At 40.7% G+C, this 144,179-nt stretch overlaps 6 protein-coding genes across 8 annotated transcripts; 3 read left to right on the top strand and 3 right to left on the bottom strand.

Annotated features, from left to right (window-relative positions):
* Positions 1 to 9,262: 9,262 nt before the first annotated feature.
* LOC139452523 (protein SFI1 homolog) lies at positions 9,263 to 46,441 on the bottom strand. Its single transcript, XM_071234032.1, has 30 exons — positions 46,106 to 46,441; positions 43,175 to 43,384; positions 41,621 to 41,692; positions 40,611 to 40,721; positions 39,307 to 39,401; positions 38,880 to 38,997; positions 38,594 to 38,696; positions 37,180 to 37,336; positions 34,589 to 34,750; positions 33,605 to 33,675; positions 31,129 to 31,221; positions 30,919 to 31,016; positions 30,023 to 30,089; positions 28,784 to 28,914; positions 27,678 to 27,759; positions 27,105 to 27,197; positions 26,070 to 26,155; positions 25,044 to 25,119; positions 23,605 to 23,777; positions 22,746 to 22,848; positions 21,962 to 22,058; positions 20,383 to 20,543; positions 17,507 to 17,656; positions 16,781 to 16,957; positions 15,601 to 15,953; positions 15,360 to 15,461; positions 14,009 to 14,439; positions 11,953 to 12,388; positions 10,947 to 11,058; positions 9,263 to 9,457 (listed from the first exon to the last, which is right to left on the bottom strand). Exons 1-30 carry the CDS (start codon positions 46,360 to 46,362, stop codon positions 9,344 to 9,346), a joined length of 4,491 nt encoding a protein of 1,496 aa, XP_071090133.1. The 5' UTR covers positions 46,363 to 46,441; the 3' UTR covers positions 9,263 to 9,343.
* Positions 46,442 to 49,097: 2,656 nt separating this feature from the next.
* LOC139452370 (short/branched chain specific acyl-CoA dehydrogenase, mitochondrial-like) lies at positions 49,098 to 64,699 on the top strand. The gene is made up of 11 exons (XM_071233829.1): positions 49,098 to 49,142; positions 50,523 to 50,697; positions 51,396 to 51,496; positions 52,155 to 52,361; positions 53,800 to 53,970; positions 55,030 to 55,155; positions 56,322 to 56,414; positions 57,213 to 57,302; positions 58,079 to 58,216; positions 58,882 to 58,981; positions 60,740 to 64,699. The coding sequence occupies exons 1-11, from the start codon at positions 49,110 to 49,112 to the stop codon at positions 60,814 to 60,816; spliced, it is 1,311 nt and encodes a 436-aa protein (XP_071089930.1). The 5' UTR covers positions 49,098 to 49,109; the 3' UTR covers positions 60,817 to 64,699.
* A 7,938-nt stretch (positions 64,700 to 72,637) lies between these two features.
* Positions 72,638 to 74,191, top strand: LOC139453080 (uncharacterized). Its single transcript, XM_071234703.1, has one exon. It carries the CDS (start codon positions 72,677 to 72,679, stop codon positions 74,150 to 74,152), a length of 1,476 nt encoding a protein of 491 aa, XP_071090804.1. The 5' UTR covers positions 72,638 to 72,676; the 3' UTR covers positions 74,153 to 74,191.
* A 14,075-nt stretch (positions 74,192 to 88,266) lies between these two features.
* LOC139453342 (mitoferrin-2-like) lies at positions 88,267 to 112,430 on the top strand. Of its 2 annotated transcripts, XM_071235014.1 has the most exons (5): positions 88,267 to 88,512; positions 98,334 to 98,553; positions 101,933 to 101,989; positions 103,464 to 104,046; positions 108,569 to 112,430. In XM_071235014.1, the coding sequence occupies exons 1-4, from the start codon at positions 88,390 to 88,392 to the stop codon at positions 104,027 to 104,029; spliced, it is 966 nt and encodes a 321-aa protein (XP_071091115.1). In that variant the 5' UTR covers positions 88,267 to 88,389; the 3' UTR covers positions 104,030 to 104,046; positions 108,569 to 112,430. The 2 variants fall into 2 exon arrangements, with proteins under 2 accessions (XP_071091115.1, XP_071091114.1); XM_071235013.1 differs by having other exon boundaries at positions 103,464 to 112,430.
* A 5,389-nt stretch (positions 112,431 to 117,819) lies between these two features.
* LOC139452966 (glycerophosphocholine cholinephosphodiesterase ENPP6-like) lies at positions 117,820 to 131,610 on the bottom strand. Its single transcript, XM_071234591.1, has 5 exons — positions 131,292 to 131,610; positions 127,317 to 127,453; positions 124,516 to 124,869; positions 121,996 to 122,235; positions 117,820 to 118,254 (listed from the first exon to the last, which is right to left on the bottom strand). The coding sequence occupies exons 1-5, from the start codon at positions 131,524 to 131,526 to the stop codon at positions 117,928 to 117,930; spliced, it is 1,293 nt and encodes a 430-aa protein (XP_071090692.1). The 5' UTR covers positions 131,527 to 131,610; the 3' UTR covers positions 117,820 to 117,927.
* Positions 131,611 to 133,187: 1,577 nt separating this feature from the next.
* LOC139452593 (glycerophosphocholine choline phosphodiesterase ENPP6-like) lies at positions 133,188 to 143,818 on the bottom strand. 2 transcript variants are annotated; one of them, XM_071234119.1, is made up of 6 exons: positions 143,730 to 143,818; positions 143,252 to 143,485; positions 139,675 to 139,811; positions 137,416 to 137,769; positions 136,728 to 136,967; positions 133,188 to 134,061 (listed from the first exon to the last, which is right to left on the bottom strand). In XM_071234119.1, exons 2-6 carry the CDS (start codon positions 143,478 to 143,480, stop codon positions 133,747 to 133,749), a joined length of 1,275 nt encoding a protein of 424 aa, XP_071090220.1. In that variant the 5' UTR covers positions 143,481 to 143,485; positions 143,730 to 143,818; the 3' UTR covers positions 133,188 to 133,746. The 2 variants fall into 2 exon arrangements, with proteins under 2 accessions (XP_071090220.1, XP_071090219.1); XM_071234118.1 differs by lacking the exon at positions 143,730 to 143,818 and having other exon boundaries at positions 143,252 to 143,577.
* Positions 143,819 to 144,179: the final 361 nt, after the last annotated feature.

The following is a 144,179-nucleotide window of genomic DNA, read 5'->3' as shown; positions in this document are numbered from 1 at the left end:
TCAGCAAAATATGATACAGTAATATATAGCCCAGCAAATCTGTAAATCTGGTCTGAACATGGAATACCATAGCTTGCAACTTTCATTGTCATGTTTACAAAATGAAATGTACAGTGGTAGAGAGGCGCCGTGTATCACTCCACGATCTATACCAGCCTGTAATACTCCGGGTGTAAAACTTCACATCGTATACTCTTCTGGGTGTATAAACCAGCTCAGGTCATGTGTATATATATATTTTAGTCGTTTAACCAGCTGTGTTGTTCATGTTGTTGTTGTTGTTGTTTGTATATATGCTGTTAAAGATTGTTGTGTATTGCGGCCTGTTTCAGACTGGTCAGTAGCAGGGATGTGGTTGTAGAACGGCAATTAATTAATGGCAAACATTTTTATTAATTTTTAGAGGTTTGACAATACTAGAGGCATTTAACCTGAGGTAATATATTGAAAGATCAGTATTTCTGTTGTTTTCATTGGTTATGAAAAACAGTTTTTGTTAAGCATTCAAATATGTATTTTTAATACATACACCATTAATATACTGATGGAAAGTAATTAGGGAACAGTAAGGGAATATTAGTTTCTCCTTCTTTTTTCTTTCTTTTCTTTTTTTTTTCTGGGGGGGGGGGGGCATTTTTGCTTGTCTGTATTTACCAAAAGGATAACCAGAGATTGTTTCACTAATATATACTATAGGCCAATATTTCAGTGATACTTTTTAATATGAAGAATCTTTATCAAGTGGCAGTAGACAACCTCCTGTGATATTGTTGTGTTCCCTTATTTCAGATTCAGATGTTTTCTATTAGGGCTGGGGCAGGTCCAGGTATACTACCCGGTCCTCCCCCCCCCTTCCCTTCCCTTGTGACCCGACCCTACCTTGGTACCTGCTGTAGGTCTCAAGAGATAGGTACAAAATAGCCAATTGGGAAATATTTGACCGTACTCCTGTCCAAATATATATAGATACAGATATAAACCGATCTGGTCATGCATACACTGAAGTTGACTGAAGTTATATCATTATGAAGGAATTTGTGTATAGTCTGAAAGAAATGTGAACATTTGTCACTTATAGTGTAACCATAGAGATCTCGATAATTTTTGCTTTTAAACAATATATCACGTGACTAACCATGGGTCTGGCTAGTCCACTGGGTACCTGTGTCCTACTCAGTACCCACCCGACCCGAGTACCCGAGTACCCGAGTTACCCATCCCAGCCCTAGTTTCTATGTATATTTGGTATATTGCCAGTTCTGTTTATTCCTGCATGTGTAAAGTACTGCAGTGGGTTCTTCCTCTATAAACTGATGCCTTGTTCAGTCAGTTTATTGGGAATAAACAAATCAATTTTTCTCTCAATCAATTTTCTGATAGATCAATCAACATGTGCAATGCATTTTGCCTTCGATATTCAATCTATAATTGCATTCTTATGTGGATTTATTTTGATGAATGTATTACTACAATCAGGGCTAGTATTATGGCATGTTCAATAGATATATTGTTTACTTACAAACATGCACATACATATTTCTAAAATCAAAACCTTGTCATTTATTGTCCATGTGTTTCATATGCTTTCGGCATACCAAACCAATATTCTCATGTTTGTTACGCTGCCTGTATATACCTGTTTTATTGTGTTATCTACGGTTATATATTGTTGTTTCTTGTATACATCATCTCTCCACATCAGTGCATCACAAATGTGATGCTAAATTGTTCTTTTCAGGAATATAACTAAAATAAGTGTGATCGAGATATTATGGCCATTATTTTGTTCAGTAATTACTCCCTTGATCACACTGCAGGAAAACGAACCGATTTTAATGTAAATTTAATAAAAGCTATATAAATATATAAAGTTGAGTTAGACTAGTGATTAAAATCTTCCCTTGTCACGAAGACCCCAGTTTGATTCTCCCGTGGGTGAAGTGGGTGAAGCTCATTCTTCATCCCCCAATATGGTTGGAATATTGAGCAGCTTGATACCAAACTGAGTCTCCTAAAATTTGGAGAACACCGGAGATGGCTGTTGGAGCTGTTCAAACTGGTCCCTTCAGGTACAGGGGACGAGGTAGCCTTGTGGTTAAAGTGGTCGCTCGTCACACCCACAACCTATGTTCGATTCCCCACCTGGGTACACGGTGTGATGCCTCTTTTGGGTGTCCTGCCATATTGCTGAAATATTGCTTTGCTGAATAAAAACATACTCACTCAAATACAGGGAAGGACAGATTACGAAAGACTTGTTGTGTTTCGGCCTGGAGCTACATAGATTAATCAAAGGTTAACAGTGTGTTTCATCTGTATGATGGGTCGCTGTAACTTGGCAACCCCTGAGGTTGTTACACTGATATTACAACACGGCCATGTTAGTCTCCGTTGTCTGGAACAGTGGTCCATAAATCCTCATTGTCTGATTAAAGTAATGATAGCAATCTCATGTCAAAGTGTTTTCGAACATGCAAATATTTTTACTTTATTTTTTAATTCAGTTGTCATTATTTATTTTTGAATTTTGATCAGCAAACATTTGTAATTGTATCCTGTACCCTAGCTTCAAGACTAATGAGACTCAAACTACAAAACTATAACCCAATTATTAATCAAGTTTGTGTTAACCATTATTTAGACACCACTCACAGCTGTTAAGTAGTTGTACAGAAAAATGTATCATTAATATTTTGGGAAATCCATTGGCAAAGAATACAATCTCCATCAAAGATCCAGGCTGTGGATCCTGATAGGGATGCTTAGTAAATCTAAGTACCAATAAACACTACATTTCTTCATTGAGTTTCTTATTAAGTTCCATCCTTGGATTCCATCAATGGATAATTCATCTGCTGGCCAGCTGGCCAGTGTGGGAGATGTTACTGCAGGAGGCAGGTGCTGCCCCCTGGAGGCATGTGCTGCAACAAGCTGTAGAGTTGCCTCCCCTTACCTGCGAGTTGGTTCCAGGTTTGCAGTATGGTCCTTTGTCTATGAAGACTGTACCAGTTCCCCGGGATTGTACCATATCTGCAACTCCCTCCAACACTACGATGACATGATGACCACCAGACACACTGTTCAAAGCAGCATTATTATCTCAGAAACCTTCGCTTCATTGTTTTGTTAAACTTCAGTTCAAGGCAGCATATAGTCTGTGTCTTCAGTTTGTGTCAACATTTTAAAATCATCACCTCAATAAAAATCACTCTATCTGTTCAACTGACCAAGTTTATGTCATTCTTTAAGATGATGTATGTATGTTTCCGGACTTGTATACAGTCGTTGTTGCCTGAAAGGGTTGGTCATTCAGAAAAGGAGTAGAGTATGAGTGTACTCAGTTATGCTACACATAAATATCCTTACCTTTTGAATATATCTGTATCTGTTTTGCCACTAAACATGAAGTTCTATTGGTCTGGCAAGATCTTGGAATACCATAGCTTGCACTATCAAGATCATGTTTCTATAAATTTCAATGGATTGTACAGTGTCTGTTTTTTTTGTTTTATTCATGGCTCCCACGTGGAAAAATTGACAAATTTGGGGCAGACAAACCATCCTCTAAACTGTTTGTCCCATCCCTTTAATCCCCCCCTTCCACTCTTGGCCAAACTCTTAGTTTTGTTCCAGTGGTCAGTCACCTCCCTTAGCTGCCAGGATCTATTGGTCAATGGTTCAAATCCCAGATTCATCCTAACCATGGATCAGAGTAAATAATTTCATCAAGTTTGTAACTATTGTTTGAACTAAGTTTAATCATTATTGCTCTGAAATTTATTACTGAAAACAATTTTAACTTGTGTATGGTTTTAATAATTGCCCCTTTTTTCAATTTTCTAAACGCTCAGGACATCTATTTCAGCGAATATGGGAAGTGAAATACTTTTCAGTGATGCTAGACCACAGTTACTTACCCAAGCTATATATAAACGTTCAGCTCCTAACACCTCTTACAAGTCACAGGGGCGCCCGGGTAGCCTAGTGGTTAAAGCGTTTGCTCGACACGCCGAAGACCCAATTTTGATTCCTGACATGGGTACAATGTGTGAAGCCCATTTCTGGTGTCCCCCTGCCGTGATTTTGCTGGAATATTGCTAAAAGCGGCGTAAAACCATACTCTTACAAGTCATGTATCTCACTACCTCGACATGATTATCTCCCCTGATAAACGGTGGAGATTTCCTTGTGTGATGAAACAAAACCTGAATCAATAGATTTTAGGAAACCTAAGATAATCCATTCGCTTAGATTTTCCTTGGTTTATTTTGGGGGGCAGTTTACCTGTTTTTCTGGGGCCTATTGGTTAAAGCGTTTGCTCGTCACGTCAAAGACCCCAGTTCGATTCCTCACATGGGTACAATGTGTGAAGCCCATTTCTGGTATCCCGCAACAGAATTTTGCTGGAATACGCTAAAAGTCTTGTAAGACCATACTCACTCACTCACTACCCTGTTTTTGTAGCGCCAGATTGATATTCCTGAAGATGTCTGCATTGACTGTCCACTTAAAAACCTGGAAGCAAATTCAGATTAATCCCTAAACTGGGCTAGGTTATTAGTTAATCAGTTGGTACTGAAAACATTTTGTATATTTTGTTCATATGTACTTATTTTCATCCATCTACATATACTACTCAAAAGAAGTTAAGGACCACCCAATTCTTTCATATTACAATAATTTATCATGACATTAACGGAGTAATATGAAAAAATCACGTGGTCCTTAACTTCTTTTGAGTAGTACATGTAGATCACTTTAAGTATGTATAATTTGATTCAAGTTGATGGCGTCCTGTTCATGGAGTGTTAAAGTGTATGTTTCCCAGTCTGTGAAAGGGTAAAGTGTGCTGTTGTGTACATGTCATCAATTGCTTGTCCTTTTGTATGCTCATCCTTGTTTTGCTTGTATGAAAGTTCCATTTGGACATAATATGAAAATATATTGCATAATTAGATTCTCATTGTCATATAGAAACGAATGTCACAATATTGGACTGTGTGGTGATAAGTCAGAGCTGACCCTGTTCCATGATTGTCAGAGGAGCTTCTTCAAATGAGTTGTGTACGTCTTGGTTAAGCGCAATCTCATTAAAATCAGATCTTAGTTCTCGCCACTGCTAAACAAAGATCTGAAGACACCCTATTACCGGTCACGTCAGACCGACCTTTCGCGAACTTTGACCGACCAATGGAATGACTGACAAGAATTTGACATTAGCCAATCAGAAAGCAGCTTTCTTGTGCTTTACGGCACTAATGTGTAATTGGCGACTTCGCTTAGAAACATATTTTGACAAAGTCTCAATTAAAAAATTGAAACCTGAATAAAAGAACATTCTGGAATGGCAAATAGAAGGTCTAGCTTGTATGGATTCAGTCGTATTAAAGCCCGTAACTATCATTCGGAATACCCCGTGTTAAAGTTTTTGAGGCTACATGATTAGGAATCACATTCCGACTGTCACTTTATGATCTGGTAAGCAACGCTCTGACATGACCCCTCATGGGATGTCCTCAGATCTTTGTTTAGCGGTAGCGAGAACTAAGATCTGATTTAAATGAGTTTGGGTTAAGCGTTGCGTGGATTGTTGCTCATGCAAACCATGTTTGCCAACAAGGACTCATTTACTTACAGGCCGCTATGAATATTGCTGGACACTAGTGGTAAACAATAATCACTGTACACTTGCACTTCTGATCAAACCCCAATGAAACCACTTGAAGATCCGGGGTAAAATAGGTCTTCAGTAACCAATGCTTGCCATAAAAGGCAACTATGCTTGTCGTAAGAGGCGACTAACGAGATCGGGTGGTCAGGCTCGCTGACTTGGTTGAGGCATGTCATCATATTTCAATTGTGAAGATCGATGCTCATGATATCAATCACTGGATTGTCTGGTCTGGCCCGGCCCGGCACGGCCCGATTATTTAAGGATCGCTGTCATATAGATGGAATATTGCTGAGTGTGACGTTAAACAACAAACAAACAAACAAACACTTGTTTTACTTTAAGAGACAGCTTCAATAATAGGGTTCTCAGTCTCCTAGAACTGTGACAGACCATCAGTGTGATAAGTGACTTTGTAACCTACAGCAGCATTAGTCACTGTGAAGAGTTGCTGAGTCAGCATCATAGCTTCGAAAAATCTCAGGTTCCCTGGGAATACAAACTTCAGTACATATGTACTCGAGTTTAACCCTGTAGTAATAGGCATTTCTTCCACATTTAGCTGGCCTGTCATGATATTACGGAAATATTCTTTTTACAGGAGTGTTTAATTCCCCTCAATTCAACAGATTATCTCTGCAGAACTCTCTGTCTGTATTAGTGTCGATACGCTACGATATCATCTAAATACAACTTGTATTGGGTGGAAGTGCCTGTAGGCTAATGCACTGGCTTGTCACGTCCTCGAACCAGGTTGGTTGCCCCACATAGGTACAGTGTTGGTGTCCACCCCTTCACGTATTATTCATCTTGATGTCATGTTGGATATTTCCTCATGTTCTAGACCCTGTTGATCAGGTTGTCCACTGCACAAACTGGACGACTGTGAAGTTTTGTCAGTTTCAGTGTTAATCTTTGACCATTACTGTAAATGTTTTTTGGCATGTGTGTAGCATGAGTTATGTCCCTTGAAGTTGAGATCGTCTTGGAGAGTCTCTGTCCCAAGATGTTATGTCCCATAATTTAGTGTATGACATCACACTATGGGACAGATTCCGTGTGTCAGCAGGTTTAAATTTCCTCTTTTCTCTTGATGTTTATTCAAATTATCACTCCAATCTTGAAGTCCTGTTTTTTAATGTCAGTCTGTAAATTGCAGTTTGAGACTGAGGTAGAAATTTACACTTATGACACATTGAACATTTTGTATGCATTCATGACTTTATGTATAACATAAACATAACGTCTTTTTCAAGCCATCATGATCAAACCTGCAGTTACTTCAGTGTGTTACCATGGTTACTTGTGGCAGCACACATCTCCCTAACCTAAGTGCAAGCCACCATACTTTGTCTACATCAAATGGAAAGTAAAGCTTCTGTTAATACATAAACTTGTGTTGTGTCTTTTGTCAAACGTTGTAATAACGATATTGCGTTACTGTTTTCACAAATTTTCCTTGTCAATACATAAGAAACATTTTAGCACTCTCCAGCAACTGGAACCAGCCTGACCTTGGGATGAACAGAAAGACTCCAAGATTGAGTCTCATATTCATGTTTGATTATAAATTTTCAGTTATTATCTCATTTTTTTCCGACTATATTACCAAGGGCCACGGGAGACATGGAGCATAAGTGATTGAGGTCCTTGATTATCAATTGTATTACACCTCCATAATGATGAATACATGCCTGGACCCTGTCCCTACCATCACCAGTAGCCTGAACTATCATTGTGAGGTAGCCTGATACAAAACCTACCATAGCGACATAACCTCTTAAAAAACCTACCATAGCGACATAGCCTGAAACAAAACCTACCATAGCGACATAGCCTGAAACAAAACCTACCATAGCAACGTAGCATGATACAAATACTACCATAGCAATGTTGCCTGAAACAAAACCTACCATAGTGATGTAGCCCTCTTACAAAACCTATCAGAGCGACATAGCCTCATAAAAAACCTACCATAGCGACGTAGCATGATACAAATACTTCCATAGCGATGTAGCCCATTACAAACTTACCATAGCGACGTAGTCTGATACAAAACCTACCATAGCAACATAACCTCTTACAAAACCTACCATAGCGACATAGCCTGAAACAAAACCTACCATAGCGACGTAGCATGATACAAATACTACCATAGCAATGTAGCCTGAAACAAAACCTACCATAGTGATGTAGCCCTCTTACAAAACCTAACATAGCGACATAGACTGATACAAAACCTATCAGAGCGACATAGCCTCATACAAAACCTACCATAGCGATGTAGCCTGATACAAATACTACCATAGCGACGTAGCCCATTACTAACTTACCATAGCGTCGTAGCCTCATACAAAACCTACCATAGCGACGCAGCCTGATACAAAACCTACCATAGCGACGTAGCATGATACAAATACTACCATAGCAACGTAGCCTGATACAAAACCTACCATAGCGACGTAGCCCATTACAAACTTACCATAGCGACGTAGCCTGATACAAAAACCTACCATAGCGACGCAGCCTAATACAAAACCAACCATAGCCGCCAAAGTTACACTGATGTGAGAGAGAGATCCTGTGCTAAGATACCAGGAGCACAGATGGAGACCACATTTCCTGAAACATAGCTTGTGAATGGGTCAAGTGCATTCATCATTATACAATGGAGACATTATGAACTGATCAATCAAGGATGGCAGATGGAAGGAGAAAGTGTAGCTGACTCTGCTTTGAGCAGTATTTCAAGGATGTCATCGTGTATTGCCTTAGTCACGACAAGAAAGCAGTTTGATCTGGGATTCAGACTCACAATCTGTAGGTTCCTGCCAAGGGACATAACTCTACATATGAAGATCAGACAACTGTCCAAGCCAAGCCCAATGTTAGTGGATTGTTCATGTAACCATGAGCAGGTGGAGTGACTTGGTGAAAGCCACAGGTGGTAACATATTCCAGCTATACTATGGCACTCTGTAAATATTCACAAGAAAAACCAGTGACTTAGAGACCAAGTAATAAATCACCTACATCAGCACATGACAGGAAATCAGCAAAGTCACTGAGCCGGAGACCTGTGACGATCCAGTGGAGAATAGGTCTACAGCAACCCATTCTTGCCGTAAAAGGCGACTGTGCTTCTCATAAGAGGTGACTAACGGGATGGGGTGGTCAGGCTCGTGACTTGGTTGATGCATCTCTTCATATTCCAATTTTGTGGATCGATGCTCATGATGTCGATCACAGCATTGTCTGATTCAGACTGAATTGTTTACAGACCACTGTCATATCCTTTTTAGTTGTTCGGTACTACAAAAAGGACAATGAAAACCTTGCTTCGAGAATCAACACATGGCAGCCACAAGTCTGGTTACACAGGACTAACACCAAGTTTCTGAAATGTATGTCCCACAAGATGTGACAGATGCTTGAAGTCGTATTTGACATGTTTATTAATGTACAAGTATCTACAGAGATATACAAGTACCTGCCTATGCAGTGTTTACTCTACATGGAAGACCAAGTAACATACATTCTGGTTACTACTCTTATCAGTATATTGTCAGTTCTACAAAATATAGGTATTGTTGTACTTTTAGACATGACGATTCTTAAAGCTGTTCATCTAGAACTTTGCTGTCTTCAGCTGTGTTAGCTATTCGGTGACAGCTATGAACTGTTGTCCAGCTGTTGCACCAGCTGCTTGGCCCTTACCACCAGCTGTTGACACACTCTCTTCTGTCCCTCAACTGCCACCCTCAGCTCCTCCATCTCACATGACACCTGTAACATATGACACCACATGACACCTGCAACATCTGTAACATATGACATCACATGACACCTGCAACATCTGTAACACATGACATCACATGACACCTGCAACACATGACTCCTGCAATATGACATTCACATGACACCTGTAACATATGACACCACATGACACCTGTAACACATGACATTACATGACTCCTGCAACACAACATTCACATGACACCTGTAACACATGACATCACATGACACGACATTTACATGACACCTGTAACATATGACATCACATGACACCTGCAACACCTCTAACACATGACACCTGCAACACGACATTCACATGACACCTGTAACATATGACAACACATGACACTTGCAACACCTGTTACATATGACACCTGCAACACATGACGATACATTCACATGACACCTGTAACACATGACATCACATGACACGACATTCACATGACACCTGTAACATATGACATCACATGACACCTGCAACACCTCTAACACATGACACCTGAAACACGACATTCACATGACACCTGTAACATATGACAACACATGACACCTGCAACACGACATTCACATGACACCTGTAACATATGACAACACATGACATCTGCAACACCTCTAACACATGACACCTGCAACACGACATTCACATGACACCTGTAACATATGACAACACATGACACCTGCAACACCTCTAACACATGACACCTGCAACACGACATTCACATGACACCTGTAACATATGACAACACATGACACCTGCAACACATGACACGACATTCACATGCCACCTGCAACACATGACATCTCACCTAAGACCACCCAGAAGGCGTGTCTACTCAGTCCTAGCATAGTCATCTACTATACATCTAAGACTACCCAGTAGAGCCAACTATTCAGTCCTAATTAACACATGAGACCATCCAGTAGAGCCAACTATTCAGTCTTACTATACATCTAAGACCACCCAGTAGAGCCAACTATTCAGTCTTACTATACATCTAAGAACACCCAGTAGAGCCAACTATTCAGTCATACTATACATCTAAGACCACCCAGTAGAGCCAACTATTCAATCTTACTATACATCTAAGACCACCCAGTAGAGCCAACTATTCAGTCTTACTATACATCTAAGACCACCCAGTATAGCCAACTATTCAGTCTTACTATACATCTAAGACCACCCAGTAGAGCCAACTATTCAGTCTTACTATACATCTGAGAGCACCCAGTAGAGCCAACTATTCAGTCCTACTATAACACCTAAAACCACCCACCAGAGCCAACTATTCAGTCCATGCATTCAGCCTTAGAAATTGGCACTAGTCCTTTAGTCCTTGTCAAACTGCACAATAGTCAAGGTACCATAAGGACTAGTTGAAATTTGCCATTTTCAAGGGTTTTGCTACAAATTTTATTAAAAGCGAAAGTGGACTTAAAACTTTAGATTCTATAACTAGCATTACAGGGAAAGGTGTCTTACATCCTGTAGTTCATGTTTGGCGTTGACCACATCCTCATCAGCTTCGCCTCCAGCCTCTTGCAGCTGGTCCTTCAACCAGCCAGCCAGCTGCCGGTGTTGCTTTGTCAGCCTCCTATAAAACAACAAGGTGGAGATATAAAACAACACAGCGTACATAGAAACAGTTTGTCTGTCTGTTGTTTAACGCTGCGCTCAACAATATTCCAACTATGATGGCTGTCAGTAGATAATTGAGTCTGGACGAGACAATCCTGTCATTGACATTATAAACATCGATCTAGCTATTGGGATACGATGACATGCAGCAACCAAGTCAGCGAGCCTGACCACCCGATCCCGTTCCTGGCCACTATCGACAAGCATGGGTTGCTGAAGACCTAGCCTAACCTGGGTCTTCACAGGTGTAAACGGTAACAATGCAAGGAGAAGCTCAGGAAGTATGACTAAGTGAATTTTGCTTTATGCAGCAATCAGCAACATTTGGTATGATGACACACAATCAGTCATACACACATTGTGACCATACACTCTTCATTTCAGTATGCATTTTATGTATATTAGATCAAAATTGTCTTCCGGTCACTTCACATACGATTTTGCGGAAATGAATGTAAGCAATATTGAATGAAATTTTGAACTAAATTAATAAAATAGATTACAAACTTAAGTCAAGATATACAATGAACATTTTTTATAACCAGACAGTATAATTACATGATTAGTTTGCGTACTTCAGTACAGATTTGTTGACATGGTATTTCTGGTATTACATGCTCACAGTAATGACTTTGTGTTGGGGAAAAAACATCAAATCACTTCAACCCTGTGTACAAGATGACCGCCCTTGAAATACCTAATTCTAGGTACGAAAAACCTTATACACAGCAATATACAATACTCTTTGCAGTTACTTCATATTATCATGTAGTAACTATACTGGAAAAGGGTCTCTAGCTCTACATTTGGAATAGAAAATTACATGGCATGTGTTATCTTAATAACCAACCTTAGCCTCTTCTTCATCTCATCAAAAGATTTCAACCGATCACGGATCTGAACAATTTCCTCTGCTGGAGACAGGTTGACCTTGACCTCTGACTGCCTTGTGTCCGTGACAGTGGAGAGGTCAAGATACATGTTGGTCCCCTTGTGTCTGTCTACGTTCCTGGCACTGGGCGGGTGTGTGTCCGACGATGTGTCCAGGTGATACCTGTTCTGGGAGGAGTCAAACGACACTCTGTCCCCATTCCTGGCTGGGAACTCCTCCGGTCTGTCCGACTTCTTGATGAAATCATCAGGGGTGAGGAGTATGGGTTTCCCAGGAGGCAGGTCGTCAAGGTTACCGCTGATGATGTTTCTCTCCGGCCTCCAGGGCTGATCTGTGTGGTTCTCATGACGCCTGCTGGCCTCGCCTTTTGGGGAGGAGTATAGGAGAGGATTACCTGTCAGGCAAAAATTGCTACCATCAAATCATAGTGAGTGTTGATTTTAGCCTGCTTTGAACACTTTTTTAGTCATGCAACAGCTTGTCAGCTTCATGTGGGAGTGAGTGAGTGAGTGGTGTTTAACACCGCCTTTAACAGTGTTCCAGTGCTATCACGGCGTGTCAGCTTAATGTGGGAGGAAAGCCCGAAGTGATGCAGGTCTCAGACGTTTACCACTTCGGTGAAACCCACGAGCACGGGTGTGGTGCTGAGAAACCAAGAAACATAATTGGGGTGAACCGGGATTCGAGCCCACAATCATACGTTTCTGGCGTGTCCAAAGGACACAACTCTGCACAGCGAACTGCAGCACCTTAGACGACTGGGCCACCTGTCCTCCTGCTTCATGTGGGAGTCATGATTAAAACTGGATTAGAATTCTGTGAACACTTTCCAGAGATATCACTGTTGGGATCATACATACAAAATTCCATCCCCATCAGCATTGCGGTTTCAGAGATTTTAAATGAGCTAAACATGACAGATTAATAAACAGTACATAAACAGTGTTCTTGTTTACCAGTAATTACCAGTTTTTTACCAGTTAATTAGGCATGGACCAGTAATTCATGTGACTGTCAGTCTCTGTGGACCGGGAAATAAAGTACCTTATAAATCTTTGTTGTTGAACAAAATATCAGTGATAATCAACATAGTATATTTTCCGAAAGATGTCAGCTTGTCTTTTATCATCAGGGCTTCGTGTTCTCTATTTTTAGTACAAGAAATTGACATTTCCCTTTGCTTTGAGGTTAAATATCGATATGCAATGACTTAGTCTCGAACCACAGTGAAACATTGTAAACGAAAAGGGAGATAACTGTGACATGAATGACATGAAGATCTAACTCAGCTCCTTTAGAGATGACGCCATTGGATTTGTCAGCCAAGAACGTACCCTGCATTGAACATGATGTTGAAAGAAATAAAACCAGAAATTTTCATATGTTTTTTTATTTGTTCAAAGTTGGGACTGACAAAAAATTGAGCGGGACTGGTAATTTTTAGAGTTGCCAGTCCACTGGGGCTGGCAGTTTCAAAAGTCATTGGGAACGCTGAATACCTGCTGCTACTGGTATGGGACCAATGTGGTGTGGGACCAGTGTGGTATGGGACCAGTGTGGTATGGGACCAGTGTGGGATGGGACCAGTGTGGGATGAGACCAGTGTTGTGTGGGGCCAGTGTGGTGTGGGACCAGTGTGGGATGGGACCAGTGTGGGATGGGACCAGTGTGGTGTGGGACCAGTGTGGTGTGGGACCAGTGTGGTATGGGACCAGTGTGGTGTGGGACCAGTGTGGGATGGGACCAGTGTGGGATGGGACCGGTGTGGTGTGGGACCAGTGTGGTATGGGACCAGTATGGTGTGGGACCAGTGTGGGATGGGACCGGTGTGGTGTGGGACCAGTGTGGTATGGGACCAGTATGGTGTGGGACCAGTGTGGGATGGGACCAGTGTGGTATGGGACCAGTGTGGGATGGGACCAGTGTGGAATGGGACCAGTGTGGTGTGGGACCAGTGTGGGATGGGACCAGTGTGGTGTGGGACCAGTGTGGTATGAGACAGTGGTTGACCTACCTGACGGCTGTGATCTCTGTGTGCTGCAAGTGGGAGACACAAAGTTGGCAGGGGGAGCAAAGTCTGTGTCCGAGGTGCTGGAGAGATGAAGGTCGTGGACTGGGCCCTGATCATGCGGCCCCACCCTCGGGCTGTGTCCTGGGCCCTGACCCTGGTGCCCCACCCTGGGGCTGTGTCCTGGGCCCTGATCATGCGGCCCCACCCTCGGGCTGTGTCCTGGGCCCTGACCCTGGTGCCCCACCCTGGGGCTGTGTAAGTGTCGACTGGTGACGGACACCTCGTCCTGGGCCAGTATCAGGGTGGCGTGTGGCTGGGATGTGGGTACTGTAGGACCAGGCACAGTTGAGGCATGAGGGGTCAGTTGCTGGGCTGCGTGGAGGTGAGGAGGTGGTGATGCAGCAGATGGTTCTCTCAGCTCAACCACATCAGACCTGGACAAGGATGTACATGTTATCATCATACAAAGCAGGATGACACATCTATAAACAGATTGATCAATCTTTTATAAACATTTTTTTTTTAAATAAATCATGTCATTTTTCTCAACATACTTTAATTATCAGGGCCCACTTGCACAAAGCGATCTTATCGCTAAGATGATCCTAACTCCCATGTTTCAACATAGGCTTACGACAGTCATAGCGCTAACATCGCTTTGTGCAAATGGGCCCATGTCCTTTTGCATAAGAAATCTTAACGCTATGACTGTCGTAAGCCCATGTTAAAGTATGGGAGTTAGATAATCTGAATGCTAAGATCGCTTTGTAGAACTTGGCCAAGCATATTTAGCTAACCACGCTGTCACGCCTCAGACAAACTTTGGCTTCACGGTCTCTTTTATCACATCAAATTCATCATAGCACATTAAGGACTGCATGAGTGCTGTTTACAACACTGTCCACTAGACGTCAGCCATATCATGACCTGTAATCAAATCAAGGGTCGATTTAACTGCTGGCCCATGGCCAATGGCCAGCAAAAATTACAAAGGGTTTGCTGAAATGTAAAGTAGATGACCTGCCTGGATAGTCAAAATTTCACCCCATCTCCGTGTATTATTTAATTTTTTGAATTGGATCATCATAGAAGAATGACAACTGACCACCATTTTGTAAAGTTGTGTAAAACAACATCTTTATTTGCTCATAAATCTCAATGAAATGAGGCAAATGGGAACCAAAATTTAGTGGGAAAAAACGTTTTAGGGGTGAGGAGTTCTAAAATCTTTAGAGCCTTTTAGTTGTAGGCCAGATAGTTTGGGGAAGGGCCAGTAACTTTCAAAAGGAGCAAGCCCTGCTAGCAACATACAAATTTCTTGTTAAATACAGCCCTGTGTCTGAACAATACTCACGTTTCATACACTGAAGCATACAGTCCTGCTCGCTTCAGGGACTCAATGAGGAATGCAGGTTGCCTTGGCCGAGCTCTCTCCCTCCGAGACAAAGGTGCAGGCCTGCACAGCAAAACAGACATAAAAGATGAAGACTTGACAGATACATTATCCAGTCTGATTTTGAACTTTTTCAATTATGTGTTATATCATTTATCTTTTTAATGTAATGTCTCATTTAAAATGTTGTAGTTTTACATACCCGTCACCTTGTCCTATCTCCGGTCTGTGGTGAGGTCTACATGGCGACATGGTCTGTGTCAGGTTTGGTAAGGGGGCACCTGCTCTCTGTACAGGAAGGGGAGGGTGGGACACTGAGGCCTCTGGGGCGTGGGGATTAGGCTGGAAGGGTAAGGAATGGAAGTTGGAAAGGTGTTGTGGGAAGCTGGTCTGTAGAGAGGAATGCTGGACGTGGGGCTGAGAAGAGGGGTGGGGTTGAGAGGAGGGGCGAGGTCGAGGGGGCAGGGGACCACCCCTCACTTCCCGCCTACGAGCTGTCATGTATTTCCAGTGTAATGCACACTTCTGCACAACTTGGAATGTGTCAAATACACTCTGAAAGAAGGAATATTCCAATTACAATAAGGAGGCAATCTTTTGATAATTTTATCAAAAAAATAACAAATGACGGATGTGGAAGAATGTGCTACTTTTTAGTCATTTTCTAATTTATTGATTTATTGTCATGTATTCAACTATGGCAAGGAATATGATGTATAACAATTCTTTATTTTACATACACAACGTTTCAGGGCTACCTCTTGTTGCTTCATCACCTTCTGAATAATACATACACAACGTCTCACAGCTACCTCTTGCAACTTCATCAGGAGATGAAGGGAGAAGAGCCCTAAAATTTGTATGTATAAACAGTTTTATCCATAATATTACTGTCATGATCATACAACTTCTAAATGTCTATAAGGTGATAAAAAATAATAGTCTTGGTTCTCAGGCACTGCCCACATCATCATAAAGTTCATTGCACGTTTTGGTTTTGTTTCCATTTTCAATTTTTTTTGTGCATTGTGTTTAAGTATTAGGATTTTTATATTTAAAATTAAAAATTGAAATGAGAACAAAACGTGTGTCAGACTTTATAATTATGCAGGTGGTGCCTGAGAACCTAAACTATTATTTTTTTTAGCCTAAAGACTCTCATATATATTTTACTGTGAGTCTGTGACACAAAAAGAACAGATACCGTATTCAACGTAATCAGCTTTCATAAGCATCCACGGCAATATTTGCTAATATATTGAATAGCTAGTGAACAAACACAATTAGCACCCCTTCCGATTGATCAATGTACACAAGACTTATTGTCTTGTACGTAAGTACTGACAAGGAAACTATGCTGCATGTATGTGAGCTGAACCTACCTTGGCTTGTTGTTGCGCTGCAAACTTGGCTCTCATGTCCGCCAGGTCATTCGAGACCCGCAGCCACTGGGCAGCACCGTCGCGTAGTAGACGGAGTCGTCTCCCCTCCAGAGCTACCACAACTCTCTGCTTCTTTCTTTGTCTCTCCTGACTGTACACGTACCACGCCACCACAGACTGCAGATAGCAAGTCATGGCTATAGAAGTGTAAAACTGTTTGTTTGTTGTTTAATGACGAACTCGGCAATTTTTCAGCTACATGACAGTGTAAATAAATAATCAACTCTGGACCCAACAATCGATTCTGAGAGTAACAATCCACACTGTTGGGACATGATAACACACCAACAATGTCACAGAGCATGTATGACCACTAATCAAATTTGCAACCTCTAACAACCAGCGTCGGATGCTTGGGAGCAATTCAAACTCAGAAATTCCCGGGGTTGTAATAGTAGGTGAGGTGAAATGGGGTTTAATGTCACATCCAAGATTATTGCACTTATATAGCTATGTGCATGCACATGTGCATATTTGGCTGCTTGTACTAGCCTGGACTGATGCCAGTTAAGAGTGATACCATGTCGCAGTTTAGCCCCTTAATGCTGAGCGACAGACAGGGCAACAGCAAGTACCATCTTTTAACATCTTTTGGTATGACAGCTATTATTACATGAGAGAACGAACTGTTGACGTATGCATGCACTTGTACAGCCATTCACTCACCTTCTTGAGAAGCACAAGGCTCCAGTGCCACAGAGCAAGGCCTGTTTTCTGTTTCATCTCCCCTGACTCGGCCATCCTCTCCTTCCACACCAGAAACGACTTGGCCGTCAGACGGACATTCAGGAACCAGGTACTCTGTCTCCGGAGAAGCTGAGGAGAGGAGCAGGGAGACTGACCACATGCCTGGATATCAACTCACTCACTCACTCACTCACTCACTCACTCACTCACACTGGCCACATGCCTGGACATCAACTCACTCACTCACACTGACCACATGCCTGGACATCAACTCACTCACTCACTCACACTGACCACATGCCTGGACATCAACTCACTCACTCACTCACTCACACTGGCCACATGTCTGGACATCAACTCACTCACTCACACTGACTACATGCCTGGAAACTCACTCACGCTGACCAGATGCCTGGACATCAACTTACTCACTCACTCACTCACTCACACTGACTACATGCCTGGACACTCACTCACACTGACCACATGCCTGGACATCAACTCACTCACTCACTCACACTGACTACATGCCTGGACACTCACTCACGCTGACCACATGCCTGGACATCAACTTACTCACTCACTCACTCACTCACTCACACTGACTACATGCCTGGACATCAACTCACTCACTCACTCACTCACACTGACCAGATGCCTGGACATCAACTCACTCACTCACTCACTCACTCACACTGACCACATGCCTGGACACTCACTCATTCACACTGACCACATGCCTGGACATCAACTCACTCATTCACACTGACCACATGCCTGGACATCAACTCACTCACACTGACTACATGCCTGGACATCAACTCGCTCACTCACACTGACCACATGCCTGGACATCAACTCACTCACGCACTCACTCACACTGACCACATGCCTGGACATCAACTCACTCATTCACACTGACCACATGCCTGGATATCAACTCACTCACTCACACTGACTACATGCCTGGACATCAACTCACTCACTCACTCACTCACACTGACCAGATGCCTGGACATCAACTCACTCACTCACTCACTCACTCACACTGACCACATGCCTGGACATCAACTCACTCACTCACTCACTCACTCACACTGACCACATGCCTTGACATCAACTCACTCACTCACGCACTCACACTGACCAGATGCCTGGACATCAACTCACTCACTCACTCACACTGACCACATGCCTTGACATCAAACTCACTCACTCACTCACTCACACTGACCACATGCCTGGACATCAACTCACTCACTCACTCACACTGACTACATGCCTGGACATCAACTCATTCACTCACTCACACACACTGACCAGATGCCTGGACATCAACTCACTCACTCACTCACTCACTCACTCACTCACACTGACCACATGCCTGGACATCAACTCACTCACTCACTCACTCACTCTCACTGACCACATGCCTTGACATCAACTCACTCACTCACGCACTCACACTGACCAGATGCCTGGACATCAACTCACTCACTCACTCACACTGACCACATGCCTTGACATCAAACTCACTCACTCACTCACTCACACTGACCACATGCCTGGACATCAACTCACTCACTCACTCACACTGACCACATGCCTGGACATCAAGTCATTCACACACACATGCCTGGACGCTCGCTCACTCACTCACTCACTACTTGAATACATTGCATTGCCTTCATTAGTCATCAATATATCTTTGAACATAATTAATAATTTCACAGGACACAAAGTGTGTGTAGATGAAACTGTAATTTTATGAGTAAGACACAGAGTCCTGCTCTCTGTGCCGGAACCCAGGATTGAACCGGGGGCTTTTAGACCTGCAGTCTAGTGCTCTCCAAACTTAGCTATTCCAGACGATCAATATCACATCTACTACGTCTTTTGAAGTGACATTACACATGTACTGCAATTTATCAGAATGAAGTTACAGCCACCTCAACTGGCAATGATCAATCACCACCTCACACAATTTCACTCAACTTTCACTCACACACACACAGACATGCAGACAGATAGACACACGTACACGTACAGATACACACACAGATGCAGACACTCAACACACATGCACACACTTCATATCGAAAATAAGGCAGACGCTTTTTGACATGTACTTTCAAACATGGAGATCTACTGTAGATGTTTCTAGCAAATGTGAATATTATAGATATTTTAAAATGCAAATATGCGCAGAAAAATATTTAACTGATGTAAATATAAGAAAATACAGAATATCATTAACACAATTTAGATGCAGCTCACACAGGTTAATGGTTGAAGTTGGCAGGCACAACAAAATACCCAAATGTTTAAGATTATGTAAACAATGTTCTTTAAATGTTGTCGAAGATGAATTTCATTTTCTACTTGTATGTTGTAAATATGACAATTTAAGGAAAAAATATATTGAACAGAAATACTATGTACATCCAAATAAATACAAGTTTATCTCTTTAATTTCACATGTGAGCAAAACGGCTATACAAAATCTCTCTCTCTTTATATATCATGCCATGTTATTAAGAAATGAATCCTTGTAACATTCCTAACCGCTTCCACATTGTCATGTATTCTGTACTATGGGCCTGTGGCCTTACAGTTATATATGAATAAACTGATTGAAACATGCACACACAGATAGACTTACTCACACACACGACACGCACATACATGCACACACACGCGCACGCACGCACTCACGCACACACGCACACACACACACACACACACCACACACACTTACAGATAAATACACATACACAGACAGACACACACACACACATACACACACACTCGCAGATAAATACACACATAGTCACACGGACACACCGACTACTCACAGTTTTCCTGATGTTCAGTTTGGTGTAATCCTTCCACTGCGAGACCGCTGCTCTCATGACAACATGTTGGTGATGTTCCACAGCTTGCTGCCACCGGAGTCGTCCAATAACAGCCGCATCTCTGGCGTCACACCATTGCTGCAGGTACCGCCGCAGCTTACCTAATACACACCAAGATAAACGCTGATGGGGGATACAAAACAACGGAACCGCTATAAATATAGGATACCTTGGAAAGACTACCCATTATTGTTCCTATGAAAAGAAAATCACAGAATCATCACCATTAACCTAGTTCACATTCCCCATAGCTACTGCTATTTCAAAGATGTTTGCATGTCTGTATTCACAGAAGTTACCAAGATATAGTATATCGATGAAATATGTTGAACGGTTTTCAAGTTATGGCATGGAAACGAACCCTACCCTAGTTTGAGACTAAGTCGAATTTGTTTCCATGGAAATGTCAAAAATACAATTTGGAAAAATACAAAATAGCAAAAGGCAGCAGTTAACCTGACAAGTAAGGCATATGCCAGTTCCGTTGAAAAACATTGAATGTTTCTCAAGCTATGGCTCGGAATAGGATGGGAATGCCGACGCCGACACCAACGCCAACAGGAACTGAGCCAAAAAATCCCCTTCGGGTGGGGAGACATAATTATCAAGTCGAAGAATAGTGAATTCAACTGATGTAGGTGATGTAGTCTGTGTACATTGAAATAAGGGTGTCACTTGGTGCTTGGTGCACTCATTAACTACCGCCCCAAATTCAAACTCCACCTGGGAGGTATATATATGGAAATCAATGACAGAGTTAACAGCAAAAAGTATTCAACCATTTATATCTCAGAAAACATCCTGTCTATATGTTAATGTTTTAGCAAAACACATACTTTCCAACAGACCAACAGACACATGCATGCACGCACCCACGCACTTGCCGACTACACATAGCGCTATATATAGCACTAAATTTCCATCTAACGCTGCTTAAAAGCGCTGTCCTACACATTACACTCCACCCGTGAAGATCCGGGGTAGAAGAGGTCTTCAGCAACCCATGCTTGCCGTAAAAGGAGACTATGCTTGTCATAAAAGGCGACTGACGGGATCGGGTGGTCAGGCTCGATGACTTGGTTGATGCATGTCATTGTATCCCAATTGCGTGGATCAATGTTCATGATGTAAATCACTGGACTGTTTGGTCCAGACTCGATTATTTACAGACCGCCGTCATATAGCTGGAATATTGCTGTGTGCGGCGTAAAACGACAAACCAAACCAAACACATTACACTCATTCACTTCACCATAAGCAGTATGTGACTTGTCCTTAAATGGGAACTTATTCACATACTCACATATCCTACATTGATTATCGTGCGTGAGTATGGTTTTACGCCGCTTTTGGCAATATTCCAGCAATATCACGGCGGGGGACACCAGAAATGGGCTTCACACATTGTACCCATGTCGGAAGTCGAACCCGGGTCTTCGGCGTGATGAGCGAACGCTTTAACCACTAGGCCACCCGACCGCCCCCTACATTGACTATCAGTACAATCCACATTTCTCACTTTTATCAAGTTCTGTCCTGGCGTCTTCCTCCAGGTGCCTTGCCTCGGACTTCTTGTATGCATGGATGGCAGCAAACCTGTGCCATGTCCTCAATACCTGGAACAAACAACTACCCAGTATAACATGTCTGACATGTCGGAACGATGAAGCCTAAATTGAAGAAATGTCAAATCAAATTACAAAGTTAAAAAACACTTTTTTCATTTTCTCCCACAGTCTGTTATCAAAAATTAATAAAAGACTCCCAACTAAGTAAGCAAAGAAGCACCTCTTGCCAGGAGAGATTTAACAACAAATTCGTATGTAGCCAGCAGGGCTTCCTCCTTTCAAAAGTTACTGGTCCTTCTTGAAACTAACTGGCCTACAACTAAATGGTGGACGCCACTAAGTGGCCAAACCTGAGGTCGTTCAGCCACTTAGCAGGGCTCTGTAAAGTTAAGAACTCCTCACCCTGTATACGTTTTCTCCTGCACTCTGAGATTAAATCTTGGCTTCCATTTGCCTCATTTCATAGCGATTAATGAATAAATGAAAAAAATGTTGTACACAACATTACAAAATGGTGGCTGGTTGTCATTCTACCGAGATGATCAAATGAAAAAAATGAAACTAACATGGAGAAGGGATGAAATTCTGACTAGCCAGACGGGCCATCTACTACACATTTCAGACAGCCCTTTGTAATTTTAACTGACCACGGGTCAATGGACCAACAGTTAAATCGACCCCTGCCCTTGAGCATGTTCCAGACATCCTTCCTACACAATGACTACTGTAGCTCACCTTCTCCAGCAGGTATCTGTTGTGATGGACACTGGCCTGGCTCTCACGATGTCTCTCTGCCACTTGGAGTCGGGTGTTCTCTCCCCACAGGCAAAAAGCCCACCTGAACACAAATATTGTAGTACATTCTTTGTTTGTTCTTTGAGGCAGGGTACACCAGAAATCGGCTTCACACATTGTACCCATACGGGGAATCGAACATAGGGCTTTGGCGAGACAAGCCAATGCTTTAACTACAAGGCTACCCGACTGCCCACAACGTTTGCAAGTGTCGACAATCGCTTATGAAAAGTGTTTAATTAATTTCACATGTCAAAGTATCAACTGTTCCACTATCTATTAATTCTACACAGTAATAAACAATGAAGGAACAACAAATTAAGATTGTCAAAGCCTCAATTCTTGATAAATATGACTAAAGTCTGTCTATATTTACTTGTGAAAAATGAATACCGTATTGGACGTAATATGCGGCCCGCTCTAATATGCGCCCCGCTCTAATAAGCGCCCATGGTGACATTTGCTAATATATTGGCTAGTGAACAATCCCAATTAGCACTTATTTATTTGTGTATAATACGCAGTCATCTGTTATTTGCACCCTAAATTATGGGCTATTAAATTCTGGAAAAATATATCTATATAAACATTTCAGGCTGTCAGCATAAACCATTAAATTTATGATCCTTCAAAACTGGATTTTCAATAGTCAGTTAATTCCCTCACCTCGGGGAAGAAGTTATTTGATGATTGAACAGTTAGAATAAACAGGCTGATAAGAATATTACAGGAAACATTCCAGCCAATTGCCAACAGTATTTGTGATTCCTGCTCATCAACCCAGTAGACTCAAACTGACCTCAGATGTTCGCCACATTTGTGTTGATATCGTTCATCAGCTATGACCTTGACCTTCTTTGCCTTGTCAACATATGACCTCCATTGTGTAATGGTCGTCTTATACAGCTTTATCTTGAGGTGAGAGAAAGCCCTCAACTTGAGATGATGTTTTTCCTTTCGATGCCCATTGTACTAAAATATAAACAAAACAAATAAGCAATGCTTCTTGTCAATCTTTAATCAACAGAAACAACTCTTCTTGAACGAATTGGAAAGAGTGTTATAATTCGCTTGTATAGAACGAAAATTGCTCAGCGCCATGCGAGCTTTGAGCTTGGATGTCTCAATTATTGAAAGTACAACCAGTGCTAAGAACCAGACAGTGCGGAGTCATTGTCAGGACAGATTCTAGGTGAGGTGAAATGAGGTTTAAAGTCGCGTCCAAGATTATTGTACTTATATAGCGATGTGCATGCACGTGTGTGTGTGTGTGCTGCTTGTACAAGTCCGGACTGATGCCGATTTAAAGTGCTAGCACACTGAGATACCATGCCACAGTTTAACATGAATACCCCACTCAGACACAGTATACTGACTCCGAGCCGACCAGTCCTTGTTTTAGCCCCTTAAAGCCGAGCGCAAGACATGGTAACAACAAATACCATCTTTTAACTTCTTTTGGTATGATGCGGACGGGGATCGAAACCCGGACCTTCCGCTCTCCGCAGACACTCTACCCCTAGACCACGGAGGCGGTAGGACAGGTTCTAGAAGACTATATGCATACAAAAACTTGTATGTACCCATTTGTAGGTTTTATGCATAGTGTGTGCGCACAGGTTTCTATACGTCCATAAATGCAAATTAATATTGAAGTCAACTCTTGTAAATAAATATGTCAACAACAATAACTTCACAGACTGCTTTCTAAATCATTGGGGGCGGTTGGGTAGCCTTGTGGTTAAAGCCTTTCGCTCGTCACACCGAAGACCCGGGTTCGATTCCCAACATGGGTACAATGTGTGAAGCCCATTTCTGGTGTCCCCCGCCGTGATATTGCTGGAATATTGCTAAAAGTGGCGTTAAACCATACTCACTCACTCACTCACTCAAAATCATTAACATAAAAAACTGTAGACAGCTATACAAAATCAGTGACATCAATAATCACAATAATACAACACAAGCCACACCCACTCTGTTATCAGCCAATCCGGAAACAGTAGTCTGCTAGTGGTCATGGCCAATTTTTTATAAAACATAAATGCAAACATAATTACTTGGTTAGCCAATCAAATGCCATGGAATTATTTGAAATTTATTTATACACTTTTAACAAAACAGGTATCCCAAATTTCCAAATTTGTACCTCAATAACCAAATTTTGTGTTTTGCATAAGCACATCAGAGTGACAGAATGTCACAGCCCTAACATCAGTGACTGAAGATCCAACTCACAGATTTCCACTTGGTGAAGCCCTTCCTGATGACAGCCAGATAATCATGTCTCATGGCCTTCACCACATTCAGCTCACTGCAACAACACGATGAAATAAGGTGAGTGGTGGGTGGACACAGACTGTCATCGACACTCTGGAAGGTTCCAGACAAAGTAACCTATCACTGTAGCTCACCTGGATATGTAGAGACTTAAAAACAGTTGCTGTCATCATCGATGTTCAAAACTTTCATAAGTGTCTCAGATCGTCAACATACCTCTTCCCCGCTCTCAGATGTGTCATACCTCACCTGTGCTTCAGGTCATCTATATGCCTCTTCCGTGCCCTGAGATGGTCATATCTCACCTGTGTTTCAGGTCATCTATATGCCTCTTCCATGCCCGGAGATGTGTCATATCTCACCTGTGTTTCAGGTCATCTATATACCTCTTCCATGCCCTGAGATGTGTCATATCTCACCTGTGTTTCAGCTCATCTATATGCCTCTTCCATGCCCTGAGATGGTCATATCTCACCTGTGTTTCAGGTCATCTATATGCCTCTTCCATGCCCTGAGATGTGTCATATCTCACCTGTGTTTCAGCTCATCTATATGCCTCTTCCATGCCCGGAGATGGTCATATCTCACCTGTGTTTCAGGTCATCTATATGCCTCTTCCATGCCCGGAGATGGTCATATCTCACCTGTGTTTCAGGTCATCTATATGCCTCTTCCATGCCCTGAGATGTGTCATATCTCACCTGTGTTTCAGCTCATCTATATGCCTCTTCCATGCCCGGAGATGGTCATATCTCACCTGTGTTTCAGCTCATCTATATGCCTCTTCCATGCCCTGAGATGTGTCATATCTCACCTGTGTTTCAGCTCATCTATATGCCTCTTCCATGCCCTGAGATGTGTCATATCTCACCTGTGTTTCAGCTCATCTATATGCCTCTTCCATGCCCTGAGATGTGTCATATCTCACCTGTGTTTCAGCTCATCTATATGCCTCTTCCATGCCCGGAGATGGTCATATCTCACCTGTGTTTCAGCTCATCTATATGCCTCTTCCATGCCCTGAGATGCCGAACACAGAGTGAGATACAGTAGTGCTCCCCGGCCAGCTCCTGTAGGACAGAGGCAGTTGTAAGTACACGTCAAAACTTCTCTATTCTCTTTCAACACTTCTTTTCTTTACATGACATCATCATGGGTGAGTGAGGGAGTGAGTTTGATTTTACGCCGCTTTTAGCAATATTGCAGCAATATCACAGCGGGGGACACTAGAAATGGGCTTCACACATTGTACCCATGTCGGGAATCGAACCCGGGTCTTCGACGAGACCAGCGAACGCTTTAACCACTAGGCTACCCGACCGCCCCGACATCATCATGGAATCACGAAGCAATATACATGTAACATGTATCATTGAACCAGCCTTCAAATTCACCATCATAGGCTACAGGCACACTGAAGAGATACAACTCGGTAAGCAAATTGCATCACCTTAAATGACAGGGCCACTCATGCCTCTGTACTCCCCAAAACAATAGACTGTGTTCAGGAGACACCCCGCTGTGGGAACAAGGTTAGATTTAACAACAAATTTGTATGTAGCCAGCAGGACTTGCTCCATTTCTACTGGCCCTTCTCCAAATTAACGGGCCTACAACTAAATGGAGGAGGCCAGTGAAGTGGCCTACCTGAGGTCACACAGCCACCTAGCAGGTCTCTAAAACACCTTTTCCTGCACTTTGTGTTTAAATCATGGCTTTCATTTGCCTCATTACATGATAATTTATGAGCAAATAAAGACGTTGTACACAACATTCCAAAATGGTTGTCATTTTACCAAGATGATAGGCATATATCTTTCTCAGAGTTCACACGACCTAATCCCCCTAAATATCTTCTCATAGGCAGTGTCCAATTAAAAAAATTAAACATACACAGTGATGGGTGAAATTTTGACTAGCCAGACAGGCCATCTACTTAATGTTTCAGCAAGCCCTTTATAATTTTAACTGGCCATGGGCCAACGGGCCAACAGTTAAATCGACCACTGGGGAACTCACTGTTTTCTTATTCTCCTCCAGTCTGTCCACTGTGCGAGCTCGCCACACGCGGAAAAACCTGTGTGCTGTGTTGTCCTCATCATGAAGAATTGCCTAGGAGTGAAAGTCACATCACTGTCATAAATGGAGACTTAAACTGTAAATATTTATCCAGGATTATCTCCCATTGTCTGTGATCATCCAAAAATATGAGTGAGTGTGATTTTAATTTACCCTGCAGTCATTCCCTAGAATACCTTGGGCATGTAGAATATAATTCAGAATAAATCTCTAGGCGTCACAGAAGTAATGCCTGGTAATAAATTTGTTATACACCCAAAGGGGATGAAAATGTACTCAGTACCCGAAGCATATAGTGTCATGTGTACATTTGGATACCAACAATTTTTCTCCATTTATCTTACGTATTCTTTTGCAAACCAAATGCAAATTCAAATCTAGCAATCTAACTGTACAACTTGGCATTAACTTGGTGAATGGAACCTGTCATTGGACATTGTTGGACATCATCATCATCATCATCATCATCATCATCATCATTATTATTATTAAACTGTGTGCAGGCTGACCCACCATCCTCTCCAGCATACGGTGCTCCCTGCTGTTGTCCAGAGCCTTCTGCCACTGTGTGAAGAACTTCACTGCTAAAGTCTCCCTGGAATCATGGGAAATAATACTGTAATAAAGTCATGGTGCCACTAACAATTAAATAATTCCTATGGATGGTATCTACAAACCTAGTAACTGCATGTCGATACTTCAAGAATACTTGCAAAGCTACTTCTACCTTCTAAATTCACCAACCCCTCACCTCACTAATCTCCACCAATCAACCCACCAACCTACCAACCACCACCCCCAAAGTTATTATCCTACCTACTCTGAATCATCACCATATCATCTGAAATCTGGATAAATTACCTGACCATCTGAACTCACTAACCTACCATCTGAACTCACTACCCTACCATCGGAACTCACTACCCGATCAACGGAACTCATAACCCCACCATCTGAACTCACTACCCCACCATCTGAACTCACTACCCTACCATCTGAACTCACTACCTAACCATCTGAAGTCACTACGCTACCATCAGAACTCACTACCCAATCATCTGAACTCATAACCCGACCATCTGAACTTACTACCCGACCATCTGAACTCACTACCCGACCATCTGAACTTACTACCCGACCATCTGAACTCACTACCCTACCATCGGAACTCACTACCCTACCATCAGAAATCACTACCCTACCATCAGAAATCACTACCCTACCATCGGAACTCACTACCCCACCATCGGAACTCATTACCCTACCATTGGAGCTCACTACCCCACCATCGGAACTCATTACCCTACCACCTGAACTCACTACACTTCCATCGGAAATCACTACCCCACCACTGGAACTCAATTCACTACCATCGGGACTCACTACCCAACCATCGGAACTCACTACCTTACCACATGAACTCACTACCCTTCCATCGGAAATCACTACCCCACCACTGGAACTCACTACACTACCATCTTGACTTTACCATCTGAACTGATTACTTTATAACACAAGCTGAACTTATTACACTATCGTCTGAACTTATTACCCTATTGTCTGAACTCACTACCCAACCATATGAACTCACTACCCAACCGTCTGAACTCATTACCTACCGTCTGAACTGGCCAGCCTTCTCCTGATTTTCCCGGTTGTTCTTCTCCATCTGCACAAAGACTCTCATCCTGAACACACACTGGGGCATGATATGGAGGTAGAAATGGGCGTCGGCTTTACTGTACTGGTTCTGTCAAACACAATTCCATGTGATTTGATCACAAAACTGTTTGAGTTCACCCTAGATGCAACATGTCACAGCTATACCTGATAGTAGCCTGTGTAGTAAGTAGGTTGGACCAAGCAGTGGTCATCTGTCATTGCCACAGGGAGACTTATTCTCCACAGACATCCATGCAATATCAGTACCTCACCGCAACTGTGAAGAGGACACAGCAATTGTAATCACCTCATACAACAGGTGTTGCTGCACGACATGGGGCTGTAAATAATTGAGACTGGACCAGAAAACACAGTGACTGATATTTTGAGCCATGTCCCAGACTGTCAGTCATCCAGGCTTACCACGCTTCCCACTGAGTCGCCTCTGAAGACAAACATAGGTTACCGGGAATTATTCAGACATAAACCCAATGGGGGGCCTCTTACATGGCTGTAACAATTTACCCAAGTAAATTTATGGACTGAATGTTTTTGTTTTTCTTTCTGATTGTAGTAACAAAGGATATCAAGCCACTTTAGTAACACTGACCAGTTTTCTTAAACCTTTTGTGCTGGGTCTCTATTAATTTCATTTGATGCTGGAATCCAGCTGCTTCACATTACTCTGAGTGTTTGTTGTTTAATGCCGCACTCAGCAATATTTCAGCTGTATGACAGCGGTCTGTATATAATCAAGTCTGGCCCAGACAATCCAGTGATTGATATTGTGAAACAACGATATACGTATATACATCATAGGAGCACAAAGACACGCCATCAACCATGTCACTCAACCAAACCATGTCACACTGAGGCTGTATCTAATATTGCTGCTCCCCCCCCCACCCCCCCCCCCCTTCCCAATCTGACATCCCACTATAATATATGACCAATCCCTAAATTATGTACAAATTTATAAAAAAAGATATTTGTAATAATAGAACTGTAACATTTCATGTACCCCCTCCTATTGTTGTGATACAATTAGCATCGTCCCCCCCCCCCCCCCCCCCCTCCCTTTTCACTGTCATTTTCTCATGACACTCTTCATCTCACCCCTTAAAGTGACCAGTCCCTTAATTTGTGCATTTTGCCAAGTGTTTATGAGCTAGGGATGTTGTCTCCCTTGGACTGACCTTCCTGTGGTGTCGCCACCGTGCGTAGTTCAGCAGGGCCTGGAGACTCTTCCCAAACACCACACAGCTACAACCAGGAATAACAGCAGATCAGTGCAAGTAGTTACACAGTCAACTATAATACAGTCATATCACAGAAACAGTCGTGGCCAGGCAGACCAGTGATTGGCAGCGATCTACATTGTTGGCGTTGTATGATAGCAAAGCAAAATTGGTTACACATTGTGAGCATCCGATCATCATTTTAGTCTGCATGTACAATATATATTGGATGCTTTGGATTTATTGTGCTAATCCCAAGGGGAGACCATTCTTGGATACTGGAGACCCAAACTGCCTGGTATTTCCACACTGAGACAAACTTGAGGTGCTGGGCCCCTACTGGACTCCGGAATCTTCATGGGGAGACAAGCAGGAAACATACAATGGTACACATACCACTAAATATGCTGAGTCTTCCAAATGTTTTCAAAAGTGTATTTGTATCAATATTCCCCGCCTCTGTAGTTTAATGGCAGAGCATCCGCTCGGAGTACAGATCTGGGGTTCGATCCCCGGCTGCGTCATACAAAAGACATAAAAAGATGGTACTTGTTACCCTGGCGCTCGGCATTAAGTGGCTAAAACAATGACTGGTCGGCTCGGAGTCAGTATACTGTGTCTGAGTGGGGTATTCATGTTAAACTGCGGCATGGTATCTCAGTGGGCTAGCACTATAAATCGGCATTAGTCTGGACTAGTACAAGCAGGCATACACTTTGGAGAAAGCATATGGTGCTGACAAATTCATGCTCAGTAAGATTAAAGGGTCCTGGCAGACAAAGGAATGCAACTCTGTACAGTTCCTTACTCTACTGGTCCAGTCGGACCCCCTGATCAATCACATATCTCCCTACCTGTAATGCTTCCTGGCTTTCTGTGTTTGAGGCATCATCTTCAGCTCTTCGTGTGTTTCACATCGCATCAGCCATCGGGTCCACACTCCCCTCATCACCTGGAGCACAACAACTAAGCTACAGACACTACACAACATCCTGGGAGGACTCACACTGTACAAGATTCAACAGGTCAGATGAAGACAGTAACTGTCCAGTGGAGATACACACCTGTCTGTGATGGAGCTGTTCAGCCATCCTGTGTCGCATGGCCTGAAGCCTCTGCTGTACAACATACAGCCGGAATGAATTGAGACCAACAAGCTGAAACATAGCATTGTTACTATTAATCTCATTGCACACAGTATGTTCTGTAAATAACAGTCCACAAAGTAACACAGGCAAGGTAACTGAGAGACAAACAGCTGAGAGTAAGTGAGTATGGTTTGACGCCATGTGCAGTCACTGATGTCCATGTGCAGTCCATGATGTCCATGTGTAGTCCATGATGTCCATGTGTAGTCCATGATGTCCATGTGTAATCAATTATGTCCATGTGTAGTCAATGATGTCAATGTGTAGTCAATGATGTCCATGTGCAGTCAATGATGTCCATGTGTAGTCACTGATGTCCATGTGTAATCAATTATGTCCATGTGTAGTCCATGATGTCCATGTGCAGTCAATGATGTACATGTGGAGTCAATGATGTCAATGTGTAGTCAATGATGTCCATGTGCAGTCAATGATGTCCATGTGTAGTCAATGATGTCAATGTGTAGTCAATGATGTCCATGTGCAGTCATTGATGTCAATGTGTAGTCAATGATGCTGATGTGTAGTCCATAATGTCAATGTGTAGTCAATGATGTCCATGTGTAGTCCATGATGTCCATGAGTAGTCAATGATGTCCATGTGTAGTCAATGATGTCCATGATGCCAATGTGCAGTCATTGATGTCCATGTGCAGTCATTGATGTCCATGTGTAGTCCATGATGTCCATGTGCAGTCAATGATGTCAATGTGCAGTCATTGATGTCCATGTGCAGTCATTGATTTGCATATGTAGTCCATGATGTTCATGTGTAGTCATTGATATCCATGTGCAGTCCATGATATCCATATGTAGTCCATGATGTCCATGTGCAGTCAATGATATCCATGTGTAGTCCATGATGTTCATGTGTAGTCATTGATATCCATGTGTAGTCCATGATGTCCATGTGCAGTCATTGATGTTCATGTGTAGTCATTGATGTCCATGTGCAGTCATTGATGTCCATGTGTAGTCCATGATGTCCATGTGCAGTCAATGATGTCAATGTGTAGTCCATGATGTCCATGTGCAGTCATTGATGTCCATGTGCAGTCATTGATGTTCATGTGCAGTCATTGATATCCATGTGCAGTCCATGATGTCAATGTGCAGTCATTGATGTTCATGTGTTGTCATTGATGTCCATGTGCAGTCATTGATGTCCATGTGTAGTCCATGATGTCCATGTGCAGTCCATGATGTCCATGTGTAGTCCATGATGTCCATGTGCAGTCATTGATGTTCATGTGCAGTCATTGATGTTCATGTGTAGTCCATGATGTCCATGTGCAGTCAATGATGTCAATGTGTAGTCCATGATGTCCATGTGCAGTCAGTGATGTCAATGTGCAGTCATTGATGTTCATGTGTAGTCCATGATGTCCATGTGCAGTCAATGATGTCAATGTGTAGTCCATGATGTCCATGTGCAGTCAGTGATGTCAATGTGCAGTCATTGATGTCAATGTGCAATCATTGATGTCAATGTGCAGTCATTGATGTCCATGTGCAGTCATTGATGTCCATGTGCAGTCATTGATGTCCATGTGCAGTCCATGATGTCCATGTGTAGTCAATGATGTCCATGATGCCAATGTGCAGTCATTGATGTCCATGTGCAGTCATTGATGTCAATGTGCAGTCCATGGTGTCAATGTGCAGTCAATGATGACCAGGAAGCAATGCCGCCTGAAATTCACTGATGTGACATGCCCCTCGATACAGAATGGCATCTTGATAAATATTGATGCCATTCATGACAATCCAGTGATCAACATCACATAACTGATAAAACTTAAGACCTCATGGAAGCATTTTCAGGGCCTGGACCTGTTCCAGGGTGGGGTGGCGTAGTACCCCCAGTGTCCATACTACTCGCTTCTAGGACTATTCCACCAATATTCCAGCAATATCACAGCAATATCCCAGCAATATCCCAGCAATATTCCAGCAATATCCCAGCAATATCCCAGCAATATTCCACCAATATTCCACCAATATCACAGCAATATCACAGCAATATCCCAGCAATATCCCAGCAATATTCCACCAATATTCCACCAATATTCCACCAATATTCCACCAATATTCCACCAATATCACAGCAATATCACAGCAATATCCCACCAATATCCCACCAATATTCCACCAATATTCCACCAATATTCCAGCATTATCCCTGCAATATTCCAGCAATATCACAGCAAGGGACCCAGGAATGTGTTACACATTGTATACATGAGGGGAATAGAACCAAGTCTTCTGCATGATGAGCAAAAGCTTTCAACCCACAGACCAACAGCGGAGACATAACACTGCTACATAACATAAGTCATGCACAAGGGAAGACATTCCTTAGTTATCTGATTGTTTAGGCTAACTAACTGACCAGCAGGTGTTGTCTGTAGTGTTGGTCAGCTGCCTTCTCTTTCTCCCTGGCCGCTCGACACCCATACACATCTGTGACCGGTCAAGGAGAATGAAGTGATATGAGAGAAAGAGTTTGGATAACAGTCTCGAAATATTTCTTACTCCAACTTGTCCTGCAGGGCAAGAAGATATTCCTTTGTACTCATCCTGCCATATTTTACTTCCTCTTTTAAATTTTATGAAGTTTAAAGTTCACAGTCACTGCCATCTATGTTCATCTTGGCCCATTTAAATTTGTACAATTCATGTTCGCTTTTTTTCAATCTTAGTGTTTTATCTTTTTTCGTCCTGTTTGGTAATCAAATCATGTTTTTTCTCGTTGTCGATTAAAAACGTCTGTATATCAGCCATTACCCTCACAAAATCATTCACTTTCACTTTGAGTGTCAGCAACAAGTCTCCTTCAACAAAAATAATATACAATTACCTCCCTTTAAAAACTAGTTTCAAGACAACTTGGTTTTTTTAACAGGCATTTTTCCATATATGCCATATATTTATGATATAAGCGACAAGTATTTCGTATTACTAAGAATGTGCGAGAGATTATCCTGCACATCTTATACAATTGAAATATGTACTCGCCTGGTAGGACAAGCTTTTGTTCACTTCCTTCTCACCCTGCACATGCTGCCAGGGCATCTTGAACAGTTTCAATGATCAAACCAGTTACTAGTAGTGGCAAACCCGTGAAGATCCGGGGTAGAATAGGTCTTCAGCAACCCACGCTTGCCGTAAAAGTCAACTATGCTTGGGTTGTCAGGCTCGCTGATTTAGATAATGCATGTCATCACATCCCAGTTGTATAGATAGATGAACACAATGTCAATCATGGATTGTCTGGTACAGACTTGATTATTTACAGACCGCCATCATATAGCTGTATTATTGCTGAGTGCGGCGTTAAACAACAAACAAACAAAACAAGTTGTGACAAGGATACATTGTTTCCAGTGCTGCACCGAGCGCCGCAGCCTGAACCTGTAGGCCAGGTGCTGCATGTGGTCCTGGTGCCGGGCCAGTGACTGGCGCAGTGACAGATGCTGATGCCACTGGTGCAGGTATCGGGACTTCAGGACGGTCTGGTACAGCCTCGCAGCATACGCTGAAATGGAAGATTTATTAATACTGGTGTTTCTTCCTCCAAAATGAATACAGTAAATCATGAAATTAACATATCATTAAATAATGTGAGTAACCCTGCCATTGGGTTTTACAGGAAACTGCCTTGTAATCCAGTCAAGAGGTAATATACCATGGTAATTCTTGTTGAACATTGTTTACAGATGACTTTGATAAGAGATATGTCATCGTTATGCATGCAAAATAAACAGACGAGATCAATTTGGTGTTTTTTTCGACAGCTGTTTCCGGTATAATCATAGGCAGTAAACCTGATGGGACAATATGCATCATCTTATTATTGCAAAGTGGAAACTGGACTTTAATAGTCAGTAAACTTCCTTGTCTCGGAAAGATGCAGTATTCTTATTACAAGTAAAAGCTGCTTTTGTGACAATGAATATCAGTACAAAGACCGACACAAGAATGTATATGTATATGTTCAGTCAAACCCCTCCAAGAACCTGATCATGTCAGTGCTTCATCCAGCCTTTATTTCTAACCCTGCTCACCAAAGTGTTTCTTCTTCTCCATCCGTGTCCTGTAGTACAAGATCTTGGACCTGCCTTTATTTCTAACCCTGCTCACCATAGTGTTTCTTCTTCTCCATCCATGTCCTGGAGTACAAGATCTTGGACCTGCCTTTATTTCTAACCCTGCTCACCAAAGTGTTTCTTCTTCTCCATCCATGTCCTGGAGTACAAGATCCTGGACCTGCCTTTATTTCTAACCCTGCTCACCATAGTGTTTCTTCTTCTCCATCCTCATCCTGGAGTACAAGATCCTGGACCTGACTTTATTTCTAACCCTGCTCACCAAAGTGTTTCTTCTTCTCCATCCTCATCCTGGAGTACAAGATCCTGGACCAGCCTTTATTTCTAACCCTGCTCACCATAGTGTTTCTTCTTCTCCATCCATGTCCTGGAGTACAAGATCTTGGACCTGCCTTTATTTCTAACCCTGCTCACCAAAGTGTTTCTTCTTCTCCATCCATGTCCTGGAGTACAAGATCCTGGACCTGCCTTTATTTCTAACCCTGCTCACCATAGTGTTTCTTCTTCTCCATCCTCATCCTGGAGTACAAGATCCTGGACCTGACTTTATTTCTAACCCTGCTCACCAAAGTGTTTCTTCTTCTCCATCCTCATCCTGGAGTACAAGATCCTGGACCTGACTTTATTTCTAACCCTGCTCACCAAAGTGTTTCTTCTTCTCCATCCTCATCCTGGAGTACAAGATCCTGGACCTGACTTTATTTCTAACCCTGCTCACCAAAGTGTTTCTTCTTCTCCATCCATGTCCTGGAGTACAAGATCCTGGACCTGCCTTTATTTCTAACCCTGCTCACCATAGTGTTTCTTCTTCTCCATCCATGTCCTGGAGTACAAGATCTTGGACCTGCCTTTATTTCTAACCCTGCTCACCATAGTGTTTCTTCTTCTCCATCCATGTCCTGGAGTACAAGATCTTGGACCTGCCTTTATTTCTAACCCTGCTCACCATAGTGTTTCTTCTTCTCCATCCATGTCCTGGAGTACAAGATCTTGGACCTGCCTTTATTTCTAACCCTGCTCACCATAGTGTTTCTTCTTCTCCATCCATGTCCTGGAGTACAAGATCTTGGACCTGCCTTTATTTCTAACCCTGCTCACCATAGTGTTTCTTCTTCTCCATCCATGTCCTGGAGTACAAGATCTTGGACCTGCCTTTATTTCTAACCCTGCTCACCATAGTGTTTCTTCTTCTCCATCCATGTCCTGGAGTACAAGATCTTGGACCTGCCTTTATTTCTAACCCTGCTCACCATAGTGTTTCTTCTTCTCCATCCATGTCCTGGAGTACAAGATCCTGGACCTGCCTTTATTTCTAACCCTGCTCACCATAGTGTTTCTTCTTCTCCATCCTCATCCTGGAGTACAAGATCCTGGACCTGCCTTTATTTCTAACCCTGCTCACCAAAGTGTTTCTTCTTCTCCATCCTCATCCTGGAGTACAAGATCTTGGACCTGCCTTTATTTCTAACCCTGCTCACCATAGTGTTTCTTCTTCTCCATCCTCATCCTGGAGTACAAGATCCTGGACCAGCCTTTATTTCTAACCCTGCTCACCATAGTGTTTCTTCTTCTCCATCCATGTCCTGGAGTACAAGATCTTGGACCTGCCTTTATTTCTAACCCTGCTCACCATAGTGTTTCTTCTTCTCCATCCATGTCCTGGAGTACAAGATCTTGGACCTGCCTTTATTTCTAACCCTGCTCACCATAGTGTTTCTTCTTCTCCATCCTCATCCTGGAGTACAAGATCCTGGACCTGACTTTATTTCTAACCCTGCTCACCAAAGTGTTTCTTCTTCTCCATCCATGTCCTGGAGTACAAGATCTTGGACCTGCCTTTATTTCTAACCCTGCTCACCATAGTGTTTCTTCTTTTCCATCCGTGTCCTGTAGTACAAGATCCAGGCATGCAGGCAGCGGGTCGCTAGGACGGAGTTCTGGTGCCGATCTGCATGAAGGACCTTCTGTTTGTCCAACTGACGCTGTTGGAACGCCTCATGCCACAACAACCAGTGCTGTAACAAGTGTTACCATGTTTGACGTTAAGGTGTTACTACAAGGGGTTTCAGTAAATCTGTAACTGTTTACCTGATTGACATTATCTATGACACATATTACCCGTTTCATTCTACACATTGGTTCATTTATCATGTTCCAAATAGCTACCTGATAGTTATCCCTTGGTCAGTCAGACTAGTACTTTCAAGCCTTAATCCTACTTGTCTAATACTATATCTTATGTGCTGTGAACATGGTTATCACTGCTTAAACATGAAAAACATTAAAGGATAATGATACTAAGAGCTTGCCGTAAATGGCGACTATGATTGTCGTAAAAGGCGACTAACAGGATCGGGTGGTCAGGCTCGCTGACTTGGTTGATGCATGTCATTGATCCCAATTGCGTGGATCGATGCTCGTGATGTCAATCACTGGATTGTCTGGTCCAGACTCGATTATTTACAGACCGCCGTCATATAGCTGTAATATTGCTGAGAGCGGCGACCTATTCTACCCCGGATCTTCATTGGTCTCAAAATGCATTGACAACCCATATCAGCCATATCAGCCCGGCTCGGGAAGTAATACAGGTCTACTTAGAAGAGCCCGAAGTGATGCAGGTCTCAGACATTTACCACTTTGGTGAAACCCACGAGCACGGGTATGGTGCTAACAAATCTAGAAACACAATCAGGGTAAACCGGGATTTGAACCCACTCATATGTTTCTGGCGTGACCAAGGGACACAACTCTGTACAGTAGTGGTGTAACGATAACAGTATTGTATCACAATATGAATCCCATGATACAATACATCAATTTACAACCCCTGTATCACGATACAATACATTACAAGTTGTATTGTTGTAAAACACATTAATAATAACAGAAACTGTTCAACAACCAGCTCATGCAGATGCTCTAGTATTTCCCGGTAGGCTAAAAACAGAATAACCTTCACAGTGCCCTCTAGCCAAAATTTCCCATCTTTGATCTTTGAAATTTAAAAAACAAATGATTCAGGCTTGTGGCTTCACCAGCAAAAAGAAAGGATATCAACTTATGAAATAGTAGTCCTGTATTGTATACGAATTGTATCACACAAACAGCATAAGGATATTTTAATATCGCAACACTGCCATATCATTACACATCTACTGTGCACCGAGTAGAGGCGGCTTAGGCCACTCATGCCTCTTCAGAACGGTAACCCACAAACACTGCATCGATCTAAACAGATTGAAATGACAATGTTTCGACAAAGCCTTTACCTGAGCTTGTATTCTGTATGCCCAGAACTGGAGAGCGATGCCATCCATTTCCTGTCTCTCATGGGAGAGGGCCATCTCCACCTGCCACTGCTGCCACGCCCACCTGTACACAAACACAGGAGGAGGACTATATCTATCTACAGCATGGAGGGCTCATCAGAAGGCCCCATAACACATGTATTGTTGTCTCTCTTTGAAGTTAATAAATTATTCCAGGTATATAACAAATCAGATAGTTGCAAAGAAATTTGGTAACGGAAATAGACAATTTTATGCAATCCTTGACCTTAGTTGAGAGCCCCTCCGGAAATTGTTGGCCTGCTCCTGCAGTTGCTTGATCCCCCTTCTCTGATGCACGTACTGGACCCAGCAGCGCATCACCTGGCTCTCCCGATGCAGAACATCTACATCACAATCATCATCACAATCACAATCGCATCATCATCATCATCATCATTTCCCTCTCATCATCTTCCCCAGCTATAATTTTCATCATGATCATCATCATCATCATCATCATCGTCTTGTTTATTACCATTATCTTATCATCACCAGTAATATGGCTGTCAGAATAATAAGACCACAATACTGATTTAGACGGAAATGATGTCATTATAATAAGAAGGACAAGAAATAAAGAGCCGGACAATATTATTACTCTAACTGGAATACCATTTTTCAATTTGATAAAGCTAATCCTGACTTCTACTCACAATGTCTCTGTGCTCTGAAGAACTTTGCTTTCTTCACTCTCTGGATCTGCACAAAGTCTTTCCAGGCTTGAAACCCGTGGCTCCACAACACATACCTGACACAGAACAATATTATCAAGACTAGGTTTAAGTGAGAGAGAGAAACACTGAGCAGTGTGTTGTACATACGTAATTGTCATTTGTGACCAACTCATGTTAGTCCGGGACAAGCCGAATAGCAATTCATGCCCCTCTCACGTCCATTTTTGTGACTAGGTTCTGTCTAAGTGCAAAAAGGCATAGTTAAAAGTTACAATTCCTTGCGTACTGATTCACGAAATACCCTCCATATATAATATTATTCCTCATGCTATTCAAAACACATCAGGACTTTTTTATCAGGTACATTACTGTATGATTGAACACGTTTTACTGTATCTTGGGTATATTATTTAATGCAAGACATAAGTAAAATCAAAAATTCTTCTTGAGGGATTCTTTGACCAAAGTACTTGGAACTCATATGCCCAATGTGATTGGTTTGTCATATCTTTGCACATAGGGGGGACGAGTCTTCTTGACGGTTATGGAAAGGGATGAGTAGTTATGAATGGCTGATTGTGTATACTTCGCATACACAAATCAAACATTAACTAAATCAACTGGTGATATGTTTTCAAAACTAACTACATTGCATGTATGAGCCTGAAAAAAATATTGGCCTAAACATCTATCTTCTTTGATTGGCATTTAGAAGTTGGAGTGCAAAGTAAGGATAAGAATTTATGGATGAACAACTTGTATATTACAATAAAGAGCGACGTTTTGGAGTAGGTTCTAACACCGTTATCAAGCAAGTGATATACAGAATGTGGTTGACAAGTATATATACAAGTAGGAGGCAATGTTTATACAGTAGAGTAGATATTGTTATACCGGAGTAGAGAAGCCTGTTATGTAACATCTATCACTGAGAGCATGCAAATCAATACAGATAACTGTGTTCTACTAGAGGCAATAGTGGTCACTGACAGTGATAAGTTCATGGAAACAACTGGGAACCTGTGTGAAGACAAGAAATTAAGGACTTAAGTGAAGAGGCCCTTGTCTGGGATCAATGTTAAAAACCATACATCCGAACTGAAAATATATATCTGAAAGAAAGCTAAATAAAACTAAGTGCACAAAATGACAAAATGCCTTCACCATGTTCACACATTGGTTTAATCCTAAAATCGTAAGTGTGATTTTATTTTTTCAATTTTATCTTCAACCATTGTTAAAAGAAGGAGGTTTGACAAGGTAGAGTTGCATGTATGAGGTACCTGTGATGACACTCTGCCCGGACCTGCAGCCTCCATTCCTTCCTCAGCTCCCACCACATGTCATACCACACACAAAATGTCACCTTCAGCAGGTGCTTTTTGAAATGGGTTCTGGAAAATTGCAAAGTTTCGTGGGCTTACAATAGAAGCACATAATTATTCATATTACAATATTGTGTTTGCATTTCGTTACTTCCTAAAACATGTTCATCTACATCACTCGCCATTCTAATAATGCAAAGAAATTATATGATCGTATCACACTTTAAGAACAACAAATTGTTCGCTGAAGAGAATGACATCTCACACTGCTGTCTATTTCTAAAAACATGATAAAGATGCAAGCACTATCGCCTACCATGGCTATGTCAAGAGTGAGTGAGTGAGTGAGTTGGGTTTAACCCCGCTTTTAACAGTATTCGAGTTATATCACGGTGTGTCAGCTAAATGTAGGAGGAAAGCCCGAAGTGATGCAGGTCTTAGAGATTTACCACTTTGGTGAAACCCACGAGCACGAGTGCTGACAAACCTAGAAACATAATCTGAGTGAACCCACAATCATAGGTTTCTGGCATGCCCAAGGGATGCAACTCTGCACAGCGAATTGCGGCACCTTAGACGACTGGGCCACCTGTGCCCAGTGGCTATATTATGAGTGGGTTGGGTTTAACACTGCTTTGACCAGCATTCCATTACATTATATTACAGCAAGTCCGCTTGATGTGGGAGTTAATCCTGGAGGTTATTAAACATAGGAAACTCCAAAATGACATATCCAACTGGGTTAAACCCATGAGCACAGGTATGGTGCTGACAAACCTTGAATGATAATCAGGGTGAATGGCGATTCGAACCCACAATCATAAGTATCTGGCACGTCCAAGGGATGCAACTCTGTGCGCCTTAGACGACTAGGCCACATGAGCCCTCGCCCCAAACTTTCATAAACATGGACACTTATGCATTTGCAATTAGTCCTTGTACAACTACAAGTTCCTGTAGTTACTCACCTTGCTTTGGAGAGAGTTACTCTTCCAAAAACATTTTTAATCCATAGATGTAGGAACTTTCTTGCAATACACCTGAAACAAATGAATAACAAATGAAGACAGTGAATAACTGAACAGCTTTAGAAACTAACATTTTTAGTTCACTAGTCCTCATAATGATAACATATAGTAAATCCCTTAAAAATGTTCTACTAGTCCTTATGATACATTAACTATTGGACAGTTCGGCAAGGACTACGGGGCTAGTGCCAATTTCTAATGCTGTGCCACCACATCCTAAAATACATTTTTCTAAACCATCATAGCTACAGACTGTAAATAGTTGAGAGTGTGTTGGAGAGAGTGGCTGCATTCTAAAAAATAAAAACAAAGTGCTGGATGAAAAAGTCAGTGGCTCAACATGTTCTACAGTCTTTGTAGATGACCATTCAACGTTACCATGGTTACATGTTAACAGGTTAATGGAAAGCTTAAAACATAAAAATAAATTGTTCTGAGGCAAGGGTTTTTGGAAGGTTCTGACTATCATGAGTATGTGGAAATATTTTTTTCATTTGAGAAAGTATGTGTGGTGTGCAACTTTCAACTTGGGTCAAACTCAGCAATCAAGGGACACAATTCTGCATAGCAATACAATAGACATGGTTAAATGAAATGGGGTTAATGTTGCTTTCAAGGTTTTTGTACTTAAATAATGACATGCATGCACCTGTGTATCATTGCATGTACTATTTCAGATCTACGTGGTTTTATGGTGCTAGCCCTTTTGAGATATTGTGCCGCAGTTTAACATTGATACCCAACTCAGACACTGTACACTCTGACCCGACCAGACCTGGTTTCATCCACTTAATGCCAAGCGCAAGGCAGGGTAACAAAAATGATCGTCTTTTAAGGACTTTTTGTATGATGCGGATGGGGATTGAACAACCGACTTCCTGCTCTTCGAACAGACACTCTATCAACTGGACTACGGAGGGGTCCACTCCTTGGACGACAGTGTTCCAACATGGATTAAGCCATCTTCCTGAGGCAAGTGAGTTAACTGACTATAAAAGTCCAGTTTCCACCCTTGCCAAACTAGGCTGGTATTATGGAGTTACATTTTGACTGCACTAACGAGTCTGTGCATAGTCCAATCAAAATCGCATGACGAAATCGAAATCCGGTTGGAAAACTGTCATGCAGATTTCGGTCAATTGCAGGATTTGCAAAGCATGTGCACCGCCAACTCGTCAACAGATATTTTCTAAATCTTTTCATATTTTTTTATCAAGGTGCTCACGTGATTTGATGTACTTCACGATATAAGACTCATTTTAGCACAATATAGATCTTGATTATCGACCAGATCATCTTGACTTTTGTTTGAAGCAAATGCAAGTGATACAAAAGGTGGAATCTAATTGGTCCATAGGAGGCATGGAAGGGCCATAACTCGTTATAGCCATAGGTGTCACTATGATCGAGCCCAGGAATTCCAGCCTAGTGACTTTTAAAGTCAGTTAACTCTCTTGCCTCAGGAAGATGGGATTAAACAGGGTATTCCAATACCTTATTCTCAGTTCTTTAACACGTCCTCCTCTGTTCCACAAATAATCCGGCCTGTAGTTGTGAATGTTGATGTTGGATTTGGGCTGCTTGTTCAAGACTCTCTCCTTCTCCCATCGCCTCTGTCTGGCCTGCGACACCGGGATCCTGGTCGGGCTGCTGACGACATCCCGGAGACTCTGGACACCTGGTACCAGCTGTGTAGCTCTGTAACTGATCACACAGTAATCTTCACACATCACACAGATTATTTAGTTTCTCGTTATATCAGATGGTACCAAAATCAGTTGGGTCTACTTGCCTAAAACTTTCAGTTGACTTCTTTTTCAGTAGATCTTTGTGTTAACAGTTAAAATGGCTAATGTATGGACTTTTATTTGCGTAGCTTACTAGACCGAATTCTTTATAAGTCTCAGGCTTTAGACCGGTGGCTAAAGTCACAGAATGCCATACTTTATTACTTTATCAAAGTTTATGAATGCACCTATCCTACATTTGGCACAGTGCAAACATTATAACAAAAAGAAAATGTGTTAAAAAAAAATAGAAGCTTATTTAGTAGTTTGGAAAGGAAAGAAATGCACACTGTTGAAACAATAACGAAGTAAAAGGTTAATAAACTCCTCTGTAGAGATGGAAGAGAATACTACTGGTATGTCCAATTACAACTTACCAACAAACCCTTTGAATATGATCATTTTATAAGAGTGAGTGAGTGAGAATGGTTTTACGCCACTTTAAGCAATATTCCAGGAATATCACAGCGGGGGACATCAGAAATGGGCTTCACACCTTTTGTATCCCCCTGTGGAAAATCAAATCCAGGACTTTTGCGAAACGAGCACAATTCAGCCACGGGGTTACCCCATAGTCCCTCATTTAATAAGACAACATGGCCATATAACATGGGGGAAGTGTGGAGGTAATAGCAACGAAATCAGGAAGGGATAAAGAAGTCAAAACTGGAATCAAATTCAGTGTAAACATGGTGAAACTTTATGTTAACCATGTTAACATGACTAAATGATATTCTTTCCCTCTTCTGCAACATGTTTTGCGTGATCCTAGATAAACGGATTACAAGCGATTGGACATGCTGATAATCTGTGCCTTCTTTCTGTCTACCACCATATGACAAGTATTGCAGATAAATGGAGCCACAAGGCTCTGTAGCTCACCTCACTTAATAAGTGATAATTTTATGTCACTTCAATCTTGTTTGGGTAAACATCTACAGTGAGAAAGAGAGAGATTGGTTAAAACAATTGTAAAAAAAAATATTGTAAAAGGGCAAAGGTCTTCCAACTGCAAAGATGAGTGGAAGGGTTACATGAGGTCACATGATCACAGGGTCATGAACCACAGTGGCAGGCCTGTGTGCTCTGGTTTCCAGTTTTGCACCTACTTTGATTTTAATTACCCATGGCAGCATTTTCACTTTGGTGAAACCAACTAGTTGGCAGTAAAGGTTAAATCAAGGTCAAATTCGTATCACACAAAATTGAACATACATGTTAGGCCCCACTACTGACTACTGAGTCAAAGTTTTGGCCTACCTTTAGAATACAGTACCACAAACTTTTCAAACACGTGATCATACCCTATGATGTAATTTGGAGTATTTTGTTGCCAATCACACCGGCGAGACAATGCCCAGTGACGTCAGGGGTCATCGAGTGTGCATAAGCTCCTCCCAGTGATCTATCATCTCTACACGCAATGTCATTGACTACGCCCTACGGTGTTGAGTATTTGTTTACTAATTATAGTCTGCGGCGGCGCATTTTAGAGCAAGAGCTCGTTTACGAAAGCACTTTTATTTTTTATACTTTTTTTATTTCGTTTTTCTCGTAATTGAAGTAGATAAAATGGTTATAAATGGGAACTAATATACATATATTATTTTTTCGGTTCATTAATTTTCATTATTATGCACAAGAATGCAGTTTATTAGGGATTATATTGGCGCTGAACACATCCAAATGTTAGGGTAGGTTACCCCGAACTCTCTATCATTAGCCCTTGGATCCCCTTTACGATCAATCAACCCCTTTACGATCATTAGGGTTAGGAACCCACCGTTGTGTTGTCATTAGTCATGCTTATTCCTCCATTGTTCCTTACTATTATCCACATCATCCTTACAGTGTTCCCTACCACACTTTTCTGTCACAAAAATCACCTGACGAATTATTAAATACCATATCATTCATGCGTACTCGCGAGTTCGACGTCTGACGCCTGGAGCTGTTTTCAGTTAGGTGCATATCGGCTCATTCCCCACCACTCGGTATCTTGTAGAATACGGAATGGGAGGAGTGTGCCAAATGGCATCGGGATCATTAGTAAGTGTCCGTAGACTAAAGTTGCAAGACACCATGCCTACCCGTAACCTTCGTAAGTGTCCGTCACCTATTCGACCCTTTTCGTTCAGTTCCGTAACATCATAGGCATGACTAGGTAAATTTGCACTAAGTTTAACAGTGTGGATGTAGCTCAGTCGGTTAGCTGTCAGGCTAACAATCCGAAGGTCACGGGTTCGTGTCCGACGGATTCTCACAAAAAAATGGTTGCTTGTCTTGAGACATGTGACCTACGGCAGAGATCGTCCTCACGACAAGTTGTGGTACTGTATTCTAAAGGTGCTCCAAAGTTTTATATGAAACATTATGAACGGATGAGGGGGATATGGTAACTGCAGCTACTTTACCATCATACTAAATTACGATTCTTAGAATTCGGGTATGACTTAAGAACCTGAAAACAATAACTCAAAACAATGACTCGTAACATGCCCTGCTCCCATTTAATGTGTCACTTCACTCCCCAACCAGGAATGTATGTTAAAACTGCTGAAAACGGAACCTCTTTTTAGCTTAACCATGTTATGATTGTTAATGTTAACTTTTGCAAAAATAAATAAATAGTGCGTACGTTTCATCATTGCGTTTTTCAGTTCCAACTTCCAGGATACTATTGTCGTGTCTCGTAGAACCATCGCTTAGAATTCGTGTCTTTAATCGCATTCTTTCTGCACGTATTGACAGATCTGTGCCAAGTTCTTGCAAAATTGCCCGCTTGGCCTGGACGCGGTCAGCATTTTGACCTTGTGCTGAATATCGTTCTGCTTTCATCACTGCATTTGAGAAACCATTTTCGCTGGTAACTTTCTTAAAATTTCGTCTATCCATTACTGGATAATCCTTCAAGTTTCATGAATACATGTAAAGAAATGTAACCATGGGGCAAGACTAGGCTCGTGTGCCGCCATGTTCCAAACAAACCTCAATTAAACATTCATCAGCGGTCTAAGTAGCAAACAGCATAGGCTGGATAAACGGCTCAACAATTGATTTATTCCAAAGGGAGGTAATGCCAAGACACGAATCAAAGTACATGCTCAAACCCCGTACACCGATGATGATTTTATTTGTTGAAAAATATTTGCACGTTTGCAGACATAGGTGTACTTGCAACCTAGGAGAAGTTCATTGACGTGAGCTCATGTAAAACTCGGAATATCGGCTATGAATACAGCTTGGAGTTTAGAGTAGGCCTAACAACTCTCATGTTCGCCGAATGTTTCAACAGAATATATTTGCGTTGGAAGTATGTTTTACCTCTGAAAAGATGTTTGATGTTTAACGCTGCACTCGACAATATTTCAGCTATCTGTCGGCGGCATGTAAGTAATCGAATCTGGACCAGTGTGTGAGTTGGGTTTAACGCCGCTTTTAACAGTATTCCAGTTATATCACGGCTTGTCAGCTTAATATGGGAGGAAAGCCCGAAGTGATGCAGGTCTCAGACGTTTACCACTTCGGTGAAACCCACGAGCACATGGTGAACACAACCACGTCACCGAGCCAAGCCTGACCATCCGATCCAGCAAGTCACCCCGTACGACATGCATAGATTGCTGGGGATTATTCTAACCGGAGTCCCTAAGGGAGATGAAGAGAAATACTTGTCAGTGGAGTAATTGCTAGTTATAGCTAAACTGTCCATGGAACTACATCTATCTGAAACTGGCGAAAACGACTCAATACTCTCATATACTTCAAATTAAAACGTGTATGTGGTTCTGAATGAATAAGGATAAAGCATAAGTATTTCGTATTGTAATGTAACATAACCAGCATAATTGGTTTAAGATTGGCTTTTTAAAAATGTTTTTTAAAATATATTTTCGCTATGTATAAATTGTAGTGTTTGGAATATGAATCAACAATTTCTTTCAACAACATAACTGTCTATGATATTTAAAGAACGTTAATAACTTTGAGTGAATATTTTTCGCTATGTATATAATGTAGTGTTTGGGACATGACTGCACAATTTCTTTCAACGACATAATTGTCTATGATATTTAAAGAACGTTTATAATTTTGAGTGACGTCGTTAAACACATAATCTTCATTTAATATCGTATTCGTTGTCGTTTTATACTGAACAAAAAAAGTTAAGAAACATAAAAGGTTTGGGGAATATTGCTTATATAATTGTAAATTATACATAAACATACAATTCTTTACTACACAAATAATATTCCCTAAAAATATTCATGTTCTTTAACTAATTTGTATATTTACGAGTGGGGTCGGAAAAAATTGTAAAAGGGCGTTTACTAAACTAAAAAAATAAAATAGTTTGAAATAACACATAAATAACCATAGTCTTCAAAATGATCTAACAGTGTTAGAGAGTAGCTTGCTTCTTTCTTGATTCAACCATGACCAGGGGTGATCATGTTGACTAACTCTGTAAAACATGCTGTTTCCATCTGTGTAACCATGGACCCTAAATGTGGTATCTAAGTGTCCATGGTGTAATATAGGCTCAATCCGCCATGTTCTTGATAAAGGACCGCCTCCGTGGTCTAGTGGTAGAGCGTCCGCCCGGAGAGCGGAAGGTCCGGCCGCGTAATACCAAAAGACGTTAAACGATGGTACTTGTTGTTACCCTGTCTGACGCTCGGCATTAAGGGGCTAAAATAAGGACTGGTCAGCTCGGAATCAGAATATACTTTGTCTGAATGGGGTATTCATGTTATCTCAGTGAGCAGGCACTATAAATCGGCATCAGTCCGAACTAGTGCAAGCAGCCTCACGCACGCACGTGCATGCACGTCGCAATAATCTTGGACGCGACGTTTAGCCCAATTTCACCTCACCTCACCTCACCTCTAAATAAAGACGCCAATGACACTTACAAAAACCGTTAGAGTTTTCTTGTTTGGACTACTGTAACCGCTTGCTGGAGGTTAACTCTGGCAATACAACTGGCGAGGCTCAAGAAAATTCGAAATACGGTCTCATGCATTGTTTCAAAGACTAAAGAGCGATTGCGATCACAGCTGAGTGTAGCGCCAGCGCAGCATACACGGGGAACCAGGCCATTGCGATCATTGCACTGAATGCACGTGCATGAACGGATATACTTTAAAATGCTGTCTATTCTGTCAGATATCACTCAGTAAACCGAATTGCCTCTGTAATCCTCAAGAACTGACATCAAAATATGTAACTTTTCCTTGATGTCCCTTTTACAGACTAAAACCATTTGGAGCAAATAACCCAAATATTTCCATTCGTCAGCTGCATCTCTGTGGAATTGTTTCCCACTGACTACTGACTTTCTGACTCTTTGCGCTTAGAGCATGGCCTCTGTGATATGGACTATAGCGCTTTATATATGGCCTTATTTTTGTTTCACTCGGAAAGGACGTCGGGTTTTTATCCTATTTGGTCTCCCGCCTCGTCACATAGTTATACATCGGTTGACATTAGACATACTTGGAGAAATATAAATAGATAACAAAAGTCACGCGTTTTCCGATAACAACAACCCGTTAACATAGTGCACTGGGCTTGTTCGAATAGAGCTTGGTTGTGTGAATTTTATTTCTCTCACGGTAAATACTAGCCTAGATTCCAAAATGGCAGCCACCATAAGCAGAGCTGCAGCGAAGGTATACATAATTCCTCTTATTTCTTAATCATTAACTCGTGTGATTTAAACAAAGGTGTATTTTGTCACCAACAATCAAATACCTATGTCTTCATAAAAATGGATAACTGACACCCTTTTCGCTTCGAATGAATTGGTCGTACTCCAAAGTCGACCTTCACATTTTCTTATTACACAATGTCTCCAAATCGAAGGCGATTGGATGTAACTGTGGGTGTGTTCGTGGTATATAGGGGACTGATGTGACCTATGAAGTTTAGTCTGTCTTTCATCCACATGATGAACGTGATAACGTAAAGTAAATCATTTTATTGTTAAATTAAACGAGGACATATGAAACTGATAATTTTTCGAAATGAAATCAGCAGATTTACCATTTTCACCGTTTTTCGCCGTTTCTGGACTGCAATGCATTTTCCCGTGTGCAGCTTCACCCTCTACCAACAGCTCTATATGGAGCTATAGTGCTACCGCTGTCACGCTTTACTGTCACCATGGTTCACTCTCGAATGGGAGCTGACACGCCTTGGCAATCAAACACCCCTTTAAAGCAATAATTAGCCAAGCTGGTAAGCCAGCGAGGCAAGCCAGCGAGGTGTGTTCGAGTCCTCGCAGCACTACCGGGTAAATGGATCTGAAAATGCGTGCCCGGTTAAGTGCACTACTCCACATTTCTGTTTCATAAATCTTGACCACAAACATAAGAAATAATTGTTGAACATTTGTGACGCATCTCAAATAACAGCTCCAAGGAATCAAACAATTTGTACTCTTGTAACATGTCTCAATTATGTAACATAATTTGTTTGACCATGTGATCTTAACATGAAAAAGGTGGATACTAATTACCTGACTAAAATTGGAATACAGTACCACAACTTCACGTGAGGATGATCATTGCCGTAGATCAGGTGTCTCAAAGACAAGCAACCATATTTGTGAGAATCCTTCCTACGTGAACTTGCGACCTTCAGATTGTTAGCCCGACAGCTACCCGACTGAGCTACATCCACACTGTTAAACTAAAAAATAAATTTACCGAGTCATGCCGAAGTCTTTACGGAACTGAACGGAAAGGCATGTTGTCTCGTGACTTTAGTCTTCAGACATCATGGGTGATCCCGATGCCATTTGGCACACTCGTCCCATTCCGCTATCTGCAAGATGCCGAGTGGTGAGGAATGAGACAATATGGCGGCAACCAAACTCACTTACATTCAGTTTACATGGAAGAGGTTTTGGCAAGAACAATTTGCTAACATGGAATTGTTGCAGAACTGAATTTGAGGTGGCAGTGCAGGTTTTGGCTGATTTATTAAGATGTTAACATGCCATTTTAACTTATATCATGAATATAGCCTATCATTTGTTTTATGACTAGGTTCTTCGGTCAGCAACAGTTCGAAGTCTGTCCCAAACTCACAAAAGATGGTTTTCACCTTCTGCGTCCCACCTGCGGTCTATGTCTGCAACAGACCTCTCCACCTTGCAAGAGGGCTTCCGAGCAGCACCTCTCACCATCCTCAGTGATGAAGAACGCATGATGAAGGAAACTGGTAAATACAGACAGTAGCAGTCAAGTTAATTAAAATTGTATTCTGTTTTATTGTCAGTCACAAATCCTTCATCCTTGCTTCAACAGTCACTTTGTTTCTTTCGCAAAACTACTGTTACTATCAGGACAACAGGAGTTTGTTTGTTTGTTGTTTAACGCCGCAGTCAGCAATATTCCAGCTATATGACGGAGGTTTGTAAATAATAGAGTCTGGACCAGACAGTCCAGTGATTGACACCATGAACATTGATCCACACAGTTGGGATCAATGACATGCATCAACCAAGTCAGTGAGCCTGATCCTGTTAGTCGCCTCTTACAACAAGCAGAATCGCTTTTTACAGCAAGCGTGGGTTGCTGAAGACCCCGGATCTTCACGGGTCAGGACCACAGAGAATTATCTCGGATTCCAGACGATGTACCCTTGGCAGGCAAATTTGACAAAAATAGTTACTTTTACTCACATTCAGATTTTTTAAAGTTCTTATTTTCCTATATCCAGAGGTGTTTCAAAATTGAATTTTAACATTGCATTTAGGATTTGTCTGTGTAGGCTTTCCACTTATAGTAGAAATGACTGCTGTGTTAAACCCCAACTCACTCACTCATGCTGACCAACCTGACTGTAGTCCATTTATCTGATCTAAGTTAATGGTGAATTTGTGGTGAAAAATATGAAAAGTCGATTATTTCTTGTAGTTGCACGGTTTGCGGCTGAGAAAATACAACCGTTGGTGAAAGAAATGGACGAGCATGCCGTTTTCGACCGATCCCTTGTTGCTGGGCTTTTTGAGAATGGGGTGAGTTACAATAAATGTCATTAAGATCACTTGAGCATGTTGATTAAACATGAAAAGATTTGAAAAATATCTGTTGATGTCTAGTTGGCAAACCCAGCAGTCAACCAAAATCTGCATGGCAGTTGCCATGTCTTTTTTTAGACCTGATGTCATTTTTGATTGGACTATGCATAGACTCGTAAGGCAAGCCAAAATGTAACAACACCCGAGTTTATCAAGGCAGGCCTCAAAGTTTAAATTTTTTACCAAGTAGCCCTTGGTTACCAGTGGTAAAATCAAGTAGTAAAATCAAGAAGTCAAGCCAATTTTGTAGGTAGCCAAAAGCATTTGAAATTAGCTTTTATCAAATAACTATTATATGTACAAGTCATGGCACTAGTCTTGGAATTGTATATTAGTGAAAACTGTACATGCTGTACTTGAGTTTTGTTATTTGTGACTTGAGCAATGATGCAATTTTTATTACAAGATTATACAGGTATATCCTTGCTTATCCAATAAACTATCAACTAAAATAAAATACTAATTACATTAATATATATGCATTTCGGTTCATTGTTGACTTAGTCGCAACTTTGAGGCCTGCATGGATGTCATAATCATGACAGCTTCCAAATGACTCTGTCCCACCAGAAATAATGGGTCTTTCCCTCTACAGTTGATGGGCATAGAGATCCCTAGTGAGTATGCTGGAACAGACTCCACGTTCTTCGTGGCCAATCTCGTGGTTGAGGAGATAGCCAAGGTGGACCCAGGAATCTCCCTGCTTGTAGACATCCAGAACACTCTCATCAACCGGCTCATCGACGACTTTGGAACCAAGGAACAAAAAGAGAAATATTTGACAAGACTTGCTACGGACACGGTGAGAATGTTTTCTTGTATTAAAGGTATTCTGAACTGATATGAATAGTTTTCGTATCAGTCAAACTTATTTTGAAAATAATTAAAAATTCTTAGTTAAAGCCATGGAGTTTGTTGTGATATTTTGGTGGTGTGTTTTAAATTTTGAGTCAGTCTCACTGTAGATTTGATACTTCAAGGCTGTAGCTGACGTGGGGGGGGGCAAATATTTGTACAAGTATCACTTGTCCCCAACTTGATTCAAGTAAAACTGTTTCCTATAAAAAATCAAGGGGGAAACTGCTCCCCCTGCCCTCCCAGCTGGCTACAGCACTGTACTTCTTATTTTAATTTGGAGCTGAGCGCTTTCTCTAAAAAAATTCATTTATGTGCATACTATACAGTTTTGTTAAGTGTTGTCATTTCAAAATCAAACCAGTCAGGGTTTTGGTGTGGAACGTCAAACTTGTTGCCAAAAACATCCAATAATGTTCTGATATCGAACATACACAGTTCCAATGGGTTAGCATCAGCAATTGTTTAATGCATTGATATGTAGGCTATTGATGTATTCATGCGTACAGATTATTTTAGAAAAGATGTTTTGTAGAGGTATTATAATGGTATCTTGAGGTAATTTTGTTCTGTCTTGACCAATCAGAATCAAGCTTTCTTCAATGTCATGGTATAAATAGAGGATATTTCATGTGTCAAGTGAAATATGTTTCTCTCATCGAGTGATGAGGGAAAGGAGATATTTCTTTATCATACAGCTGGATATGATTATATAGAAAATCAACTCCCAACAAAAAACTATTCTTCAAACCTACGAGATCGCTTTTGGAAGCAAAGGAATACACGCATGTCAAGAAATAAACATGGGTCTTTCCATAACGGATGATTGACAAGTTAAATGAGAAATTTACAGTTTAAAATGGAACATTTTCAAGAGAATAACAAACAGCAAGAAGTGATATTAACTCCTCAAATGACCGTCTGTCATTATTTTGCCTTGTCAATGTTGAACTAACGTAAAAAGGAAGTCAACAGTTTGTATACCGACGGGACAATATACGATAAAGGGAGACAATTTGCGGGGAGGTTACTCTTGACAATAGTTCCATCAAAGTGTTATGTTGACTGGAGTGAAACATTAAGTGTTATGTTCACAGCAATGAAAATATCCCTTTTTTCAACTTCAGAAAACTCAGTCTTTCACACTGAAGTATATGATGATAACTATGATAACTATTATGCTGTAGTCCATTGATGCAAGTGTGGAAATATCAGTTCTTAATCTAATTGTTTTAACATTATTTGAATGCATAACTTATTAAATATGTTCTTGTTGCTTAAAGGCTATAATGTGTCTGTAGTATGGTATACATTTTATGACATGCAATCTACACATCTTGCAATGGAATCGCTTGCTTCTAAATTTAGGTTGACTTTGTTTTCAGGTGGGCTGTTTCTGTCTCTCAGAGGCTGAGTCAGGGTCCGATGCCTTCGCAATGAAGACGTCAGCTGTGAAGCAAGGCAACCACTTTGTTCTAAATGGCGAGAAAATCTGGATATCCCACTCCTCCTTTGCTGGCCTCTTCCTTGTATTTGCCAATGCTAAACCCACCGATGTGAGGCATTATCTTTTACACCTCAGTGCCTCTTCTTTTGACTTTGTCAACACATTACCCATTGATATTAGGCATAGTCTATAGGATCCTACTTCCATGTATTTGCCAATGCTAAACCCACTGATGTGAGGGATAATCTTTTACACCTCAGTTCGTCTTCTTTTGACTTTGTCAACACATTACCTGCTGATATTAGGCATAGTCTATAGGATCCTACTTCCATGTATTTGCCAATGCTAAACCCACTGATGTGAGGGATAATCTTTTACACCTCAGTTCGTCTTCTTTTGACTTTGTCAACACATTACCTGCTGATATTAGGCATAGTCTATAGGATCCTACTTCCATGTATTTGCCAATGCTAAACCCACTGATGTGAGGGATAATCTTTTACACCTCAGTTCGTCTTCTTTTGACTTTGTCAACACATTACCTGCTGATATTAGGCATAGTCTATAGGATCCTACTTCCATGTATTTGCTAATTGCACACCCACTTATGTTAGGGATAATCAACAGCTTCCCTGTATTTGTTAGTGCTATTTCCACCAATGTACTCAATGAGATGATTGGCACTGTTAGGCAAATAGCTGGGCAGAGTTGTGTCCCCTAGTTCTCCCAGTATCCGCTGATCATGGCTTCAAATCCCAGATTATGATCTTAAGATTTGTCATCACAATATCCTCAGTCCTTGGTTTGTCGTGGAAACATCTATGACATCTACTTCTGGCATGCCTCCCACATTAAACTAAGGTTAGAAATTAACACTAGCCTGCTGGCCAAGGGCTAGTACAAATTCCTGCGGGCTAGTACAAATTTCCCAATGTCCCCATTGTTTTAACATTACAAAGACAATTTATCTTTACCCAGGCTAGTAAAACTTTTGAGTTTAGCTCTAACACTGATTAAACCACAAGGTAACTGAAGTATTATTAAACCATCCTACTAACATGATGTCAGGGTATTCCACCAAAGAATTGTTGTTGTAACATGGTGTACATGTCTTATACAGACAGGCTAGTTAATAAAATCAAGATATGATGCATTGATTTGACTTCAGGGCTACAAGGGCATCACATGTTTCATCGTGGACGGAGACTCCGAGGGCATCACCATCGGAAAGAAAGAGAACAAGGTCGGCATAAGGGCGTCAGAGACATGCTCAGTGCATTTTGAAAATGTCAAGGTGAGATTCTGACATCAAACATCGGATCATTTTCCGGTGTTGGTAAAATGTTAGAAAATAATGTTAGATATGTTTGGATGTCAAAGTGTGAAATTTTTAATATTTGGTTGAATCATGCTTGATTTTAGAACTTCTTGAAGATTGATCATGATGCTGTTTGGCTGAGAGAGTTCTCCTGTCAAGACTAACTCACAGCAGTTTGTTTGTTTCTTTGTTTGTTTTTAAGCGCTGCACTCAGCAATATTTGGCTATATGACGGCGGTCTGTAAATCATCGAGTCTGTACTAGACAATGTGATAGATATGAAAATCGATCCACGTAATTGGGATCAATGACATGCATCAACCAAGTCAGTGAGCCTGACCGCTGAATCCCGTTAGTCGCCTTTTACGACAAGAATAGTCGCATTTTACAGAAAGCATGGGTTGCTGAAGGCCTGTTCTATCCCGGATCTTCACAGGTCGACTCCCAGCAGTGATAAGATGGCATCTATGAATCATGGTACCCAAGGGTGTTGAACAATGTGCTTACCACCAACCATTTAGATCAATTAAGGTTAATGTGTTGTCAGACCCTTAGGGTGTGGACCGCCTCTGTGGTCTAGTGGATAGAACGGAAGGTCGGTGGTTTAATCCCTGGCTTTGTTATACCAAAAGATGTGAGAAAAGATGGCATTCGGCATTAAGGGGATAAAACAAGGATTGGTCGTCTTGGTGTTGGTATACAGTGTCTGAGTGGGAGATCCATGTTTAACCATGTAAACTGTGGCATGGTATCTCAGTAGGCCAGCACAATAAAACTAGGACAAGACCCTGCTAGTACAAGCAACCACACACACATGCATGCACACTGCTTTATAAGTGCAATAATCTTGAAGGTGACATTAAACCCCATTTCACGTCACCTCAACTTTTAAGTACAGAACGATATGTCTGTTATCAACCGTTTGATTTCACCAGTGTGTAGTTTTTCCCTTAGGATGTGGAGTGAAGTGTTTATGGCCAACTGCTTTACTTGGTTAATGTTTAGTCTTACACTAAGTCTTTAACATTAACCGTTTTACTATATCATAATTTATATAGTTGCATCTGGGTAAAACATTTGACAAAAGTGTGGAATATACATGTATTCATGAATTGATGTCTATTTTAATAATGTTTTCTCAGGTGCCTGAAGAGAATCTCCTAGGTCAGTTTGGTCATGGGTACAAGTATGCCATTGGGGTGTTGAATGAAGGAAGAATTGGAATTGCATCCCAGGTACGTGGTCATGTTTCACAGGATTTAAGAGTTCCTACATTATTTTTATGGATTAACTCACAAGGTAAGGGGGTGGGGGGGTGAAGTGGATGGAACAGGTGCCCCAGTCATCTAATGTGTCACAATTCGATGTTTAGAGTTGTCCTCCCTTGGCTACACCAAAATCGTGTGTACGCCAGAAGGTACGTGTCTAGGTTTGTCAGCACCTTGCTAAAGGGTTTCACGGAAGTGGTAAACATCTGATACCTGCATCACTTTGGGCTTTCCTCCCACATTAAGCTGACACACCGTGATATAACTGGAATGATAAACCCAACTCACTCACTCACTTACAGAAGTGGTGTTAAACTCGCTCGGTCACTAAGTGTAAGACCCACAGACATTTCAGTGAGGATGGAACTGTCCCCCATCATTGCAAACTTGTAATGATGGTGTTGTTCATGATAGTGTTACACAATTCGATACTGCCCATAACTGAAGCACATATAGGACATGTAGCACATGTAGCACATGTGGCGTTGTTTCCTTAGGTTTGTTAAAAATATGCCCATCTTCACCCAGTAGGATGAGAGGTAGGCTGTTAACCTTCTAATGCCTCACAGGCAGCTTGGTTTGTATACTCCCCAGGGAGTTGAGAATGAAGATAAAGTACACGCTGATCCATTGACCAGGTTAATAGTGTGGTACTTTGAACATGCTTTAGGACGTGGATTTGCTGCATTATTAATATGCACATTATGATTATTGTTATCATATGTTGTACATGATGGTGGTACACATGTTGTTGTCATGTTGCAGATGCTAGGTCTGTCACAGGGCTGTTTCGACCATGCAGTTGCCTACACCCGGGAACGAAAACAGTTTGGACGTAGAGTTTGTGACTTCCAGGTTTGTTTCCAACAATGTTTGTTTGTTTGTTTGTTGTTTAACAGCTCACTCAGCAACATTTCAGCTATATGACGGCTGTCTGTACATAATCAGGTCTGGACCAGACAATCCAGTAATTGATATCATGAGCATCGATCCACACAATTGGGATATGATGACATGCATCAACCAAGTCAGCGAGCCTGACCACCCGATCCTGTTAGTCGCCTATGACGACAAGCAGGGATTGCTGAATACTTATTCTAAGCTAGTTCTTCACAGGTCGTTTCCAATAATGAGTCATGTGTCACTAGCAAGGTGGACAGACTTTAATTGGGTGGCACGACCATGTACGTGAATGTTCTGTAGGGCTGGGACGAGTCCAAATTTACAGCCTGGGTACCCAACCCACTATTATCCGACCCTAACCAGGTACCCGCTGTAGGTCTGAAGAGACAAGTTCAAAATGTCTGATTGGGTGGCTATTGTTAGACTGGAGCCCTGGCAAAAAGTATTTTGATACACATATGAAATGATCTGGCCTTACATGCAGTTGACTGAAGCTTCCTAATCGGGTCCTACTCAGTACCCACACGACACGAGTACCAAAATTCCCCATCTCAGCCTTAATGTTCTGTTCGTAAAATCATGTACTCCACACAACGGACACATGTAACACATTGTATTGATGTATTATTGATGACCATAGCGTGAAATACAAACACTGACTCAGTTTCCATTGTCAACCTTGTTGTTGTTGGTATCTTTGTTTTATCGTGTATCCCACATCCCCTCAGGCTATGCAGCACCAGATCTCCCACGTGGCCACCCAGATCGAGGCTGCCCGGATGATGATCTACAATGCAGCTCGCCGCAAGGAGGCGGGGCTCCCCATCATGAAGGAGGGGGCCATGGCCAAATACTTCGCTTCCGAGGTACGGCACTTAGGCAGGGATATTGATGTTCCCTACAATGTGCTAACTTTGTAAACATGAAATGCAAAATCATTTTTCAAAGCACTCTTTGGAGTGAGTGAGTTGGGTTTAATGCCGCTTTTAACAGTATTCCAGTTATATCATGGCATGTCAGCTTAATGTGGCAGGAAAGCCCGAAGTGATTCAGGTCTCAGACGTTTACACTTTGGTGAATCCCACGAGCATGGGTATGGTGCTGACAAACCTAGAAACATAATCAGGGCGAACCGGGATTCGATTCATTGGTTTCTAGCGTGCCCAAGGGAAGCAACTCTGCGCAGGGAATCACGGTGCCTTAGACGACTGGGCCACCCGTTCCCCCCACTCTTTGGAAAAATGTTAACAAATAGGTTGAGTATAAAATACTTTACTCACCTGAAATGCCCTTTTGCAAAAGATTTGAAATACAATCCAATATTAGGTTTTTTCCTACAACTAAAGGCCACCAACCAGTACTGATTTCTTAAAAAATCATTGCCCTGGAACCATTTGTTTAAATTTATTCATCGTTACTGTGTCGTTCATTGAAGTTTAAAGATCTTTTTTGTTCTTTAAGTGTGGACAGGTTGTATGCAACAACCGCCCTCCCCACCCTGTTGTACGGTAGTTTTATGTCTGTGCTGCAGGTGGCCACACTGACCACGTCCAAGTGCATGGAGTGGATGGGTGGTGTGGGCTTCACCAAGGACTACCCCATCGAGAAGTACTACAGGGACTGCAAGATCGGTGAGTCTTCCTTCTCGTTGTCTACAGCATGTTGGTTGATATTAGACCTGCTCTGTGTGTTGCCATTACGTCAAGACCATGTGAGCTGTACAACCATTTATTATACCCCTGACCTTTTATGTCAGGGGTATATAGTTATACCAAGGTTCCGTCCGTCCGAAAACTTTGTTCGCGAGATTTCTATTAAACTATTCAGTGGATTCATATCAAACTTAGAACATATGATCTACGTCATATGGAGGGGTGCAGTCAAAAGAAAAAAATTGTTTTTATTAATTTTCCATTTTTTTATGAATTTTTCAAACCCTAACCTTATCCATTTTAATTTGAAACTACTGACACACTCGTCGGGTCAGGGGTATTAGTGAGCCATGCTCACTTTTCCCCTTGTTGTTCTTCTATTTTGTGGAAGCCTTGATGGTGGAGTGGGTGAGTCTCTGACTCTTTGTGCTGGCATTTTGTTGCTTTACTGTGAGAGTGAGGGTTCGAATCCCAGATGGGAATCTACCCAAAATAATACTAGATGTTAGACTTACATTTTACGAGGAAAATGTAATCCCAGTTATAACGTGTGTTACATCTGACCACTTTCTGTGAGGCATAGTATATTCATACCATTATGTCATAATGTTTGATGTCACATCCCTACGGGAATTCTCAAACACTGTTGGAGCTGTGGGGTAGTCTAGTTGTTTGCTCGTCATTCAGATGACCCGGGTTTGATTCCCCACATGGGTACATTGTGTGAAGTCCATTTCTGGAGTCCCCTGCCGTGATATTGCTGGAATATTGTTGTAAGCGGGTTAAAACCATACTCACTCACTCAATCTTGTTTATTTTTGTTTACAGTAATAGTCCATCCATGACATTTGAGAGCACACTGATCTATGAATTGGGCTAATAATGATGAAGGTGCTTTGAGTGTATGGTATTGTGTGGAATATGGCTAATTATGCCGATACAGGAATGGAGTATGTCTGTCTGCCCGCTTCTCAGTGGGGACAATTTTTTTAAAAACTATTTAAATTAGAAAAATGAAATTTTACACACTGATGTTACTAGTCAGGATTTTTAATGAGTTCGAAAATTGGTGTCTTAAATGCCTTTTTTATAGAGTTTTGGCCCTTGCTCTGTGCTTTTCAACTTAGTGCATACTGCGTGGAATGGTGACAGGTTTTCTCAGAAACTACTGAAGTTACATAAATGAAAGTTTGCATGCTTATCTAGGATATACTGGTCAAGACTGACTGATGGTATGTTTTTATAGGTCATGTTTTTCCATAGTTACACTCTTTGTGACATGTTTTTAGATTTTGTGCATACAAATTAACAACCCTTGATCCATGTAATTATTTTTAGTTAGTGCAGTTTCTGCAGTAGGGAGAGTAAAATCAGATTTGTTCATGACATTAAGCCATCCTAGTGCCTGTCTCTTCTTAAGGATATATAGAACTCCTACCACTACTACCTGTCATAATCGGGTGGTCAAGCCCACGGACTTGGTTGATACATGTCATCGTATCCCAATTGTGTGGATTGATGCTCATGATGTCAATGACTGGATTGTCTGGACCAGACTCGATTATTACAGACCGACATCATGTGGCAGGTAAATTGCTGAATGCGTCGTTAAACAACAAAGAACAAACAAACAAACAAACAAACAAACAAACAAACAAACAAACAAACAAACAAACAAACATACTACTACTACTACTACTACTACTACTACTACTATTGTTATTATTATTATTTCAGGTTGTATTTACGAGGGAACGAGCAACATTCAGCTGAACACGATAGCCAGGTGCTTGGAGCAGGAGAGCCAGCAGTAGACGGCTCCAGATTGTGGATTCATGCGGGTATCGGCTCCAGAGATGGTGTAATGGACTGAGATGTTTGCATTGCGGCCCCGTCTGTCGTGCACATAGTTTACTATACGTGCTGCAGTCACTGTGATGTTAAGGCTGTCTCATGCTGGCACTAGTTGCAAGAATTTATAACAGATCAACTCACTGCGTGATAATGATGGAGATATCCATGAAATATAAAATAAATATTCCCAGTTAGACAAGATTGTACAACAATGTTTTGGGAGTAAACAGATAATCCATGTGAGAATCAAAAGTATTGAAACATGTTGAAGCTTGTTTCACAAATCTTTTGTTGATGTTTTTGCAAAGTTTGCCCTTATTGATAATATTGAAATATTTACAGCATTTGTGATCTCTGATATGTAAAGGTAAGGCAGTAACCGGAATATGATATATGTTGAACATATTTATGAATGTTTATGGAAGGTAACAGTACAAGTATCTAAATAGTTTTGTGAGCACTAGGACAAATGTGTGACAGTGATGATTTCTACCACTTGCAGTGAAGTGACTGACTGTACAGATCATAGCAGGATGTAGGGGTGAAACGACACAGCAAGGTCACGCTACGATACGTATCACAATACACTTGGGTACGATATGCATTTTTATGTCAAATCGCATGGAAACTTCTTAACTAAATATTTTAGAACAGGGTCAAAAGGAAACGCTATCTGTAGCAGCTGTTTTCAGCCGTAAAATTGTAGCGCTAATTACAACACTTATTGCGATATTTGACTGACAAAAACGCTTGGGGGTCATTAAACAACTAGTAAGTGATATTTTTTGGTAAGTGTATCATTTCGTATCAATAAAGGTAATATGTAGTGTGTATCGTATCGTCTCATGGAAACCCATGACCATGTTTCATACCCATAACTGGTATTTATTTTTAACATTTTAAAGCTTTTTTCTTTTTATGAAGATGTTTAATGTTGGTTATTCGTTGTAATTGTTTTCAGTGGGCTGTTAGTTAACCAACAGATAAAATTTGGCCATGTGTTCTCAGAAACATGCATGGCTCAAGTACGTGAATGCTACAGTAGCCATAACAGTCGAGGGGGCTGTCGAGGGGGCTGTCGGCTAGCCTAGCGGTTAAAGCGTTAGCTCGTCACAACGAAGACCCGGGCTTGATTTCCCAAATGGGTACAATGTGTGAAGCTCATTTCTGGTGTCCCCCGCCGTGATATTGCTGGAATATTGCTGAAAGCGGCGTAAAACCATACTCACTCACTGTAACAGTCGAATCAATCTTGAATCTCAGCAGATGTAACTTATGACATGGATGTGTAAATATGTACATAGTAGTGTGTATACATTATGTAGTGGTATGTTTGTAGAATACTACTGACCGTACCGCTGGTTGTATGATTTGAAGGAACAAGTTCTGAAGTGTATCATGCGAGCTAATTAAGGATATCTGCACTGTTCGGGTTGATGGAGATAATGATGGCATTTCATCATCTGTGTCCTACGTACCAAATATTATGTATGTTATCATTTTCAGAATTGGTATTGAAAATCAATGTTAATAATCAGGGATGAGAATTTTCTGTGGATCTGCGAATTTTAGTGACCACAAATTTGTTAAAATCTGATGGCTTCCCCCATAAACACTCCCAATTCATGGACCATGCTCCATTGCAAATAAGTTTCAGCTGAAAAGGAAAATATAAATTCTCATCCCTGAATAATGTGTACATTAATAAGGGTAAGCTATTCCATAAAGTATGTAAAGATTGTTGATGGATTAGATGTCAGTCCCTGTTTGTTAGCACTCTCATGACAGTAAATTTAATATATACGTCAAGCAGTTTATCGTTTGAGATATACCTGTAGTACTAACGGGAGTGGTATTTGTGTGAGTGCTAGATTTTCTTGTTAATTGATGAGAGTGGTAGACCTGGGTTGATGGTGTTTGTGTGAGTATGTTTGTGTCTTTGTTGTGACGAATATGTATTCAAGCACTAGTGGTCAAGCAGTGTGATATGATGTCAACATGTTTCTCGATCATTCGTCACCACTTGCCCCTTTCTGTAACCTGTAAGAGGACTTGTCCCCCTTTCGATGAATGTTATGTATGGCAAACCAATCAGAATGTGCATATGACTTAAAGTTCTTCAGTCAAAGAATCCCTCAAGAATAATTTTTGATGTGTTACATGTCTTGCATCTAAAAATCTACCCAAGATACAGTTAAATGTGTTCAATCATACGGTATCAAACTGCATGTCCCGGTTTTTTAAATAGCATCTTGAATATATAAAATATATACGGGGGAAATATACGTGAATCATTACGCAACAAGTTGACAATTCTTTTATCTATGCCGATTTGTGCTTAGACGGAACACGCTTGAAAAAATGGCCGCCAGAGGGGCACGAGTCACTATTTTGCTTGTCCCGAAATAAACATGAGTTGGTCACGAAGGGTTTCCCGATATGTTTACGGTTGTTTATCCTTTAGTATCTGAACTGTCAAGAGTTAATGAGTTCTTTTGTTAATTGTGTAGCCACTATCTATGATTATTTACCACTGACAAGAAAAAGCAGTATGACCTTGTGGAGGGCATGGTTTGTTTCGGTAAATCTAAACTTTTTTTCATTACAATAGTTTATGTAAGTTATCATCGATGACAACAATTTCATATCGAAATCGTTAATATTTCTTCCTATCGACGATAATTCCGATTATCAATCTCTTTTACCAGCCCTCGGACTCACTCACATTTGTGATGTGGCAAGGGTTGGGGATACCAAGGTTAATTAATTCTCAGAGGGACTAATTGTGTAGTTGCTATGTATGATTGTTCAGCACTGACACAAAGGTAAATCAGTATTACAATATATTTCTTGTGATGAGAAAGTAGCTGGGGATGTAGTATTATTACAGATGACGGAGCACAGTGAGTTATGTCTGCAGGATCAGAGAGTCATTGGAGAGAATCCAGGAATGGTCCAGATATCAGCTTTAGAAATTGGCACTGGTCCTGTTGTTCTTGCCAAAGTGCCAAATAATTAAGGTATCATAAGGACTAGTAGAAATTTGCCATTTTTTAGGGTTTTGCTATGTTATCATTATACGGACTAGTGGGCTAAAGATGTTAGTTTCTACAGCTGAATATATTATGGATTCTTGGTCTGTGTGGATTTGACCCATCTTCGTGGGTTTCACGAAGTGACGTGGGAAATGTCTACGCCTGCGTCACGTCAGTCGTTCCTCCCACACTAAGCTGACACTCTGACGACTGAAATGCAGTTTGAGGCAGTGGTAAGCCCAAGTCACTCACCCACAGACTGATGCATCTTGACAAGTCTGTCACTGTAATGGCTGCTTGTCTCCTGCGAGAGGGTACAGTGAAGTGTGTCAGTCACTCACCCACAGACTGATGCATCTTGACAAGTCTGTCACTGTAATGGCTGCTTGTCTCCTGCGAGAGGGTACAGTGAAGTGTGTCAGTCACTCACCCACAGACTGATGCATCTTGACAAGTCTGTCACTGTAATGGCTGCTTGTCTCCTGCGAGAGGGTACAGTGAAGTGTGTCAGTCACTCACCCACAGACTGATGCATCTTGACAAGTCTGTCACTGTAATGGCTGCTTGTCTCCTGCGAGAGGGTACAGTGAAGTGTGTCAGTCACTCACCCACAGACTGATGCATCTTGACAAGTCTGTCACTGTAATGGCTGCTTGTCTCCTGCGAGAGGGTACAGTGAAGTGTGTCAGTCACTCACCCACAGACTGATGCATCTTGACAAGTCTGTCACTGTAATGGCTGCTTGTCTCCTGCGAGAGGGTACAGTGAAGTGTGTCAGTCACTCATATTTTTCACATATTAAGGGTCTGGTGGCAATAAAGATATAAACTGACTGAGAAAGTGTTTGTTACCTATGTGACCTATATTAATAATAAAAATAGTAATAATGATAATAGTGAGTGAGTTGGGTTTAAAGCCGCTTTTAACATTATTTCAGTTATATCATGGCGTGTCAGCTTAATGTGGGAAGAAAGCCTAAAGTGATGCAGGTCTAAGACATTTACCACTTCGGTGAAACCCACAAGCACAGGCGAACCGGGATTCGAACCCACAATCATTGGTTTCTGGCGTGCCCAAGGGACGCAACTCTGCACAGTGAATCACAGCGCCTTAGACGACTAGGCCACCCGTGCCCCCCAATAATAATAATGATAATGTGCACTTATAATGCACAAGACTCCATGTAGCAGTTCATGCTCAAAGCACTACATTCAAATGTCACTCTGGAAAGCGTTTTTGAACAAATGTGTCTTTAGTTTTGCTTTGAATGTCTGAAATGTTGAAGAAAGTTTAATCTCAAGTGGAAGATCATTCCATAACTTTAGGCCATAGCTGGAAAGTCTATACTGAGGAACACATAGCAGGTGTTGATTTGTTGTTCGAAGAGTTCTTGGTGGATTATGAAGCTGGAGCAGAGTGGAGAGATCACTGAATTAGACTTTTTTTTCTCATTTGTTGGATTGAGAGCTTAATGATTCTTATGAGAAGACATTTGTTTTGGAATTGAATACCCATAGAGATTTCTGGTTGGAATTGTACCCTGCAACCTACAAGGTGACTTAGTGGATTGGGTGGTCAGACTCGGTGACGTCGTTGACAGTGAAAGATGCAAGTGACCCGTGAAGATCCGGGGTAGAATAGGTCTTCAGCAACCCATGCTTGTATCCCCGTGAAGATCCGGAGTAGAATAGGTCTTCAGCAACCCATGCTTGCTGTAAAAGGCGACTATGCTTGTAAAAGGCGACTAACGGGATCGGGTGGTCAGGCTCGCTGACTTGGTTGATGCTTGTCATCGATCCCAATTGCGTGGATCAATATTCATGATGACAATCACTGGATTGTCTGGTCCAGGCTTGATTATTTACAGACCGCCATCATATAGCTGGAATATTGCTGAGTGTGGCGTTAAACAACAAACAAACAATTTGCCATTAACAATGAAGAGTTGTGTTTTCAGGGGAGTTGTGTTTCCACCCTATAACATTACTCTTCCACCTCCCAATTTGACGATGTTGAATGATGCAAGCCTCTCTAAAATGTTCTGGATGCATGTGTACCCTTGTACGACCACCAGAGCAGCCCAGATGAAACCTTGACTCATCTGTGAACAGTATGCTGTCCTAGTCTTGTCTCCTGAATATCAGATGCTGTATACACCAAGCTAGACATAGCTGGCATTTACGTGGGATCAAAATTAGGTGTATCGCTGGACGTCAGGTCTGGATGTTGTGCTCCCTCATCCAGTTGCGTATGGTTGTGCCACCAGGCACTGAATCCAGTAATAATCACTGGTTTGTCTTGCCCAGACAGGACTGTTGTCAGTGGTCATGGAAGCTGGAATATTGCTGATTGCAGGGTCAAACAAACAAATGTTCACTGGCCTTATGTGAGAGGTTACCTTAATCATAAGTACAAATGTGGAGTTGATCCTTCAGTTCATGCTACGTGGTCCAGAGCACATCGTCTGCCGGACAGGGGAAGCTAGGTTAGTGGTTCCATCACTGAGATTCCGGGGTAGAATAGGTCTCCAGCAACCCATGCTTGCCATAAAAGGCAACTGTGCTGGTCATGAATGGCGATTAACGGGATCGGGTGGTCAGGCTCGCTGACTTGGTTGATGCATGTCATCGATCCCAATTGCGTGGATCAATGCTCATGATATCAATCACTGGATTGTCTGGTCCGTACTCGATTCTTTACAAACAGCCGTGATATAGCTGGAATATTGCTGAGTGCGCTGGTAAACAACAAACCAACCAACCAACCAAACCAACCATCACCGGCCAGGTCACAGAGACGCTAAAAGATGGTGTACTGGTTGCCCTGCCTGGAGCTCAGCCTTCAGAAGATAAAACAAGCACTGGTCAGCTGAGAGTCTGTGTAATGTATGTGAGTGGGGTAGCCATGTTTGAACTGGACATGGTATCTCAGTGGGCGAGCATGCACTGTTACGTGTCCATTTCCAAATTGAAACACTTAAACCTAGGAACTTAACCAAGAAAAGAATACGCAAAAGAATTCAGTTTGAAACCAACAAACAACAGACAAATGGTATAACAATTGTATTATAAAATTAACTAGGTTTACAAATCAATACAAATTACTGAAAAGTTATTACAATGGCCGTACACAACAGCATGGCAAGACAAAATTCAATGGCAATACAATTCTAACTGCAGTATAATAATGATAGCAATAAAGAAAATTAAAGATAGTAACATTCACCTAGCAGCAACAGTGGACAAGCTTCCAAAATAGGCCTAGGCCGGATATCCAGGGTGAAAATAATGATCTTCACACAACCGCTGATGTAATGTGAGATGCCATCTTCGAGAAGGTTCTATACAGTGCTGGACTGGACTCTAGCTGTCCTAGAATATTCAAGATTACACTTGACACCACTACTTCGACAACACTACTTACCTTAGAAAGTACTACATTCCTGACAACTACTTATTGTCGAAACACAATGCTACAAAGTAATTTGATCCCCAGGATCAAAATTGCGCAAGGAAATTTTGTAGCATACGTGCCTGTTGATGCAAGTACTACACTGTTATGAAGTGCAGATGTGTAAACCAGAAAGTAAACAAATTGTAATTTGCATGTGGTACCTTCAGTATCAGGAATGAGAAAATGACACATTTCATTTTAAATATTTATGTAAAATATAAGTAGAAAACAAACACATAATGAAAACAAATCTTGTAATATGTTTTCACAACAATGACTTCCTGAAACATTTGTTATTGTTTTCAAGGAACATGGGGTATTAAGTTGACACAATCCTAGTGGTATACATGATACTGTTGATATTGATATATCTACAGTGGTAAACCTATTTTTATTCTTTAACAATTAATCTTTTCAAAGCAATAGTTACTTTGTTGAAATGTTATTGTACAATGAACGAGATTAGTGGTGACATGTATGGAAATCTTTTAGGGCCATTTTTTTTTTTCATTTTTAAGTTGCTAAGTTGAAATTTCAAGATGCTAAGTTGAAATTTCAAGGTATGATGTTAAAATCTCAAGTTAATATCTTGGAATTTCAAGATCATTATCTTGAAATTTCCACTCAGTAATGAATCTTGAAATTTCAACTTAACTGTTACATCTTGAAATTTCAAGAAAAAACAACAATAAGAAACAAACGTCCCCGAAAGGCTTCCGTAGACAGGCTGTCCAAAACTACTGTTACATCGCGACACGGAAACTGGGTCAACGTATATACAGCAATATGCAGTACAAATAAATAAACTTCAACTCAATCTTAACAGTAATACAATTATATTGTAATTGTAATTGATTATGGTTTTATGCCGGTTTTAGCAATATTCCAGCAATATCACGGCGGGGAAAACCAGAAATGGGCTTCACACATTGTACCCATGTGGGGAATGAAACCCGGGTCTTCAGCGTGACGAGCGAACGCTTTAACCACTAGGCTACTCCACCGCCCCGTAATACAATTACAACATCTTTTAACAATACATTACACGTCCATATAACAGCACCTTAAACTGGCATCATTCCGAGCTTGTACAAGCAGACACGCGCGCACGCACGCACGCACGTGCAATAATCTTTAACGCGACCTGAACCCCATTCTCCTAACCTCGACAATAGTTCATGATCTGTGCTGTGAATATATCGGTCACTCTCAGCAACGTGTTATACAGCAGCTGTTTCAGCCTGAAGGGACGAGACGCTGCTCTGACATGATGGGGTCGGGTGAGGATCTAGGACTGGCCCAGATTTTACACTATGCATCTGATTTAAACCATTATGATGTCATTCTACTGTTGTTATACTGGGCCAGGAATTCACTTGCCATTCCGAACGTGTATTTTAAACAAGTAAAACTAACTATCCTTATGCAAAGTTATAGAGAAATAGAATACCAACCATAACATGGTTTTAAGTCGGAGAAACCACTCGAATCTTTTGATACCGGTGTTAAAATAAACACTTCCAGCTTGGTGGTGTATGGAGAATGTGGAAGATTCCCTCTCTATGTATATTCAAATATAAAAGTTATTAAATACTGGCTGAGTCTTATTGACATGCCCTCATATAGATTGCCAAAAAAGTGTTATAATATGATGATAGTTTATGAAAATAATGGGAAAAGAAACTGGGTTACAGGTGTTAGAGAATTACTTTTCAGTTGTGGCTTTGGTGATATTTGGCAAAACCAAAATGTGTATTCCAAACCAATGTTTATACTTTCATTAACCCAGAGATTAAAGGATATTTATTTACAATCTTGGACTGCATCATTGACTCTAACAAACAAATGCTTTTATTACAAAATGTTTAAATCAGAAATAATTATGGAAGATTATTTATCAAAAGTTAATGTTAAAAAATTTCGAACGGCTCTTTCACGTTTTAGATGTTCTTCTCACGACCTTTTAATAGAAACAGGGCGCTATGTAAACATTCCTCGCGAAGAAAGAATCTGTAATCTATGTAGTTTAAACTCAGTAGAAGATGAATTTCATTTCTTACTTGTATGTCCAGTGTATTTACACCTTAGAGAAAAATACCTGCAAGCTTATTATTACAGGTACCCTAATATTATTAAATTTGTTACATTGCTGTCAAACACAAAAAGAAGTATCTTACAAAATGTGTCCATGTTCATATATTATGCCTCTTTATACCGACAGAACCTTATGAAAGAATAGTCTTAGCTGCTTGGTACTAGGAAACTATTGTGTATATACATTAAGTACATATTTATAGATATTTGCCATCTGAATAAACTACAAACAAAAGAGTTAGAAATGGTATTAAACTACTAGGCTGTCATATGATATTGTGGGACGTGATATTACAAATGGTTAAGTATAGTTATATGTATATGAAATGATATGATGTGACATGACATGATGTGATATGATATGAAGTGATGTGGTGTGATATGATGCATGAGGGGATATGATGCAATATATTATGTGTATTATAGAAATTGTGTAAATACTGTTTTTTAGTGTACATATCATATGGCTTGCGGTCTTCCAGTGTTGAATAAATATTGATTGATTGATATGAAATAAATTGGCATGGAATGACATGGCATTATATGGTATGATATGATAAGATAAGATGGGACAAGCTATGACATTGCTAATGTGTTGTGTGATATGACATGTTGAAATGTGATACAATATAGTTGTGATATATGGTACGATGGTATGTATAGTATGTTATGATACTGTTATATGAAATAATACTATATAATATGATCTTTTAATAATGATACAATATGATATGATGTTATAGAATATGTTGTATGATATAACAAGATGTGATATGGTAATATAGAAATTATGAAATTACAGGGCATGGTATTGTACTGAATGTGTGAAATTATGTGACTGCGTTGAAATGCGAGGTGGAATGACGTGAGGTGATCTGGTGAGATATGTACATTAATTGTATAAAACTGTATATTCTTCAACTTGTACTATAGGCCTGTGGCCTCTTCAGTATGTGAAATAAAGAAAATCCGATACCGGAGGAACCATGTTCTTGCCCCCTTCGAGGCCCGTTGATTTTACTTTTGGAATAAACAGATTCTCCACGGGAGCCTTGTCAATTTACACTTGTCAGAGGGGTACACAAAGTACGTGATCTGGACTACCAGTGGTCGGACTTTCATTTTTTTGCTGAGTGGGTTAGATCGCTGACTTTGTGTGCTGGCGATTAGGTGCCTCACTCTGGCAGTGTGGGTTCGAATCCCGGACGGGTTTCACGGCGAGAAAAAGTACGAGAATCTGTACTTTACTCAGAAAGTGCTATCCCAAATATAGCATTTGTTAAACAGATTCTCACGATTTCTCCATTACGTAATTGACAGACATTAGTTTTACAAAGGTAAATTCACTGACAATGAAAAAAAACCCCAAAATAATGAAATAATGGTAATACTCCGAACCGAGGACTTTAGTAGCCCTTACGAAAGAGGCACCAAACCGAGGACTATAGTAGCCCTTTAAGGAACACATTACGAAAGAGCCTCCAACCCGAAGACTATAGTAGCCTTTTAAGCAACACATTACGAAAGAGGCACCAAACCGAGGACTATAGTAGCCCTTTAAGCAACACATTACGAAAGAGGCACCAAACCGAGGACTTTAGTAGCCCTTTAAGCCAAACATTACGAAAGAGGCACCAAACCGAGGACTATAGTAGCCTTTTAAGCAACACATTACGAAAGAGCCTCCAAACCGAGGACTATAGTAGCCTTTTAAGCAACACATTACGAAAGAGCCTCCAACCCGAAGACTATAGTAGCCTTTTAAGCAACACATTACGAAAGAGCCTCCAACCCGAAGACTATAGTAGCCTTTTAAGCAACACATTACGAAAGAGGCTCCAAACCGAGGACTATAGTAGCCCTTTAAGCAACACATTACGAAAGAGGCACCAAACCGAGGACTTTAGTAGCCCTTTAAGCAACACATTACGAAAGAGGCACCAAACCGAGGACTATAGTAGCTTTTTAAGCAACACATTACGAAAGAGCCTCCAACCCGAAAACTATAGTAGCCTTTTAAGCAACACATTACGAAAGAGGCACCAAATCGAGGACTATAGTAGCCCTTTAAGCAAAACATTACGAAAGAGCCTCAAAACCGAGGACTATAGTAGCCCTTTAAGCAAAACATTACGAAATATGGTCCGAACCGAGGACTATAGTAGCCCTTTAAGCAACACATTACGATTGAATACCAGAGGAAGGTTCTTTCACTATTAACGAATATGTTGCTGTCGGAATAGAAACATTTCCACGTTTTAGAATGTAAAGGCACACTGAAAAAGCGTTTACGACGATGAAAGTTGAGCGAGTGAGTTGGTTTAACGCCACTTTGAACATTATTTCAGTATTGTGACCGCGCCGTAGCTTAAAGAAGAATAAAAAAAGCAACGGCATGCGGGTTACCAACTACTCTGTCATAATGAGTCGAAAACATATATATGCAATAGGTATATTATTGTCTTACTGCAAATTTTCTCAAATGAAGAGAGTCTCTGGGCCCCTTTGATTCTATTATAATTTAACAGCTGTTTTTTCTATAAAACATTTTCATTCCAGAGACAAGAAGTTAGTTTAAAAACCTTCCTGCAAGGGTATTGAGCTGACAGAGCATGGGTAATAATCTGGACGTTTCTTGGTGAGTCTAAGTGAAGCACCTCTGTGGCGCCTTATACCCTTCGCCCCACCCTGAGAGCGGAAGGTCCGGGGTTTGATCCCGGCCGCGTCATACCAAAAGACTTTAAAAGATGGTACTTGTTGTTACCCTGAATGGCGCTCGGCATTAGGGGGCTAAACAAGGACTGGTCGGCTCGGAGTCAGTATACTGTGTCTGAGTAGGGTATTCATGTTAAACTGCGGCATGATATCTAAGTGAGCTAGCACTATACATGGGTATCAGTCTGGACTAGTACAAGCAGCCACACAAACACACACACGTACATGCACGTCGCTATAAAAGTGCAATAATCTTGGACGCGACGTTAAACCCCATTTCACCTCACCTTATACCCGTCTCCCCGTCTAACATATAAGCTGTTGCTGGACCCAAGGCATGTTGCGCGCTCTTTGTCTTATCTGTAGTATCTGCGGGAACAACGTCCTATCACTTGTCCAGAAATATTATGCCTGAAACCAAGGTCAAGGTAAGACATTTCAGATAACACATTGTTCAAGACTCTGAGTATTGACACGTGGAAGTTTGGACCGGCATATTGTCCCGTTTTATAGAAACGCTTTCATGGAGAACAGTGGCAAAGTGTCTCTGAGAAGGCAGTCTTCATTCAGCAGACAACCCGTTCTGGCGGTACCAATGGTCGGATTCGCAAGATGTAAGAAAATAGTGTGTATTGGCGTTTTCTTCGCTGCCGGAGTGTTGTGCGGACATATCTTTACGCTGCTTGCCAACAGGTCAGGCATGTCGTCTGCTCACACAGAACACGAGCAACCCGCTGCAAAAAGAGCTGCCCTCATTGCAGAAGCAGAGAAACGAGGAGCCGAAGAGGCGCTACTCAGCCGAAAGAAAGACATGAGTCTACAATTCAGGGATTATCAACCTCGACATATATTCATTAACTGTGGGGGCACTTTTCCGAAAAGTGTGGATCTCTTTATTGACACTTATCCATCGTCACATAAATTCGTTATATTTTCGTTCATTCCCGACGCGACCTATGCTCCGCTCTACTCGATGCACCCATCCCATACTCTGGTGTCACCGGCTGCGTGCGACTCCGCAAATGGGTCAACCAGGATGGAACTAAAGTCTGTGACCGGTGAGTCGAGACAAAGGTCTGTTCCAACTGTTGACATAGGACAATGGATCAAGGACAATACTCATACCGACGAACACATCGTGCTCAAAATAGATGCATCGGTAGATGTTGAAAAAAGCATTGCAAAACGCCTAGCAGAGACATCAGCTATTGAATGGGTAAACAAGTTCTATACCGCTACAAAAGATCAAGGTGTTGTTGACTTCTACCATAAAGAGTTCCAGAAACGAGGCGAGGAGGTTATGACCTGGGACGAGGTCAACGGCACATACGGGGACTACAAGGGCATCAACCCCACTCGAAACCCCCCGTCTGGAAACTCCATCGTCAAAGAATGTGGAAATGCTAAACTCAAGCAATACCCTCTCTTCCTGTACGCCGCAGAAACCACACCTGCTCTCAACCGGACGTTGACCTTGCTTAAAACGTTGTCCGAGTCCCGAAGCAGACGACTTCCGGTTGCTTTGTTCCTTCCTACCAGCTTCATCAAGACATATCGTCTGTTGCTTGAGTCCCTGTTCTCCAACATGGATGGGGGGTTGTACATCAATCAGACAGTCCCACTGACAGGCAAAGAGGAAGAAGATGACGTTATATTTTCACCAATCCGAAACCAGGTGGTCGCAGCGGAGAACCGCTTTAGCAGTGTTGGTTTGATACTTCAGAACGTGTTGGCGGGTAAGGCAGTTCAATCGCCCGTCGTGGAGAAATTAGTACGAGAGAGACACTACAATGTTTTCGTAAAGGTTTTAGAAATACAACAAAATCAAAACGATGGTGCGAGTCCGTTAAAGATCCCCACTATTACAGACTATGAGGCGCCTGTTCTGGACATCAGCAGGCCTGGCACAGAAGCAAGTGTTCTATTCCTGTTAAACCGATATGAGAAGGACATTCTCCCTCTGACGGAATGTCTCAAATATGTACACAGTGCTGGATGATGGTGAATAATGAAATATCTGTGGTTATGTTGGACTTTGAATGATCTTGTAATACCAAACTGCAATCTCATTAAAAAAAGATCTTTTACCCCCATTCGATATCTCTCAGCGGCAAGAAAGGTCAGAGTAAAAGATATCATGTTTATGATCTTGTAGATGACGAAGACATGCGATCGCGTTTTTCGTTGGCAACCCTTTGCCAGATGCGTCGGATTTTTAGAGCGGACTCGTAATCAAAGACTATTGTATTTTCAGAAATGGATACACGCTTATTTAAGGATGTACCATATAACAGAAATGGATACACGTTTATTTAAGGATGTACCATATAACAGAAATGGATACACGTTTATTTAAGGATGTACCATATAACAGAAATGGATACACGTTTATTTAAGGATGTACCATATAACAGAAATGGATACACTTTTATTTAAGGATGTACCATATAACAGAAATGGATACACGTTTATTTAAGGATATACCATATAATAGAAATGGATACACGTTTATTTAAGGATATACCATATAACAGAAATGGATACACGTTTATTTAAGGATGTACCATATAACAGAAATGGATATACGTTTATTTAAGGATGTACCATATAACAGAAATGGATACACGTTTATTTAAGGATATACCATATAACAGAAATGGATACAGGTTTATTTAAGGATGTACCATATAACCAGAAATGGATACACGTTTACTTAAGGATGTACCATATAACAGAAATGGATACACGTTTACTTAAGGATGTACCATATAACAGAAATGGATACACGTTTATTTAAGGATGTACATTAGAAACAGAAATGGATACACGTTTATTTAAGGATGTACCATATAACAGAAATGGATACACGTTTACTTACGGATGTACCATATAACAGAAATGGATACACTTTTATTTAAGGATGTACCATATAACAGAAATGGATACACGTTTATTTAAGGATGTACCATATAACAGAAATGGATACACGTTTACTTAAGGATGTACCATTTAACAGAAATGGAAACACGTTTATTTAAGGATGTACCATATAACAGAAATGGATACACGTTTATTTAAGGATGTACCATATAACAGAAATGGATACACTTTTATTTAAGGATGTACCATATAACAGAAATGGATACACGTTTATTTAAGGATGTACTATATAAACAGAAATGGATACACGTTTATTTAAGGATGTACTATAGAAACAGAAATGGATACACGTTTATTTAAGGATGTACTATATAACAGAAATGGATACACTTTTATTTAAGGATGTACCATATAACAACAATGGATACATGTTCATTTAAGGATGTACCATATAACAGAAATGGATACACGTTTATTTAAGGATGTACCATATAACAGAAATGGATACACGTTTATCTAAGGATGTACCATATAACAGAAATGGATACACTTTTATTTAAGGATGTACTATATACACAGAAATGGATACACTTTTATTGAAGGATGTACCATATAACAGAAATGGATACACGTTTATTTAAGGATGTACTATATAAACAGAAATGGATACACTTTTATTTAAGGATGTACCATATAACAGAAATGGATACACGTTTACTTAAGGATGTACCATATAACAGAAATGGAGAACGAATTATTCCATTTCTTTCTTAGCATTACTCCATTCCTACAGATGTCATCTCAGATGACCGGAACAGTGATTCCTTGGACTGTTCCAGGACCCGTTGACTGCAAATACGATGTGATCTTTGGTTTCTCAGCATCATACGAGGGTTTCATCGTGGTAAACATCTAGACGACGCCACATTAAATGGCAATGTGTGAGGTAACAGAAATACATTTTACGGCAGCTTGTAACCAAACCCTCACTCACCACCATGGTTTCCATGTTGTTTTGTATGTTGTTCTGTACATTCATGTATGTTGTTCATCAATATTCATTTTGTGTGTGTTGTTTATGTGTGTGTTGTTTTATATGGCGTTGTGTATGTTCTTCATGTTTGTGTGTATGTTGTTTTATATTATGTTGTGTATGTTGTTCATGTTTGTGTGTATGTTGTATATTTTGTTCATGTATGTGTGTGTGTTGTTTTATCTGGCGTTGTGTATGTTGTTCATGTTTGTGTGTATGTTGTTTTATATTATGTTGTGTATGTTGTTCATGTTTGTGTGTATGTTGTATATTTTGTTCATGTATTTGTGTGTGTGTTGTTTTATCTGGCATTGTGTATGTTGTTCATGTTTGTGTGTATGTTGTTTTATATTATGTTGTGTATATTATTCATTTATTTGTGTGTGTGCGTTGTTTTATATGGTGTTGTGTATGTTGTTCATGTATTTGTGTGTTTGTTGTTTTATCTGGCGTTGTGTATGTTGTTCATGTCCGTGTGTATGTTGTTCATATTTGTGTGTATGTTGTTCATGTATTTGAGTGTGTTTTGTTTTAGATCGCGTTGGGTATGTTGTTCATGTATTTGCGTGTTGTGTTATATTATGTCATATATGCTGTTCATGTGTTTGTTGTTTTATCTGGCGTTGTGTATGTTGTTCATGTGTGTGTGTGTTGTTTTATATGGCGTTATGTAAGTTGTTCATGTTTGTGTGTATGTTGTTCATATTTGTGTGTATGTTGTTCATGTATTTGTGTGTGTTTTGTTTCATATCGCGTTGGGTATGTTTATGTTTTGTGTATGTTGCTAATGTGTTTCGTTTATGCGTGTTCTTGTGTGAAGTACAGTTGTTAGCAGTTGGGGTAGGTGATGAAACACAGATGAGCAAGGTGTCCGGCCGCTGTAAGCAATGTTCCAGCAATAGGTCGGCGGCGGACTTCAAGGACTTCACACTCTGTGTCGGGGTGGATCCAAACTGAGTCTACGGCTTGGAACGTGCTTTAACCCCTAGGCTCTCCCCCCGACCCAGTTATGTAACTCTCAGAACCTCATACAAATAAAGTCATATTTTAATAGTGCATATATTAATAGTGCAAACATAATCCAGTTATTAAAAATGAAACGGTATATAATGTATATATTGCAGTTAATGGTTGCCCTGACAATGTCTTATCATCAAACTAATCAGGTCTTGTACTAAACTGTGTTTTTTAAGGTCATACGCCGTCGCTTTGAATGTATCCTTACAGATCTTGTACAGGTGTACCGTGTGTCAACGAAATGTACTTGATCTGTCCTGTTCTCGGGCGGAGACTTCAGGTCTATTTTTGATCTCACGGTAAACGTTTGTGAAGTAACGAACATTGATGGCGTAGCTTATCAAAGTGTACTGTGGGAGGAGTTTATGTGATCACGTGAAACTATCTTCGGCAAAACTGGTTGACGTCTAAAGAACACACCGCTGGGGCTGTCTTTTCGAGATAAGATGTCTCACGCACTGCCTGCATAGAGGTATATTGCAGTTCATGTGTCGTTGAAGAATGGGCTATACTGTATTTTCAAGCCCCTACTTCAGATAGGTCGTAACTCACAAACTTACTTTTCACAGCAATTCGCCCCCTTCCCACTCACTAAAACACACGACCCGTGAAGATCCGGGGTAGAATAGGTCTTCAGCACCCCATGCTTGCCGTAAAAGGCGGCTATGCTTGTCGTAATAGGCGACTAACGGGATCGGGTGGTCAGGCTCGCTGACTTGGTTCATGCATGTCATCGTATCCCAATTGCGTGGATCGATGTCAATCACTGGGTTGTCTGGTCCAAACTCGATTATTTAAAGACCGCCGTCATAAAGCTGGAACATTGCTGAATGCGGCGTTAAACAACGAACAACAAAAAAAACTTACTAAAATCCTACTAAATTATTTTCGACAATGCATTCACATGACGTCACGTTGCTGGTTGCCTCTTAGCAAACAATGTAAATGATAGAACTATCGGAAGGAACTAGCCAGTCGGATTGAATCAGGATTTAGAATTACTGAAATTATTTTCTCCTCTATCTATGGCCCTACGGGTTATAGTGTTCAATGTTAAGTGCAATAATTTTGCCATAAGTCATATTATGGAAGAGGGCAGAGCATACAGGTGTGTGACACTCTGATATAGAGGTTTATAACTACAAGGCGAATCTTGGATTCGAATCCACAGTCATTGGATCCTGGCACGGATAAGGGACATAACTCTGTACAACGAAATGCGACGCCTCAGAAGACAAGGTCACTCTGCCCCCTGTCATGTGAAATCAAACAAACAAAATGCAACAAAACTAATAAATTGAAACATTGGAAAACTGATGATAGAGTTTGTTCCCGGAGTTTACTAGCGATTTTGATATTTTTATTTTCAAGAAGGCTTTACATACAGTCTATATCCATCCAACTGCTATACCATGTACCGCCATAAACCCCCAGGCAAACTCTCGTTACACGTCACTCGGGGTCGAGAAGTGTGTTACCTTTACACAACGAAACGCAGTCAATATTTAGTTCAACCTGTATCCTGTTGTATAACACGCATTAGTTTTTTATATGTAAGCAGTTCGCGGAGCGTGACGACTCCCTCTCGCAACGTGGCGAGATAAGGACAGTTGTTCTTGTGTTGACTGGAAACGTTATTTTTGTGAGTGGGGTTTGACATGGCTTTGCAGGATTGTGTGTAGTGTGTGACGTCAGTGCGCCAACTGTGCAAGACGATAAGGTTTTACTTTAATAATTTCTAACTTTATATTTCTTTTTGCTTATCTACTTATGTAAGTCTGTATGTACATTTTGTAAACGTATACACGTACAAGTAGCTGTATGACTGTTTTACTGTGTGTCGGTATAACTGTTCAGAGAACGCCTGAGGGGTCGTAGATCTAATTGAGTACGAACAACTGTGGACAAACCCACGGCCATGTCAGTGGTGTTGATAAACAAAGAATCATTATAAGAGAGAATTCTTTTGCATAGAATGTCAATTTGATTATAATCCCATGTCTGAACAAAAGGTTCATTGATAAACTCTGCACGACAGAGACATCGTCTAAGATGTTGTCATGACAAAATGTCAAGTATTTGTTTGCCAGAAGTATTTTAAACAAATACATGTATATTATTTTCAAAATATGATATACACCAATATTAGAGATTCGGGTTTCGGTTTACAATAAAATGTCTGCCAGTGATATATTTTAAGTTCTTAAAATAGGATGAACCGGAATAGTTAACGCTATACTTATCGTGTTTTTGTGAGTAAGTGAGTGAGTGAGTTTAGTTATGGCCGTTTTGAACAGTATTTCAGGCATTGACTTCCGAGGTGATGCAAGTCTTAGACGTTTCCTACTACAGTAAACAACGGTTATAGCGAACACGCTTATAACGAACTGACGGATATAACGAACTTACTTATTTGGTCCCGACTATTTGCTGTACTTTGGTCTGTATATATGCTTATAACGAACTACGGTTATCACGAACTAAAATTATAAGTCCCCCACGAGTTCGTTATAACCGTAGTTTACTGTATTGAATAACCCAACCGGCAACATAGAAAGGCAAGGCAACTTTGATCCAGAGGCGCAAAGATATTTTGTAGCATATCTACCTATTGATGCAAGTACCTTTAATGTCACCCAGAAGGTAAAAACAATTGTAATTTGCATGTGGTACCTTCAGAATCAGGAATGAGATTTTGGCATATTTCAGTTTATTTTTTTTATGTAATATAAAAGCAGAAAACAAACATGTTATGAAGTCAATACTGGTAATATGTTTTCACAACTATGACTTCCTGAAACCTTTGTTATGTTTTCAACACGTAGGGTGTTAAGTTGACATATTGATATATCTACAGTGGTAAAGTTATTAATAATTTTCATAATTAATCTTTTCAAAGTAATAGTTACAATCTTGTACTAATATTTTATAATGGTGTAGATCTGCACATTGAGATATGCGGATATTGTTAAGATTGAAACCCACAACGTGATGAGTGCGTTTGTTATTTAAACCATGAACCATATTTCTCTACGATAGTTACCTCCCTTATGATAATATGTTTACTCCTGTAGCCTGACACGTCAATCATTCACATTGTCCAAAAGTGCTAATATCTCGCTACATAGAAACAGAAACGTTTCCTGCATAGCGATATGCTACAGGCCTGTTCCCGACCCTCTCGACAGGCAGAACTCGCTACACGGAAATGGGTCAACGTTCCACCGCAGCGAAATGCTGTATGGGGAAAGAGATCGGATAGAGCAAGACTGGTACACAGCTGCCCTTCGTCTCCTGGCGGCTGCAGGGGAGGAGCGCAAGCGCTCTAGGACAGGTGAACCAGTCAAGGGCAGGACGTAGCTCCCTGTTATGATTGTTGCCGAATAGCATTAACATCTTTAGAGTAACGTGATCATTGGAGACATGCAGACATTGTCAAACTTTTACAATCGCAACATGGCGGGTGTGTATTTTTCATATAACCATGAACTATACTTCCCTGAAAGAGTTACCTCGCAAATGCTAAGCATACTGTATGTTAGTCCTGTAGTCGGCGTCAGTTGCCACGCTGTCCAATATGGAAACTGGGGTCAACGTTTCTCGCCTTTCCCCGTGACAGACCTTGACTCGCTTCTATCATTGTACGGGACCAACATAAACGATTTTAATGTAATAATTAACAGTCGGTTTGAATGCTAGTTTATATATATATATATATATATATATATATATATATATATATATATATATATATATATCTGAATATATGTACATACTAAGTCCAAAGAGGGGGCACGGACAGTCCAGTTGACTGAGGCACCGCAATTCGCTGTGCAGAGTTGCGTCCCTTGGGCACGCCAGAAACCTATGGTCGAGGGTTCGAATCCCGGTTCACCCCGATTATGTTTCGAGGTTTGTGAGCACCATACCCGTGCTCGTGGGCTTCACCAACGTCTAAGACCTGCCTCACTTCGGCCTTTCCTCCAACATCAAGCTGACACGTCGTGATACATCCGGAACACTGTTCAAACACTGCGAAAACCCAACTCACTAAAGTCCAAACATACGTACCGTCAAACATTCGCTGTGTTCGGTCGTTCATTCTTGTCAGTGATGCATGCAACGTTAGTCACATGTCTTCTCAATACGTGGCAGATCCTGTTATCGGTTATTTCACAGTGTCAATATACATGTTCCCCAGCAAGGGCATGCCACATATAATATTTTATAACGTTCGTGTGCTTTTTCATATCTATCAATTCAACAATGTCAGTAACACACATTTACATCAATAGACGTATGTTGTAATGGGTTTATGCATAGTGAAAACTTGTGCAGACATGGCCACCACTAATTCACTGTTGGGCGTGGCTGGTAAAACCCGCGCCACACGCGATCAAGAGCTACATCGTATATCGCATGCATTCAAGGCCGTAATTATCAATTTATAAATGATACTATCAGTCGTTTATATTTTAATAATAAATAACCTTGAAAATAAAGTGAAAGGTAGCTCTCGTCTCTAGTCCCTACTTTGACCCAGTTTCACCATACACCCGTTCGGTTTGATGTAACAATGACTCTGCAGTTTCCCGACAAGAATTGAGAAACTTCACGTCGGTTACGGGGACCTGTTTGCTGACGTTTACAGTGTGGGTCTTCACCAACGCCCGTTATCCGTGGGATAGAGGTCACGTAGTAACTTGTAGTGTAAACGTAAATAAACCTTATGCAAACAGCTTGTCTTGTCATGGCATTCAGTCACCGTCGGTGATGTTTAGCAGCGTTTGAAATGAATGAATGAATAAATGAATGAATGAATGGAAAATAAAAACATATACTACGGTAACAACGAACTCAAAGGGACCACTAGTTTTAGTTCATAATAACCGTAGTTCGTTAAAGCATATATACAGCATTTATACAAATGGCCGGGACTAAAAAATAAGTTCGTTATAACGGTCAGTTCGTTAGAAATCGTGTTCGTTATAATCGAACGTACAAATACACAACCTCCAAACAAGAAGAAGAATGCCATTTATAGTTCGCAGTATTTTTTCACACCATACGGGACCATGCTCAAAGCGCTTCACCGCTACCCCGATCAATAGATAAATGTGCACTCGATATAATTCCCAACTCCCTAGGGAGTATACAACCTAAGCTGTCGGTGATGCGGTAGAGGGTTAAAAGTCACGTTACCACTCATCCTACCGGGTGCGTATTCTCTGAACAGTGGCATATTTCGAACAAAGTCACTTGCCCAAGGGAAGACATCACGACAAAACATGGTTTGAGCTAGGGGCGTAGAGTAGCCTAGTGGTTAAAGCGTTCCCTCGTCATGCCGAAGACCCTGGTTCGAATCCCGACATGGGTACAGTGTTTGAAGCCCATTTCTGGTGTCCCCCGCCGTGATATCGCTGGAGTATTGCGAATAGCGGCGTAAAATCAAAATCACTCATGAGCTGTATGTCCAAAGGTGTACATGTTCTTGGTTGTATGATCAAAGGCACTTCATATACGGAGCTTGAAATATATCGTAAACACACTATACGCTGTCTCTATGTACGATCAAAGACGATCAAATGTCCTGGAATGTATGGTGAATACATAATCTGTCCCAATTATGTCTCCTTCCGTCCAGCCCTTTCTGTAAGGCAAAAGCCCTAAATGAAGCAAGTCTAGATTTTCCTCAGGTTCAGAAATCTACCATCTCATTGCGGACCCTTTTCAGTTTAAATGGAGTTCTATTGAAATAATATATTTTCAGAGACTAAGCGTTAGTCTATAGGTACATACACTGTAGGTAAATACACTGCATGTCAAAGACACTATGTGTATCCTAGATTGTATGATAAACACACTGTACATGGTCTATCTGCATTATCAAAGACTCTCTATGTATCCTAGAATGTATGGTAAATACTCTGTACATGGTCTGTCTGCATGATCAAAGACACTCTATGTATCCTAGAATGTATGATAAACACACTGTACATGGTCTATCTGCATTATCAAAGACTCTCTATGTATCCTAGAATGTATGGTAAATACACTGTACATGCTCTATCTGCATGATCAAAGACACTCTATGGTTCCTAGAATGTATGGTAAATACTCTGTACATGGTCTGTCTGTATGATCAAAGACACTCTATGTATCCTAGAATGTATGATAAACACACTGTACATGGTCTATCTGCATTATCAAAGACTCTTTATGTATCCTAGAATGTATGGTAAATTCACTGTACATGGTCTATCTGTATGTCAAAGACACTCTATGTATCCTAGAATGTATGGTAAATTCACTGTACATGGTCTATCTGCATGATCAAAGACACACTGTATATCCTAGAATGTATGGTAAATACTCTGTACATGGTCTGTCTGCATGATCAAAGACACAATATGTATCCTAGAATGTATGGTAAATACTCTGTACATGGTCTGTCTGCATGATCAAAGACACAATATGTATCCTAGAATGTATGGTAAATACACTGTACATGGTCTGTCTGTATGTCAAAGACACTCTATGTATCCTACAATGTATGGTAAATACTCTGCACATGGTCTATCTTCATGAACAAAGACATTCTATGTATCCTAGAATGTATGGTAAATACACTGTACATGGTCTGTCTGTATGTCAAAGACACTCTATGTATCCTAGAATGTATGGTAAATACACTGTACATGGTCTGTCTGTATGTCAAAGACACAATATGTATCCTAGAATGTATTGTAAATACACTGTACATGGTCTGTCTGTATGTCAAAGACACTATATGTATCCTAGAATGTATGGTAAATACACTGTACATGGTCTGTCTGTATGATCAAAGACACAATATGTATCCTAGAATGTATGGTAAATTCACTTTACATGGTCTGTCTGTATGTCAAAGACACTCTATGTATCTTAGAATGTATGGTAAATTCACTGTACATGGTCTATCTGCATGATCAAAGACACACTGTATATCCTAGAATGTATGGTAAATACTCTGTACATGGTCTGTCTGCATGATCAAAGACACAATATGTATCTAGAATGTATGGTAAATACACTGTACATGGTCTGTCTGCATGATCAAAGACACAATATGTAACCTAGAATGTATGGTAAATACACTGTACATGGTCTGTTTGTATGATCAAAGACACTATATGTATCCTACAATGTATGGTAAATACTCTGCACATGGTCTATCTTCATGAACAAAGACATTCTATGTATCCTAGAATGTATGGTAAATACACTTTACATGGTCTGTCTGTATGTCAAAGACACTATATGTATCCTAGAATGTATGGTAAATACACTGTACATGGTCTGTCTGTATGTCAAAGACACAATATGTATCCTAGAATGTATTGTAAATACACTGTACATGGTCTGTCTGTATGTCAAAGACACTCTATGTATCTTAGAATGTATGGTAAATTCACTGTACATGGTCTATCTGCATGATCAAAGACACACTGTATATCCTAGAATGTATGGTAAATACACTGTACATGGTCTATCTGTATGTCAAAGACACTGTGTATATCCTAGAATGTATGGTAAATACACTGTACATGGTCTGTCTGCATGATCAAAGACACTATATATATCCTAGAATGTATGGTAAATTCACTGTACATGGTCTGTCTGCTTGATCAAAGACACTATATGTATCCTAGAATGTATGGTAAATTCACTTTACGTGGTCTGTCTCTATGTCAAAGACATTATATGTATCCTAGAATGTATGGTAAATACACTGTACATGGTCTGTCTGTATGATCAAAGACACAATATGTATCCTAGAATGTATGGTAAATTCACTGTACATGGTCTGTCTGTATGTCAAAGACACTCTATGTATCCTAGAATGGATGGTAAATACACTGTACATGGTCTGTCTGTATGATCAAAGACACTATATGTATCCTAAAATGTATGGTAAATTCACTGTACATGGTCTGTCTGCTTGATCAAAGACACTATATGTATCCTAGAATGTATGGTAAATTCACTTTACATGGTCTGTCTGTATGTCAAAGACACTATATGTATCCTAGAATGTATGGGAAATTCACTTTACATGGTCTGTCTGTATGATCAAAGACACAATATGTATCCCAGAATGTATGGTAAATTCACTTTACATGGTCTGTCTGTATGTCAAAGACACTATATGTATCCCAGAATGTATGGTAAATACACTGTACATGGTCTATATGCTTGATCAAAGACAGTCTTTGTATCCTAGAATGTATGGTAAATACACTTAACATGGTCTGTCTGTATGTCAAAGACACTATATGTATCCTAGAATGTATGGTAAATACACTGTACATGGTCTATCTGCTTGATCAAAGACAGTCTTTGTATCCTTGAATGTATGGTAAATACACTGTACATGGTCTGTCTGCATGATCAAAAACACTACATGTAGCAAATTATGAGTGTCGCGAGTTCCGTCCATGGTATCCGGTGAGTGAGTGAGTGAGAATACACAGATACAGACTATATAACCAACCGCATGACTACTCTATACTGTATGTCACTCCCCGTTCAATCTGTAACTATACCTGTAATTATTGTTTAGGGCGTGTTATGTTATATTCTTATGATTCTTCGAAACGGTTTATTCAGCTTTGAAGCATTTCTGGATAGTATACACACCGCCCATGTTAATTTAACTGTCGAAAAGGGTTTTATCATCACGTTATTGAATTTATATCCCAACAGGTGGCAACAAAATTCATAATATGATGTTTAATATAGCGTAAAACGTATGCCTTCAACAATATACCTTATAACCAATAAGGCTGATCGTATATTGAGATGTAGGAGATATACGTATCAGTGATATTGGTCTTATTTAACGGCTTGTCATCTTCCCGAGGCAAGGGAGTTAACAGACTCTAAAAGTCAAGTTTCCACCCTTGCCGAACAAGGCTGGATTTCTGGTCTCGACCGTAGGACAACCGGTGGCCATTTCGAGTTATGTCCCTTCCATGTCCCTCCTATTGACCAATCAGATTCCCCCTCTAATATCACTTGCACTTCAAATAAAATGCATGGCGTCGCCCAGGGAAGACGATCTGATCGAAAATCAAGATCAATATTGTAATTAACGGGTCTTACTTCGCGATATGCATCAGATCACGTGAACACCTTGATTAAAAACATGAGAAGATTTAGCAAATATCTGTTGGCGCTAAGTGGTCGGTACACATGCTTTGCAAATCCTGCAATCGACCGAAATCTGTACGGCAGTTTACGAACCGGTTGTCGATTTCCTAACGTGATTTTGATTGGACTATGCATAGACTCGTTAGTCCAGCCAAAATATAACTCCAAAAGTCTAACTTAGTTCGACAAGGATGGAAACTGGACTTTTATAGCCAATTAACTCCTTTGCCTCGGGAAGATGATGGCATGTAGAAGTAGGAGGTTTTCGCATTGAGGTTCTGTATGTGGGCCAACCTCTTTCTATGTTCAGGTATGACACACGCTCCACCCATTGCATATTCTGTGAGGATGACAACCGCTGAGAATTTCAGAGTAGATAGTTTGCAGCAAATAGATGCTAAAATTAGCAGCATTACTCATGCATACTGATAATATAAAGATTTTATATACAATCTTGACACATACATTGCCAGGACGTGACACAGCGCGCGTCAGAAGAGTCTCCGCCGAGTTAATTAAGTCAAATCCTGTCCCCAGTATGCACACGCACTCCACTGCTCATCAGATTCATCGTAAAACATGTCAGTTCTCAAGTGTACATGGTAATATCTCGAACAGGGGGTCAGTATTTAATATACCTCGATCTGTAATTTGAACATTATAAAGATAAAGTTTTGATCTTCTGTAAAATTTAAATATACATGTTGAACAGGTTGTATATATTCAAACATAATATACAACAGTTTATGTCAAAAGTTAGCTTGCAGATTTTGTTCCCTTCAATTTTTTTCGCAAATGTCAGTGATCTGCATCTGACAGAGGTAATTTTTAATCTACAGAATTCATTTAAAAGAATGCATAATTAATAGTTAATTAATTCATATTTGAGTCTAATCCCATGTAGAGACAAATATTCTCTGTTAATTCAAATTCATATGATTAACTCACCATAGCTGGTCATTGAAAAATAGATATGAGATACACAATTTACTTGGTTCTAATTGTTTCTTTTAGGTGTTTAGTAACTTTTATATACCAGCTGCATGCAATACTGCATATTTTGAGTAATTTGTTGAGTTCGTTTTCGCCCTATGAAATTGCCAGTACATTTGGCCGAGACACAATCCTAATATGTCCTTAATGTTTTTGATGTCGCCTGAAATGTCGAGTGAAGTTATTACACGTCCCAGTTCGAGACACTCGTATCAGAAATTGTAATGACGTGAAAGAAAATATCCTCCGCACAACTACCTTTTAGTTCATAACTCGCCTTGCCGCTTTCATCTGACGATAAGGTCCTAGGATGCCAGTGACTGCATGTTAGATGAAAACCAAAGTATATAAATTATTGATTTCATTACTCCTTTGTGACTTTTTTTCCATTTATGACCAGTATAAATACATCTCAAATTCATAGAATCCAATTATTTTCCCCGATTAAATTGACAAGCTCCAAACAAATGTAGTATGACTTTAACGGAATAAATACGAAGATATCAAATACAGGAGAAATAGTTAAACTATTAGAGAATGATCTCTACCATGCGATCAAAGAAATTAATGATTGACATTATTTATTGTTATATACGGTAATACCCTTTATAGGACTCACAATAAATGCTTAATGTTTTCTTTATTTAAAAAATGGACCTTCATTTCCAAAATTTTGAATAATTTTCATTACCAAGCTGTAGTGTATTACTACAAGATAAATACATTAAAATAAATCCAAATCCAATCAACTTAATAAATCCCATTAAAATGGTCGGTCCAATCACTTCTGACAAATAGTGGCAGCTCTTTTTAAGCGCCATGTGATATGCATATCCCTGAAAATGGATTATGAGCACAGAGCTATTACACAGTCTCAAATAACCTGACAGGTGTTTGGCTAAAACGTCAACTGTGGTCTCTACCGGACCGTGACTGATGCGAGTTTTCATACATATATAATTAGTCGGTTAGAAAATAGTACACTTCTGCCACAGCGCAAGCATGGCGGAGTTCGGCTAGCGAGCTCCGCAAGGGTACGTGTGTGTATTGCAGTTAAAAGCAGTAGCGTGTTAAGATCGGCGTGTGAAACAGTCTAGGATTTGAGCATTATATTACTTACAATGGAAGAAGACGATCCTTATGAAAGCTTGCCAGCGTCATCAACTATGGTTACCCACATGGTGGCAGGGGCGGCGGCCGGAGTCATGGAACACTGCGTCATGTACCCCGTTGACTGCGTGAAGGTAATACATGTGGCCTACCCAGGGGAAGACAGGGACGGGTGTGGGAGGGGCCAACTTTCACATGTCACGCTCAAACATCGGTGTCGATGATGAACTGTACACGTGTTTGTGAACCTCGAGTTAATCAACTTGCCAAGGTGCACGTGAGGTAGGGATATGTTGTTATGCTGGAGCGAGGCGAGTAGGTGAGATAGTCTTGACGTAGCGTACACGCAGGCAATGACAAGCACTTTTTCATATTCTAACTAATATTGTGTTCTATGGCGGTAGTGACAATACAGATGTCAAGCTACATTATCCGCATGGGGGGATGTATTTTCAGGTATTCATTCAAAATACGTTTGAACAGAATTAGTGCCCTTGGATACACATCGGATATCGTTTAGGACCGTGACATGTCATGTGGACGCGTATTTTGTATGTGATGTCATGAACTTGTGTTCGACCAAGAGGGTTGGGGTGTCATTAAAACCCAAACGTTGATATGTAATAGTGTGTGTGTCTTCAGGAGCTGCTATTTTCTATTCCCAACTAGAGCCTATGCATTGATTGCAACTCTTTTTGAAGACATTGACACCTACTTGACTGAAATGACTTGCCTTTTATGTAACTGAAATAGGGGGCACGGGTGACCCAGTCGTCTAAGGCGCTGCAATTCCCTGTGCAGAGTTGCATCCCTTGGGCATGCCCGAAACCTATGATCGTGGGTTCGAATCCCGGTTCGCCCCAATTATGTTTCTAGGTTTGTCAGCACCATACCCATGCTCGTGGGTTTCACCGAAGTGGTAAACGTCTAAGACCTGCATCACGGTGGGATAAAACAAGGACTGGTTGGATTGGAATCAGTATTCTGTGTCTGATTAGGGTGTCCATGTTAATATGCGGCATGATATCTCAGTGGGCCAGCATAATAAAACCGGCATTAGCATGATCAGTCCAGACTAGCACAAGTAGACATAGACGTACACATGCACGAACCTCGCTGTGTAAACGTGACATGACAATATTTTAGAAATCTCATTGAAAAAAGTTTGAGCTGATCATAACTGGAGGAAGGACCATTTCGCCACCCATCATTTGTTGGAAAAACAGATAGCGCTAACTGTTGTCTCATGTTAACACCTATATTAAGAGCATATACAGCAGCAGAGTGTCTTCAATGGGAGACAAATCACATCTGTATGGATCCTGGGTTAGAAAAGGACTCCAGCAACCTAGTTGCTTGTCATAAAAAGTGACTAAAATCACTGGTTTGACATTATTTACACGCTGCCCACAAACAGCTGTAGTTAATGTCAAAAAGAAATGACGTGTCCTGGCAATTACAGGTTGGATTCAGGATCAGTATCAATAAATTGAAATAATATCCATCTCTGGCAACAGGAATCCACATTCTGCAATGCTAGAGCAGCGAAGGAAACAAACACTTTTAGTCCACTAGTCCTTACAATGATAACATACCGATTCAACGCAATAAGCGCTCAGGGTGCTCTCCAAATTAGAAATAGGGGGCTCTTTTTAGAATATTATTTTCGTGGAAAAAACAGAGTTGAAAGATAAATTTCGTGGTTTATGCTGACAGCTTGAAATGTTTATGTACGACATTTATTTTTCCAGAATTTAATTGCCCATAATTAATGGTGCATATAACACAGTAATGCGTATTATCATGATTATACGTGAATAAATAAGTCTTGTGTACATTGATCAAACGGAAAGGGTGCTAATTGGGATTGTTCACTAGCCAATATGTTAGCAATTATCGCCGTGGGCGCTTATTAGAGCGGGGCGCTTATTAAGTCGAATACGGTATAGCAAAACCATTAAGAATGGCAAATTTCTGCTTGTCCTTATGACTGAACTTTTGGCCAGTTTGGCAAGAAGTATATGACTACTGCCATTTTCTAATGCTGCCAGAGGTTTTCAAATCTGTGTGATCCGATATGGATCATGATAGCTTGTTCATGATCCGATACATCATTGATCACGATACTTGCATGTGCTCTTTGTTTGTGGTGCGTAACTGTGTTCGAAATAAGCACCTGCCTGTAGCCTCGAGGCAGGTAGATCTCACATTGGGTTGGGGGGAATGGGTGGCCCAGTTGTCAAAGGCGCTGCAATTCGTTGTGCAGAGTTGCGTCCCTTGGGCACGCAAGAAACCTATGATCATCGGGTTCGAATCCCGGTTCGCCCCGATTATATTTCAAGGTTTGTCAGAAATATACCCTTGCTCGTGGGTTTCACCAAAGTGGTAAACGTCCGAGACCTGCATCACTTGGGGCTTTCCTCCCACATTAGGCTGACACGCCGTGATATAACTGGAATAGTTGGGGCCTGCAGCTTCTAAAGTTGGTGGGTCCTGATGGCAGCGTGACATTATGTTTTACTTCTAACACTGGTGCTGAGCCATCTTTTTCATAGACAGGATGGCGAAATACCTGGCACATTAGTGTTAGTTTGATATAACGGTTATAAACATGATTAAAGCAAACATATAAGGTAAAAATGGGGATATTTATTACAGTGATCGATACTTGTATCGGGAAGTAAAAAATCGTGATGTGTCTGTGTATTGTCCCACCATTATCAAATAATGCCTTCATGATCTTCTGGTTGTGGTCAAATCCTCCCTGCAGTTTCCAAGGTGTGTTGCGCTCCTTTTCTATGGACTTGTGTGCTACTGGATACTATTTCAGAAAGTCGCAATAATGTTCTCTTCCATTTTAGTAATGTCAGTAGTGAGTATATTAAAGACCAACTCTCAAGGTAATTGTGTATCAAGGGCAAGGTCATCCGGTGAGTTGTAACATATGACCACTTGAAACTTTTGCATTTCAAAGTGTATTCTGCATTTTTCATTTTTATTGGATAATCCTACTTGACATACTCAATATATTATGCAAAGTAATGAGCTTTGTCTGTTTGTTGTTTAAAGCAACAGTCAGCAATATTCCAGCTTTATCATGTTTATGACGTCAGTCTGTAAGTAATAAAATGTAGACCAGACAATCCAGTGATTGACATCATGAGCATCGCTCCAGGCAATTGGGATATGCATGCATCAACCAAGTCAGCGAGCCTGACCACCAGATCTCGTTAGTCGCCTCTTACAACAAGCATAGTCCCCTTTACGGCAAGCATGGGTTGCTGAAGACCTACTCTAACCCGGATGTTCATGGGCCCAAAGTAATGAGCTTGTCGTGAGAACCAAGGTCATATATTTCTACCCGTTCCAGCCATAGTAGTGAACTAACTGTAAGAGCATCAGGTTGTTACATTCCTGACATCCGCTGAACCCCATTCTTGTTTGTGGATATATAATAGTGATAGTAATACCAATAAAAGTCTTATAAGCTAAGTAAGACAACACAGGCAATAGTAGAAGAAAATAAACATGTAAGGCATCACGAGTTGTTGTTTTCATGCCTTATCGCAATCACCTAGTTGAATAAAATATGTCATGCCTTATCTACAGTGTTCCTGTTAACCGGTACTTACCAGATTATTACTGGTACAGTTAGGCTTGGACAGGTTAATTGTGACTGCCAGTCCCTGTGGAAATAACGAGTCTTGTGAATCTTTGTTGTTGAACTAAACATTGTCGATAGTCAAAAAAGTATATTTTTCAAATGGTCAACATTTCTGTTATCAGGGTTTTCTGTTGTCTATTGTTTGTGCAAGGAAATAATATTTTTTGCTTTTCTTTAAGCTCGAATATCTATTTGTAGTGACTTAGTCTTGAATCCAAGTGAAATATTCAGAAAAAAAGGAGAAAATTGTGATCAATCTTTGTGTGAATGACGTGTAGATATACATAAGTTACTTCAGAAATGACATCACTAAATTTTCAGCCATGAAAGTACACTACATTGAAACTTATGTTTCAGAAGAATTAAAACCAGGTAATTTTCTTACAGTTTTGTTTGTTCAAAGTTGAGACTGACAAACATTTGGGGGGACTGATAATGTGTATAGTCGCCAGTCCAGTGGGACAAGCAGTTTCAAAAGCCAGCGGGAACACTGATCTATAATCTGGGGCCAAACAAATCATCTAGTTGATAAAATATGTCGAGGGACCTTCATGACTTGTGATAATTTGGGGGCTAATTTATGACCTGTAAAGTGTTTGTAAAGCACAAGAAATCAAATTCAATGATGGATGATCATCAGACTTTATAACAAGCACTGATACGCCATACTTGAGAGTAAGGATCACGAAAAACTGGTTCCACTTCTTTAAATGAAACATTTTTCATGACCCACTTTTTCATCTTAGTGGGCTTGAAGGCCCTTCTAAAGACACCTTATCAAAACTATCCAGGAATACTTTTATCCCCTTTCCTGCTTTGAGACTGTCCCTGTCCTTTTGTGGACAATGTCAGACACATGTGCCTTGCAAATTCTGATAACTATAGTGTGTCACAATTGACAAGGATTGGGTCTACCTTGGTCCTTTTCTTTGACAAGGTAGTAGTATACGATGTGTACAATTGTACAAACATAAGCTTTGAGAACCATGTTGTCACAGTGGAAGTCCTCAGCTCCATTCATGTATATTGTGTAGAGAATATGTAATGATATCCGTAATGTGAAACATGTTTAGTTTGTTGTTAAACGCTTATCTCAGCAATATTCCAGCTATATGACAGCAGTATGAAATAATCGAGTCTGGACCAGACAATCCAGTGATTGACATCTTGAGCATCGATTCACGCGATTTGGATCGATGACGCATCAACCAAGTCAGCAAGCCTGACTACCCAATCCCTTTTCTCGTCTCTTTTGACAAGCATAGTCGCCTTTACGGCAAGCATTGGTTGCTGAAGACTTCTTTCCCAGATCTTCGCTGTGAAACATGTTATACCACTATGATAGATAAATGAGCTGTCATTGTGTCCTTTGGTATTCTGTAAATTTTGCTATGTTCTATTTACCCAAGGCTATTGCAGAAGTTATTGTTTTCTTTTCATATTAAACAACCTACCAACTATATATATGTTGGCCACCTTATATTCGACCCGTGAAGATTTCGGGGTAGAATAGGTCCTCAGCAACCCATGCTTGCCGTAAAAGGTGACTAAGCTTGTCGTAAAAGGCGACTAATGGAATCGGGTGGTCAGTCTTGTTGACTTGGTTGATGCATGTCATCGATCCCAATTGACTGGAATACTGTTAAAAGCGGCGTTAAACCCAACTCACTCACTCACTCATACAGACCTGGAAGACATGTCTGAAGTTTCACTGAGTAAAACGCTTTGATTCTGTCATTGAAGCAAACAAACTTTACCCAATGCATTCAGATTACCATCGGTTCATTTCTGCTTAATGATACTTATGCGAGATAAGCAAGTTAACTAAGGTGTGTTACTATTGATTTCTCAGCGGGTGACCTGAAAATAATTGACTGCATCGTTAACCAATCAGAAGCTACCTGTAGTATTTATATGTCAGGTGAGGTAAAGGTTTATATAAGTCAGTCACATCCTTTAGTGATTGTTGAATATGCTTTATTCATCTGTCCAACTTTGTTACCATGGTTTTGGAATCATCAACAAAAATGTAGTAAATTGCAAAATATGTTTTCATTAGTTATGTCAGCCTTTGAAATTTGATTTAAAAAAAAAAAAATTCAACTCTATTTCACCAGCTTTTAGAGTTTGGAGCTACTATGTTTACATTTTCTGTCAGTTTTATTCAGTTTCAAATGGTAGCAAAATGGAAACATTTAGAGTTGTTCATAATTACAGTTCTGAATTCCTGCTGGCCAATGAGGACTACCACCATCAGACAGCGTTAGAAATTGGCACTAGTCCTGTAGTCCTTACCAAACTGCCCGATAGTAAAGGTATCCTAAGGACTAGTAGAAATTGACCCATTTTAAGGGTTTTGCTATATTATATCATTATAAGGACTGGTGGACAAAAACTGTTAGTTTCTAACCCTGTCAGATGTTTACTTTTCCTCAGTAAAATTTAGTAGTCTCTGGGTGTATCGCCATGGATACCTGTGGATGTTCAAAGTGACACCAGTCACCACTCTATCTTGTCCTTTTACTGCACCGCATGACCACAGGATTATTGATTTCAAACAGTTTTATACACAACCTTGACAGCCTGCCACTACAATATACATTGTTGCTGGAAACATGCCAGTCATTTATATACTTCCTGTTGAAGCTCTGTACCAGGCCAATTTCTTGGCCAGCATATATTCAACACCAACAGAAAATAGGGTTCATCATGTTCAATACCGTGAGATCGACCTTTGTGATGTCAGAAATAACAAAGCGGGTGATGCAACTAAGTATTATCGAGCTGGCTGCGTTTACAGAACAAACAAGTTCAATGTGATTACAAGACTGGGTAAATACAAATCATTTGCAAATTTTGGAATGAAAAAAGACAAAAAAGATGAATCTCATGTTTATTCACATATAATTAAACATGTTAAATTTTTGTTCTGTTCATTGAAATTCCTGTATTCTGATAAGCTGAATTGGTCACGTGTTATTGCATTCATTTCCCAATGAATGTAAACAATTCAGCCACGCTCACCGAGGCGCACTATTTTTATTACTGCGGAAGGTCGGGGAATCCCAATATTACAGTCAAGGGAATTCCCTTTCTGCTCACGTGTATCGTCATGTACAGGACATTTAGCGACTTTCATGCAAATTCATTGTCCAAACTACCCTTGAAAACCGAAGGCAGAGAATGAATGAAACAGCAAACGTGCAGGCTCGCTCGCCTGTTTTTTTTCCCGCTCTCCTCGGTTCAACTTTCATGTCTTCGGGTTTCATTTCTAACTAGCATTTTTCCAACTGTGTTTTACCGTAATCAGGGAAGTAATGTTTGAATCTGGCGGTAACTGACCATGTTATTTGGACATATTTCATCCGGTTTGTTGCAGTCTGACTGTTGCAGTTCTTTTCGCCTCTTGCCTTAATTGACAGGTACAAATGAACATTGTTCTGATCCTGCTCTCCGTTGATTGGCTACTGACTGTGTATGTGTGTCAAGTTATGTGCATGAATTAAACGATCACCTGGTTTATCTCACGCCACAGAATGTATTCCTACACCTGGAATGTTTATCAAGCTTGTCATTTTTGTCTGTTTTGATATATCCAACTGTTTTTGGTTAAACTATTGTAGATAAAACATGTTTTACGTTGTCAAATTTAATTATAAGCATTGGATGTGTATTTTTTCCGGTTCATTGAGGTATGAATCGAAAAACTGATATGCAAACTTTTGTAAGAATCCGGATTTATACAGTTTGCACATCAGTTTTTGGATTCATACCTCAATGAACTGGAAAAAAAATACACACTCAATCCTTAAATAAACAATCTTAAACAATTTGTATCACAGTTTGAACACATGTTTAGCATGTTTAGTACAGTTGTCAGAGTTCATGACAATTCAGGGGGCAATGGTGGCCCAGTCATCTAATGCGCCGCAATTTGCTGTGCAGAGTTGTGTCCCTTGGGGACGCCAGAAACCTATGATTGTGGGTTCGAATCCCGGTTCACCCCGATTATGTTTCTAGGTTTGTCAGCACCATACCCATGCTCGTGGGTTTCACCGAAGTGGTAAACGTCACTTGTCTTTCCTCCCACATTAAGCTGACACGCCGCGATATAACTGGAATACTGTTAAAAGTGGCGTTAAACCAAACTCACTCACTCATGACAATTCAAGCAGGTTGGAGGCAGCACCAGCATACTGAAAGGCATCCATGTCAGCAGTCTGCAGTTTGTGTTTAAGTACATTCAGGCTTCTGTTAATGTTTGTGTATATCTTTTTCTTTGGTGGCAATTTTTGTCCATGGCATCAAGTGTTCCTGTTTACAGGTAATTATCAGTTTTTTTCCCCGGTAAGATTAGACTTGGACCGGTAATTCATGTGACTGCCAGTGCCTGTGGACCGGCATATAAAGTACCTTATGAATCTTTGTTGTTGAATAAAACATCAGCGATATTCATATAAGTGTATTTGACGAACATAGTCAGTGTGTCTGTTACCATCAGGGTTTCCCCTTGTCTATTTTTAGTGCAAGGAAAGAACATTTCACTTTGCTTCGAGGTTAAATATATATTTGTTATAACTTAGTCTCAATATATTATAACAAAAAGGAGAAAATTGTGACTGAACTATGTGTGAATGACTTGTAGATCTAAGTTTTTTCGGAGATGTGTTTGTTTGTTTGTTTGTTGTTTAACGCCGCACTCAGCAATATTCCAGCTATATGATGGTGGTCTGTAAATAATCAAGTCTGGACCAGACAATCCAGTGATTGACATCAGTAGCATCAATCCACGCAATTGGGATCGATGACATGCATCAACCAAGTCAGTGAGCCTGACCACCTGATCCCGTTAGTCGCATCTTACGACAAGCATAGTTGCCTTTTATGGCAAGCATTGGTTGCAAATGATCTATTCTACCCCGAATCTTCATGGGTCGCGTGGCTATGTGAGTGAACTCATATCATATACTAGTAGTTGAAGTCACTGATTGTTTGTGAGTGAGCTCAAACTGAAATAATGTAAGCTCTATTTCATGTTTAAATAATTCTTTCGGAACACAGTTGCACTTTTCAACTTGCCCAGTGTTTTAATCCCTTATAACACCTCACATTGCCCGCAGGCAACATCAAAATAATTTATGCTTTTATCACAAAGGTCGCCTCTGGTAAGACACCGAAAATAAGACTTTATTGATGTCATTGGAACATTTAATTGTACATTTAACTCCACAGAGTTTTAAAGTTTTTTTGTTGCCTCTGAGTAAGGGGTCTGATTTTAATGAGGATATTTTTTATTTTATTTGAAGTGTCCTGGACAATATTATGATTATGTTGATGAGAGATGTGACCTTCCTACAGAGTGAAGATTTCATGTGTTATGCATGTTCAAAATATAATAGACCCGTGATGATCCGGGGTAGAATAGGTCTTCAGCAACCCATGCTTGCAATAAAAGGTGACTGACTATACTTGTTGTAAGAGGCACTTACGGGATTGAATGGTCAGGCTCGCTGACTTGGTGGAAGTATGACATCGTATCCCAATAGCGTGGATCAATGCTCATGACATCACTGGATTGTCTGGTCCAAACTCGATTATTTAGACCACCATCATATAGCTGAAATATTGCTGAGTGCGGCATTAAACAACAAACAAACAAACAAGTCAAAATATAATGCAAGTAAAATTTTCTTTTGTGTTAACAGATACAATTTGTATACAATACGAGGTGGAAACAATAACAAAACTTGCATCAAAATATTGCAAGCAATCATTTTGAAATCTAATAGGTTTACACTAGGACTGCAACAAATACACTATGACAGTATGAGGCGAATACAATACATGTCACGAGTATCGAATATCGGGTCATGCATATGAATATTTATTCACGAACAATGTGAGGAAATACTTTTTAATAACGTTTATAATGTTGAGGTATTCAGTTAAGCTGACACAGCTTGTTCACTCATTAATTCCATTCCATGTGATGGTCTCATCTTTGTACATTAAGCCTCCGACCAGTGAAGATCCAGGTTAGAACAGGTCTTAAGCAACCCATGCTCATGATGTCAATCACTGGGTTGTCTGGCCCCGACTCGCATATTTTCAGACCGCCATCATATATCTTGAATACTGCTGAGTGCGGCGTTTAACAACAAAGAAAATAAACAAACATTTGATTATGAAAAGTATGCCTTCAGTTTTTAGCTAGATTTTGAACACTGTATATGATGTTTTGGACCAGTAACTGTGACTTACCCTGCTGATAATTGCCTCATTTTGTTTTAGACTCGGATGCAGAGTATCGTGCCTGACCCCAATGCCAACTATCGCAGCCTGGCTGATGGCTTCGTGAAGATCTTGCGCTACGAGGGCATCAAGAACACTATGCGGGGGATCAGTGCCATGGTGGTCGGGGCTGGACCTGCACATGCTATGTACTTCGCCTGCTATGAGAAGATCAAGTCAGAGCTCAGTAATGGGAAGCAGGGCAACCACTTGGCAAATGGTGGGTTAACTTCAACATTGATTAGAGAGACTTGTCTTGGTTAAATTCCAACACAGCTTTGAGGGTTGGGCTGAACTTAAACACCGCTGAAAGCGGTGGGGTGGACTAGTGACACATGGAGGGTTAACTTTAACACAGCATGAAAGGTTGGGGTGGACTAGTGACACTGGAGGGTTAACTTTAACAAAGCATGAAAGGGTGGGGTGGACTAGTGACACATGGAGGGTTAACCTTAACAAAGCATGAAAGGGTGGGGTGGACTAAAGTACTCATGGAAATGAAAAAAAACTGTTTTGCTGGATTTAATAATGGACACAAAGCATTACGAAGATGTAAATACGAAATAACAAAACAACTGGAAAAGTACTAGTCTTGATTTGCTAGTTTTATCTCAGTGCTCAATACAAAATGTATTTTACAGGAGGTAATTTGTAGGCACTTTCAACATTCAAAAATATAACCAAGTCCAAATTAACATGGCAGAAACAGGCTATAGGCATTATGCAAATTAGCCTGGAAAAAAAGTTATCAAAACAACAATAAAAATAACAGCTATGTTTATGTACGTAATAATAATAATGACATGTAAGTTGTTGTTTGAGAAGGGAATATGGTACTTTTACGTTCTGATATTTTGACAATGATTCACTATCCCGCAATGCCACTCAAAAATCACTAACCACTGACAAATCACATGCACGTGGGTTTCAAGCACCTGTTTTCACCTGTCGTCAAGGTGTCATAGGTCATGGACATTCACCTTGATCTACTAACACCTGGTTATGCTCAGTTTCACAATAGTCTGTTTTGTTCATATTTTTACACACTTTTACGTGTAAAAAGACATAAAAACCATTGATACGCTGTATTTGTGCCAAGGCCCAATTAGTACTAATTGAGTTGTTTGAATATTTATATATTTTTTTATATTAACGGCATTTATTTAAAATCTGAGATCGAAAAAACAGTTTTTCTTCATTTCCGTGAGTACTATAGTGACACATGGAGGGTTAACTTTAACAAAGCATGGACAGGTTGGGAGGACTAGTGACACATGGAGGGTTAACTTTAACAAAGCGTGGATGGGTTGGGTGGACTAGTGACACATGGAGGGTTAACTTTAACAAAGCATGAAAGGGTGGGGTGTACTAGTGACACATGGAGGGTTAACTTTAACAAAACATGAAAGGAAGGGGTGGACTAGTGACACATGGAGGGTTAACTTTAACAGAGCGTGGACGGGTTGGATGGTCTATAGACACATGGGGAGTTAACTTTACAAAGCATGGGGGTTGGGTGGACTAGTGACACATGGAGGGTTAACTTTAACAAAACATGGAAGGATGGGGTGGTCTATTGACACATGGAAGGTTAACTTTAACAAAGCATGAAACAGTGGATGGTCTAACACACTCGGAGGGTTAACTTAAACACTGCTCGAAAGGTGGGAGGCTACTGACACATGGAGGGTTAATTTGATTGTGTTGGTAGGGGGGGATGATCAGTCTCTGGTAATGTTTAACTTCTACACCATCACTACTGTAGCATGTAGATAGCTGGAATAAGAATGATTTTCAGAATTTATGGGGAGGTGTTTGACTAGTCTTTGGACAATACAATCTATCTACCTAGAGAGCATTTTATACAATCTAACCAAATCTGTGAAAATATATTAATGAAGCCTATTTGATAGTTGCTGCAGTGATGGATTCAATGTTTCAAAGGCTTTATTGAAATACATGGTTATCTGTTGATGTGTCCTGTGTTTGGAAAAACCAAAGCAGATTCATATACAAGTTTATCACACAGTCTGATAATACATGAATCAGGTAATATAGCAATTACATGTATAACACAGTTTATCACCAGCTGTGGTGCTGGTAATATAATAATGTCATTGTCCAGCTTTGTATGGGGGCCAGTAGAACAATGTTTGATAGTGTTTCACTCTATAGCTCACCTGCGTGGGATAAGTATTGATATCCTTCCATTAGTGTGTGGTATTGACTGGTATTATCCTGTGGCATGGCACCAGGTGGTGTGGAGGTTGCACAACACCAGGATCAATAACACCACTGTTCCCTCAGATGGCTTCTTATAATTGATAGTGTCACATGTAAAAAATATTCTTGGCAAAGGCATCTTGTAATTATCCCCCGCCCAACAAAGTTATAGATATAGAAACGGGCTCCATCCGTCCGTCCGTCATGTTTCGTTTCCGGAGCATAACTCATAAACCGTTCAATATTTTTTCATCAAACTTTGCAGGTTTGTCAGGTACATGCTGAATGTGTGCCTTTTGCTATTTAGAGATTTTAGAAATTTTTATTTTTTTACATTTCCATGGCAGCAAGATGGACTTCGGTTCCAAACTCTTCTTTTTTTTCCAATTTCCATGACAAGTTCCACCTCGGTTAAAAGGGTTAGGGTTTGTTTAGATTTAATTATGTCATAAATTCTGCAACAGGGGCGGGGGATATAGCCACGTTAGTGGCAAACTCTTGTTTCAAACTATACTGAAATCCATTAGAAACGCATCACAAATATAAATCTTTGTATCTCCCTGATAAATGAAGAAATGAACTAGTCCCTACTGACATTTAAATTGTAAATCAAGATGGAAACACAAGAAAAAGCAAAAGCAATCATTCAGTGCCGCTGTAAATTAACAATAATGACGGGCGTCAAATTGAAATTTCATACATGCTCAAAACGAGTATGGCCACCATTTGCATAGAGCACAGTCACTCTTCTTTGTCTCATTGACAAGATGACCCTCCTCATGAAAGCTTGCGGTATCTGACGCCGTATTAGTTGCAAAGCAGGTTCCTACTCATAGACGTTATTCAGTTGTGCCCGTTTGTCATAGGAGCTATGATAACCTGACGAATGTTGAATTGTGACTATTAAACCCTCTGGCCACTTGACATGTTTACAATCCAGCCTCGAGAAACCCAACGGCTTTTTCTCTCTCAACAGCTGATAAACGTGGCATCAATTAAGCACTGTTTAAAATTAAGGTGTGATTTGGGTATTCAGTTGAATGATCTCTCAGTGATTTGTGGAACCACAGTGTTTTATGCATTTTCACATGATTTGCGCGAGAAAGCGTGATTTTCAGCGAATGATGGGTTCCTTTTACTGGAGTTAAAACGGGTAATGAGTGTTTGATGTGCTGCACAATTTCCAGGATCGGGCGGTGCCTACTCTGCATAGTGGTTTATTGAGGGTCTTCCTTCTTGTCCAGGTTATAGGGGAAGCATAAAAAATGTACCTGAACATATATTTTAAAGTAAGATAATAGACAAAAATACATAAGAAAATAGTCTTGAGAGAAATTAGTGTGTTGTGTTTTGATTTTGTGTATGTTGTGTTGCAGGAGCTGCAGGCTGTGTTGCCACAGTGTTGCATGATGCTGTCATGAATCCTGCTGAAGGTTAGTGTTGTATGTATGATGTTATGTAATAAATCCTGCTGAAAGTTTGTGTTGTATATGTGATGTTATGTAATGAATCCTGCTGAAAGTTTGTGTTGTATATGTGATGTTATGTAATGAATCCTGCTGAAGGTTAGTGTTGTATGTATGATGTTATGTAATAAATCCTGCTGAAAGTTTGTGTTGTATATGTGATGTTATGTAATGAATCCTGCTGAAAGTTTGTGTTGTATATGTGATGTTATGTAATGAATCCTGCTGAAAGTTTGTGTTGTATATGTGATGTTACGTAATGAATCCTGCTGAAGGTTAGTGTTGTATATATAGTTATGTAATGAATCCTGCTGAAAGTTTGTGTTGTATATGTGATGTTATGTAATGAATCCTGTTGAAGGTTAGTTTTGTATATATAGTTATGTCATGAATCCTGCTTGAAGGTTAGTGTTGTATATATAGTTATGTCATTAATCCTGCTGAAGGTTAGTGTTGTATATATAGTTATATCATGAATCCTGCTGAAGGTTAGTGTTGTATATGTGATGTTATGTAATGAGTCCTGTTGAAGGTTAGTGTTATATATATAGATATATCATGAATCCTGCTGAAGGTTAGTGTTGTATATGTGATGTTATGTAATGAATCCTGCTGAAGGTTAGTGTTGTATATATAGTTATGTAATGAATCCTGCTGAAGGTTAGTGTTGTATATGTGATGTTATGTAATGAATCCTGTTGAAGATTAGTGTTGTATGTATAGTTATATCATGAATCCTGCTGAAGGTTAGTGTTGTATATATAGTTATGTAATGAATCCTGCTGAAGGTTAGTGTTGTATATGTGATGTTATGTAATGAATCCTGTTGAAGGTTAGTGTTGTATGTATAGTTATATTATGAATCCTGCTGAAGGTTAGTGTTGTATATATAGTTATGTAATGAATCCTGCTGAAGGTTAGTGTTGTATATGTGATGTTATGTAATGAATCCTGCTGAAGGTTGGTGTTGTATGTATGATGTTATGTAATGAATCCTGTTGAAGGTTAGTGTTGTATATATGATGTTATGTAATGAATCCTGTTGAAGGTTAGTGTTGTACATTTAGTATGTCTTGAATCTTGTTGAAGGTTAGTGTTGTATATATAGTTATATCATGAATCCTGCTGAAGGTTAGTGTAGTATATATGATGTTATGTAATGAATCCTGTGGAAGGTTAGCGTTGTACATACATGATGTTGTGTCATGAATCCTGCTGAAGATTCAGTTTTGTTTTTTACCTTTCAGTTAGTATTACACAACTATAGTCATGATAATTGACTTCAGTTTTCATCCTGTTAACAAATTCATTTGACAGATTTTATGTTGATCATGCATTTCCTAGCAGCACACATTGAAATGAATAATAGTAAGTGTCTTGTCGTCCGGAGTTTATTTTATCTTGGGACTAACTGTGTTTTCTCTTTCATGTGCTGTTGCAGTGGTCAAGCAGAGAATGCAAGTGTATGGAAGCCCATACAGGACATGTTTTGACTGTGCAAAGACTGTAGCTCAAGAGGAGGGTTTTCGAGCCTTCTATCGAAGCTTCACAACACAATTGACTATGAATATTCCTTTCCAGTGCTTGCACTTCATGACTTACGAGTTTATGCAAGACTGCCTGAACCAACAGAGACACTATGATCCCAGGAGTCATGTTATATCAGGTGCTTTAGCAGGTGCTGTTGCTGCTGCTGCCACGATGCCGTTAGACGTTTGCAAAACCCTGCTCAACACGCAGGAGCAGTGCGCTCGGACTAAGATCTCATATGTGAATGGCATGGCAGCAGCTTTTAGGACGGTTTACGAGTTTCAAGGTATCACTGGTTACTTTCGAGGCATTCAACCGAGAGTGATCTACCAGATGCCCTCGACAGCAATATCATGGTCGGTGTACGAGTTCTTCAAGTTCACGATTTCAAAGAAGCAGAGAGAAGACAGTCGCTACCTCACGTCGCCTGTCAAGTCGATGCCGGTGCATGCTGCTACTGCCGCTTCCTCCAGATGACATGTGACCTTCCAAAGGTATTGTCATTGGTCAGTTCAGTCTGATCGATGACAGGAGATCGCAGTGGGAATGGTCAGGAAGGTTCTGATCGCTTACAGGGATAGGTTTAAGGATATGAGAAACCAATTTGATTTGGAATATCTGACACCCAGTGTACAGTATCATTTGTTAGTGGTAACATAATGTAGGGAAATGAAAATGTGAGACAGGGAAAGAATTATGTTGTTCACACAGTTTCACTAAATATCTTTGTTTCCATTATATAATGGCGGTAGACATATAATTTGAGAGCTATTGATTTGATTCTGCAAGTAGTTATGTTAAGGCATATACATAGTGTGTGAAATAGCTTCCTGACGAGTTAAATGTTGGTATTTTTTCATTCTTTCCAGACTAAGCTTAATATAATGTATTTATTCCATGCACTTGGTCCAGACTTTTTGTTATATCTTGCAATTTCTGCAGGTGAAAAAATAGAATTAATAATCAGAATATATGTCTGGATATGTTGCCATGGGAACCGTGCCATCTGGCATGTGATGCAGTTACACATTGTATAAATTTCAAACATGTTAAGTACTGAGTTGCAGAAAGAGAGTTGCCTTGCATGTATAAAATATCATCGTAAAGACAGTTTGAGAGAAAATAGTTTTTTTCATCATTGATCACTGATCATTTTATGTGCAGGAAAAAACAAGTTCTTTTCAAATTTTATTTTTTCTCCACTTATGATAATTGTTTTAAGGTCAGTGAATCAATCATGTTAAAACAAAAATATCAACTTCTTTGAGTACGTTTTATCTATAGTGACATTTTATTGTTTGTGGACCATGGTAGTTTTTTAAGCTGCAGGTCTGTGAATTGTTTTTTTCAGTGAAGCTATTCCACACACTGTACATGACGTTCTGTGGCTGCAGTCAGGCAGTATGATCAGTTTGTAAGCATTCAATAATGCTAAATATCAGTGAAGTCTGACTCGTAGGTATATTTGTATAAGTAGTCTATGACTACATTTGAAGAAACACCTTGTATTTCAATCAAATGTCAATAAGGTTACTGCAATAGTTTTCAGTGTGAGGTCTTAGTCAAGGGGAGATAATTCAACATAGGTACAACAGAGTTACCTCCCTTACTGATAGCGATAAAGGTACCTAGGCATAATCAACGGTTAAAAAATTCTTCAGAAACCTGTCATTTAATACTTTGGGAGGCAGGAATCAGGGCTGGGTCATCAGAAAACATGTCCCAGGGGTCATTAAAATTGTAATTGTTTTTAGGGGGTCATGACTTTAGTAGTATATACTACATTAAAGGAGGGTCATGAGAAAAGAACAAACATTTGGGGAGATTATTTCGTAAACCCCTCACCCCTGCACCCCCTAGTAGTAAATGAGTAGTTTCTTAGTTTTATTGGTTAAATGTATGACATCACATTTATTCCACGCCTGTCATGTATTGCCAACTCTGCATGACGTATCAGTTATCTCCCTTTATCATTAGAGGTGGTGGTTCTCTCCATATATTCAAGAAACTTGTCATGTGTCAGAATACTGAAACGGAAACAATCTTTGGATGATTTTTACTTTTCCAAAGTAAGAGGAAAAACTAAAAAAAATTGTTATTGTGATGAAACAATAAATATACCCTATATTATTTATGCAACCCTACTAGAGCATTGAGTGTTTAGATTGTTTTTTTTAAAATTTTGCTGATGGATCAGAAATATTCCTCTTTGCTATTGAAGATACTTCTTGACAAAGAGATTATTTCATACTGCAGTTGGTAAAATGTTGTGTTTGAAACTGATTAATGGGTGTGTGGAGTTTTGAGTTTTTGTAGCATGCTCTACTAGGGGTGTATGAGATAATATATCAATCAAACACAGATTATAAAATACATTTTGGACTTTTGGACGTTTGGACACTTGACCTATTAGATTTCCTATGTCACTCATTTCATCACATATAGCCAATACTGGAGTGTGACTTTCACGTTATTGCTTTTCCTTGTTAGCAGGACACTTACATTTGCTGGCCTTTATCTCAGTTGTAAGGTCTATTTTATCATTGGGATATCTAGCATCCATTTCTCTTGCAGCCGAAGCAATATTGTGTTAGCCAGTGCAACCTTTCTCAAGGATGGTATGTCATAGGGCATGAACTAACTTTGACATTTTATACACCAAAGCGTAGAAATAAGGGTTAGAAATAATTATTGTCTCCAAGAGGTTTTGACATAATAAAGAAAATTAACATCCCAAGCATATTTATGAACACTGGCAACAAAATAGTCCCAAAATATAAGATTATTAAATTATTTCACTCACCACCATCTATGCCATGTGTGCTGTCTATGCCATGTGTGCATGGTTAAAGCATTTGCTTGTCCTGCCAAAGGCAGGAATTTGAGTCTCCACATAGGTTCAATGTATAGAGGGGGCGGTCGGGTGGCCTAGTGGTTACGCCGAAGACCCGGGTTCAATTCCCGACATGGGTACAATGTGTGAAGCCCATTTCTGGTGTCCCCTGCCGTGATATTGCTGGAATATTGCTAAAAGCGGCGTAAAACCATATTCACTCACTCAATGTATAGAGCCCATTTCTTTCCTCTCCTGCTGCGTTCACGGGAATATACTTCTGAAAGAGGCGTGAAACCCAATTCAGTCATCATCATGCTGTGATCTTTTAGTGAAATAAAGTCTAGTGACAAACGACATGGGAAACAACAATAGAAGTATTACGGTAATTCCGCAGCTTATCTCCTTTACAAATTGTTTGATAGGCATTGCTTAGAAGTTGATGGATGACAAATAGACACAATTTATGGATTACAACTTCGTTATTTACCGTAAAGGCAACATTTCGGAGGCAATACTGAAGGAGAAGGATCTAAACTGAAACGTCGCCTTGGTAATTTGAGAAGTTGTTATGCATAGATTGTGTCTACTTTGTATCTATTTTATGGTTCATGTTATTTGGAATTGTGGCACAAAGTCATGCATTGACCCGAAACTTGAATGAATTGTTTCACAACCATTTTGCTGTTAGTGTTTAGCAATGTCTTCCTTATGGCAGGTTAAGTCTACTGTGAAACACACACACCAGTTTATCATATCATGGTTCAAGGTTGAACTTTAGTTTTTTAGAAAGTGGGTGAGCACCTAATGTGTATGGCTTGCAGATGATACAGACATACCTCCACAACTTCTGAACATCAATGACTGTATGACCCTGTTATATTGAACACATGGAAATGAGGTGTGTCTGTATTTTCTAGATAATTAATGGATTTTTGTGTCCAGTTTTTTTTGCATAAGGGTGTTTACAGAGTTCAATTTATTTTTTTTGAAGGGAAATGTTATATTTCTGCCAGGTAGTTCATAACTGTCAGTTTACATCCAGCATACATATTTTGTCATAAGGTAGCTGGTAGACATCAGGGGGCAGTTGTACAAAGTGATCCTAGTGCTAAGGTGATCGTAACTCCCATCCCTTACCGTAGACTTCCGACAGTCGTAGTGCTAAGGTTGTTTTGTACTACGACACCCTGGACATCATTGATGCAAGGATCAGCATCTGTTTATGCTGGCCAACTAGATAAATGTTTGTCCAATTTTGTTTCTACTGGCACAAATCCAAGTTCAATAGATCGAGGCCATGAAAAGTACCTTTTAAAATTGTTGGTTGAATTGAGGGCTGAAAGACACTAGTTGACAATTTGACGTGACAACTGTTGGCCTTAAACAAATACTAGTTTCATATATTTTGGATAATTATTATTTTTGGGTTGTGATGTAGAATTTATCATAAAATGATCAGTATGGAATAAACGTCAGTATGTGTACCATAAATAAAATCAAAATTTACTAATATGCTGTGAATGACGATCAATCACTGACTTAATTGTAACTACCTGGTTCAAGTATCGTGATGTTCTGCTTTCCTTGATGAGAGATTTCAGATGTTTGAGTTTATTGTTATCCTCGTAATTGTTTGGGATGTGGAAAACATTTCTGTTTAATTGAAAGTATTGATAATTGAAAATAGAATTATTTCTATTTATTAATTCCCTTTTTGTATTTATTTACAATTTTCCCTCTCTTCGTTTGATATCAATGTGATGAAATTGTAGATATGCTGTACAGCGTTTTTTGCCAAGAAATGTGTTGATGTTGAACAACATCCCCCTTGCCGTCAATTGTGTTTCTGGATGTGACTATTTGGACGTTTTAATTCAATATTTTGTAACACTTCTCTTTATAAGACTCACGGGATGACAAAGACTATCCGTTTGATATTATTTTCTTGGTATGATGGAAGTTTTACAACATTATAAGATGCTCTGGAACTACCTTTGAGCAGTATGTTGAGGGATATGTTATTCAATTGCAGTAATTAATGCTGTGTGGACACATTCTTGGCAGAACACTACAACCTGCTTTTGTGTACAAATAGTAATGTTTTCCAAACCCCTATTCATAGCTTTTATCCTATTATTGCATGGCCTTTATCATATTGTCTAATTACGGTGTATTTTAAGTCATTCCAGAGCTGAACAACTAGTCAATGGGGACTATCCTATACACACAGCTTCACCTTAATTTGCCACAGTGTGGCCGGCAATTGTCCAATCATTGCCTCTGATTCTAATCATGTGACCTGCATCTGGCCAATACTAGACATGGATTCAATATCGTCAACCTCGTCGTCCATCCAAGCCATCGATTGCGTGCGAGCCGACATATATGATCCACAGCTGATCAAGGAGTGCTTGTCGCTTGTGGCTGAATCTCTCTGAAATATTCCACAGAGTTTACACAACTGATAATATTCCAGCCAACATCATCAACCATTGACAATGTTGCTGTCCGAGAGTAAATGCCAAGGAAACATCAGGTCATGTGACTGTTGCCTAGGAAACATGTCCTGTGACCCTGTTACTAAGGAAACATGAAGTCATGTGACTGTTCCTATACATTTCCTGCTGCCTGGGTGTCAGAAGAGAGACTTTTACACGCAAGCAGTGCAATAATATTTTAGTGCTTTATTCCTAAACTAGATCTGGCTTTCCCTTTTGTTGGAAGAAGAACTTCACACAATGGGGAATTTTAATGACATATTCTTCACATGGGCATTTTGCTGAAGGAAGAACTTTTACAATGTGTCCACTGTTTTTTTACTGCAGTATCCAGTGAGACGATGGTGCTGGATTCATGTCCCTGACTATTCGTTAAGTGTTGAATGACTTGTGTGAGTGCGGTGAATGTGATTGTGGAAAGAAGAACTTTCCCAGTGCAAACCAGTGGAAGAAGTCCAAAATGGCTGCCATTTGTAGAAAGCAGACTTTCTCAGTGTCGACCAAGGACGGGGGATATAGTACACCTGACCTTGGCCTACTAGACGGAACATTACCAATGTGATGAGGAACATGACTGCATATGTGGAAAGATGAACTTTCTCAGTGTTGTCAGTATTTATTTTACACAAATCATGTTGACTGCACATGTGGAAAGACGAACTTTCTCAGTGTTGGTTGATCTGAAGAAACTCCAAAGATTTTGATGTTAACACATTGTTTATCTTTATGAGTCAAAATTTATTGTTAAAAATTTGAAGAAGTGAAAATAATATCAAAGCTTGTTGCAGAATCAGATCTATTTGATTGTTACCAATTCTGAGGTGCGAGATGACTCACTGTAGATATTGCTAGAAATGGATGCTCTTAGTGAAACACAGGCATTGTAGGTCATTTTTTAAAGGAAGAGAGGTTTGGGTAAATCAATGTTATTTGTGGTAAAAAACTATATACTCAACAACAAATGTTACATATCAATTAAGTGAAAACTGAAGATGCATGACATATATTGTATGATCACTATGGTGATATTGACTATATGTCTTGACAAATTTATCAATTTTCTATCAATTTTATTTTCACAACTGACCATTTGCCAAGATTGAATCCGTTTTGATTAGTATGAGGATAAAATACAATTGTTACGTTTCAGAGTCGTTTTATGCTTCAGCCTCCATTACATCTATAATGGGATACTATGTATATATCCAGATATAACACAATAACCAAACAACACAAATTTCCAGTCAACATTTCAATTTTGAATTTGTATAAGTTCAAATTTAAGAAGATATACAAATCTTTAGAATGCCTTAGGGTTTCATTTCAGCCCAGATAAACAAAACACATTTGTAATCTTCAAAATAAACTACTTGTCATTTAATATGCTGGAAACAAGCACAATATGATGAATAAGAACACAATCAAAATACGTTTTCACCCCCTCCCCTCTTCCATTTGAAGGCGGCACGGGTGGCCCTGTCGTCTAAGGCGCCGCGATTCGCTGTGTAGAGTTGCGGCCCTTGGGCGTGCCAGAAACCTATGATTGTGGGTTCGAATCCCGGTTTGCCCCGATTATGTTTCTAGGTTTGTTAGCACCATACATATGCTCGTGGGTTTCACCGAAGTGGTAAACGTCTGAGATTGTGATTTTTAAATGGAATTTAGTTGTTTCTGTATTGGGCATGTTACAAAAAAATAATGAAAAATATTATGTGCTTGTATATCACGTATACATGATCACTTTTAATCAAGATTTGAGTTTCTAACCTTTTTATAGCTGACATGCTTCGTGACTGTTAAGTGAAAATGGTATTTCACTTTATTCATGCTGAGCATTTGAATTTATCGTTTTTGTTTTCAGTAGTGCAAGGGGGCGATGGGTGAGCCTCGTAGTTAGAGCGTTCGCGTGATCACGCCGAAGACCTGGGTTTGATTCCCCTCATATGTACAATTTGTGAATCCCATTTCTGGTGTCCCCCGCCATGATGTTGCTGGGGTATTGCTAAAAGTGGCGTAAAACCATGCTTACTCACTCTCTCAGTATTGCAATGCTGTGATTGACTTTTGAATGCAGATTTGACTTTTGGAGATTCTCATCTGAAAGTCATCTCCTCTCAAATATATTAAGAAATGTACATGTGTAAAAGTAACAACATCTGGGGCTTGCTGAGGATCGTTTTGCTTCCATCAATGAGTTTTGATATTTTTGAGTTTGCTCTGACACCAGGGTGTGATTCCATTTATCATCCAAAATCTCTGCAAAATTGTTTAGTTTGTAAACAGTAATAGCCCACGTTTTTGTGTGTGTGTGTGTAAGACATACAGCGGACAAGCTTAAAAAATGGCAGATATTGATGTCATTTGATTGTGACGTCATGGCAATGAGGCTCTATTTACAGATAGAAATAAACTCAGGAGTTGGAGTAAATACATCACAACGACATTCTACACATTCCAGCTGTACAACAGTTTGATAAAACTATCATGCAAACGATACCATTTATTTGTGTAAATATGGTACCACTGTGTCTTACTCAAAGCTAACAGCAAGCCCCTTGCGAAATGGCGGCTTGGTGCCCCGCCCCCTTTATCTGGTTCACAAGAAGGATTCAGCTTGATGTCAAGTCCAGGAAAGATTGGAATTCCCGACAGGAAGAGACAAGAGGAACCTGAAATGCAGTAGCTCTTGGTGAAATCGCCCCAGTGATTGTAACAGTATTCTTAAGAAATATCATACAGAAACATTATCTATGACAAGATTATTATTGTACTGTGCAGTTTCTATGACATGATTATTATTATACTGTGTCTTATACCCCGTTGACATGCACAACATTTACTAACGTAAGTAATTTTGCACATGTGTAACTATACATATGTGTATATGTAAATTTAGTATGGGTTCACATGAAAATCAACTTAGCTGTTTAAATAAAGTATTAAATTGTGTAAGCACACATATTCGTCAGTCTGTTTATGACTTTCAACACAAAACAGGTTGTTTCCAATCAAAGTTGAATGAGAAGACAGTTACTTCACTGAAAATCTTCGCGTGTAGCAACACGTTTGATTTAATTTGTACCCAAATTTTTGACTCATTGAAACTAAAAGAAATTACCGTTCGCTCAACTCTGTATATACGCATAAAAGTTTGCACTAGTTGACAATTTGTTTGGTGTTGGCAAACGAACAGATATTAATTAGATCATCCACTTACGTTAACATAAACGTTCATATTGCAACAAATACACGCAGTGCAAATTTACATTTACATTTGCACCTGCTCCAGACATGATGCCAATTTGCCCCTGGTGTAAATATACACACATGAGTAAACGCGTTCACATGACAAGTATACTCACGTATATATTTCTACACAAGTATGCACAAATACACACATATGTATAGAGGCGCATGTGAACGGGGTATTAGAGATTTATGATTATTATTATTACAGTCTTTCAGCAGCATATGTGTTTATGGTTTATCTCGCACCTCAGAACCTTGTTGTACGCTGAATCATCACATAAGCCGATACCATACACTCTGTGTTCTGTTGTTTATTTGCCGTGGGATGAGTGACGGGGTTGGGTGGGTTTTGCATGGCTTTAGAGTACATCTGTGCGACGCTAGGCAACAATTCTGACTTTTCTTATGCAAATTGTGTGACAGGCGTTACCGGTACAGCAAGTCACGCTTACCCTTTTTTTGCGAACACATGGCGTCATCACGAATTTTCAGTTAACCATTCATATAATTTAAAACATTACTACTTTTTACGACCATGTAATCTGGCAATGGTGTGTTAAATTTGTGACACTATGTTTTACATAAGATGTGCATCAAACAGTAGTTGTCGGGCGGATCCAGAATTTAAAAAAAGGGAGTGGGGAGTGGTTCCGCTTAGACCACTTGTACCAAAAATCACAAACACGATAGATAGTGTTGTATATGTATTAATAATTAGTCCTATAAGAATACAGTTTCAACATAATCTGGAGTATTATTACCAGTGAAGATCCGGGTTAGAATAGATCTTCAGCAATCCATGCTTGCCGTAAAAGGCGACTAACGAGATCGGATGGTAAGGCTCGCTGACTTTGTTGATGCATTTCATCGTATCCCAATTACGAGGATCAATGCTCGTGATATCAGTCACTGGGTTGTCTGGTATAGACCGTCATATAGCTGGACATATTGCTGAGTGCGCCGTTAACAACAAACAAAACATATTTTCTACAATACATATGTCACATTCTTTAACAAGTTGATTCTTTCGGAATACATTAGTACAATAAACCTAAAAATGTTTGGTGTCTGGTACTTATATGCCGACAAATATTCAATTCGTAAATGATCATATACTGGACATGCAAAGAAAAGATGCTACCCATCTTCTTCTTCCTGTTTATGTTCTTTTGATATTGAAGTGTATACGATGGGCATCTTTTTCCATCATATTCCAATTTTTTTTGCTCATGATGTCTGGTCTGGTCCTGTCTCGATTATTTATAGACCGCTGTTATATAGCTGGAATATTGCTGAGTGCAATGAAATAACTATTCCATTATCTAAGAAACAAATTGTCAGACATTTCTCAAACTATTAAAAAACTGGTAAGAGGGACAGACTACTATCACTGGATTGATCCAGACTCGATTATTTACAGACCGCCGTCATATAGCTGGATTATCGCTGAGAGCGGCGTTAACAGCAAACAAAACACCGGTTCATAATTAGAACAAGCATGAAAGTTGTTCTCATGTACTTGAGCCACAGACGAACATTTCCATATATCCACATATATACTGATAATTGTTCTGCTATATACTTTAGAACGCGATTAATAATATTATCAGGCCCTGTTGCTTTGGAAACATCGAGACACAATAAAATGTCCGTAACTTCAGATTGTTTGCGGCTTATACTCTGAAGGCAATAGTCAACGTTTTCAGATGTATCATCATCTGGAAATTCATCTTTGGGATTATAAACAGTTGCAATGCCTACGAAGTACTTTTTCAATATATTTGCTTTATCAATATCATTTTCATACACATAATCATTTTCTTCTATGTGAGGAGAAGATACTTTCGTCCAATTTGTCTGTTTAAGATGATACTCCATAATACATCACCATGATTGGCTACCGCGATCCTTGTTAATCATTTATTCAGTTTTTCTATACATGCTAATGTCCACTTCCTTATCACGCTTGAAATGAATTACTTTTTTTTTTCATTTTTTGCTAATCAGCAGGTGAATTTCAACGTTTGGCTTTTTTTTAATGAATCCTATTTCTCTTGCACATGAGCTTTTAAATATTTCCATTCATCCAGGGAGCATCACTTGGTTGTTGTTGCGAAGAGTCAATTCTTATTTGTTTGGTTTGTTTGTTGTTTAACACCGCAGTCGGCAATATTCCAGCTATATGACGGCGGTCTGTCAATAATTGAGTCTGGACCACGCAATCCAGTGATTAATATCATGAGCATCGCATCACTGAGGCGGACAAGGACTGGAATATTTGTGAGTTCGGTAACAGTATTTACTAACAGTTGCATTAATATCTCCATCATTTATAACATTATTCCAATTTACCTTACTGGAATGCTGCTGAAATGAGTGAATGTCAATAATAATATATTTATAAATAGTTCGCAAGTACGCGCACCTCATGGAAGGGACATTAAAACTCATAATAGCTACTGGCGGGGCAACGATCCAGCCCAGAAATTATTGCCTCGTTCGGCAAGAGTGGAAACTGGACTCGTTTCAGTCAGTTAACTCCCTTGCCTCGGGGAAGATGGAGTACGCTTTCGTTATCTGCTTTGTGGATGTTAGAGCCATCAAAAAGCCAGAAAAATCCGAGAAACATACGAGGTCGGGTCAGGACACGAAGATTAGGTCCATAAGAGCACTCGAATAACGGCAACACGTGCAGCTTCGTTTATCACATGTTCCGTACTATATACTGACTTTGTATGTTCAATATTAGGATATGTTCTGTTTAGCAAATTTACAGTAAAATCTCACAGTACAATAGTTTTGATATGAGTGTCAGTCGCTTATGCAATGGATTGATCAATCAAATCCCATTAATACGAACTTGTGTCTGTTCTATGAATCGCCGCGAATAGCTGCAAGATTGCTGATGCGGCGGGAAGCGAAAATTACGAACTCACTTTTCAATGAAACGTTCCAATATTCTTACATATAATTTGTGCCTATGCTGTTTCTAAACCAGGACGTTATAATGCGACCCGTGAAGATAGGTCTTCAGCAACCGATGCTTGTCGTTGAAGGCGACTAACGGGATCGGGTTGTCAGGCTCGCTGACTTTGTTGATGCATGTCATCTTATCCCAATTGTGTTGATGATGTGAATCACTGGATTGTCTGGTCCAGACTCGATTATTTACAGACCGCCGTCATATAGCTGGAATATTGCTAAGTGTGGCGTTAAACAAACAAATCCTAAATCCTAGTTTATAGTGAATTGATTCTGTAACATAAATATATAGCTCCTCCAACGCCCCTGGTTTGTCTATCTTTTCTTACTGGTGGAAGACATTAAAAGATGGTACTTGTTGTTACCCTGTCTGGAGCTCGGCATTAAGGGGCTGAAACAAGGACTGGTCGGCTCGGAGTCCGTACACTGTGTCTGAGTGGTATATTCATGATAAACTGCGGCATGGTATCTCAGTGGGCTAGCACTACAAATCAGCATCAGTCAGGATTAGTGAGCGCACGCACGCACGCACACACGTGAATGCACGTCGGGAAATGAGTCCAATATTCTTCCACGCGACGTTGAACCTCATTTCACCTCACCTCACCTTACTGGTGGATGAAAACCAGGAATATGTATTTCGTGGTCTAGGATTGCCATGTCTTAGAAATGCATATGACATCATATTCATTCAAGTCAGCATTAACTAAATCAATTCTGTCATAAAGATTTCACACATCTCCCACGATGAGTGGGATTTGTTTATCGTAGAATAAAAAAACGGCAGGGAGAATATAACATGAGGCTATCAACATTATGTATAGCCTCTTTAAGGGTGATAGAACTGTGTTTTATCGTGAAATATTAGATAGCTATGACATAAATCGCAAAGAACAATGAAGGACGAAGCGTGGTTGATTTCACGATAAAACTTTGTTCTATCAAGACGTCATTTCTGGAGATTCGAACATGCTCTCGCAACTTGATGGCGTCGTATGTTTTGGACGACGTTATTTTTGAGAAGGACGTGTCTGGTAAGCTGTTTCTCATAGATGTAGCTAGGCTGTGCAGATACACTTTCAGAGAATGTGTAACAACAGGCCTTGATCCTATCGATCTTGCCCTCTGACCGGAGGACGTGAACTCACGACATGTCATTCGTACAACAGTACAAAACTGGGTTATGCAACCACTGACCACATATTTACTCTATTATTAGTGGGTGAGGGGGGATGGGGTGGGGGGGGGGGACAACAAACCCCAAATGCTATACTCTACGGGGAAACGAATCGCTTTCCACTGTACATCAACTCCGATGTTAGAATACTTACGTTTTGGCTTAAATTAATTCATGAATGAAGACAGATGGCCAAAAAAGGCTTATAATATGTTATTGTATTTAGATAACTGTGGACGCCATACATGGGCTTCAAACATTGTTTTACTTCTTTTTTCCCATGGCTTTGGTTTTATATGGATATCGCAAACAGTTGGGAACCAGCTTTCATTTCTACGACTTTTTAAGGATACTGGAGATCAGTCTTAAACTCTAGTTCAAGATATCATTTATAAGCAGAGTTTAAAAGTCTTTTGAACCTGAAAAATATCTTTCAGTTTTGTATGAAAGAAAATTTAGAAACATAATTGTAAGATTTAGAGCAGGTCTTAAAATTAAAGAATAATGAAGGCAGATATCTGTCGATAGAAAAGTCTTTTCGAATATGTTCAGTCTGTAATAATGGTATAGAGGATGAATTTCATTTTTTACTCATTTGTTCATGTTATAATGATCTCCGAAAAGAATACTTACCGGTTGTTTAACCCCGCGCTCAGCAATATTCCAGCTATATGACGGCGGTCTGTAAATATTTGAGTCTGGACCAGTCAATCCAGTGATTGATATTATGAGTATCGATCCACGCAATTGGGATAAGATGACCAAGTGCATAAACCAAGTAACGAGCCTGACCACCCGGTCCCGTTAGTCGCCTTTTTTAGGCAAGCATTGATTGCTGAAGATCTATTCTAACCCGGATCTTCACGGGTTCACTGGTGAGGTGAGGTGAAATTGGGTTTAACGTCGCGTCCAAGATTATTGCACTTATATAGCGATGTGCATGCACGTGTGTGTGTGTGTGTGCTGCTTGTACTAGTCCGGACTGATGCCGATTTATAGTGCTAGCCCACTGAGATACCATGCCGCAGTTTTAACATGACTACCCCACTCAGACACAGTATACTGACTCCGAGACGACCAGTCCTTGTTTCAGCCCCTTAATGCCGTGCTCCAGACAGGGTAACATCAAGTACCATCTTTTAACGTCTTTTGGTATGACGCGGTCGGGGATCGAACCCCGGACCTTCCCCTCTCCGGGCGGACGCTCTACCACTAGACCACGGAGGCGGTCCGGGTTCACTGGTAGTAATATAAACTCCAGATTATATGGGTCTTGTAAAGATGTTGTACCATTTTCCAATTGTTAATATATTTATACCATTAAAAATCCCTAATGTTATTGGGTGTATATTTAATCTGCACAATCAACAGAAAATTACTGGTGCAAGAAAGCCCGACTGATTTATTCAGTTCATTTATTCATTATTGTAACTGCTTATATTTTGTGTCTATAATTAACAACACGCGGAAAAGAATATGTGTTACAAAAATAAAATATAAATCAGAAGGGTTTAATCCACGGAAATCCACTTTAACATAAAGTTTACGTTTAAATGCATCATCGTTTCATATCATGTGAAACTTATATTACAATTTACTCTGATCGAACCTTGGTGAGTTCATGGCATGAGTTTCATATCAACAATGTAAAGTTGATGACGATTATGAATGCAAACAGACACTCGAAAAGCAGTATTGATGCACCGGTCGAAGCCTCGGATATTGGAGGAGTGTCTTGAATGAAGACATTGACTCGGTCCAGGCTCCCGTTGTTCGGCGCTGGCTCTATGTTGAGCAGTTTACACACGAGAGGGTAGATGTCGACATTCTGGATAGGATCTGACGCGAAGTTGGTCTTGAAGTTCGGTCCTTTTGCCAGGAATATAGGCTTCATTGACATCAGTGCGTTATCATAGCCATGGGTGGCTTTTGTTGTCTTTGTGGCCTGTTTTGTTTTGTTCTGCAAATATATAATTAATGAGTGGAAATATGAGTAAGTGAGTAGGTTAAGCGCCGCTTTGGGCAGTATTTCAGTTATGTCACAATCTCACTGAAATCAGATCTTAGTTCTCGTTATCGCTAAACAGATCTGAGGACATCCCATTACGGGTCACGTCAGAACGACCTTTCATCGGACCAATCAAAGCGTCGCTTACCAGATCATGAAAGTGACAGTCGGAATGTGTTTTCTAATCATGCAACACCGAAAACGTTAACACGGGGTATTCCGAACGACAGTTCCGGCCCGTTTACGACTGATTCCGTCAAAATTATCGTCTATCTCTTGCCTCAGTGGGATATACATTTGAACGGAGGAGGCGTTGCACTGTACGTGGGAAGCACTGCCACACAATCTCAAACATATATTAGACATTTCGGAATTTTCGTTTGTTCAGTTTTCAAAATTTTAATCGAGAACTGTGCCAAAATATTTTTCAAGCGTAGTCTGAAATGAAAGTCGCCAGGTTGAAACGAGTGCCGTAAAGCTCAAGAAAGCTGCTTTCTAATTGGCTGATTTCTGTGGTCGGTCAAAGTTCGCGAAAGGTCGTTCTGACGTGACCCGTAATGGAGTGTCTTTAGATCTTTGTTTAGCGGCAGCGAAAACTTAGCTTATGTTTCTAGGTTTGTCAACTCGGAGAGTTCACCGAAGTGGTAAACGTCTGAGACCTGGATCACCTCGGGCTTTCCTCCCACATTAAGCTGACACGCCGTGATTTAACTGGAATAATGTAAAAAGTGGCGTTAAACCCAACTCACTCACTCACTCACTTACAGAAGTTATCTCCCCTGCTATGATGAATGTGATCCTCACAGCGATAGCCAGTTCTCGGAGCTTTCTTTATTATCACATCCACCAGTCACAGCTCCACACAGTGCTAGGCGGCATAGAACTATGGATTGAGTTGAACTCGCAACCGCCCGACCGTTATGTTTACCTTCCCACATGGAGTGCACATTCCCACATGGGGAATTATTTTGTTTGTGTGTCAATTTGAATTACTATTTCAACTATCATGTAAATTGTACACTGAGAATGTAAGGGGAAGTTGGTGCTTTTCTGTTATCTTCAATCTCGAATCAATCTAAATAAATATATTCTTTAAAAAAAACCCCGCCAAACGGGCATTTAGGCCATAAAAGTAAACTAAGCGGACCAAGAGGTGCAAAATGAAGAGGTTTAATGTGTTATAGTGTCAGTGACAAATTTCCCGGATCAAAATGATCACAACAAGGACATGCAAGCCATTAGTCGGGCAATACGTACGATTCGGAAAAAACGCACCCAGTGCATCTGCGTCAATCGAATAGGGACAGTTCAACAACATGCCAAGATTAACAGAAGTGACAAGAAGCAACGTCATAGGCCGCTGGAAGGCAGGGGAATCCCGATGTGATCGGTTTCAACAGCAGGGGTCAGCACACGATCGGCCAAGGGGGGGGTGGGGGGAGGGGGGCAAGAGTAACCACCCCTGCCCAACATCACTACATCCGACTGCGCCACCTACGTGAAGGACAGCCACAGCCACCTCAACCGCATCCCAAATACCCTGACTGCGCAGAATCTCCGTACGAGCCAGAAGTCCTGTTCGGCGCGTCATATGGAGTCGACAAAATCGTCAACAACGACTGCATTGGTGTCGTCAACACAGGGAAAGGCCTCAACTGCGATGGAGAGATGTCTGGTTCAGCGACGAATCAAGATTTCTCCCCCGTTGAGGGGATGGAAGAGCACGGGTCTACAGACATCGGGGAGAACGTTACGCCGGAAACTGCGTACAGGAAGTGGACAGGTTTGGTGGGGGTAGCGTTATGATGTGGGCGGATATCTCTCATCATGGTAGGACAGGTTTGGTCCATATCCAGGTCATATACGGCTCAACGATACATTAACGAAATTCTCCTACCACATGTCCGCCCAGTTGCAGCCAACGGCAACGGTGTATTCCAGCAGGACAACGATCGAAAGCATACAGCACGGATCACAAGAGCCTGTCTACACAACAACAACGTTGATGTTCTCCCCTGGCCCTCCACATCCCATGATATGAACCCGATAGAGCACCTGTGGGATGAATTGGATAGACAGTTACGCCGACGTCAACCACAACCCAGACTTTGCAGCAGTTGCCTTTTGGGTTGCAGGCCGAGTGGGCTACCATTCCCCAGGATGTGATTCGCACACTCGTCTCTCCCATGGGCAGGAAATGTCAGGCCGCTATCCAACGGGGGACATACGCGTTATTGATTGTAGGTGACCTTCACCTTGGACTTTTCCTATGTACCGATAACCGTGGATAAGTACAATCACCAAGTGTTCTCTCCACAACATAATGGCTCAATAACTTGAACAGTTAAATATATTGCCCTACCTCACACAAATCTGGCTTTACGTTTCTTTTTTTGAAGATTTTATACATAGACTTAAAACATTAAAATTTTCCTAATTCACTGTAATGGCATTCCCAAAGACATAAACACAAATAAAAATGTCATTACATTTGGGGTCTGCCAAATTCATGATCCTTGTAATGGCCGCTTGTCCAGTGGTGGCAGCGATGAAACTGGGAGGGTGACAAAGGTGTCACGCGTGACTACGGTTGTATATGACTGACCCCTTTGTGATCCATGCCTTACAGTGGTTGTCTCCCCTGTCTTGATGACGCTGTGTATGACCCATCTACATGTATGACCAGTGACTTACAGTGGTTATCTCCCTGTCTTGATGACGCTGTGTGTGACCCATCTACATGTATGACCAGTGACTTACAGTGGTTATCTCCCCTGTCTTGATGAAGGTGTGTGTGACCCATCTACGTGTATGACCAGTGACTTACAGTGGTTATCTCCCTGTCTTGATGACGCTGTGTATGACCCATCTACATGTATGACCAGTGACTTACAGTGATTATCTCCCTGTCTTGATGACGCTGTGTGTGACCCATCTACATGTATGACCAGTGACTTACAGTGGTTATCTCCCCTGTCTTGATGAAGGTGTGTGTGACCCATCTACGTGTATGACCAGTGACTTACAGTGGTTATCTCCCCTGTCTTGATGACGCTGTGTGTGACCCATCTACATGTATGACCGGTGACTTACAGTGGTTATCTCCCCTGTCTTGATGACGGTGTGTGTGACCCATCTACATGTATGACCGGTGACTTACAATGGTTATCTCCCCTGTCTTGATGACGCTGTGTATGACCCATCTACATGTATGACCAGTGACTTACAGTGGTTATCTCCCTGTTTTGATGACGCTGTGTGCGACCATCTACATGTATGACAAGTGACTTACAGTGGTTATCTCCCCTGTCTTGATGACGGTGTGTGTGACCCATCTACATGTATGACCGGTGACTTACAATGGTTATCTCCCCTGTCTTGATGACGCTGTGTATGACCCATCTACATGTATGACCAGTGACTTACAGTGGTTATCTCCCCTGTTTTTATGACTCTGTGTGTGACCATCTACATGTATAACAAGTGACTTACAGTGGTTATCTCCCCTGTCTTGATGACGCTGTGTGTGACCCATCTGCATGTATGACCAGTGACTTACAGTGGTTATCTCCCCTATCTTGATGACGTTGTGTATGACCCATCTACATGTATGACAAGTGACTTACAGTAGTTATCTCCCCTGTCTTGATGACGATGTGTATGACCTATCTACATGTATGACCAGTGACTTACAGTGGTTATCTGCCAACCCTCCTCTGCTATGATGACGACTGGCATGATCCTTCTGTTGTCTTGAAAGTGGAGACGTTCAGGAAGATCCTCCTTTTTGTACGCTGTGATATGTTCCACTCCAGTCAGACTCTGAATAATGGCGTCATCCTGGCCCTCTACCGGCAGAATCTGCATCACGGGGCCGTAACTCGGGACACGAGCTACCTTTGTCATGTCCACATAATCAGATATATCCACGACCTGAAAGATTATGTTATGAAAAAATCAAAGGTCAATGCCACGAGGTTGAAATATCATTTGTTTTAAATTTTCCATCGAGTGGTATTTACATGAATGACACGTGGTATGTGATAAACGCGTGATTTGACAAGTTGCCATCTGTTTATTGCATTTAATGATTTCTCACTGATTTTTGTAAATCACGTGTTACTGAAGCCAACTCAGAGTTGTTCTGGCTAAAACTTTTATTTACACTTTACTCCAGTGAAATATTACGTTTAAATTTTAAGAGAAAAATATCATACCTTAGTACTAATAGAGTTATAACGTGTGCTACTGGTTATGATTATTTGAACAAAGGCAGACGTGAATAGCTGAGACATTGCTGATACGGCTATAAATATGTTGTACTTACAACTGTGGTTAATGCTAAGTTTCCGTACAAAATTGAAAGAAAATCCATTCATTCAATTATCCATTAAATGTGTCTTCAGAAGGCCCGTGGTCAAAGTGTATGCTTCATGGGGATATTTCTAACGTCTGCTACATGTCATGAAAAGGTCAGAGGTCAAGGTCACGAGGTTGAAAAGCTTTCGGAAAACAGTTTGTGGTTACACTTATCAAACTATATTAATGGATTTATCGTTTCACTTGGTGCATACAGTTTCTGGGCACTTTGGTCAATATCAGGAAAAGGTCAAGGTCAGCGTTCAGTTTTATTTTGTAAAAACAGGGTTGTGCCATTGTCAGCATGAGACAAGGTTACCTCTAAAGGCGTGGGAGTTTGTACTTATACATGTTAAATAACAAATTCTACCACAGCAAATGTCGACTGTATTTATGTCAAAGGTTTAGGTCACCTTTGAGGTAATTGTCAGAAATACTTGTATCATTTTTTCCATTGAATATAGCGCCACATAGAGTTATCGAACAATGTACTTATTCCACATATCCCTCGAGACTTCTTTTGGCACGATAAAGTCAAAGGTCAAGGTCACGAGATGGTAAACCTAGAAAATGTTTGTGGTTGCAATTTCTCAAAATATATTAATTCTTTAATCATTAAATATACCCTCTATGATGGGACCATCTTTTGAAAAGGTTTTGCCAAAGGTCAAGGTCAGGGTATTGTAAAACATGGTAAGTCCTTTTCACTTTCTGAGGCAAGGCCCCCCTCTACCCGTATGGAACTTTACATCTGATTAATCCTTACAAATCCTACCACATTAAAAGTTGGTGATACGTCTACCAAGGTCAAGGTCATCTTTGAGGTTATTGTTAAACATCACTGTATCAGTCATTGCTAGTTACTGTTACGATTTCCCATGTACAATCCTTAATCTTGAAAATCCGTCTTGATTAAGGAGGAAACGTTCTTTGACTGGTGGTATTTTAAGATTTTAGAGCTTTGAGAAAATGGTAGTGACGGGCCTGCTTCTCTTTGTGTAAGTACAGTCGCACCCCGTTATCTCACTTTTTCATTTGCCAAACATTCCGGCAACTTGGGATTGTCTGTTCATTGAGATACTTTCTCGGAGGTATTTTAATGCGTCTGCTCAGCTCAATTGCATTAGTGAGTTCCCCTAAAGCCGCACACATTGCTGTCCATGCATGATGTGAGTGAGTAAGTTAGTTGGGTTTAACGCCGTTTTAACAGTATTCCAGATATATCGCGGCGTGTCAGCTTAATGTGGGAGGAAAGCCCGAAGTGATGCAGGTCTCAGACGTTTACCACTTCGGTGAAACCCACGAGCACGGGTATGGTTCTGACAAACCTAGAAACATAATCGGGTCGAACCGTGATTCGAACCCACAATCATAGGTTTCTGGTGTGCCCAAGGGATGCAACTCTGCACAGCGAATCGCGGCGCCTAAGACGACTGGGCCACCCGTGCCCTCTGCATGATGTGAAGTTTCATTGTGCTCAGATGTTGTGTACAGATGCAACGTCACGGTGTTGTAAATACACATCTTAACGACAACTGCATTCAAATCGTTAGTTCCCTTATTTTTTTATCGGTCGGACCTTTTCTCACATAATCATCTAGAATCGACGTAAAGGTACAGTGCAATTTGAACCAATTGTTCAACCAAATTTTGCGCTTGCCTTTATTCACTTGTAAAATTTAATGGTAGTCTGTATTGATAATTGTGTCATCACGTACATTGTTGTGTTCTTAAATTCTCAAGTACGCACTCGGATGGATCTATAAAACTATTGCTTGATCTGTCTGGCTATCCATGCCTAGCTATCTCGAATGTCCGGATGTCTCGAAGTTTACAGCACGATATACGACCTACCTTATTGACGTTATCTACTTCAACCATTCCATGGTCACTGGTAACAATGACATTGACCTCATTTTCGAGGTCATTGTCCCTCAACTTCTGCACGAGGTAACCAAGGATTTCATCCATGTACGCAACCTTGTCCTTGACCTCTTGTGATTCTGGCCCAAATCTGTGTCCAGTTGAATCGGGCTCTGGGTAATACAGGGTGGCAAATGTGACATCTTTGGTCTTGAACCAGTCAACGACGGTGTCAATTCGTTCCTTATAAGGGGGGTCGTCCGTGTAGGGGAACCAGTAGTCCGGCCGCACACCTCGAATCTCAGTCTCGCTACCTGGCCAAAAATAGGTCCCCGCCTTTAAACCCTTAAACAGATAAACAGAGCGAGTTGGTTTTAACACTTTGAACACTATTTCACGACATGCTGTATGGTAAACCGGTATTAGACGTTTGCAATTTTTTATATTTTTGTTGTTGTTGTTGTTGACGTTTGCCATTTAAATGAAGCTCACGGGTTCACAATCTCATTAAAATCAGATCTTAGATCTCGCTGTCGTAAAACAAAGATATGAGGACAACACATTACAGGTCACATCAGAACGACCTTCAGCGAACTTTGACCGACCAATGAAATGACTAACAAGACGTCAACATTAGCCTATCAGAAAGCAGCTTTCTCGAGCTGTATGGCATTAGTTTCAAACTGGCGACAAGGCTTTGAAAAAATATTTTTAGTTGTCGATTCAAAATTTGGAAACTGAATAAAAGAACATTCTGGAATGTCTAAGAGATGGCCTAGGCTGTATAGAAGTACTTCCCAGGGGCATTGCAAAGTCTCTTCCGTTCAAATCTTCATCTTATTGAAGCGAGATATAGACGATGATTTGTACGGATTCAGTCGTTAAGCCCATAAGTGTCGTTGGGAATTACCCAGTGTTATAACATTTTCGAGGTTGTATGATTAGAAAACACATTCCGACTGTCACTTTCCTGTGAGTGACGCTTTGCTTGCTCGGATGAAAGGTCGTTCTTGCGTAGTCGTACTAGTGAGTGAGTGAGTATGGTTTTACGCCGCTTTTAGCAATATTCCAACAATATCACGGCTAGGGACACCAGAAAGGGGCTTCACACATTGTACACATTGTTGGGAATCGAGCGAACGCTTTAACCACTAGGCTACCCACCGCCCTGACCTGTAATAGGATGTCCTCAGATCTTTGTTCAGCGGTAGCGAGTACTAGGATCTGATTTTAATGAGATTTGTTCAAAATCGGTATCAATCTAGAATACGAACTTAGGATTGATGTGCTTCATATTAATTACCTTTCACATACTGACATTTTGGCTATATGCTCTTGATTCACTGTAGTTCTACACAACGTCAACATGGTTGTATGTGTAGCAGGGCGTGGAGTCATCCCACAGAGGACATCCTTACCTTGTCGGCTGCTGACAGGGTTAACCTCTTTGGTCATGTGGACAAGGCGTCCGACCTCGGATCAGAAGGTCCGTGGTTCAAATCCCATCACGGGACTCGGACATTTATGGCCGCTACATATGCTCTTGGTTTAACCATGCTTTTCATGTTAGGTTGTATGCTCTTGATATTAGTAAACTTTTACAAGTAGTTTTCATGGCTGCTCTTAATCTCAGTCAGCCTTAACAACAGGCCGCCTTGAATGTATGTTTTTGTTAATAGTCAACACCGCTTTAGGTGAGGTGAAATGTGGTGAAACGTCGCATTCAAAATAACTGCACTTATGGACAAACGTGTGTGTGTGTGTGTGTGTGTGTGTGTGTGTGTGTGTGTGTGTGTGTGTGTGTGTGTGTGTGTGCGTGCGTGCGTGTTTGTGTGTCCGTCCGGACTAATGCCGATTTTATAGTGCTGGCCCTCTGAGATACCATGTCGCAGTTTAACATGCATACCCCACTCAAACACAGTATACGAGCCAACCAGTCCTTGTTTTAGTCCCTTAATGCCGAGAGCTAGACAGGGTAACAACAAGCACCATATTCAAATGTCTTTTAGTATGACGCGGCCGGGGTTCGGACCCCGGACCATGCGCTCTCCGGGCGGACGCCCTGCCACTATACCACGGAGGCGGTCCAACACCGCTCTAAACTATATTAATATTATCCTCAAAGACGTTAAAGAGTATTATTATCATATCAGTTACCAGTCAGGATGCAGTTCTAAATGTGATGTCGGATACAAGTCTTAATTCCGAAAATGTTTGGGTGAAGGGTTTTCACTGTTCAAGTCAGCAGTCGTCATAACTCTGATAATGGACGGCGTCACTGTTGTAAGTTAAAGAGATTGAATCCCAGAATGATCATGCAAGTTCATTCCTTCCAGGGCGGTCGGGTAGCCTAGTGGTTAAAGCGTTCACTCGTCACGCCGAAGACCCGGGTTCGATTCCCGACATGGGTACAATGTACATTTCTGGTGTCCTCCGCCGTGATATTGCTGGAATTTTGCTAAAAGCGGCGTAAATTCAGACTCACTCACTCATTTCTTGCATGGTGTGTTTGTGTTGTTTAAAAACATCTTGCGTTGTTTGATAGTATTTATGCAAGTTTTTCTCTTTCGGAAAATCTATTTGGAGAAGTCAAATTTGTTACAATTAAGATTATTTGGCGAAAAGTGATCGTATGGTATTAATCTCCATTTTCAAGCACGGGGCCAGACCGTGATGAGGAGAGACACGTGAATAATACCTATTGTTGTTTCGTGTTGGTCATCATGCTATTGTTACTGTTTTTACTTCTGTTGATGAACAAAAACAAAGTATGAAAAGAATTATGATTGTACCTGCTTCTTGGCTGTGACCCACAACGGCTCTCCCCCATCCCACCAGCGTGTCTCTTTGGTGCCCATGTTGAAGGTGGCGTTGAACACGGGGTCGTACATGTAGTTGCCGGTAATCCCATGGCTTTCCTCCCAAAGACCTGTTAACGATGACTGGCAGGTTAATCTTTTATATACTTGGCTTCGAGTGAGCCGAATAAATGAGAAAGAAATCACCAATTGTCTATTTGACTTGGTTGATGCATGTCATCGTATCCAATTTGCGTGGATCGATACTCATGATGTCAACCACTGTATTGTCTATACAGTCGTGCCTCGTTTATACGGACACTTGCGTCATTTCACAATTCGTCCGCATAAACGAATTTCTGTATAACTGAAACCAGCTGTATACGAAAATATTCCTCGTGCCTGCCTCGTTTTCTTTTTATCACTCGCTCTTTAGAGCGTCCACCCGGGGCATACGATCCGGGGTTCGATCCCAGCCGCGTCATATTAAACGAGTGAGTGAGTGAGTGAGAATGGTTTTACGCCGCTTTTAGCAATATTCCAGCAATATCACGTCGGGAACACCAGAAATGGGCTTCGCACGTCGCGATATAAGTGCAATAATATTGGACGCGACGTTAAACCTCATTTCACCTCACCTCACTCTGTAGTACTCGGTATCCTACCAGTACATATGGCGCCAATTATTTGTTGACAAAACAGTTTGACTTCTCCCAGCTGTCTGCGTAAGGCTGCTACTCACTCGGATTCACTCGGCCTGTTCCGGTACCTACGCTATACCTCGGTAGACACTGGCGTAGTGATACTGTAAAATTTCAGTGGAATCCACGCAACCACTCCGTGGTCTAGTGGTAGAGCGTCCGCCCGGAAAGCGGAAGGTCCGGGGTTCGATCCCCAGCCACGTCATACCAAAAGACGTGAAAAGATGGTACTTGTTGTTACCATGTCTGGCCCTCGCCATTAACGGGCTAAAACAAGGACTGGTCGGCTCGGAGTCGGTGTACTGTGTCTGAGTTGGGTATGCATGTTAAACTGCGGCATGGTATCTCAGTGAACTGGCACTATAAATCGGCATCAGTCCGGACTAGTACAAGCGGCCACACACGCACGCACGCACGCACGCACGCACGCACGCACGCACGTACGTCCAAGTGCAATTTTCTTGGACGCGACGTTAAACCCAATTCCATCTCACCTCTCCTCATATATTGTGTTGTATCACGTGACTGTGTGATTGTTCTGTGCACGAAACTAGTTTCAGTATTGATTCCTGTAAGGGCAGGCTGAGGTCTTATACGACTGAGCCATCTAGAGTGTTTGCAAGTGCGGATGCAGGTAGGTGAGTGAGAGTACTGAGTTTAACGCCGCTTTTAACGGTCTTGAATAGGACGTCAGGGTTAGGTGTTTAAAAAATAAACATCGCTATAGATGAATGCGTTTGTTAGCTGTTATCATTATTATTTGTGTCACCAACATGCCACTAAAAAAGTCACATGTCTGGAATACGTCAGCGTGATTGGTATGATGCATCCAATGTCGTGACGTCACCTTGCTGTAGGATATAGGGCGATTGTGCGATGACCCTCGGCCAGCAGTTATAGCACCTAATGTCCTTCGTTTAGGCTATGTTGACTTTTATATAAATTGCCTGTGTAAATATAGACCTACTTGTGACCAGTCAGGTGCATAAAACCAGCCGAATCTAGCCGTTTGACTGGCCAATCGCATTCCTATTCCTTTACAGTGAGTGGGTGTGGTTTGACGCCACTCATTCCAGCAATATCCTGCAGGGGAAACCAGAAATAAGCTTCTCATATTGTACCCGTGTAAGGAATCGAACCCGGGCCTTCGGCGTGACGAACGAACGAACGCTTTAACCACTGAAGTACTCACGGAAATGAAAAAAACCTGTTTTTTCGACCTCAGATCTTAAATAAATGCAGTTAATATACAAAACATGTAAATATTCAAACAACTTAATTAGTACTAATTGGGCCGTGGCACAAATACAGCGTATCAAATGTTTTTATGCCTTTTTACACGTAAAAGTGTGTAAAAATGTGAATAAAACAAACTATTGTGAAACAGGGCATAACCAGGTGTAAGTAGATCAAGGTGACCTATGACACCTTGACGACAGGTGAGAACAGGTGCATAATGCCTATAGTCTGTTTCTACTATGTCAATTTGGACTTAGTTTTATTTTTGAATGTTGAAAGTGCCGACAAATTACCTCCTGTAAAGTACATTTTGTATTGTTCACTGAGATCAGACTAGCAAATCCAGACTAGTACTTTTCCAGTTGTTTTGTTATTTCGTATTTACAGCTACGTAACACTTTGTGTCGATTTTTAAATTGAGAAAAACAGTTTTTGTTCATTTCCGTGAGTACTTTAGGCTACCCCACGCCAGAAACCGCGATTGTGGGTTCGGATCCCGGTTCGCTCGGATTATGTTACTAGGTTTGTCATCAACATACCCGTGCTCGTGGGTTTCACCGAAGTGGTAAACGTCTGAGACCTGCATCACTTCGAGTTTTCCCCCCCACATTAAGCTAACACGCCGTGATATAACTGGAATACTGTTAAAAGCGGCGTTAAACCCAACTCACTCACCCACTTTATATACTTAAGTAATAAAACGTGCTCTACTTTCATGTGTAGTGTTAGTAAGTATAAGTGTGCCCTGAACGATTACAGTGGAGCACGAGGATCGCTAAATCCAGTCTTTATTCTTAATAAATGATATTTATAAAAACCTAAACCCACTCGCTTGAGAACTCCTCCTTGTGTCTACTATACGTGTATCAGGGTTCTTTTGAGCTCATGCATTGGACAGTGCGCTATACAAATTATATCAAACGAGTTGGATTGGCTTGTGCGGTTTACGAGCTGAATTGTAAACGGGGCTAGTGCCACGGGCAGTCAACAGTGTCAGTACACTAAAGTGGTTGTATTTACATATCTTAGCCTTCAAGTTGACAGAGATGAACAGCTTACACCTCCACACATGACAACCAACAGGGTCACGGCGACTGCCTGTACCCGCCTCACCCACTCACACCATACAAGAAGTGTTTATCATACAGCTCATCCTGGTAAGTACCGTGAAACCCAGTACTCGCGAGAACGCGCGAGATTGACCCCAACAGTATTATAGGTTATGTACATGAACATGTCCAGTATATGCGAACACCCTTCAGTCGGGGCCTGTTATTCTGGCAAACTGTCTTCCAGAAGATAACGTTACATATATATATATATATATATATATTACTCTGTATCTATGATCCGGAATTCAAAACAAGCAATGGAACATTCCAATTATTTACTGCGCTGCATTTATCGGGCTTCGCGTGGTATACACTGAAACATCTTGACCAGATAACTATGATTTTCGCAAGTGGATCGGGTCTGCGGTAAGGACCGGTGACTTGAATCACTGCATGTCAACCTATCTCATTTCCGTGGGTTTATGATGTCAATCACTGGATTGTCTGTTCCAGACTTGATTATTTACAGACAACCGTCATATAGCTGGAACATTGCTGAGTGCGGCGTTAAACAACAAACAGTCAAAACAACCGTGTCACCTTTGCAAAAAGGACCAAACATGTCAGACTGTAATTTACCAAATAAACGACCATCCAAATATATATGTAAATGAACAGGTGAAGGAACGATTTTGCAGTTCATGAATCCGATTATATCATGCATTTAGGGACAGGCAATTTATTCATTTATTATATTTTCATTTCTTATTTTATGTATTTATTGTGCGGCGCCGTGATATTATTAATTTTCACATTATTTGTGGGCTTGTCATTTATTACACGGCGGGCCATGTAAAAACAGTATTTGGTTGACCATAAAAAAATGTTTCATAAACTCCTGGTTGGAGACAAACTATGATACAGTTTAGATTTAAGACCACTTACATACCCCGCATATTCAATGACCAGTCCCTTACCTGTAATCATGGTATAATGATTAGGAAAGGTGAGAGTTGGGAAGCTGGAATTCATGTACGTGGTCCTGACTCCCCCGTCCCCGAACGTGTGGAAGTGTGGCGTGGAGGTGGCGTTGTTGAGATAATCCCATCGGAATCCGTCCATGGACACGAGAAGCACTCTGTTCTTGAAGTCATCAGCAGTCGTCCACACAGACAGGAGAACAAGGATAGCGACGATACTGATTGACGCCATGGCGGCAGATTCACACCGTCCTGTCAACTATCTCCTTATACAAGCGTATGACTTACAGCCACTTGCTTGTTATATCCTCGTCCCCTGAACCTGCTTGCTTTTACGCAATGCGAGCGAATGACGTATTGAATATTTTTGCACATATTATCTGGGTCACCAATGTCATACTGTACACATTTTTCAGTGACATCTTATAATTAACTCGTTCTGACGTGCCCCGGATGTCATCAGACCTTTGTTGAGCGATTAAGATCTGTGATGTAAGTGAGATTGTTGACCCGTGAAGATCCGGGTTAGAATTGGGCTTCAGCTACCAATGCTTGTCGTAAGAGGCGGGATCGGGTCAGGCTCGCTAACTTGTATGATGCATGTCATCGTATCCCAAGTGTTTGGATCGATGCTCATGATGCCAGTCACTGGATTTTCCGGTCTAGACTCGATTTTAACAGACCGCCGTCATATAGCTGGAATTTTACTGAGTGCGGCGTTAAACAACAAACAAACAAGAACCTCGTGCACACCCGCTAATTTATAACTACTGAAATCTTCATAAAATTTACATGGCCATTTCAATTTTCAAAAATTCCCTGTAAATGGCCGCCGCATCAGCAAAGTATTTTAGGTATATCACGGCGTGTCAGCACAATGCGAGATGAAGGCAAAAGTAACGCAGGTCCTAGACATGTATCGCGTTGGTAAGCTTAGAAACAATCCGAGTTACATTGCTTTAGTTTGTTTGTTTGTTTTGTTTGTTTGATGTTTAACGCCGGGCTCAGCAATATTCCAACTATAACACGGTGTTCTGTAAATAATCAAGACAGACAATCAGGTGATTGACAACACGAGCATCGATCTTCGCAAATGGGATTCGATGACATGAATCAACCAAATCAGGGAGCCTGACCACCTAATCCTGTTAGACGCCTTTTACGACAAGCTTGGTCGCCATTTACGACACGCATGGGTTGTTGAAAACTTGTTCTAACCCAGATCTTCACGAACGAGGTAATAATATGTTTATGATACAATGCCGTTCGTAAAATCGTTGTTTAACAAGTAAGTTTACTTAGTCAAGTAATCGCGCATTAATACAAATGAATGCTTCTGTGAACCGCGCTATTTATCTGATAGTGACGGGGCACCGGTCGACCGCAATTCGCTGCCCTTGAGCACGCCAGAAACCTAGGGTTGTGGGTTCGAATCCCAGAGCGCTCACATTATGATTCTACTTTTGTGACCATACCCGTGCTCCCGTGTTTAGCCAAAGTAGGAAACTTTTGGTATGACGCGGCCGGGGCGGACGCTCTACCACTAAACCATATAGGCGGTACCACACGTTGAGAGTGAGTGAGTGAGTTGGGTTTAACGCCGCTTTTAACAGTATTCCAGTTATATCGCGGCGTGACAGCTTAATGTGGGAGGAAAGCCCGAAGTGATGCAGGTCTCAGACGTTTACCACTTCGATGAAACCCAAGAGCACGGGTATGGTGCTGATAAACCTAGATTCATAATCGGGGCGAACCGGGATTCGAACCCACAATCATAGGTTTCTGGCGTGCTCAAGGGACGCAACTCTGCACAGCGAATCGCGGCGCCTTACACGACTGGGCCACACACGTTGAGAAACACCTTGATGAACTTAAAGCAAATGTTAGGTAATAGTTTATTGCGCAAACAGGCATTGCATTAATGCAGGAGCTTATCAAAATTAGTTCCTGTTCGGGTACCTCGTTTACATATCAATAAAGTTAGAAAAAATCCTTAAGATTTGAGACGGAGCAGCTTATTACTTAGGGTTTAAACATCAGTCATAACGGTTTGGACTGCCCCTTTAGCATTGGTGGTTAATCATGGCAAAAATATACATTCAGAATTTTTTGAAAGTTGTACCTATAATCAAAACTATCAAACCTAACCATTGATCTTCTGTCATTTATTTCCTCACTATGATTTATTGGGTGAGTGAGTGAGTGAGTGAGTGAGTGAGTGTGTGAGTGAGTGTGTGAGTGAGTGGGTGGGTGGGTGGGTGGGTGAGTGAGTGAGTGAGTGAGTGAGTGAGTGAGTATGGTTTTACGCCGCTTTTAGTAATTTTCCATTGTACCCATGTGAGGGCTTTTGGCTTGACGAGCGAACGCTTTACCTGCTCTGCTACCCCACCACTCCTCATCACAATGAGAAACTGAGAACAAATGATAAAGTTTCGGTTGCCTATTAATAACATTATTTCAGAAATATCCATGTTACTATGAGAAGCCATGAAAACAGCACATGTGACGTCATTATTGGAACGCCGGAAGTTGGAGGAGTGTCCCGGATGAAGACATTGACTCGGTCCAGACTTCCGTTATTGGGCGCTGGCTGAACGTTGAGCAGTTTACACACGAGAGGGTAGATGTCCACGATCTGGATAGGATCGGACTTGAAGTCGGTCTTGAAGTTGGGCCCTCTAGCCAGGAATATTGGCTTCATTGACATCAATGCATTGTCGTAGCCGTGTGCTCCTTTATTGGTCGATGTGGCTTGTCTTGTTTTGTTCTGCGACAAGAAATAGATTAGGTAGAGTTGTCCTTGGTAGGAGGGAAAGATGGTGAGAAAAAAACCCGGCATTGTTTAAAACCATCTGTAGTGGGTATAGATCACGTGACTTCTAATTTAATCAGAAATATACTCCTGACAACTAATCAGAGAAACACTGCTATTCAGTCATGAATGTGAAATCTTCGCGGAATCGCGGAAAATCTCGTTTTTTTCAAAACAGTAGTCCTAGGAAAAATAATCTTCCGCGTAAAAATATAATCAAAGATTTAAAAGAAATACTCGGGGTTCAGGACAACTATCGCGGATTGTCCTGTTTTCGATCAGAGCTTTCAGCATCATATATGCCTTTATTATTATTCATGACACAATACTTTATCGTTGGATCATAGGTTTTCGGACATCATACTTTTTCTATCACGAATACTTGCTCTGTAACGTTGGGTATGGCGTCACACAGAAATTGTAAGTACTCAGATGATGGCTTGTTTGTTTTTAAGATAAAGTTGTCTTTTAGCCTATAAGTGAATGGCAGGTGATTAGAAATGGGAGTTATCTCCCTTACTAGACTCTCCGTGCTCTCGTTTCGCCTGGTTGCCCTTGTTTACATTTGTGTCCCAATAAATCCTGTAAGGAACAGTACTCTCGTGTCCTGTTGAATTATATGTGATAAATTTCCATAAACATAAACTGTCGCTCCTAGGACATTTTGCTCCTGAATTTGGAAAGTGTTCAGAGTGAATGAGTGAGTGAGTATGGTGAGTAATGAGCTTCACACATTGTACCCATGTCGGGAATCGAACCCGGTCTTCGGCGTGACGAGCTAATGCTTTAACCACTAGGCTACCCGACCGCCCTAAATGGGCTAAGAAGGGAACTAAGTAACGTTCTCAGACAAAACCTAAATGTCCCACAATATATTAAATTTCAGAACCCTTTAAACCGTTACATCCAAGTTGTTCAGTTATAGGAACGTGTTGAAGACCGTGGACTACCGACTGGTTTGTCATATGATCACAGGCGACTATTGTTGATAATAACAACCTTCGTTGGTTATTCAAATATGGACCAAAATATCGTGAGCAGCCCCCTACCAATTGGGATCACAACTTCAAAATGGTTATGGATTCTGACGAAGTATATGCCAAAAATCGGCCAAAAGATGAACCTGTAAGATAAGTGTGTAATGCTGTCGTTGATAGATTGCCAGAAAGGAAACTAGAATAACCCATCTGTCCCAGCTAGCTGCCATCCAAAATATGGCTGCTATTCGTGAAAAGTCATCTTCCTGAGGCAAGAGGGTTAACTGACCATAAAAGTCCAGTTTCCACCCTTGCCGAACTAGGCTGGTATTATAAAGTTACAGTTTGGCTGGACTAACCAGTCTATGCATAGTCTAATCAAAATCGCGAACCGAAATCGAAATCCGGTTCTTAAACAGTCGTGCAGATTTCGATCGATTGCAGGATTTGCAAAGCATGTGCACCGCCAACTCGTTGTCAGCAGATATTTTCCAAATCTTTTCATGTTTTAAATCAAGGTGCTCACTGAATTTGATGCATTTCGCGATGTAAGACCCGTTTTATTTCACTATGAATCTTGATTATCGATCAGATCGTCCTGACTGGGGGCCACCATTTTGTGTGAAGCAAACGCAAGTGACACGAGAGGTGGAATCTGATTGGTCCATAGGGGAGGCTTAGAAGGGACGTAACTGGTAATAGCCACTGGTGGCGCTACGATCGAGCCCAGTAATTCCAGCCTAGTTCGGTTAGGGTGACGATCGAGCCCAGTAATTCCAGCCTAGTTCGGCAAGGGCGAAACTGGACTTTTAAAATCAGTTAACTCTCTTGTCCCGAGAAGATGTGAATAGTTTGTAGTTGTTCCCACTGACCTCATATATCAGAACCATATCTGATCATCATTGATGAAAGAACCTGGTACAAGTGACCTATTAAATAATGCCACATGTATGACCAGTTTGAAAAACTAAGAAAGAAATCTGCCAAAACTCATCAATACTGTCTTTTGACTTGACTCTGAAACCTGGAGACATTTCTCTTTTGTACTGGATTCCATTGTTCAAGGAACATCCCCACAAAGAGAAATACTATTGTATTGCCGGTTCCAGTAAATGTGCCACCAAATCCCTGTCGCAAAGATTAACCATAATCCTTAATGCAATCAAGGAAGTGCTTTCTTATGCAAATTACGTGGGTAGCGGAAGCTACCGGCAGGGCATGCTTGCGCTTTCTTTTCATGTCGAGGATCTTTATATTTAACAAGTGAGGTAGGATCAGCATGCTCTTTCTGCGAAGATTTCAAAGATCGTCCTACGACTCTTGTTCAGAAGTTGTTTGATCAAGGTTACTACATTCAAGCCTCAGTAAAGCTTTGAAAACGTTTTATGGTAGACACGTGGATAACATTTTCTGTGATGTGCGAGGCAATTACTTATTGGTTACAGTGGTTGTCCCCCCTGTCTTGATAACGCTGTGTATGACCCATCTACATGTATGACCAGTGACCTACAATGTTTATCTCCCCTGTCTTGAAGACGTTCTGTATAACCAATCTACATGTATGACCAGTGACCCCAGGTGGTTATCTCCCCTGTCTTGATGACGATGTGTATGACCCATCTACATGTATGACCAGTGACTTACAATGGTTATCTGCCAACCCTCCTCTGCTATGATGACGACTGGCATGATCCTTCTGTTGTTCCGGTAATGGAGACGTTCAGGAAGATCCTCCTTTTTGTAGACTGTGATATGTTCCACTCCAATCAGACTCTGAATAATGGCGTCGTCCTGGCCCTCTACCGGCAGAATCTGCATCACGGGGCCGTAAACCGGGACACGAGCTACCTTTGTCATGTCCACGTGATCAGTTATATCCACCACCTTACGGAATAGAATAATGATGCTAAAACCTTCAATTAAGTTCAACAGTAGAGCCTAGTATTTCTTTTCATCACTTAGGTAATTGACAGGTTAGCTATTTGGTTAAAGTCAACATATGTGGGTGAGTGAGTGACTATTTTCTCTAACGTCAGAAGAACTATTGTCAACGCAGCGAATGTCTCAAAATTACGCTTAAAAATACGAATCCCAGTCTTCGGCGCTACGAGCCAATGCTCGTGTTCGAGAAGCGGTCGGTAGCCTAAGAATTAAAGCGTTGAGATACGTTATCAATATAGTTGACTTTGGTCTGGTTTGTTTACTGTTTCCTTTACAAACATGTGATTCGATCATTCTTTAAAAAAAAAACTCTGCTGCGATACTGCCCATGAAATGTAAAATGTTCACTCACTCACTCATTGTTGGGTAAAAAAGTTACACAAAATCGCACCATATTGATATTATCTATTTCCGCCATGCCGTGGTCACTGGTTACAATGACATTGACATCCTTTACAAGGTCATTCTCGGTCATCTTTTGCACGAGGTAACCAAGGATGTCATCCATGTCCTTGACCTTGTTTCTGACTTCCTGGGAGTTAGGGCCGAATATGTGTCCTGTGCTGTCAGGCTCGGGGAAGTACAATGTCGCCATGCTGACGTCTTTGTCCTTGAACCAGTCCACGACTGTGTCCACTCGCTCCCTGTATGGTGTGCGATTGGTGTAGTTGAACCAGTAGTCGGGGCGCGCACCTTGGATTACAACCTCGCTGCCGGGCCAGAAGTACGTTGCCGTTTTCAACCCCTGATATATACAAAATTACTTCAATGTTTTTCAGTTTATGCAGGTATAAACCTAAAACTCGACGAACACACGGTTTAGATCCGTAAAGTGTACACGCCGTTTTCTACGTTTATACCTCCATATTGAAATTCAATCCTTAAAAATATAGGTCTTTGAAAGGCATTTAGAAGTGATACACATAAGGAAGAGAATTTGTGGACGTCAACTTCTTTAGTATGCTAACTCCTTCATCAGGTGAATTATGAAGGAGTAGGCATGTACTCCGAAACGTTGTGTTCCTCATAATAAAGAAGTTGACATCCATAGATTCACTTCCTTATGAATATATACGTCAACGAAACAACTTCAGAGACTTATTGAATGACTAACACCAACAAACCAACAATACGAAATCAGCGCAATAATTCAGCGTGGCCTTCATCTTTTTCGGTCTAAGGAAACATAGACGCAAAACAATTGCGTGGAATTTATTCATTGGAATGAGCCTTTTAAGCTGTTTCGGTCATGATTTAAGTAATGATCGAACACGACCAAAACTCAATTGCATAATGTGTGTAGGGACGGATGATAAAGTACCGAGTTATTCTAGTTCCTGGGTAAGAGAATTTTCGAAATAGACCTTAGGACTCTTCTGGGATGATATTTTGAGCTATATGTGGAGTTCAAGGTAACGAGCTTGTCCTGTAGCAGAATAGATGCCATACAGCAACAGTGGTATGATTACGTCACGATTTGTAAATAATTCTTTATTTGTTAAAAAAACATGGCCCTCAGTTTGTTTGTTTGTTGTTTAACGCCGCACTCAGCAATATTCCTGCTTTATGACGGTGGTCTGTAAATAATCGAGTCTGGGCCAGAACATCCAGTGATTGACATCATGAGCATCGATCCATGCAATGGGGATACGATTACATGCATCAAACAAGTCAGTGAGCCTGACCAACCGATCCCGTTAGTCGCCTTTTACGACAAGCAGAGTCGCCTTTTACGGCAAGCATGGATTGCTGAAGACCTATTCTACCCCGGATCTTCACGGGTCTGGCACTCAGTAATAGTCCAGCTACGTGGTATATTATGGTGGCGGGTAAGTGAATGAGTTGTGTTTAACTCCGCTTTTAACAGGTGGCGGGTAAACACTGTAAGCCTTTGCCGTCAAAAGTATTATAACGTGAAATGTTATGATGGTATAATGCCGTTTATTATTTTCGCTGTAATAATTATCCTTCTGTCCATATTCACGGCGGTCAACCGTACGTTAGGCACGAGAATTTACAAAAGATAAAGCCGTGTCATAGATGCATAATGGGATAGCAATGGCCGACCTCCATTTTTCAAAGAGGGAATGGAAGTGCACTTGTCATCCGCAAGTAGTCATGAAGGCCATGTGTAGGCCATGTGTAGGCCAAGTGTAGGCCATGTGTAGGCTATGCGTAAGCTATGTGTAGTGAAGGTAGCGTTCCATCAGCTATAATCACACTTACAATGCACATCGACAGTAGTAATGTGTTTGTGCCGCAAGGGGAATCATTTGCCAGCGTTGATCGGCACTGCTTGTTTGACAGTCAATTTTCAACATGACACGTTGACCCAGAGACCATATACCGGTTTTATGAACCTAATGCTAAACTTATGACAACAATGTGTCATAACACCCTACAACCCGTGCCCCCGAAAGACCCGTGTATTTTAATCCAAAGGTATCATTATAATGCAAAATTGGCGTTTATCGGGGAGAGTCTATTATAAAGAATCTGTCTGTCTAGGTTGCTGAAATCACCATGGGCGACGACGCGTTTGTACAAACCGTAGACAAAGCCAAAGGGTGTTGGTTCCAATACATGACGACACAGAAACAACAGTGATGTTGACCAATGCTTAAAGAAATGTATAACATGACTACACCACCTGTTTCTTGGCTGTGATCCACAACGGTTCTCCCCCATTCCACCAGCGGGTCTCGTGCGTCCGCTTGTTGAAGGTGGAGTCGAATTCAGGGTCGTACATGTAGTTAGCGACGATGCCGTGACTCTCCTCCCACAGACCTGAAAGACAGGATTACAATACTTAGGGGATGGGGTTTTTCAACGGTAAAACTCCCTTAATCGAAACAATTGTCCCAAGTGAAAATATCGATAAAAGACGAATATCTGGATGAACGTTTCATTGGTAAGTGAATTGCGTAGATCAATGCTCATGATGTCAATCACTGGATTGTTTGGTCCAGACTCGATTATTTACAGACCGCCGTCATAAAGATGGAATATTGCTGAATGCGGCGTTAAACAACAAACAAACAAAATAAACATTGGTAAGTAGTAGTGTCCCTTTAACTATATAGCATCGTCTCCGTGGTGTAGTGAGAGAGCGTCTGCCCGGAACGAACGGAAGGTCGGCTTCGATCCCCGGCCGCGTCATATCATATGACGTAACAAACGATAGTTGTTACCCTGCCTAGCGCTCGGTATTGGGGGTATAAGACAAGTTCGGAATGCGGACTTTCCGGATATAGGAAATCCTAAGTTAATTCGTTTCGCTGTTGCATGGGGGCGTTAATATACTATTGAAAAGAGCTTTTGCTTTGCGTTTCAAGATAAAAAAAATAATCGCCATGTTGTTTACGAATCGGATGTCGATTCCGTGACGATTTTTATCGGACTATGAATGACTCGTCAGTCCAGTCAAAATATAACTGAGAAATTCCATCCTAGTTCGGCAAGGGTGGAAAATGGACTTTTACAGTCAGTTAACTCCCTTGTCTCGGGAAGATGGGTTGAAACTGTCTTACGAAGTGTTTTGACTAGTTATAAAGTATCTCGCGAAGTAAAAACGGATTATGTCCGGTTTGGTGTGCCATAAACCTCTCTTCTCGCGGTGCGTGTTTGTTCAACGAACACACCACGTCCGCTGCGCTGCAAACACCGCCTGTTTTGTTTACGGAAGACCGACACACGAGGTCATGAACGATTTCCTTTATATATGGGTCGGCTGATGTATTTATATATCATACGTATGTATATGTTCAATGTTTTTATTGTCTTTCAACATCAGGTGGCACTGTAATAAAATATTTTTCTTCTTCTTCTTCTTCTATAACAGAATGTTTCCTCTCCGTGTTCTCAACAAGCAGGAGTAGCGAATCCAGGTTAATTATTTGGGGAAATGTCAATACTCTTTGAACCGGATACAGTGCAAGGTTATCGCTGATGAACACACTGAGAGTAATGGACATGACTGTGTTAACCTATCGCCTGAGTTGACCCCACCCCCATAAACCCCGGGAGAATTAGTCATCCTCATCACAATTGTTTTCACCTAATGTAGTTCTAATACCGTGATATGTTACAATTTAGAGATGTTTTTTCCATAATCATTAAGGTCAAATGTTTTTGGCCCTAAATGCCTGTATCATTGGGTCTCTATACATATCTTAGATGATGATGATGATGATTATTATTATTTACTGATTAAAAATAAAAAAAACAGCAAAGAGGGTGATCCTGGCACAGTCAGGCTGGTTAGGCTCATCATCAGCCCAGGGCCCGTTCCCCCTCTACACGCAAGCCCAGACGTCGAATGTGACTTCTTCAAGGAAGCGCCATTACAATTTACCGCGTTATTACAATTTACGTCGTAACAAGCACTGCCCAGTCAATCCCTCCCAGAACATCAGAGAACATGAAGACCCCCAACACTGCAGCCTTCTGCACTACTCAGATTGTCAGAAGGTCTTTTTTCCTGGCAGCAAACCCGGGTACTCCCTCAATGTCAGACAACAGATTGGGGGGTTCCAAACCTAAGGCACCGAGAACAATGGGTAGTCGGACAACTTGGTACATGGGATGCAAGTGTGAGTGAGTGAGTGAGTGAGTAAGGTTTTACGCCGCTTTTAGCAATATTCCAGCAATATCACGGCGGAGGACACCAGAAATGGGCTTCACACATTGTACCCATGTCGGGAATCGAACCAGGGTCTTCGGCGTGACGAGCTAACGCTTTAACCACTTGGCTACCCGACCGCCCCTGATGCAAGTGTGACATTTCGAAACCGAGGTCCGAATATTTGCCATGTTTTTCTTGAATCTTGTAATCACATTAGTGTCAAAAGGGACAGAAAATTCATAAACATCACAATCTCATTAAAATCATATCTTAGTTCTCGCTGCCGCTAAACAAAGATCTGAGGACATCCCATTACTAGTCACGTCAGAGCGACCTTTGGCGAACTTTGACCGACCACTGAAACGACTAACAAGAATTCGACATCAGCTAATTAGAAAACAGTTTTCTCGAGCTTTACGGCACTCGTTTCAACCTGGCGACTTCCATTTCAGACTACGCTTGAAAAATATGTTGACACAGTTCCCGATTAAAATTTTGAAAACTGAACAAAAGAATATTCCGGAATGTCAAATATATGGCCGAGATTGTATGGCAGTGCTTCCCGCGTACTGTGCAACGCCTCCCCCGTTCAAATGTTTATCCCACCGAAGCTAGAGATAGACGATAATTGTGACAGAATCAGTCGTACGGGCCGGAACTGTCGTTCGGAATACCCCGTGTTAACGATTTCGAGGTTGCATGATTAGAAATCACATTCCGACTGTCACTTTCATGATCTGGTAAGCGACGCTTTGATTGGTCGGATGAAAGGTCGTTCTGACGTGACCCGTAATGGGATGCCCTCAGATCTTTGTTTAGCGATAGCGAGAACAAAGATCTGATTTTAATGAGATTGATAATAGATAAGTTTTTTTTGCCTGGATAGGTCTGAGGCTTTATACGGACCTATAGCTAAGAATTATTATTATGATGACACCTGTATGACCTGTATACAGCCACCATATTTCCTGAGAGTCTCCAAGGATTCGGTCCTGCCCACACTTGGTGTCTCCTTAAACAACTGACTTAGTTTGAAATATACCTCAACAGCGAATGACCGGTAGGATGAGATATTACTGTGATTGTTAACCTTCTAACGCCTAGTGATCTAGCTTTGGTCATATACTCTCCAGGAGGAGTGAGAATGAAATTCGAGTGCCCACTGATCCATTGACCGGAGGAATAATACTGGTCTTTCAACACTTTATCCAGCATTGACCTACTACTACTACTACTACTACTACTACTACTACTACTATAATTAAGTAATTCATTGACAGGTATCGAAGGGTTAATTGTTTCTATGCAAAACTTTGTTTTGTTTTTTGTTTAACGCCGCACTCAGCAATATTCCAGCTAGATGGCGGCAGTCTGTAAATAATCGAGTATGGGTCAGACAATCCGGTGATTGATATCATGAGCATCACTCTACACAATTGGTCTATGCTAAACAAAGAAGTTTACTGTTAGATGAGCTATATCTCGGCTACCTGTAAATAAGAAGCATATTGGTTGTACTGAATATAATATATATAAGTTGATGATCATTGTCATGATAAATATTGATAACAATGTAATGATCAGTGATATAATAAAAATGTACCTGTCGCCATGGTGTAATGGTTTGGAAACGTCTTCGTCACGAAACTGCTGTTCATGTACGGCAGCTTCACGCCGTGCCTGGCGAAGTCGTCAAAGTTGGGGGTGTCCACCATGTCCAGGTAGTCATACCGGAAGCCGTCCATGGAGACGAGCAGCAGCTTCCCGGTGTAGTCCGCCATGAGAGACACCACCAGACCCGCCAGCAGCAGGAGGAAGATGGCGGAGGACATTGTGCCTGGATCAACGGATGAAACTGTTATAGCGACGGTGATGGACAGATTTTTATGGCCTTGATGGTAGGAGGTGAAATCTATGGTGGCCGAGAGGGGACATCGCTTTATCGTAACCTCGTGGCCGCACTTGAAGTCGATAAAGCGATGTCCCTTCTCGGCCACCATAAATATACGTATAATAAGCGGCTGTGTCCATTGAAATCACAAGCACACTTGATGTGAACTGAGTATAGAAATAAGTTTTACCTGAAGTCGCCGCTCCCGACGAGATCGTGCGTGCTCCAACAAAAGCGATTCCAATTACTTAAATAGCACAGCCAGGTGCACATGTATCGAGGGCGCTATGGCAGGACATGGGGTTTCGCAGGGAGTTTATATAAGCTTAAACATTTCCTGAGTCATGTAAGTTAAATATAGAATTGTGTAGTCAATAGAAATAAGGACCCGTGAAGATCCGGGGTAGAATAAGTCTTCAGCAACCCATGCTGTTGATATGATTGGTTTAACTGTGACACCAGGATGTGTTTCTTTCCGCATTGTGTACTTTCACATGTGCTCTTGTGAATTCCATTTTTATATGTAAGTCTGTTGTTGTAGTTAACAGATAAAGAAACGTCGTATTTTTGGATTATTATAATTGTGCATGATCAAAATTGTAATTTTTCTTCATGAATATGTATTATAGACTTTATAAAC

The sequence above is a fragment of the Haliotis cracherodii genome, unplaced genomic scaffold, assembly GCF_022045235.1.
Source record: "Haliotis cracherodii isolate W230 unplaced genomic scaffold, xgHalCrac1.p SCAF_9, whole genome shotgun sequence".
Taxonomy (NCBI): domain Eukaryota; kingdom Metazoa; phylum Mollusca; class Gastropoda; order Lepetellida; family Haliotidae; genus Haliotis; species Haliotis cracherodii.
Note: the sequence above shows the minus strand (reverse complement) of the source record. Positions and strands in the feature narration are given on the sequence as shown.

Bases quoted from the DNA above. Each gene is read 5' to 3' on its own strand.
- LOC139453080 (XM_071234703.1), top strand. From the start codon at position 72,677: ATGGAGAACAGTGGCAAAGTGTCTCTGAGAAGGCAGTCTTCATTCAGC.
- LOC139452966 (XM_071234591.1), bottom strand. From the start codon at position 131,526: ATGGCGTCAATCAGTATCGTCGCTATCCTTGTTCTCCTGTCTGTGTGG. The intron at 127,454-131,291 runs GTAAGGGACTGG...CATCGTTAACAG, and splicing joins TCATTATACCATGATTACAG to GTCTTTGGGAGGAAAGCCAT. The intron at 122,236-124,515 runs GTAGGTCGTATA...ATAATCTTTCAG, and splicing joins AAGTAGATAACGTCAATAAG to GTCGTGGATATATCTGATTA.
- LOC139452370 (XM_071233829.1), top strand. From the start codon at position 49,110: ATGGCAGCCACCATAAGCAGAGCTGCAGCGAAG. The intron at 49,143-50,522 runs GTATACATAATT...TTTTATGACTAG, and splicing joins TAAGCAGAGCTGCAGCGAAG to GTTCTTCGGTCAGCAACAGT. The intron at 51,497-52,154 runs GTGAGTTACAAT...TTCCCTCTACAG, and splicing joins CTGGGCTTTTTGAGAATGGG to TTGATGGGCATAGAGATCCC.
- LOC139452593 (XM_071234119.1), bottom strand. From the start codon at position 143,480: ATGTCCTCCGCCATCTTCCTCCTGCTGCTGGCGGGTCTGGTGGTGTCT. The intron at 139,812-143,251 runs GTACATTTTTAT...CCTGTCTTTCAG, and splicing joins CCATTACACCATGGCGACAG to GTCTGTGGGAGGAGAGTCAC. The intron at 137,770-139,674 runs GTGGTGTAGTCA...TGTATATATCAG, and splicing joins GGATCACAGCCAAGAAACAG to GGGTTGAAAACGGCAACGTA.
- LOC139453342 (XM_071235014.1), top strand. From the start codon at position 88,390: ATGGAAGAAGACGATCCTTATGAAAGCTTGCCAGCGTCATCAACTATG. The intron at 98,554-101,932 runs GTGGGTTAACTT...GTTGTGTTGCAG, and splicing joins GGGCAACCACTTGGCAAATG to GAGCTGCAGGCTGTGTTGCC. The intron at 101,990-103,463 runs GTTAGTGTTGTA...GTGCTGTTGCAG, and splicing joins TGTCATGAATCCTGCTGAAG to TGGTCAAGCAGAGAATGCAA.
- LOC139452523 (XM_071234032.1), bottom strand. From the start codon at position 46,362: ATGGATAGACGAAATTTTAAGAAAGTTACCAGCGAAAATGGTTTCTCA. The intron at 39,402-40,610 runs GTACCTCATACA...GTTCTGTGTCAG, and splicing joins CGGGCAGAGTGTCATCACAG to GTATGTGTTGTGGAGCCACG. The intron at 12,389-14,008 runs GTAGGTCAACCA...TTTGCCTGACAG, and splicing joins ACAGAGATCACAGCCGTCAG to GTAATCCTCTCCTATACTCC.